The 144,179-nt window shown below is 43.6% G+C and overlaps 6 protein-coding genes and 2 pseudogenes across 12 annotated transcripts in view; 6 read left to right on the forward strand and 2 right to left on the reverse strand.

Moving 5' to 3' along the window:
* Window positions 1-8,929: 8,929 nt before the first annotated feature.
* On the forward strand, window positions 8,930-20,551 carry LOC120061154 (IQ motif and SEC7 domain-containing protein 2-like). 3 transcript variants are annotated; one of them, XM_039010729.1, is made up of 14 exons: window positions 8,930-9,806; window positions 9,926-10,232; window positions 10,426-10,746; window positions 10,929-11,947; window positions 12,150-12,311; window positions 12,438-12,560; window positions 12,728-12,894; window positions 13,253-13,392; window positions 13,590-13,715; window positions 13,886-13,985; window positions 14,269-14,430; window positions 14,638-14,829; window positions 16,191-16,240; window positions 16,712-20,551. In XM_039010729.1, the coding sequence occupies exons 1-14, from the start codon at window positions 9,757-9,759 to the stop codon at window positions 18,098-18,100; spliced, it is 4,308 nt and encodes a 1,435-aa protein (XP_038866657.1). In that variant the 5' UTR covers window positions 8,930-9,756; the 3' UTR covers window positions 18,101-20,551. The 3 variants fall into 3 exon arrangements, with proteins under 3 accessions (XP_038866657.1, XP_038866658.1, XP_038866659.1); XM_039010730.1 differs by having other exon boundaries at window positions 13,253-13,377; XM_039010731.1 differs by lacking the exon at window positions 16,191-16,240 and having other exon boundaries at window positions 8,931-9,806; window positions 16,712-16,825.
* Window positions 20,552-30,951: 10,400 nt separating this feature from the next.
* On the forward strand, window positions 30,952-55,823 carry LOC120061155 (lysine-specific demethylase 5C-like). 4 transcript variants are annotated; one of them, XM_039010734.1, is made up of 28 exons: window positions 30,952-31,707; window positions 33,069-33,216; window positions 33,467-33,544; window positions 34,018-34,140; window positions 34,318-34,488; window positions 34,705-34,839; window positions 39,580-39,639; window positions 40,609-40,732; window positions 40,873-41,153; window positions 41,506-41,664; window positions 45,018-45,137; window positions 45,296-45,454; window positions 47,265-47,446; window positions 47,683-47,845; window positions 49,249-49,368; window positions 49,516-49,710; window positions 49,977-50,158; window positions 50,262-50,386; window positions 50,550-50,697; window positions 50,783-50,867; window positions 51,000-51,373; window positions 51,538-51,676; window positions 51,891-52,070; window positions 52,379-52,498; window positions 52,700-53,531; window positions 53,627-53,826; window positions 54,006-54,191; window positions 54,580-55,823. In XM_039010734.1, coding segments are annotated over exons 1-28 (4,800 nt in total). In that variant the 5' UTR covers window positions 30,952-31,705; the 3' UTR covers window positions 54,589-55,823. The 4 variants fall into 4 exon arrangements, with proteins under 4 accessions (XP_038866662.1, XP_038866661.1, XP_038866664.1 ...); XM_039010733.1 differs by lacking the exon at window positions 30,952-31,707 and adding an exon at window positions 31,746-32,039; XM_039010736.1 differs by lacking the exons at window positions 30,952-31,707; window positions 39,580-39,639 and adding an exon at window positions 31,747-32,039 and having other exon boundaries at window positions 34,708-34,839.
* A 1,439-nt stretch (window positions 55,824-57,262) lies between these two features.
* On the reverse strand, window positions 57,263-75,712 carry LOC120061555 (PDZ domain-containing protein 4-like). The gene is given in 9 exon segments (XM_039011470.1): window positions 57,263-57,833; window positions 57,894-58,183; window positions 58,259-59,269; window positions 62,858-62,959; window positions 63,058-63,120; window positions 63,208-63,306; window positions 63,446-63,526; window positions 63,670-63,969; window positions 75,653-75,712. Coding segments are annotated over 9 exon segments (2,577 nt in total).
* Window positions 75,713-102,218: 26,506 nt separating this feature from the next.
* Window positions 102,219-105,476, forward strand: LOC120060689 (zinc finger protein 429-like). The gene is made up of 2 exons (XM_039010090.1): window positions 102,219-102,306; window positions 103,720-105,476. Exon 2 carries the CDS (start codon window positions 103,739-103,741, stop codon window positions 104,609-104,611), a length of 873 nt encoding a protein of 290 aa, XP_038866018.1. The 5' UTR covers window positions 102,219-102,306; window positions 103,720-103,738; the 3' UTR covers window positions 104,612-105,476.
* Window positions 105,477-107,983: 2,507 nt separating this feature from the next.
* LOC120060691 (protein-serine O-palmitoleoyltransferase porcupine-like) lies at window positions 107,984-122,897 on the forward strand. 2 transcript variants are annotated; one of them, XM_039010091.1, is made up of 13 exons: window positions 107,984-108,119; window positions 108,345-108,537; window positions 108,675-108,718; window positions 111,388-111,569; window positions 111,740-111,870; window positions 118,482-118,502; window positions 119,688-119,813; window positions 119,960-120,060; window positions 120,997-121,073; window positions 121,155-121,218; window positions 121,489-121,574; window positions 121,777-121,890; window positions 122,048-122,897. In XM_039010091.1, exons 1-13 carry the CDS (start codon window positions 107,984-107,986, stop codon window positions 122,147-122,149), a joined length of 1,377 nt encoding a protein of 458 aa, XP_038866019.1. In that variant the 3' UTR covers window positions 122,150-122,897. The 2 variants fall into 2 exon arrangements, with proteins under 2 accessions (XP_038866019.1, XP_038866020.1); XM_039010092.1 differs by lacking the exon at window positions 118,482-118,502.
* An 8,367-nt stretch (window positions 122,898-131,264) lies between these two features.
* Window positions 131,265-134,304, forward strand: LOC120060692 (annotated as a pseudogene).
* Window positions 134,305-135,424: 1,120 nt separating this feature from the next.
* Window positions 135,425-141,710, forward strand: LOC120061556 (annotated as a pseudogene).
* The window catches only part of LOC120061157 (probable G-protein coupled receptor 173), a 5,783-nt gene continuing 2,510 nt past the window's right edge, over window positions 140,907-144,179 (reverse strand). The window contains exon 2 of the mRNA XM_039010738.1: window positions 140,907-144,179. This exon is cut by the window's right edge and continues 135 nt beyond it. Within this exon, the coding sequence (XP_038866666.1) occupies window positions 142,911-144,113 (1,203 nt within the window). The 5' untranslated portion in view covers window positions 144,114-144,179 and the 3' untranslated portion in view covers window positions 140,907-142,910.

Genomic DNA, 144,179 nt, shown 5'->3' on the forward strand with positions numbered 1-144,179 from the left:
TAATATATATTTTTTTCTGATGTACTGTAGACCTCTGGACAGCAGGGGGCATAGTTATCATAAGCTCAACGGTAGAGTAGTCCTACTTCTCAACTTTGTCTCTGAGACACATACAGTAGTTGACCGGTAACTGTGGGCACAGGCATCTTCAATAAATGTTGGTGGCCAATAGAACATTATATCTGTGTGTATTTATGATCTATGTGTGTTTTCTTTACTCTAATCATACACTAGGTGCTATCTAGAACCTAAAAGGGTTCTTCAGCTGTCCACGTAGGATAACATTTTAAAGAACCAGGTAGAACCCTTTTGGTTCCAAGTAGAACTGTTTTGGGTTCCATGTATAACCCCTTCCACAGAGGGTTCTACATGGAACCAAAAATGGTTCTACCTGGAACCAAAGGGGGACTACCTGGACCCAGAAAGGGTTATCCTATGAGGACAGCCAAAGAACCCTTTTGGAACCCTTTTTCCTTAGAGTGTACAGTACACATGAACACACTCACACACTCAACAAGGTAAACTACAGAGTATAGCAGAAATGCAGTATGACATCATAATACACCAGGTATGGAGATATATAGAGCTGTATATATACTACCATTCAAAAGTTTGGGATCACTTAGAAATGTCCTTGTTTTTGAAAGAAAAGCACATTTTTTGTCCATTAAAATAACATCAAATTGATCAGAAATACAGTGTAGACATTGTTAATGTTGCAAATTACTATTGTAGCTGGAAACGGATTTTTAATGGAATATCTACATAGGCATACATAGGCCCATTATCAGCAACCATCACTCCTGTGTTCCAATGGCACGCTGTGATAGCTAATCCAAGTTTATCATTTTAAAAGGCTTATTTATCATTAGAAAACCCTTTTGCAATTATGTTAGCGCAGCTGAAAACTGTTGTTCTGATTAAAGAAGCAATATAACTGGCCTTCTTTAGACTAGTTGAGTATCTGGAGCATCAGCATTTGTGGGTTCGATTACAGGCTCAAAATGGCCAGAAACAAATAGTTTTCTTCTGAAACTCGTCAGTCTATTCTTGTTCTGAGAAATGAAGGCTATTCCATGCGAGAAATTGACAAGAAACTGAAGATCTGGTACAACGCTGTGTACTACTCCCTTCACAGAACAGCGCAAACTGGCTCTAACCAGAATAGATAGAGGAGTGGTACACCCCGGTTTTATTGCTTCTTTAATCAGTACAACAGTTTTCAGCTGTGCTTACATAATTGCAAAAGGATTTTCTAATGATCAATTAGCCTTTTAAAATTATAAATGTGTATTAGTTAACACAACGTGTCATTGGAACACAGGAGTGATGGTTGCTGATAATGGGCCTCTGTACGCCTATGTAGATATTCCATAAAAAATCTGCCGTTTCCAGCTACAATAGTAATTTACAACATTAACAATGTCTACACTGTATTTCTGATCAATTTGATGTTATTTTAATGGACAATTTTTTAAATTTACTTTCAAAAACAAGGACATTTCTAAGTGACCCCAAACTTTTGAACGGTAGTGTAGGCCTGACTCCATCCCCTCATTGTTGGAATTTGAATGAGAAGTACATTACCACCCCCTCCTCTCTGTCCCTTTTCTCTCCCAGCTTTTCTGTTGTGACTGGTGTGTGTGTTTGTTCTATTTGTCGTTATGTAATAGTGTGCCTGCCTGTCAGTCAGCTGGGTAAAGTGAGATAGCAAGGTGCAGGAGGAGGGAGGTTGAGAGAGTTTGGGCGGGGTGAGTAAGTTCCGAGGTGTCAAAAGACTGAAGAATGTAGCCTTGCAGCTCTGCAGGGTGAGCGAGAGAATGTGAGTGTGTGTGTGTTCGTGAAGTGTGTGTGTGTGTGTTTGTTAGGGTGTGTTTGTTATCACACTCCACCAGTCCGTGTGGGACCTCTCTTTAACTGTAGGAGCACGGTAAGGACCTTTGAATTCACTCCTAAACTTTCTGTACAGAACAACAGAGATGACATGCTGTAACTAGTGGTAAGTCTTGAGTGATTGTCAGTTGGAATGTATGTAATACTTGTGTATGCACGGTTTGTGCTTATTATAGAGCTGACTGAGTCAGTATCTCAGTATGGTGAGCCTACTGTGCAGCATACATGAGTGTTGCGAAGGCTGTTGAATTCAGCTTTATGTATTTAAACATCTTTTATAGATACTATCGATGTGGATGTGCAGTTTATTGTAGACAATGGTGTTGAAAGTGTCTAGTGAGGATACGTCAGGGTTTTTGATAGCGTTCACTACAGTTCATTACAGTTCATTACAGTAAGTTCATGTTTATGACAGTGAGAGGTTACATTCAGTATCAATGTAACCTCTCACTGTAGGACAACAACATGTAGGACCGAGGGAGGAAGTAGATTGAGTGAAATTCACGAGAAGTCGTCTGAGTGTGATAATGAATGGGTGTTACCTGTGACAGAGTGCATGTCATTACATTGAAAGAGAACAGAGCAGTTGGGTTATGTCAGAGGCTGTCTCCCTGTTGCCATCGCAAACACACTCACTCACTCACCCACTCACTCACTCACTCAGTGAGCGTTACAGTAGTGTGTGTATACAGCATGTACAGTGTCAGTGTGTGTGTCTGTGAGGAGAGAGAGTAAAAACAACGGTTATGTTGGAGATTATAAGAGAGTCAGTTAGATGGAGGAGTGGAATCAGTGGATGGAGTGTAGGAGGCAGAAGAATGCTTGGATGTGACAGATGAATGATTAGATTGTTCTCACAGTATTCACTTCTTCTGAGTTCTACAATAGAAGTTCTTCAACTCGTGTGTAAATGTGTTTTTCCTCTTTCACACATGACGTGAGAGCCATTATCGACATTTCCATCATCACAACACTAGAGTGGTTTGAAGATGTGACGTCATCAAATAGCAGTGAGGGTTCAAAGCTTAGATAAAGGAAAGTCTGTTGTTGTTCTCTCTGGATGGATGATCAGTGTTGTTTCCCTTTGATGGGTCTTGAAAAGGATTGTATTATTATATCACTAAGCATAAAGCTTGGGTTGCTCTCACCTCTGGTGTCTGTCTGTAAAGCAAATCAAATGAAATCAAATGTATTGGTCACATACATGTGTTATGGCAGATGTTATTGCGGGTGTAGTGAAACGCTTGTGCTTCTAGCTCCGACAGAGCAGTAATATCTAACAAGTAATATCTAACAGTTTCACAACATACACCCGAAAATACGCGTAAAACTAAGTAAGGAATGGATTAATACATATATGTCAGAGCGGCATTGGACTAAGATACAGTGGCATAGTATAGAATACACTATATACATATGAGATGGGTTATGCAATATTTACACACGATTAAAGTGACTAACATACCGTAGAATAGTATAGAATACAGTTTACACATATGAGATGAGTGATGCAAGACACGGGGACATTATTAAAGTGGCTAGTGTTTAATTTCCTTAAAGTGGCCAGTGATTCCTAATCAATGTCTATAGGCAGCAGCCTCTGATGTGCTGGAGATGGCTGTTTAACTGTGGTGTAGTATAGAATACAACACAGTATATACATATTTAATGAGTGATGCAATATGTAAACACAATATAAAAGTGACCTTCTATGATGTGCTAGTGATGGCTGTTTAGCGGTCTGTTGTGGAGACAGAACAAGAGACAGGTGAAGGACAGACAGAGAGGGGGGGTCAAGAGGACAGGACAAGGAGAATTGTGTGAGAGGAGCCTGTTAAAGTAAGTCTTTGGTCAGTCACAGTGCAGATCAATAGAGTATTATGACTTCTCATCAATGGCAGGGAGCACATGTGTTTTTAAATCCTAGCCACTCTCACCTGTTGTGGACCCATGGAGACATGCTGCTGCCCTGCCTCTTCAACACACGCTGACAGGCAGTCCATCAATAATGAATATGGAGGAACAGGAGGAACAGGAGGCAGAGGGCAGCTAGCGAGGAGGTGACACTGTTTCACACTACAGATAATACATCTCTTCCCCACTCACTTCTCTCCTCCTCTCCTCTCTGCTTCTGCTTTCTTCTTCTCGTCACATATTGTCAAAAGTTCCCCATCGGTTTCTAATCTGAATTTCATCCGAGGTGAAGAGAGTTATGTTGGTGCCTTCTGAGTGTACCTGCAGCCCCACAGAGAGCCTCAGTCAGTAGCAGCACTGTGACAGGCCTACAGGAGGCTGATCCATAAAACATGAGGCTCTGATGTGATCTGTGATATGGCCACCCTCATGATTTATACAACAAACTTTTTACTCCAATATCAACTTTGTGTAAGCGTATTATGTGAACACATGAACACAGTCACAAACGCAGGAAAAACATTATCATGTTTAATTCAGTCTAAAGAGTCAAAATATTACAGCGCCCTGTTGTTGGCACAATGGAAGGTGGAGAATATTTGGGGCCTTTCACAAAAAAAATATATGTTTTATTGTCACGTACAGTACCAGTCAAAAGTTTGAACACACCTACTCATTCAAGGGTTTTTCTTTATTTAGACTATTTTCTACATTTATAGATTTTAGATTTTAGATTCTTCAAAGTAGCAACCCTTTGCCTTGATGACAGCTTTGCACACTCTTGGCATTCTCTCAACCAGCTTCACCTGGAATGCTTTTCCAAGAGTCTTGAAGGAGTTCCCACATATGCTGAGCACTTGTTGGCTGCTTTTCCTTCACTCTGCAGTCCAACTCATCCCAAACCATCTCAATTGGGTTGAGGTTGGGTGATTGTGGAGGCCAGGTCATCTGATGCAGCACTCCATCACTTTCCTTCTTGGTCAAATAACCCTTACACAGACTGGAGGTGTGTTGGATCATTGTCCTGTTGAAAAACAAATGATAGTCCCACTTAGCGCAAACCAGATGGGATGGCGTATCGCTGCAGAATGCTGTGGTTGTCATGTGTGCTCCCTCTCCGGCCTCTAGGTCACCAGGCTGCTCGTTATGGTGCACACCTGTCAACATCGTTACAAGCACCTGCGCATCATCAGACTCACCTGGACTCCATCACCTCCTTGATTACCTGCCCTATATATATATCACTCCCTTTGGTTCCTTCCCCAGGCGTCATTGTTTCTATTTCCTGTCTGTTCGTGTTTCTTGTTTTGTTCATTTGTTTATTAAATGATGCACTCCCTGAACTTGCTTCCCGACTCCCAGCGCACTCGTTACAGTGGTAGCCATGCTGGTTAAGTGTGCCTTGAATTCTAAATAAATCACTGACAGTGTCACCAGCAAAGCACCCCCACACCATCACACCTCCTCCTCCATGCTTCACGGTGGGTACCACACATGCCAAGATCATCTGTTCACCTACTCTGCGTCTCACAAAGACACTGCAGTTGGAACCAAAAATCTCCAATTTGGAAATCATCAGACCAAAAGACAGATTTCCACCTGTCTAATGTACATTGCTCGTGTTTCTTGGCCCAAGCAAGTCTCTTCTTCTTTATGGTGTCCTTTAGTAGGGGTTTCTTTGCAGCAATTTGACCATGAAGGCCTGATTCATGCAGTCTCCTCTGAACAGTTGATGTTGAGATGTGTCTGTTACTTGAACTCTGTGAAGCATTTATTTGGGCTGCAATTTCTGAGGCTGGTAACTATAATGAACATATCCTCTGCAGCAGAGGTAACTCTGGGTCTTCATTTCCTTTGGCGGTCTTCATGAGAGCCAGTTTCATTATAGCGCTTGATGGTTTTTGCGACTTCACTTGAAGAGTTCTTGAAATTTTCCAGATTGACTGACTTTCATGTCTTAAATTAATGATAGACTGTCATTTCTCTTTGCTTATTTGAGCTGTTCCTGCCATAATATGGACTTGGTCTTTTACCAAATAGGGCAGTCTTCTGTATACCATCCCTACCTTGTCACAACATAACTGACTGGCTCAAACGCATTAAGAAGGAAAGAAATTCCACAAATTCAACAAGGCATACCTATTAATTGAAATGCATTCCAGGTGACTACCTCATGAAGCTGGTTGAGAGAATGCGAAGAGTGTGCAAAGCTGTCATCAAGGCAAAGGGTGGCTACTTTGAAGAATCTCAAATCTCAAATATATTTTGATTTGTTTAACACTTTTTTGATTACTACATGATTCCGTATGTGTTATTTCATACTTTTGATGTCTTCACTATTATTCTACAATGTAGAAAATAGTAAAATAAAGAAAAACCCTTGAATGAGTACATCGGATAGGTGCAGTGAAATGTGTTGTTTTACAGTGTCAGCCATCGTAGTACGGCACCCCTGGAGCAAATTAGGGTAAAGTGCCTTGCTCAAGGGCACAGACAGATTTTTCACCTTGTCGGCTCAGGTATTAGAATCAGCGACCTTTCAGTTATTGGCCCAAAGCTCTAACTGCAAGGCTACCTGCCGCCCTAACACTCTAACACTCACAGGAGTAGTGGCAACAGCAGGGGTATCACATTGAGATGAGGAGAGCAGAGAAGGCCTTTGGGAGGGGAGGAGTTAAATGAGAGCAAGGATGTTCAGAGAGTTATCATCAGTAGCCTGGAAAGCATAGTTAAGTATGTTGTGGTTTCATGTGTGATATGATGCGACCTAGGTTTGGATAAGGCTGGGAGCTCGACGTAAAAAGGCCATCTGAGTCCTCCTGTGTGATGTGGCAGCCAGCGTGGTGTCCCTATCTTTTGGTGAATAACTGTGTGGCTTTGTCACCAACTGTCCATGTTTTCCACTCCATAAAAGGAGCACTCTCGTGGTGCACAGTGGTAAATTGTATACTATTTATGCGTCAAATGGAAGACAGACCTGCAATAGAGACTGGGTGTGTGAGTTTACTATCTGTTTGTGTGACTAACTACAGTAGACTGCTCAGTGCTATATATTTATGTGCTGTGTGTATACACACTAAGTAGATTCGTTGTAACACACACTTGTAGCATTATGCTCATGATGACTGTCCGTCACTCGCGGCCCACAATGCATCTACACCGACCTAAACGGTGTTAATAATCCATCGTCATGGCAACAGTGCTTCTCATCCCTCAACTGCCTCTCCGCCCACATAGGTCTCACAGCAACCGTCACTAAGCAACCCCCTCTTCCTTCTCAGTTTCTCCATTTGTGAGGCTGCGGGGGAAGAGAAAGAAATGGAGTAAGAGATTATGTTACATCAAGAAAATCTGATATCATATATGATGTGACAAAAATATGATATAATTTATGATGTGACAAAAATATGATATCATATATGATGTGACAAAAAGTATGATATTATATATGATATGACAAAAATATGATATTATATATGATATGACCAAAAATATGATATTATATATGATATTACCAATGACCAAACACACCTCCAGGCTGTGTAAGGGCCATTTTACCAAGAAGGAGAGTGAAGGAGTGCTGCATCAGATGACATGGCCTCCACAATCCCCCGACCTCAATCAAATTGAGATGGTTTGGGATGAGTCGGACCGCAGAGTGAAGGAAAAGCAGCCAAAAAGTGCTCAGCATATGTGGGAACTCCTTCAAGACTGTTGGAAAAGCATTCCAGGTGAAGCTGGTTGAGAGAATGCCAAGCGTGTGCAATGCTGTCATTGAGGCAAGGGCTGGCTATTTGAAGAATCTAAAATGTAAAATATATTTTGATTTGTTTAACACTTTTTTGGTTACTACATGATTCCATATGTGTTATTTCATAGTTTTGATATCTTCACTTGATGTGTTCACTATTATTCTAAAATAGTAAAAATAAAGAAAAACCCTTGAATGAGTAGATGTTCTAAAACTTTTGACCGGTTAAATATGATTAGAAAGAGTGGAAATATTGAAAGTGGTTTTCACTGAAGCTAGAGATCTACAGAGCTTATCAAGAGGATATTGCGGTACATTTTCAGAGAAGTCTGATTAAACATAAATAGAGTAGAAGGTAGTTATCTTTATATTACTTGGCCATATGCAATGTGAAGTATAGTACAAATCACAGAAGGTTTGGTGCACCTTAATTGGGGAAGACGGCTCGTGGTAATGGCTATAATTAGTGGAATGGTATCAAACACATGGTTCCCATGTGTTTGATGCCATTCCATTTACTCCGTTCCAGCCATTATTATGAGTCGGCCTCCCCTCAGCAGCCTCCACTGATACAAATGTAACAGTTATATTGGCCACTAACATTTTTAGAGGTGCTGGTGGAGTGGTCAGAGTTGTGTCTCTGTACAGCTGGCTCCAGTCATTGTGACTACTGTTGTTATTACATGACATGTTATGGTTCCCTGTGTTCAAACAGCCTTTCACAGTATTGTGGCCTTGTTTCACCCTTTTTATCAGAGAAAACAGTGTATTTCTCGGTACAGGAAATGCTGTTGAAAACCACTATGACATGTGTGCACATGATGGTTGTAACATCAACACTCTATTACACAAATAACATATTATTCTCAACCTTAACTAATGTGTCTACTGTGGTTGTGTAAGGATCATTGGTGTTGTTTGCCTGTTTTAATTCTATAGTCCGCCAGTGTTCCTTCCTCCCCGTCATATATTTTCTGTCAGCTTCACACCAACCACAGGAAACCACTGCTTCTCAGGGGACGAGAAGGAGAGAAACAGGAAGAAGGGAGGACCAAATAGAGAGAGAAAGAACATAACTTTCCAAATTGTTGTACCCTATTCCTACAGAGCATATTGTAAACATGTGGGCATTTTACAATGACTTTGGCCTGCTTTATAGTCTGAATAAAGCTTTGCCCACATACATTTGCATGCTGCCCCAGTTTCTGTTTCCTTGGGCCTCTGCTCTGTCATTATGTTTTCTTCAGGAAGTGAGAAAGAACTAGAGGGCAGCGCCTGGGCAGAGTGGGTGTGGCAAGGGAAGGGAGGAAGTCAAGGCAGGGGCATGTGACTTGTGACTGTGGTGAGGTGGTTATTCACTGACGGACTGGCCGACTAGCTCTCTGGGTGACTGTTGCTACATGGGATCGAGAGCAGGACAGTGGAGTAGCTGTTGTATTACCTGGAAGATTAGGGCCTGAGGGGACTGTTGGGCTGGATAGGAAGCTGCCTTCTTAGCCTGTCTGTACATGTCTGTGTGGAGAGATGCAGCTCTGTAGGCTACATACAGTAGGTCAGACAAGTGTGTGTTGCAGTACTGTACAGGCCTAGTGGGAAAAGTTAGCGTTCGTGTGTATGTGTCTGTTTCATAATCTATTTGTCAAAAGTGCACTCCTGTGCGTGCATGTGATTGGCTGTTATTGTAAACACCTGGTCTTTCCAGACAGGTGTGGAATGAGTGGTATGTGGCACTGGCAGTGAAATGTGGCTAATGACTGCCCTAATGTTTTTAAAAAACGGTTATTTTATTGTATGACAGAGACAGAATGTGAGACAGAGAGAGAGAGAAGTCTGAACAATGGTACTAAACTCAGTAGTACATTAACTGCACAGGGAGTTTTCCTGGACAAACAAAGAAGGATAGAGAGGGTACAGAAAGAGAGAGAAGGGTCAGAGAGGGAGTGAGAGGGAAGAGACTTTGGTTCACAAGGCAGGAAACAACACGTGATTCTGTCAGCTCCAGTGCAAGGAACATTTTGGAGGAATGAGAAATTCTGCTCCGATCATGTTTTTCTATTACCATTGGTGTGACTGGAAGGGTTGCTGCACATGATAAAAAACATATATACAGTAGCTGTGTAAATTCTGATCTTTGTTGTGGTGAGAAGCTAAGTACAAAGTGCAAGTGTGAATGTGTGTAAGTCTGGTCCTCTTCCCTCATGAGATCCAGCAGGAGAAGTTTCCTGCCACGCTGGTCTAATTTCTACATGTGAGTGACTTACCTATGAGGAACAATACATCTGTGTTTGGGGCTGGAGATTACTAAGTTAAGTATGTCCCCTTTTCATCAAGCCCTTTCCCCTCTCATTCATCCTTCTGTCCCCACAGTGTGGAAACAGAGACCCAGTGTGCGGAGCCTCCCGGGGCCCACTCAGACGGCCCCTACAGCCAGACCACAGCGTACCTGCGTGGCACAGAGCGCTACAGTGACAGCAGCAGTGGTCCTGGTCCTCCAGGCCCTCGGGGGCCTCCGTGCGTGGCCCCTCCCAGCTCGGCAAGCCTTGCCTGGGCACTGCGAACACGCCATCAGCCTGCCAGCCTGGCCCTCCGCAAGCAGGAGGAGGAGGAGAACAAGAGGTGCAAGGCCAGTCTCTCTGACAGCTATGAGCTCTCCACAGACCTGCAGGACAAGAAGGTACACCGGGGTGTGGGGATGTGTATACAGAATGTGTCTGTACTGTATGGTTTGAACTCAATGTCGTTTGTGTTGTGTGTAGAGAGAGAGAGAGTAACAACAAGTGTGATAACATGCATTACTTTACTGGCAGTGAGTGTTGTGGTAGCCCTGTCTATAACTCCTCTGTCCCCTGTCCTGTCTCCTCTGCCAGGTGGAGATGTTGGAGAGGAAGTATGGTGGCTCCTTTGTGAGCCGCAGAGCAGCCCGGACCATCCAGACAGCCTTCCGCCAGTACCGTATGAACAAGAACTTTGAGCGCCTCCGCAGCTCGGCGTCCGAGAGCCGCATGACGCGACGCATCATCCTGTCCAACATGCGGCTGCAGTACTCGTTTGACGACCGCCAGCCGCAGCAGCAGGGGACCGGAACACAGACGAACTTCACACACAGTGTGGGCATCGGCCCTCCTCATTCACCTGACGCAGAAAGGACAGGAGACTACACACACCTGGAGGACTCCTTCACCAAACAGGTTGGTCAGTCATCTGGTGCATTCGCTACAGCAGTGATATGTTGAATCAAGTGACTAGTTAAATGAGTTCTCAGTTAGAGATTCTATTCCTGTTTGAGTCTCTGTTTTGTCATACTGCAGGTTGAATATCTGTCCCTTACTGTACCAAGATGTTCTATCCTCTCCCTCCATGTGCCGTTCAGGTGAAGACCCTGGCTGACTCCATGGACACCGCCCTGACCTGCCGAGGCGGGCGGGATGACTCCCAGGAGGACTTTGGGGAGTGTGTGTGGAGCAGCAGCAGTAACCCCTCCTCTCAGAGAGGCCTGTGTGAGAGACCCCGGGGAGGGGGAGGGGGCCTCAGCATGCACGGAGACAGCACAGCCACCTCCTACAGTGATGTCACTCTATACATGGACGACTGCATGCCCTCCTCGCCTCTCTCACTGGACCGGGCTCCCAGCAGCACAGACACTGAGTACTGGGGCCCTGGGGGAGGCGTGGGGGCCCGTGAGGACAGCAGGGACACTGAGGGAGGGGGTAGCAGTAACAGCCGTCGCAGCACTCCCTGCACGGAGTGTCGAGACTACCGTCTGAGGGGCGCCCACCTGCCCCTGCTCACCATCGAGCCCCCCAGCGACAGCTCCGTGGACATGAGCGACCGCTCTGACCGTGGCTCCCTCAGCAGACAGATCTACGAGCAGGAGCCAGCGGGAGGAGCGGGCTCTCCTCAGGGAACACTCAAACACTCCCCTAACACTCCCCGCTCTGTCCCCACAGCCGCAGCGCAGGGCCAGACCCGCGCCCCCGGCCGGGGCCCCCCCCTGCCCACTCAAATCCCCCACCACGTGGCACACCACCATCACCACCACCCTCACCACCACCACCAGTACCCAGACACCCCCTCATCCTCCTCCTCCCCCCAGCAGCCCCCCACCACCCCCCTGTCCTCCTCCTCCTCTGCTGTGCTGCCCCCTGGTGGCCTAGAGCAGCCCTGTCTGTCTGACGGGGACAACGACTCTCTCAACTCCACCACCAACTCCAACGAGACGGTGAACTGCAGCTCTGGCTCCTCGTCTCAGGACAGCCTGAGGGAGCCCCTACCCCCTCTGGGAAAGCAGACCTACCAGAGAGAGAGTAGACACAGCTGGGACTCACCGCCATTTAACAACGACGTGGTGCAAAGACGCCAGTACCGCATCGGACTCAACCTATTCAATAAGTAAGACTTTTGCAATCCATTTATATTTGACATTTAAACTACGTAAAACAACCACGTCACAATCAACCACATATCACAATCATTGAATGTAAAACCTTCAAAACAGAAAAAGTAGTGAGTCAGGATATAGTGTCACCGAGAGGGAAGTGGGAGTCGTTCTCTTGTGATTTGTCATTGTCTGATTGGTCTCTGTGATTCTCAGGAAGCCAGAAAAAGGGATCCAATACCTGATCGAGAGAGGTTTTGTGTCCGACACTCCGGTCGGGATCGCTCGCTTCATCCTGGAGAGGAAGGGCCTTAGCAGACAGATGATCGGAGAATTCCTCGGCAACCGGCAGAAACAGTTCAACAAGGACGTACTGGAGTAAGGGATTGAGGGACGGAGAGGTGGAGGATTCCGAATGGGAGTATACAGTAAATAGGAGATTACTAGAAGTAATTGGAGAGGCTACTGTTACAGTAGTGACTGTGTCTCCTGTGTGTGTTATAGCTGTGTGGTGGACGAGATGGACTTCTCAGGTATGGACCTGGACGATGCTCTGAGGAAGTTCCAGGCCCAGATTAGAGTTCAAGGAGAAGCCCAGAAAGTAGAGAGGCTCATAGAAGCTTTCAGGTGTGTTCAATAGTCAAACTCATGTGTCTATTGTGTTGTTAGACACTCTGTGGAAATAGATTGAATGTACAGTGAGAATGTGTGTTGTTGTTTTGGAAATCCCTCTTAAATCTACACTACTACTCTCTCTTGAAAGTACTTGAAACGTGTTCTCCTTTCTCCCCCAGTCAGCGGTACTGTGTGTGTAACCCGACGCTGGTCCGCCAGTTCCAGAACCCAGACACCATCTTCATCCTGGCCTTCGCCATCATCCTCCTCAACACGGATATGTACAGCCCCAACGTCAAGGCAGAGAGGAAGATGAAGTTAGAGGACTTCATCAAGAACCTCAGAGGTGCAGTTGGAACGAGCAGATCCATACACACGCGCACAAACAAAATACTCCAAGTAACATTGAACTTAAGGTCCTCATGTGAGAAACAAGATTCTCAGGCTGGCCCCCAGACTATAACATGGCAGTATACCGTGATCAGTGATGACTATTTCCACTGCATTTGTCTCGTCCTTTTTGGGTTGTATGAGTTTTGAACTTAAAAGTGAGCCTGCTACCTCCCAGACACTCATAACGCAAGACACTTTCCATCAAAGAGTTTTTTTCAATCAAATGAGCAAAATATTTCAACACAGGAGGAAGTAGACTGATATAAGCGTATTTAACGCATTAACAGCCTCTTTCCCTGTGTGTCTACCAGGAGTGGACAACGGCCAGGACATTCCCAGGGATCTGTTGGTTGGGATCTACCAGCGCATCCAGAAGTGGGAGCTAAGGACCAACGATGACCACGTGTCCCAAGTGCAGGCGGTAGAGAGAGTCATAGTAGGCAAAAAGCCTGTGAGTTGTCTGGGCTTGAAATGTAACTGTAGCCCCGTGTCATTTCCCTGTTTAGCCTGTCAACATCTGTGGTACTATGTGTTGTTGCTATGTGTTACTGCATTGACAAGCTGTAACACTAGTTTGTTCTTTGTGTTACTGCTCAGCCTTAAGGAGATTTAATACTAAACTATTTTCTTTCTTTGTGTTTTGTGTAGGTGATGTCTCTGCCACACCGCAGGCTGGTATGCTGCTGTCAGCTATATGAGGTGCCTGACCCCAACCGACCCCAGAGGACAGGAGTTCACCAACGGGAGGTCTTCCTGTTCAACGACCTGCTGGTGGTGAGGCTTCCTAACACATCCTCCTAACAATGGGAACTCCTATGAGAGCCTCCTGCTAATGCATATGGAGAGTTGGAGACCATCAGGCTATCCTAAACAATGTAGAAATATATATAATGTTCTCTTTTCCCCTCCGTTTACAACCACATGTTTTCCATGTGCCTTCTCAGGTGACTAAGATTTTCCAGAAGAAGAAGACTTCTGTGACGTACAGTTTCAGACAGTCCTTCCCTCTGGTGGAGATGCAAGTCCACATGTTCCAGAACTCCTGTGAGAGCCTGTTTCCTCCTCTGCTTCTTCCTCATTCAACACTAAACCCCTCCAGACATCTGCACATTTACTTATCAGTAGTTTTCTTCTCTGTACGCTCTGTACTCTTTTTCTCCCTCTATTAAGCTGATGAATATGCTCCTCTCGTATCTTTGATTGAGTTCACTCTCGTTTCACTCTGTATGTGTCTCTGTCTGTCAACATAGGTCATAAAGTTAACAGCCAGATGGTAAATGTTATGTTTTTACATTATTTTCTTTCTCTGTCTGTCTCGGTCACCCAGACTACCCCCACGGTATCCGTCTGACCTCAGCAGTGTTGGGTGGAGAGAGGAAGGTCCTTATCGTGTTTATGGCTCCCAGCCAGCAGGACCGCACCCGCTTTGTCAGTGACCTTAAAGAGAGTATCGCTGAGGTGCAGGAGATGGAGAAGTACAGAGTGGAGTGTGAGTACACCTCCCCCTGTTGGTCATTATGGGGAACTACGGCTGTGTGTGGCTCGACAGTGTAATAGAGTAACTACTGCTTTCCTGCATCTTACCCTATCCACCTGTAAGTGGAAAAGAGGAAGAAAGGTAGTGATGTGTATTAACTATTTATTTTGTCAATCTTCTTCTCTCGGTCTTCCTCTCAATCTCTCTTTCTCTCCGTAGCCGAGTTGGAGAAGCAGAAAGGCGTGATGCGGACTGGCCTGCTGACCGGCTTGGTCGGAGGTGGAGTGGGTGTGAAGGGTGAGGTGGCGAACGGCACCCTGGGAAGGCCCAGTCTAGATGACAACTACTCTGCGGGAGAGGGACTCAAACGCTCGGCGCTCAGCTCATCTCTCCGAGACCTATCAGATGGAGGTAAAACATACACAAACAAACACACACACAAGAAAACACACGCACACATACACTACCGTTCAACATTTTGGGGGTCACTTAGAAACGTCCTTGTTTTTGAAAGAAAAGCACATTTATTGTCCATTAAAATAACATAAAATTTATCAGAAATATTGTGTAGACATTGTTAATGTTGTTTTTTAATGGAATATCTACATAGGCGTACAGATGCCCATTATCAGCAACCATCACTCCTGTGTTCCAATGGCATGTTGTGTTAGCTAATCCAAGTTTATCATTTTAAAAGGCTAATTGATCAATAGAAAACCCTTTTGCAATTATGTTAGCACAGCTGAAAACTGTTGTGCTGATTAAGGAAGCAATATAACTGCCCTTCTTTAGACTAGTTGAGTATCTGGAGCATCAGCATTTGTGGGTTCGATTACAGGCTCAAAATGGCCAGAAACAAATAATTTTCTTCTGAAACTCGTCAGTCTATTCTTGTTCTGAGAAATGAAGGCTATTCCATGCGAGAAATTGCCAAGAAACTCGTACAATCTTGTACAACGCTGTGTACAACTCCCTTCACAGAACAGCGCAAACTGTCTCTAACCAGAATAGATAGAGGAGTGGGAGGCCCTGGTGCACAACTGAGCAAGAGGACAAGTACATTAGAGTGTCTAGTTTGAGAAGCAGACGCCTCACAAGTCCTCAACTGGCAGCTTCATTAAATAGTACCCGCAAAACACCAGCCTCAACGTCAACAATTGAGGCGACTCCGGGATGCTGGCCTTCTAGGCAGAGTTCCTCTGTCCAGTGTCTGTGTTCTTTTGCCCATCTTAATCTTTTCTTTTTATTGGCCAGTCTGAGATATGGCCTTTTCTTTGCAACTCTGTAAAGAAAAAGAATGGAAGGTCTTTTGAGCCTGTAATCGAACCCACAAGTGCTGATACTCCAAACAAGGACATTTCTAAGTGACCCCAAACTTTTGAACAGTAGTGTATATATATATATAAAGTACATACAAACCACTTCCTGGAAATTGTGTCTTATGCTAATAAAATACTCTCAGTAATCCTGCTGTTTAATAGAGATATTCTATATGCTCTTTTTACTGACTGACTGTGTTCTTTATAAGGATTCATAGAAATTCTTCAGACACTAATGTCTGGACACTGAGAGTAGAGGGTACCTGGTCCATGGGGCTGCTTGAGATTCTTCCTTTGCTTCTTCTGGTCTAATCTTGTTCTATTATCTCTGGCACATGAAAGAACACTAGCTTCTGCAAGTCATATCTCTCACCTCTCTGCAACCTCACTCTGCAACATTCTGTTACTCTATTTCCTCTCTTTCGTAACCTGCCTCTTCCTGGCTGGGTGCAGGGAAACGTGGTCGCAGAAACAGTGTTGGCTCCCTCGACAGTACCATGGAAGTAAGTCTGAATGGACAAACGGAATGGTGTACCTGCTCCTTAATACGTATACCTCAAACATAGCCATCCCAGTATATCCCTTTAATAGAGCCATAAACTCGTAGTCTTTCCCCTTGTCCTCGTCCTTGACCCTGACCCCTTCCTCAGCATGCTCTGTGTGTTTGATGTGTGTGACTGACATGTGTGACTGACATGTGCATGCGTGTGTTCTGGAATGAGCTTTTCATACCTCTGTGTTCTCACAAAAGCCTGTGCATGTTCTTGTTCTCAACTCTTGTTCTTCTCCATTCTTGCATTGTCAAAAAAAAAAAATCATTGGTTTGTTGTTGGTTTGCAGGTGTTGTGGTGTTTGTCATTGCAGTGTTTCAGTGATTTGTCCAAGGCATTCTGATAGGATGTCATATGCATGAATTACTTCCTTTCCAGAACTCCTTCTCAACTCTACTTCCTCTTCCTCTTTGTCTTCCTCAGGGTTCCATCATTAGCAGCCCCCAGCCGCACCAGCGTTACCCGGTTCCGGGCGTGGTCCCAGGCTGCTACCCTACAGAAGACTACCGGCCGCATCGCCCCATCCTGAGCCCCGGAACGGGGGTGGGGGGTGGGCCGGGGCAACAACACACCGCTGCTGGGACGGGAGTTGGGGGGGTTCCCAGCAGTGTAGAGAGAGCGGGGGTGGGGAGCGGCCCTGGGGGGGGCAATACGGGCTCCTTCCTGGGCTCTCTATTCGGCAGCAAACGCGCCAAGCCACCAAGTCCCCTTATACCACCGGGGCCACCCTACCCCGCCCCTGTCCCCCCACCCACTACGGGAGGGCCCCCTCCTCACTCCCCATCATCTCTGTGCCAGTCGGAGGGGGGCCCTTCCAAGATCCAGGCCCTGCATGCTCAGTACTGCCACACGGCCGCCGTGCAGCCCCCACCTCCCTACTACCATCACCATCGCTACCACGTCCTTGCTGGCCCTCCTCCCTTGCTAGGTGGGGGCGTGCCCCCTCATATCCTTCAGAGAGGGCCGTTCCCCTGTCGCCCTCCTATTGGCCCCCCTCACGCCCAGCTCCAGCAGCTGGCCCATCTCTCCCAGCTTTCCCAGCATGGCATGCAGGGTCGCTACAGCAACATGGCGGTGGGCTGTCCTCCCCCCCTTTCTCCTCACTCCCAACATTCTCAGAACCCCCAGTTCACCCTGTACCACACACAGCCCACACACTCTATCAGGGCGGGCGCCATGCCAGGCAAACCTCCTCTGACTTTGTCTCACTCCCACCCGCACCCCCACGCACACTCCCACACCCACCCCGGGCACCCCCTCAGTGCCGCGCCGCACCCCGCCCCCCACCCACATCAATCTCGCTTCATCTTTGGCACGCTGCCCCACCAACATCAGCATCAGCAGCCGTCCGCTTCCGTCAACACCCATCACGCTCCGCCCGCCGCCCAGTATCAGCCCCTGTACCCTCCTCTCTCTTCTATCCCCCCTCCCCCCCCCCCACTCCCCTTTACCCCCCCCTTCTACCCCCCTTATCCCTCTTATGCCTCTCTGCCCTCACCCCCCCCAGCACCCCGGGCAGCCTCAGCAGGGGCCCCAGGTGACGGGAGCTGGGGCGACTGGCACAGGGGGCAGCTCCAAATCCAAACCTATCAACCGGATCAGCACGGTGGTGTGAGCAGCAGAACGTGGGGCCACAGAAGGCAGAGGTCAGAGGGTAGGATGGAGGAAGGGGGCAGAGCTAGGGACAGGGATAGAGCCAGGGCTAGTAGAGGTGAGCAGGACAGCAGCAGCAGTAACAACAGCGCCAGTGACAAGAAGAAACGCAACTTATTTCGTCTCTGCTACTTTCACCTCCGCTTCCCACACATGTAGACCGAGAGAGCAAAGGAAAGAGAGTTGGAGCTAAATTGCATGCACATACCTGAACACATACAAGACACACAGGCAGAATAAACACACATAAAGCAATGCCCACATAAATGTAGGCACACAAATAGGTTTGGATATAGGCAAATAATTTTCTCAGGTGAACTCTATCAGCTCTCAGCACACAAACTCATAAGGGAGAGTCACAGGTAGGAGCAATGATGTTGAAGTTGGCAGCAGGCAGGAAAAACCATTAAAGAGACACACACACACACAAAATCAACAATTTCTCTAGCCATAGAACTGATGCTGGTTGTAAATGTATAGTAGAGGGCCTGTACCCAGTGTTTCACTGTCTGACGTATTATTGGAAACTCTGGACTTTGCCAAGACATGAGCTTGAGAGTGTTTTAAACATAAGTACCAACATGTAATCGTGCAACGTTATGAATGGGGCAAATCTGACGATGAAAACACGCAAGATTTGGTTCTGGTGTTGTTGAGATAAGGACAATGCTGACCAACAGAAAGACCATCTCCACCCATCTGGATATGAAAAAGACTTCACCACTAAATACATTCCAGCAGGGTTGTACATTGTAAACAGCCATTGAGGATAGTTGCAAAAAGAATCCCCTCGATTTTGCAATAATTTATTCAGCTTCATAATAGGTTTGTCAATTACCACGGCAGGTCTTCATCACTGAAAGGTATCCTTTTTTAAAGTAGACCTCAGAGACATTTGCTTTGTCTTCAACTTTTATGACTCACGGTTCAATGGCAGTCTTAGGCTCTATGGTCTTTTACATGTAAAGAGAAGTCAGCTGGTTTCATAGGGTTTACATGCATTCCCTATAGGGTGTGTGGATTAATGACGCTACCAATAATATTTTTGAATGTTTTTAAGCTTTTTTGCTGTTGTATAAATGTTACATATGTAATTGCTGAGTATTATGAATATTGTCTAATAACATAACTGTTTTGATCCAGTGATTAATTAGATATTACAGATGTTTGATTGATAAAAAAATGATTATACAGAGGATATATACATTTATTCATTCCCTCATACTTGTATGTAATGAGGGTGTTATAAAGTGATTTATTTTTGTTCTCTATGATGGTTGCCATTGATAACTTTTATTATCAGTTATTATTATTGAATGTTAAAAATATTAGTTCATATTTAGGACAATTTTTGTTCTTAGAGAGTTGTGTACCCTATATCTCCCTCAATTTTGTCTGTTTATTTTTAGGAGACTGGTGATTGTGTGAACTAGTAGTTGCACAATGTAAAAAAAAAATGGTTAATTGGAGTCAAAATGCATATGAATGAATATGCTTTCCCACCTCAGACCCCTCTGAAAGATCCCCTTAAGGGCTTTGACCTTTTACCTGCTCATGGACAATGATCCTCATTTCATTGGTGACCCTGTCGTTTATGTCCTCCCTGTTATCCTCCCTGTTGTCCTCCTTGTTATCATGGGACTCAGTCAGAAGCATCTGGTCTTGTTGAGAGAGTTTCTCACATGGCGTGTGTTTGGATGGTCTATGTCTTTGAACAAGCACGCTTTGTAATATAGTTTTGTGGTTTTGCACACGTGGTGTCTTTAAGTCAAAAATTTAATTATTTTAAACACCCTCCTCACATACCCCCTTGCCAGTCCTCAGAGAACTCTAATAGCCTACACCCCAGCACCCCTACTGAATGGGCTTGTCATTAGATCAAACAGGTTTGTTAATCTTCTCCTCTCTCATCTCTGTTGACCACCTTTCTTACTTCCTCTCTCTGTCCTTCTATTGCACTGTGTTTGAACAATGGTAGATTGAACAAGGGATTAGCGTTTCAGGATAAAGGGAATCATTTAATTTTAGGATGGTGAATTGTAGTTAGACATGCTAGACAATACTTGAGGACAAAGAAGAGACAGATTAATGTTAAAAGCCAGAACAAGAATATGGGTAGTCAAGGAAAAATTTAAGGTTTTAGGGGTGGTTGAGGTTGAAGTTTTTTTGTTGGCTTTTACCTGCATAATTCCCTCTGTACTGTCCCTTTGTGACCCCTCTTGCATGAATATATCTGCACTTATTGAATGGATTGTACTGTATAAATCTGAATGTACATATTATATTGAGGTGTGCGTGCGTGCGTGCGTGCGTGCCTGCGTGCGTGCGTGCGTGCGTGTGAGTGTGCGTGTGTGAGAGAGAAAGACGAGTAGGGGACTTTGGTTTGAATATTGAATTATTTTTATTTTAGACTGAGGGTGAGAGAATAAATTCCAGTAATTAAGTGTTTGTATGTCAGAGAACTAATTGATATTATTTTAAACATACAGGAAGTATGATCTTAAGAATTTAATTTGTGTATGTAGTAAGTATTAACTGGATGAGTAGAGAATTGAGATGTGAATATTTATTGCTTCTGATATATTAAAAAGTGTCCTTGCAGTGAAACAATCTTCCGTCTTTTATTAATGTCTTCATGACAGAATAAATGTCTGCAAATGTGATGGACAGCAACACATTTTCTTTATTTATAGCTTACTGTGTAGCACTTTCCCAGCACTTTAGAACAAAATGTATGAGTGTATGATATATTGGTGTACTTCCTGGTATTCAAACCTGAAATCAGAACAGAATTATCTTCTACCAATCAAGAGGTACAGCTGTTTTAGGAACCGCATCAACTACTTTCATTAAGCTTACTTCACACTTTTGAATTAACTGCCATAGAACTTTCAGAAATAGAAAATTTGGCACTGGGGGGGTGAATGACACCAGGACTTTGGGGGGTTGACTCTGACTCCTGCTATCAGAGTCGTTAGAGTCGACTCTCAAAATTAGCTACAGCTGCAATGTCAGTGTGTGCACACTAATGAATTAGGTGATTGATTAGCAATGCATATGGGGCAAGGTTATTATAGTTTTGTGATTTTCTATTAGTTTTTATTTCTGTTCATTTTTAGATTTGATTTGAAGTTCAGTTCAGTTTCAGTTAGTTTTCAGACTTGATTTGTTCGTTTTTATTCAGTTTAATTTTGATAAAAACATTAATATTTTGTTTTTACATGATTTAGTTTCAATTTTAGTGTTAGAGACAGAAAGTAGCCTTATGCATGGGAGGCTAGGAGCCATTTATGTGTTGTAGGCCTAAAGCAGGGGTATACTCAAGTACTATTTGAGACGGTCCGGGCACACAAATTTCCTAGGTGGCAAAGTTCCAGAACAATATTGTCATTTATCAGCGTAATAACAAAACCCCACCTCGCAACCCATGTGACCTCCAACTGTTGAAAATGTTCACAAATTTGCAGGTTTAAAGCTAATTTCCTACAATTTTACAAATGTTTCACATCTTATGTGTGTTCATAGGATACCAGGAGTTGAATCCTGGCCAAATTACAAAAACAAAATAATAGCTCTCTCACCTTGTCTTTATCCTGAAATTCTTTGTGGGTGCTGTTCAGATGGACTTTGAGGTTGGCAGGGTTTTCCCCTTTTATCTCTGTTCCACACGCTGCCATCTTCTGACACTACAATACATTTGTTTTTGTCCGTTCTAGCAATGTACTAAAAATAATCCCATATGAGGCTTTGTCTTTTGTGACCGACCACTGCTGGTGTTGGGTTTGCTGCCAACCTTGTTCATTGGGTAGAAAACACTCTGAAGTTTCTAAAACTGTTAAAATAATGTCTGTGAGTATAACAGAACTGATATGGCAGGCGAAAACCCGAGGAGAATCCATCCAGAATTGTTTTATTTTGAGGTCACAGTCTATTCAAATGCTTGTCTATGGGATATTCAAAGGAATTCCTCCCAGATTGCAGTTCCTATGGCTTCCACTAGATGTCAACAGTCTTTAGAAAGGGTTTCAGGCTTGTTTTTTGATGAAGGAAAAAGGAAACCGCTCACTGCTCTTGATAGTATCACCGATATTTAATAAACTTACGTATCGGCCACATGGCCTTCCTCAGAGCTTTTGTGATTTTTAAAAATGTGCACCCTTATGTAGACCTGGCCTCAGCCACATCCGTTCTACACATCGAAGGGGGTTGGAGGCAAAGGAAAAACAAATAAGTGCTACCAAATATAACAATATGCATTTCATAAATATTACAAAAGTGTATAAATAAGGCGTATTGAACACGTCTGTAAAATCTCAATGAGGACATAGCAAGTTTTCACTAGTCATTGGGTACATCGTACGAAAAACGTCAGAATAATCTACAAGAGACACATATTTCATGTTCAAATTCAAATTCACAACATAACACACATAAGCATTTCATCATTAAGTCCTTTAGGAAATAATGTCTGGAGGGTGAAAATCCAAAAACATTCTCTTTTACTCAAGAGTATTATTAATTTCTTCTCCCCTGTCTGATATCTTAACTTTCTCTATGCCACAGACTCTAAAGGTGGAAATGTCATGCTTCAGGTCATTGAAATGTACAGCGACTGGATAATCCCTGTCGTTTCTCCTGATTGAATTTTTATCTTCACTAATTCTCTGTTTGACAGAGCGGGTGGTTTTACCGACATAACAGAGCCCACATGGACATTTAATAATGTAAATAACATGGGTGGTGGAACACGTAATAATGTCATTTATTTGGAACCGTGTTCCTGTATTTGGGTGGCAGAAATATTCACACTTCATCATATTGTTGCACTGTGGGCATCTACGGCATTTATAGCTACCATTTGGTAGAGGGCGTAAAAGAGCTTGGCTAATTTTCTTTTGTGGCTGGCAGTTGGCATGAACCAATTTATCGCGTAAATTGCGACCTCTCCTATACACAATACGTGGTGGATATTTAAATTCAGCCGGCAAAACTGGGTCCGATGATAAAATATGGCAGTGTTTCTTGACCACACCTCCCACTTTTCGCGAATTCAAAGTATATGTAGTTGTGAACATTACGGAGTGTTCTTTGGCTTTAGCGGGTCTTTTTTGTAGCAGTTCATCTCGTGTTTTTTCCAATGCCAAATTATGAGCTTCATCCACACATTGTGACGAATAGCCTCTTCTTAGAAACTTCATGCGCATCTCTGCTGCTGTTTCTAGATAATCCTCTGTGGAGTGGCATATACGGCGCAGTCTAAAAAATTGGCTTCTTGGAAGTCCTCTTTTTAATGGCACAGGGTGGAAGCTGTCACCCTGTAATCGAGTATTTCTGTCTGTTTCTTTTCTATACAGAGTTGTAAACAGGGTTCCATTTGATTTCTCAATCCACATATCGAGATAATGAACACGTTGAGTGTCACGTTCAATAGTGAATTTGAGATTAGGGTCAATGTCATTGAGTAGTGCCATAAAATCTGACAGTTCAGGCTTGTTTTTTGAAAAATGTGTTAGGGCGCGCACTTCGTTATTTATCTCCGGTATTGAACATACTACATTCTGTCTTAAATTGTATCTTTATTTACATATTAGGGTACCTGTGGATTGAGTAGAAATGTTGTTTGACTTGTTTGGATGAAATGTATTGGTAACTTTTGGGATTCCTTTATCTGCATGTTGAACAAGTGATACTGGTGGATTACTGAATCAAACGATCCAACTAAACTGACTTTTTTGGGTTATAAAGGACTTTATCAAACAAAACGACCATTTGTTGTGTAGCTGGGACCCTTGGGATTGCAAACAGAGGAAGATCTTCAAAGGAAAGTGATTTATTTTATCGCTATTTCTGATTTTTGTGACGCCTCTGCTGGTTTGGGAAATGTTTTTAATGCTGGTGCATGCGGGGTGCTGTCCTCAGATAATCACATGGTATGCTTTCGCCTTAAACCCTTTTTGAAATCTGATGAAGCTGTTGGATTAACAAGAAGTTAAGCTTTTAAAGGATGGAATACACTTGTATTTTCATGAATGTTTAATATTACGATTTTTGTATTTTGAATTTCGCGCTCTGCAATTTCACCGGATGTTGTCGAGGTGGGGCGCTAGCAGCACGTCTAGCCCAAATTAACCAACAATGCAGTTCAATAAATATAGTTAAGAAAATATTTACAAATAAACGTAAGTATAAAATAAAAAGTAACACAATAAAATAACAATAATGAGGCTATATACAGGGAGTACCGGTACCGAGTCAATGTGTGGGGGTACATCTTAGTCGAGGTAATTTGTACATGTAGGTAGGGGTAAAGTGACTATGCATAGATAATAAACAGCGAGTAGCAGCAGTGTAAAAACAATGGGGGGGGTCAATGTAAATAGTCAGGGTGGCCATTTGATTAATTGTTCAGCAGTCTTATGGCTTGGGGGTAGAAGCTGTTAAGGATACTTTTAGACCTAGACTTGGCGCTCCGGTACCGCTTGCGTGCGGTAGCAGAGAGAACAATCTATGACTTGGGTGACTGGATTCTTTGACAATTTTTGGGGCCTTTCTCTGACACCGCCTAGTCGGATCCGCCCCTTTTTTTCAATTTTCGCCTAAAATGACATACCTGCATATTCTTGATACCATTTGAAAGGAAACACTTTGAAGTTTGTGGAAATGTGAAATGAATGTATTAGAATAACACATTTGATCTGGTAAAAGATAATACAAAGAAAAAATTGTGTGTTTTCGTGTATTTTTTTTGTACCATAATCTTTGAAACACAAGAGAAAGGCCATAATGTATTATTCCAGCCCAGGAGCAATTGAGATTCTAGCCACTAGATGGCAGCAGTGTATGTGCAAAGTTTAAGACGGATCCAATGAACCATTGCATTTCTTGTCAAAATTATGTATCAAGACTGCCCAAATGTGCTTAATTGGTTTATTAATAACTTTTCAAGTTTATTACTGTGCATTCTCCTCAAGCAATAGTATGGTATTATTTCACTTTAATAGCTACTGTAAATTGGACGGTGCAGTTAGATTAACAAGAATTTAAGATTTCTGCCAATATCAGACATGTCTATGTCCTGGGAAATGTTCTTGTTACTTACAACCTCATGCTAATCGCATTAGCCTACGTTAGCTCAACTGTCCTGCGGGGGACCCACCAATCCTGTAGAGGATATAGGTCCTGGATGGCAGGAACCTTGGCCCCGAACCTTGGACCATTAGGCTCTAGAGAGGGTGCACAACTGAGCAAGAGGACAAGTACATTACTGTGTCTAGTTTGAGAAACAAACGCCTCACAAGTCCTGAACTGGCAGCTTCATTAAACAGTACCCGCAAAACACCAGTCTTAACGTCAACAGTGAAGAGGCGACTCCAGGATGCTGGCCTTCTAGGCAGAGTTGCAAAGAAAAAAACATATCTCAGACTGGCCAATAAAAAGAAAAGATTAAGATGGGCAAAAGAACACAGACACTGGACAGAGGAACTCTGCCTAGAAGGCCAGCATCCTGGAGTCGCCTCTTCACTGTTGATGTTGAGACTGGTGTTTTGCGGGTACTATTTAATGAAGCTGCCAGTTGAGGACTTGTGAGGCGTCTGTTTCTCAAACTAGACACAGTAATGTACTTGTCCTCTTGCTCAGTTTTGCACCGGGGCCTCCCACTCCTCTATCTATTCTGGTTAGGGCCAGTTTGCGCTGTTCTGTGAAGGGAGTATTACACAGTGTTGTACAAGATCTTCCGTTTCTTGGCAATTTCTCGCATGGAATAGCCTTCATTTCTCAGAACAAGAATAGACTGACGAGTGTCAGAAGAAAGTTCTTTGTTTCTGGCCATTTTGAGCCTGTAATCGAACCCACAAATGCTGATGCTCCAGATACTTAACTAGTCTAAAGAAGGCCAGTTATATTGCTTCTTTAATCAGAACAACAGTTTTCAGCTGTGCTAACATAATTGCAAAAGGGTTTTCTAATGATAAATTAGCCTTTTAAAATGATAAACTTGGATTAGCTAACACAAAATGCCATTGGAACACCATCAGTGATGGTTGCTGATAATGGGCCTATGTACGCCTATGTAGATATTCTATAAAACATCAGCCATTTCCAGCTACAATAGTAATTTACAACATTAACAATGTCAACACTGTATTTCTGATCAATTCGATGTTATTTTAATGGACATTTCCAAACTTTTGAACGGTAGTGTACATAAAAACACAGAATGTGTGAAATATGGGTCTACTTCTCTGCTATTTAAATCTGAAATCAAAATGTTAACATCTTCTACCAATTCAACAATATAGCTGTTTTGGTAACGGCATCAACTACTTTCTCTCAACTTTTACAAACAAATACAATTTAGTCCACTTTCCCAACAACTTACATAAAAACTATGAGCTTATGAAATCTTGGTCTGCTTCTCTGTTTTTCAAATCTGAAATATAAACAGAAATATCTTCTACCAATCAAATGATATCACTGGGAGAGCCCATTTAACTTTTATTTAAGACTGATTGTGCCACACAGCTCACCCCAACCCATAAAAATAGCCCACTATAACAACCCTCACACTCACTAATCAAACTACAATAGTGACCCCACTTCCTATAGCTAACCCGGCCATGGCCTACCTGTCTTTTAAACATGAACTATTACTACTGTAATGTACCGCTACTAGAAGTTCCGGGGCTACTTAGGCTACTCCGCTTGGTAAACGCCCTCCATGCACCTTTTCTTATGAAAATAACACAATTTATTTGCAGTATAACTATTGGAATTAGGCCAGGCATGCAAAAGACAAATTGTTAGTTTATCAATAGATTGTTGTGTTTCTATGTCCTGCATTGGTATAGGTTCTGAGATTAAATAGGTGTCACACCCTGACCTGTTTCACCTGCCTTGTGCTTGTCTCCACCCCCCTCCAGGTGTAACCAATTATCCCCTGTGCATTTATATATATATTTTTTTTTTACCCCTTTTTCGTGATATCCAATTGGTAGTTACAGTCTTGTCCCATTGCTGCAACTCCCATACAGACTCGGGAGAGGTGAAGGTTGAGAGCCGTGTGTCCTCCGAAACACAACCCAGCCAAGCCGCACTGCTTCTTGACACACTGCTCGCTTAACCCGGAAGCCAGCCGCACCAATGTGTCGGAGGAAACACCGTACAACCATGTCAGCATGCCCGGCCTGCCACAGGAGTCGCTGGTGCGCAAGAACATCCCTGCCAGCCAAACTCTCCCCTAACCCAGACGACACTGGGCCAATTGTCCACCACCCCATGGGTCTTCCGGTTGCAGTCAGCTGTGACAGAGCCTGGAGTCGAACCAGGATCTCTAGTGGCACAGCTACCACTGCAATGCAGTGCCTTAGACCACTGCGCCACTCGGGAGGCCCCCCTGTGCATTTATACCTATGTTTTCTGTTTGTCTGTTGCCAGTTCGTCTTGTCTCGACAAGCCTACCAGCGTTTTTCTTGTACTCCTGTTTTTCTCTCTAGTCCCTGTTTTCTAGTTTTCCCGGTTTTGACCATTCTGCCTGCAATGACCCTGAGCCTGCCTGCCGTTCTGTACCTTGTGACACTGCCCTGGATTACTGACCTCTGCCTGCCTGCCCTGACCCTGAGCCTGCCTGCCGTTCTGTACCTTTCGGACTCTGCTCTGGATTACAGACCTCTGCCTGCCCTTGACCTGTTGTTTGCTTGCCACTGTTGTTGTAATAAACTTGTGTTACTTCGAACTGTCTGCATTTGGGTCTTATCCTAAGGTCTGATAATAGGAAACGATGTCCCGCTCCTATTGCACAGCAGTACTGTAGCTTACCCATACTGTCAAATATTTTACATAAACTAGCGGTCTATTCACTCTGTTGGCAGGATGTTTTAATCTTTAGCAGTAATGTATGCTGTATCTGGAAAATGACTGTCACTTTCTGGAAGAGAAAACAATACCAGTGGTTGCGGACCTGTCCTCAGTTGTTGTGGACCTGTCCGCAGAACGTTTCAATTCAACAATGTTTTGCATGGACTTTTTCCCCAACCTAAATATTCTGAAACATGGTCTAAAAGGCAGGCTACAAAAAAAATATGCAATTACGGTACTTACAGTGTCTTACTAAGGCCTACTTCAATGTAAAAGATCAACTGTTCACTTGTTAAATTTGACTGTATAAGCCTACTACTACTACTACCTAGTCTCCCACTGAAGGCTATTATCAGCTATTTATAAAACAGTCACTCCTTTACAAATTTGTAACAGATTGTATGAATTGGAATTCGTAATATATCATATGAATTGCACAAAAAAAGATATATGGCAGGAGGTAACATATCATACAAAATGAATGACGTTGTACACAATTTTGGCTTGTGAGTTCTACTTAGAGAACTACTGGATAAAAACTACTGGATAAAAAGTATTTAAAAGCTCTGGAACGCATCTTTGAAAAATGTTTTACTTCTTCAACTACCACACAAATGATTTTAAATAGCTATATTAAGTCACACAATTTATCTCCAGGAAAATTACCATCCAGTTGATGTTGATATTGAACTGCACTGTTGAGGGTGCTTGCAAGTAAGAGTTTCGCTGCACTTTTTATACCGGTCCTGCTATATGGGATCCTTGTGACTTCCCTACCCCGTTGAAGTTTAATGTAAAATGGTCGGTGGCGATTTTAGCATGTACATCTTGGTGGGGCAAACTCACTACACAACACTAAACAATACATTAATTGCACTATAACGGTGAAAACCAGTGCCCATAAACTGTTAGGGCCTACACAAAGCTGTCCCAACAGCAGAGCTTTCTTTTCAGCACTGTGGAGTGAATCCTTACGACAGCTACACCTGGGTATCAGAGGATCCTTGTCTGGCAGCGAAACTGTTCATTCAGCCTCATTTACTGCCTTTTAAAAAACATTGTTGATATGGCTGACTTGCTTAAACAAATGTGGTTTCTACTGACAGCTGAGATATACAAACTATGGCATAAGGGAACGGTGAGCAGATAAGATGCAATCCGTAATTTCGATTAAGACATCAATGAGTGAGTTAGGACGGACGTAGTCAATATAACTATTTGTTCAGAACTTTTGAAATGTACAGCGACAGAATTCAGAACATGGGCCATTCTTACAGTATTCTCCATGAACACCAAGTTATAACTGTATGATAAATAAAGGGGGCATATAAAGAGACAATGAAGAAAGCTCTTACAATATTCAATGATGACATTTCTCTAAAACAGGTTATAGGCTACATTGGCAACCACCAAGTCAGAACAGTAGCATAAGTTATCAGGGGGAAAGGGACCAAATTATTAGGGTGAGGCACATGGGCTACTAACAGCTTACTACACAACATACACTTAGTATTACTTTCTTAGCTACAGTATACATATCTCCCTGGCATATTACATAATTTATGCAGCAGCATATAAGACATGTTTGTCATGAAACGTTGTCATTAAAGTCTGGCATTCTTTGGATTTATGGTGCTTTCAAGACAACTGGGAACTCTGGAAAAAACAAGATAAAATCATGACGTCAGTAATCTTCTGGCCTTCTTTAAATGCCCGAGTTCCCGACTTGGAATTCCTAGTTGGATGACCGCTCAAAACGTATTTTCCCAGTCTGGGCTAATTTTTTAAGAGTTCCCAGAGTTAGATTTCCCAGTTCCCAGTTCCCAGTTGTTTTGAACGTGGCAGGAGTCATGCAGGATTCATGCAGGACAGCATGGCCAATGTATTCAAGTTTTTCTGGCCCATGGTGTTGCGTGTGAATGTTTATCCTTTGAAGCTTGGAAAAGAGACCCTTAAACCCAGACTTGGAACACGCACCCTCTCCACCGAAAAGCAGGCAAGAGAAGGAAAAAGTGATTGCTTTGCGATGCTTGCAGTTAGACACTGATTCCTTCCAAACCACTCAATGTTGAATTTGCGATTTCCAACTCGTGTAATGTTTATGTCCAATGGCCGATGAGCACTGATACGTTTTATCTATAATTTCTCTTCATATGACAAGGATTGAAAAGGATTTGCCAATAGATTGTCGATGTGATTCATGATGATGACTGCTTGTCTAGCTTGCTAGCTAAGATTTTGAAAGTATGACGTTGACATGATCATTCCAATCAAAGCTACGGTAGATATAACGTGATTTTATGTTATTTTATCTGTGGCTATGACCTTGAACCTTCTTGGATGGGCACTTCTAATGTAAATCTATGGCAGCACCCAAGGGTGTCTTAACTTTCTCGATCTCCCTGTAGATTTTGCGGCGACATAGTGTTCCCATGAGTGACAGAACACGGAGCCAATGATTGCGCAACTAGAGAAGATTACCAACCCATAAATTTTGTATTTTCCCTGGCTGCCCCTCCACCACAGAAAGCACTGAGCTAGGCTGAAACACATGCATTTTGGAGCTGCCTTACTCAAGAAAGCAAAAAAGAGACCATGTTTTCATCAACTTTATTAATTCAATAGATTTTTTTTTACATTGTTTGCAAACTGATATGTTATTTTGTATTATTATTAAACATATTTTTTGCTATACACGTGGGGCTCTGCCCCCACCTGCCCTGAATGAGGAGTCTCCACTGAAAATGGTTAGGGTTATGTTATGATATGGTTCGGTTAGGGATTAAGTTTAGGGTAGAGACAGCCCAAGGATTCTGGACAGCACTGATCATTTATAGCTACTGTAAACTGTGTACGTGACTAATACAATGCCAGTAGGTATTACTCCGTCCGTGCCACCTGCGTGCATGCATGCACTTCTGCCATCCTCCACATCAGCATTTTTAAATAATGGCACACGTTTTAAACTATGTACTACTTTTATTTTGCCAAGCGTATATTAGTAAATAATTCCGTGAATGGGTACCATAATTCGTGAAATAAATCAAGATCAGAGAAAATGCGTCTCCGAACTACTTTCTCTAAATCGAACGAACGTGGAGGGACTAATTCCTGTCCTCTCTTCCACTCAAATAACTCAGCTGTCGTAGTACTAGTAGTTGAGAGACTTGAGGTTGCGCTTAGGCAATGATGAAACTAAGATGGCGTTTAAACCCAGACAGGATGAACGGGGGATAGCGAAATTGGTCACAAATTGATTTGATGGGGACATCATTCTCACAGAGATACTCGTTTACAAGCAAATTAGTCTTCAAAGTGGACCATCTTTACACTTATAATCAAACAGAAGTGGGTATATGGGGGAAGCGACGCTGAAAACGGGCAACTTTACGTGAGCTATCTGGACCTTGCTTGCTAGCTAACGTTAGCTCGTAACATTACTAGCTACAGTAGCTAGCTAACCAGCGACAGCTAGCTAACGTAGGTAACGTTAGCCAGCCGAGCTAAACAACAACAACACTGTCAACAGGGAGGAGGGTAGTCTCAGGAGAAATAATTGTCTACGGGATTGTCCGGAGTATTTTGATTCAAAATAAAACAATTCATATCTGTCTTGGGACAGGTACGAAACAGAGAAGGAACCAATATTTCCAGTGAAACTTCCACGCCAATTCGCAGTGCTACCCGAGACCGGAGGTGCTGCCTGGGATGGGCTGAAAAGTGGAGGCCGTAACGTTAGCTTCAGCCACAGTAATCGTGACCCAGTGCTGAACAATAGACCCCGTGAGCTTTCAAGACACCTACACGGCCCATCATATTATTGGTGACACCTGAGTCCATAATTTCCTCTGATCACGTTGAACGTGTCAGGCAGAGTTGCTGTCCAAGTGCCAGCTAACGTTATCTAACATGTAAGTCTAATAACGCTAGCTATACTCTAGCTAGCCATATTTCTTATCCGGTAAGTTAGCTAAGATGCTAGCTAGAGAAATCCTAGTTAGCAACTAACTAACTACAGTGAAACTTAAAATAAACCAAACAGCTTGGGATTGTCTTAGCTTGTCAGTCACCAAGGACCTCCCGTTATGTAGCTAGCTATGTGACAAATTACCCATATTTTGTGATGTTTGACAATGGCTATATTCATTTGTTTCCTAACTTGAATCCCCATATTTGGTCTTGCAAATGGGAGCGTGGATGGATCCAATCAGGCCTTTAAATCCTGTGACGTTTTTATGTTGAGGTTAGTGGCTTTAGCTATATTTAGAGAATATGTCCAGAATTTGTGTAGGAAGCTTCCTCAAATGTCTTTATCATTATTTTCTATTGAAAGGAAATGTAGGAGGCCTTCAGATGGGTCCTGTGAAATCAATTGTAGGAAACAAACCATATCCCAGACAGTATGAGTATTTTTATATCACCAAGTATCAACATACTTTGTTAGTTAGTGAATTATTTTCTGTTGATGACCAAACACCAATTTGACCTTATGAGACAAGAATGGCACCATGTAAGAAGTGCATTATTTGCTGTGTCTGTAAGGTAGGGGGAGGGGAGAACAGTTACAAAGAACTCCTCCCCCATATTGAGTTAACAGGTTTGGGTTTTTGGTGTTTTACTAGATTGAAGGTTCCATGATGTTCCAAAGACTTATTCCAACTATTAGAACATGATTCAATTCAAAGACATTATTCACAAGTAGAATAATCATGTAACGTTTGTGAAACAATGGCCATTCAAAATTGTAGGTTGTGTCCCTTAAGGCCCTTTGTTTGATCTGATGAAAAACATGCTCTAAAGCATTGTTAATGTATCCAATTCAATTTATGGTACTGTACAAATGAATTTTTGAAGAACTGGTAGTCCCATAAGGAAATATCCCTTGTGATTATTTTCTCCTTAGCCTAACTTTGAACTCGGAGTGGACATTTTCAAGAAATGCATTTGAAATATACATTTTTTTATAGTAGATGTGTTATGTAGAATGCGTTGTTTACAAAGACTCCAATAACTACATAAACAATCTTAGGTTTGGGGTTATGATAGGGTAAGATGGTTTTTCCAGCCTTATAAGACATGCATAAATGTATTCGTCAAGAATCAATGGGTAGCCTATATCATTAATTGAAATGACCATTGATTAGCAAGAAATCTTACATTGTGCCCGGACTTCTCATGGTGACAGTTATTTTGACTGCCAATCTGCTTAGCTAAGTAAGTAGCTGCACTGTGTAGTGACTTGACATGCAGATTTGACCTTACCTGTTGCCAGGGCGATGGAGGGGGAAGACTTTGTGCCTCCTCCGGAGTGCCCAGTTTTCGAGCCGTCATGGGAGGAGTTTCAGGATCCCCTGGGCTACATTGCCAAGATCCGTCCAATTGCAGAGAAGTCTGGAATCTGCAAGATTCGTCCTCCTGCTGTAAGTGTTTACTGGTGACATGCATCTATCATTTAACCCCATGAAACCTGTGTGGAGTTGAATATGGTTGTTTTCCTCTGACCTTAATCAATCTGGTGTAGTCTCACTTTTATTTGTGTTTCTTTGTGTGTCTAGCAAACACAAGTACATTTCCTCTTTCTTTCAAGCTGAGCACAGGATTTAGTGATTGCAGGATGACAAGTGTTTACATCAAACATAGACATTGATCAAAGCTTTCCTTTCCCCACAGGACTGGCAGCCACCCTTTGCTGTGGAGGTGGATAGCTTCCGCTTCACACCCCGTATACAGAGACTTAATGAGCTGGAGGTTCGTCTCTCTCCTCATATATTGTATCATTGTATAGTTGAGTCTCAGAAATGGAATGAATAGAACGGTCATCCCCATTCAAGTCAACGATGGCATAATGGGTAGACTAGCATCCATTTTGAGTGTACCCATGCCAGGAAGTAAAAGCAGGAAGTGTACCTGTGCTGTGATTTGAGTCAACTCAACTGACATTACACAAAATACATTCCATTGCATGAGCTACATCAGTTAGCATGATTTGGAGAGAAACTACATTACCATGGCAATCCATCATCAGGTAGACATTACTCATGTTAACATGAGTTTAGCAGTCAAATTGCCAGGGTTAGAGCTTCCAAGCCTGTTCTGTTTCTATGGGTTAATATTGAAGAACTGTTTTAGAAGTCACGTGTTCTGGTTGACCCAAAGATTATATTTTAGTTTTCAGTCCATTCTAATAATATTCAATCCTGACCCCCCCCACCCCACCCCAGGCGGAGACACGAGTCAAGCTAAACTACTTGGACCGGATCGCCAAGTTCTGGGAGATCCAGGGATCCTCTCTCAAGATCCCAAACATCGAGAGGCGCATCCTGGACCTCTTCAGCCTGTCCAAGGTGCCGGAGCTGACTGACCCATGTTTTTAATTTCTCAGTAAACCCCCTGTTGCATGTCTTATTTCTGTAAAAATAAAAAAAATAAGACCTATTGAGACTTACCATTGCTAACACTATCCAATAGTACTTTAGCCAGTAAAACTGAGCTGTCTGCACTTGTATTATTTTGTGTTGTAGGTTGTGATAGAGGAGGGAGGGTTTGATATAGTCAGTAAGGAGAGGCGCTGGGCTCGCGTGGCCCAGAAGCTTGGCTACCCTCCAGGCAAGAACATTGGCTCCCTCCTGCGCTCACACTACGAGAGGATTGTCTACCCCTTTGAGGTGTTCCACACTGGTGCCAGCCTGCCGGTAACGCTACTCACCCACTTTGCTCCTGCTCTTTTGTGCTTATACAAGCGATCTATCAACTCTGATCTATCAAATAGAATTCGACATGCATTGACTTACATTCTTTATTTGTTTAGTCAGTAGAAATGTAGAAATTTCTAAACACCATTTAGAAATGGTGTCCATCCATAGTCATGAATGTAGAAGAGGGTTTCACCCCATGATTTCTGTGTGTAGCAGACTAAGCCAAAGCTATATGATGGAGAGGAGGTGCATAGAGAATACAAGCCCCACTCCATCCCCCTACGCCAGTCTGTCCAGCCCTCCAAGACGAGCAGCTACGGACGCAGAGCCAATCGTCTCCAGCCAGACGTGAGTGACAGCACACAAGCTCCAATGACCGACGTACATCATTTCCCTCTTAACAGTATCAGTCGTGTGTATAGTTCACAGATACTAATAGAAGTTGGTTAATTTTACTCATTACCATGATCATGTTGATCGTTCCAAGGATGTAAGCATTCACTCTCCACAACCATAATCTGTTAGTAGCCATATTTAACCAGTCTCGTTCAGGAATGGTGTCCAAATCTATTCATTGGGTGGTGATGTACCGTCTTCTGAGAACTGCTAGTGAAACTACTGATCTGCACCGGTTCACAGATCTCAGCTAGGGTAACACCTGCCGTTAACACATTTTACTCGTAGGTTTTTCACACTGATTGTTTTATCTTCTAGGTAGACTATCAGTGATGGATTTTGGTTAGGCGGGAAGTTAAAGTTGTCATACGCCCATACAATCATGTAATAATACTCATCTCTTTTGGCATTGAAAAGTGGAATTACTTTTCATTCATATCGTTGTATTCCTAACTTAATCCGATTTGAAATGACGTAATACCAAATTAGTCATTAATCCAAATGAATTGAATCTGAGTTCCAGCTCTTTCTCTCCAAATTGGAAAGGAACATCTAGATCAGGGGTGTCAAACTCATTTCGCATCGTGGGCCACATACGGCCTAGGGAGATGTCAAGTGGGCCGGACCATTAAAATTATACCATACTCTGCTATAAATAACCAAAATATCATGTCTTTCCTTTGTTTTGGTGTAAAGAAGCACAAGAACATTAGGAAAATATTGAAATTTTATGGAGTTGTATGAACAGTAGAATTCCATCACACAACTTTTGTTTTGAAGCTGCTGACTAACATTAAAGTGCACATTTTTTAAATCACCACAGTAAGGATTCATCTTCACAGAGCTGTATTCTTTCAATGCAAACAGTATCTAAGGCAGCATTTTAAAGGTGTTAGTCTAGTCTGGACTTGTATTTGTTCCTGAAACTTGGCATCTTTTGGCCTGTACAAGTGCATCAACACCAGGTGTCATGTCCTGACTAGCTGTCACTTTCAGAATGTCATTTAAGTGCTTGTTTGTGAGCCTTGAACGCATTTTTGTTTTATTGATATTCATCACTGAGAAAATTTGTTCACAAAGGTAGGTTGTCCCAAACATGCACAAAATTTTAGCAGCCAGGGCTGTTAATTTGGGGTACCCTGGTAGTAGATACTGATAAAATCTGTCCAGACCTACAGAGGCAAATTTGCCCTTCAAATCTGCATCACACTGCAAATCAATTATCTCTAGCTGAATTTCGACCGGCAGATCAGAAGCTTTAACTGTGAAAGGTGAGCGAAAAACTGAAAATTCTGTCTCAAGTTCACCAAATACCTGAAAACGTTTCTCAAACTCCCGCAGTAGTCCTGCAATTTTGTCTTTGTACCGTTTCATGTCCGCATCAGGTCTGGTCACACACACATCTCTCAGACAGGGGAAATGAGCAGGGTTGCCATTTGCCAGTTGCATCTCCCACAAAGTCAGCTTCAACTTAAATGCATGTATGTTGTCAGAAAACTGTGTGACAACTTTTTTGCGGCCTTGCAACATTTTGTTCAGATTGTTCAAGTGTTCAGTAATATCAACCAAGAATGCAAGGTCCCGTAGCCATTCCTGAGATTGTAATTCCAACACCGGTTTTCCTTTTTTCTCCATGAACTGTCCGATTTCCTCTCGTAGATCAAAGAAATGCCTCAGCACAGCGCCTCGGCTTAACCATCTCACTTCAGTGTGGTATGGCAGGCTGTGGGTAATGTTGCTGTCGCTGAGAAGTTTGTCAAACTGACGATGGTTCAGACCTCTGGACCGGATGAAATTTACAGTGCGAACAACCACCTCCATGACGTGGTCCATTTTCAGCGACTTGCAACACAATGCCTCCTGGTGCAAAATACAGTGAAATGTCCAGAAACGATCTCCTCCATTAAGGGCTTGTACTTTGTCTTTGAACTTTGTCGCGACACCTGCTTTCTTTCCGACCATGGATGGCGCGCCGTCTGTAGCCAGGCTGACAGCGCGGGACCAGTCCACTCCAACTCTGTCCAATGCAGCAACGACAGAGCCGAAAATGTCCTCGGCTGTTGTGGTGTCCATCATTGGCACCAACTCAAGAAACTCTTCAGTAACAGTCAATGTCTCATCAACTCCTCGAATAAATATGGCCAGTTGGGCCACGTCTGTGATGTCAGTGCTCTCGTCAATTGCCACGGAAAATGCAATAAATGACTTGACTCTCTGTTTCAATTGACTGTCTAAATCTGCCGATAGTTCCGAAATCCTCTCTGCTATAGTATTCCTCGTCAGGCTAATATTGGCAAAAGCTTGTCGCTTCTCGGGACATACAAGTTCAGCCGCCTTCATCATGCATCGTTTAACAAAGTCACCGTCGGAATACGGCTTCGATGCTAATGCTATTTCGCTAGCAATTAGGTAGCTGGCTTTTACCGCTGCTTCACTGACTTCTCGGCTCTGGATGAAAGTTGACTGCTGTTTCCTCAGACCCGCCAGCAATTCGTTAATCTTATCTCTTCTCAGTTGTCCTTGCAAGCCGTCATATTTTTCGCTGTGATGAGTCTCGTAGTGGCGTCGAATATTATATTCCTTCAATACCGAAACTTGTTGCAAACACACCAAGCACGAAGGTTTTCCGTGCATCTCTGTAAATAAATAGGACGTGGTCCATTTTTCTTTGAAAATTCTACACTCCTTATCTACTTTTCTCCGTTTGGATAACGACATTTTGGCTAATGAGGGTGTAGCGGAGAGGTAGAGACCAAGGTATTAACAACGTCGTAACAAGCAGCAGATGGCGCATTGATACCGTCTGCTGTTTTCAGTCTGTCTCAGTGATGCGGCTTGTCTTCTACTCTGATGGAAAGAGTGCGCCCCTTAGCGGATAATCCATGAATTGCAGCGAATTAAAAATATTAATTCCATGTCTTTTATGCATTTTTTCCACTTTCAAATTATCCTGCGGGCCTGATCGAACCTCCTTGGGGGCCGGTTCCGGCCCGCGGGCCGTATGTTTGACACCCCTGATCTAGATGGACCCGACGATGCGCTCAGAACGCAACCAGCATGCTTGCTCTGTGTACCGCTACGCTGCTGCTATGGTGTCTGCTGCTACTGCCATTTGCCCCATGTGTCACCATATATCTCCCTCTTCCTTTCTCTCTTTCCCTCTTTCAACACCACCGATTTGTTCATTTTGTCACCCCTGCCATTGAACATTGCTAACCCATTGTAGTTACCTGTAGGGTACCCATGTCTTTCACCCATAGAATACATTTTGTTTGTACCATTTAGCATTTTAAAGTGGTGGTGTGGTGAGATCTTTTGATTTGCTTCCTCATATGCCTTACTCCAGATTTGATTTGAACGATGGCAAGAAATGCTTAAAGGGATCGTGTGAGATTTTGGACATCTACTTACCCAGAGTTAGATGAAGTCATGTATACCATTTTTGTGTCTGCCTCCAGTATGAAGGACGTTTAAGGTTGTTTCGTGTGTGAAAGAGAGCTTTCATAACAGCTTCAAGACAAATTAGTAATGAACAGTAGCTTATTTTCCAAATATTCCAACCTAAGAAGGTATTGTCCTAAAGTTGCCGCTTTCAAGAATGAAAGTCGATAGCCTAGTCTATTATTTGCAATTTATTTTATGAGGCAACTATTGTCCAGCCTTGTATAGACTAACCTAACTCACTAAGACAGCCCGGTCCTAATCAAACTCCCATTGTTTGTGTGTCACACAGACACACACAAGAACCTGTTCCATGCTGAAGCTCCTCCACCAGAAATGAATACTAGAACAGATTTGCCTCCCTTTAGCCTCAGCCCAGGCTTTCTTACGTCGTGATTCGTACTAGTTGTAGCATTCCATTTAGCACGGTTATTTTAGCCAAGTTTAAAAAAAAATGTTTTGTTTCAAATAAATGCGAATAGTTGGGTTGGTCAATATTAACAGTGTTTTATGGGTACATAATCATGATGGGACAAAGGTTGCCCAACCGTAACTGGAAGTCTACCAGAACAGCTAGCACTGGATGCAGAGCCATAAAAATGGTATCCGTGATTTAATCTGACCCTGGGTAAGTAGAGAAAGGGCTTAAAATCTTGCACTGTCCCATTAAACTTTACACTGAGATGTCATCGGATTGGTCATAGCCCACCATAAGAATCTGATGATATGGTTTTGTTTTAAACCCACGTAAGCATCCTTGTGTGTGTTTAATTTTCAGCTGAAATGTTTTATTACCTAGGCCAGGGGTCTCCAACCCTGTTCCTGGAGAGCTACCCTCCTGTGGACTTTCGCCCCAACCCAAGTTGTCACTAACCTAGTTCAGCTTATCAACCAGCTAATTGATTAGAATCGGGTGTGCTAGATGAGGGTTGGGGTGAACCTGCATGACGGTAGTTCTCCAGGTACAGGGTTGGAGAGACCTAGGCTATGCGTTCTCTGAGGGCTCAGTTCTAAACGGATCAAAAAGACCTTGTGATGTGATCAGTACAAGCACAGCTATATTTGGCAAACACATGGTCTACCCACGCCTATTACAGTCAAACACAAGTCATTCTATTTCATCACACCAGATTTTTATCTCTTCATATACATTTTCACTCTTCCAATGGTTGTTTTTTTTCTTCTCCTCGGCCATTTCTTTTTCTTCCTCCTCCTGTCTCAGTTCTTTGTTGCTGTTGTCTTCCTATGCAGGGTCCAGAGGATTCTGCCCCCCACCCTCTCTCCACTGGCTCTCAACACATCTCTACATCGGTACTGCCTGTCTCTCTTGAGCACAATGCGAGTCCTCGCTCTCTCCCGGCTCTACCCTCGCCCCATGTCTCTGTCTGCCTCGGTTTCTCTAGCAGCAAACCCCTCGCTCTCTCGCCTTTTTTTTTGCGGCAGGGCCCTTGCCGTCCTTTTCTAACTCTTAACAAACATCACCATTCAACAGCCTAGCATCAAGCTTTAGCTGTCTTTAGCCCTTATCCCACTCACCCACCCACTCACTGTTTGTCCCTGGCAACAACTTATGCAAATGCATTAGCAATTATCTGTCTCGCCTGTACTTGTTTATGAAATCAGTGTGAATCTCTCTCTCCCCTCTTATCTCTTTACTGTTAGTCAGTCTCTGTGCGTCCTTTCTTAACGCTTCCATTCCCTCACTTCTGCAGCGCTATTGTGGGACTGCTTGTGCTCTGCTGAGTGCAGTTGATCACCAGTGGGTTGTGTTTGACAAGAAACCCGTTAGACACTCCACTTGGCCTTTTGAGAAAGTAAAATATTTGGAAAATGCAAACACAGCTTTGTACATTTTATGCTCTGAAGCATTGCCCCTTCAAAAGTTTTACAGATTTAGGATCTGAGGCAGATGACGCCTCACAACCTCGTTTGAGTGCATTTTTAATTGTATTAATCACTCAGTTCAGCTGAGTTGAGACTTGTATGTAGGTTCCCTAAATTAGTTTCCTTTGTTGGTACGTGTGTTTGGATGCTTTTTCTTATAACACGGTGGTGGGTCGTTACCTTTGTTTAATAACTGTCAATAGTCAAAGATGTACTGTATGTAGAGGTTGTACTCTACTTGCTGACCCTCTAGTACTACTATTCTCCCTTATCCTCACACCATCTCCTGACCCCTTGACCCTTCTGCTTCTCCATTCCCTCTCAGTATACCTGAAAGTGTATTGGTGTTGCTCCCATCACATCTCCATACTGACTTTTTGCCATCTGTCACCCTAGCCTGATCCCACAGAGGAGGACATAGAGAAGAACCCAGAGCTGAAGAAACTACAGATTTATGGTGCAGGGCCTAAGATGATGGGGCTAGGACTGGTGCCCAGGAATAAGAGCATTCCCAAGAAAGGTAACACAACTCTGCTACAATCCTTCACCCCCCCCTACCTGGGTCTGAAATGTGGGCTCTGGTCATAAAGTAGTATCATATAGAATACGTTGCAATTTTGGATGCATGTTGACCACTTCTCCGATTTCCCCTCCTTCCAGAAGAGCTGCCTCAGACTGTGACTGTCCGGGCTGCAGCCCCTGCTGTCCAGGTCAAGGATCAGCCAGGGGAGGTCAAAGAGAAAGGAGGAGATGGCAGCACAACCACAACGGCTCCTCCTCCCTCTGATGCCACGATAAAGAGTGAGGTGAAGAAAGAGGAAGAGAAACATGAAGGTGGAGAAGCTCATGACAACGGGGACCAAGACGGTGGTGAAAACGGTGACGGGCCCTGCACCAAGATGACCATGAGGCTGAGACGTAACCTCGGCAACCCTCAGTTTGTAAGGGCCTTAGCCTCCATTCACGCTTATGGGCAAGTTATACAGGCACAGATTAAGGCTTGTCCTGGACTAAGAAGCCTGGTCACTGGAGATTCTCTGTCTGGGAATCCAGCCCTGTAGGTTATGTCTGATTCAAAACCAGATGTTATAGCTATTCGAATCATAAGGTGGCAATTTAAATGGGAAAATAAATAAAGCTAGTTGAACACCATCTATGCTGCCAGTCATTTAATGGGTAAACAATTTACATTTACCATTTCGTTAGTCAGCTCCTTTCCAACATATTTGAGTGTGGCAATTTACATGCATAACTTTAATTCTGTTTCACTTATCTGTTCTGTGTTCTGCTAAGGTGGATTCGTTTGTGTGCCGGATGTGTGGCCGTGGCGACGAGGATGAGAAGCTCCTGCTGTGTGACGGTTGTGATGACAACTACCACACCTTCTGTCTGCTGCCCCCTCTCACTGAGGCCCCCAAGGGCAACTGGCGCTGCCCAAAATGTGTGGCCGAGGTGAGAGCGTCATGAACCACGTTTCCATCCACAGAGTAGTCATACCGTCTATAAATAAATGATTACGACAGCTGTGATGGAAACAGGAAGTTTCAGTACAATTTCATGAATGCCGCCAGATAATTTGTTCAATCGACATAGTGGGATCTTTTTGTGTCGGTAAAAGTAATTACCTCTATGGGAGAAATGGCAGTGGAAACACTTTTTTTTATGCGTAAATATTGATATATTAACCTTTACCGAACCTCAACCCCGGATCCGGGATCACCCCCCACCCCCCCCACACTGATTAGCATCGCTAGCATAGCGTCACAATTAAATAGTAGCATCTAAATATCATTAAATCACAAGTCCAAGACACCAAATGAAAGATACAGATCTTGTGAATAAAGCCACCATTTCAGATTTTTAAAATGTTTTACAGGGAAGACAAAATATGTAAATCTATTAGCTAACCACGTTAGCAAAAGACACCACTTTCCTAACTCCATCAGTTTCTTACTCCATCAGGTGCTATCACCAATTCGGCCAAATAAAGATATTGATAGCCACTAACCAAGAAAAAACCTCATCAGATGACAGTCTGATAACATATTTATTGTATAGGATAGGTTTTGTTAGAAAAATGTGCATATTTCAGGTATAAATCATAGTTTACAATTGCACCCACCATCACAACTCGACTAGAATAAATACACAGAGCAACGTGTATTACCTAATTACTAATCATAAAACATTTCTTAAAAATACACAACTCACAGCAATGGAAAGATACAGATCTTGTGAATTCAGACAATATTTCAGATGTTCTAAGTGTTTTACAGCGAAAACACAATAAATCGTTATATTAGCATACCACATATGCAAACGTTACCCGACCATTGATTCAAGCCAAAGAGAGCGATATCGTTATCATCGCCAAAATATATTAATTTTTTCACTAACCTTCTCAGAATTCTTCCGATGACACTCCTGTAACATCATATTACAACATACATATAGAGTTTGTTCGAAAATGTGCATATTTAGCCACAAACAACCGTGGTTATACAATGACAATACTAGCAAAACTAGCCTGAAAATGTCGGACGCCATCTTTCACAGTGATCTTGTCTCATGGATAACTATTCATAAACTTGACTAAAAAAATATAAGTTGGACAGCTATCGAAAGACAAATTAGTTCTTAATGCAATAGCTGAATTACATTTCTAAAATTATCCTTACTGTGCAATACAGGGTTCGCCAAGCGAAGCTATACCAAACAAAATGGCGGAATATGCGTTTAAAATTTTTCGACAGAACAACGATTTATCATCTTAAATATTTCTTACTATGAGGTGATCTTCCATCAGAATCTTGGGCAATGTATCCTTTCTTGGGTCTAATCTTCTTTTGGTCGAAAGATGTCCTCTGTCCGTCGAAATGCCCACTAACGTTCGACCGGGACCCCGAAACGTGCCCAAAGCTTCAAAGAGCATCACATAGAAATGCCTCAAAATCGCACTAAACGGATATAAATTGCTATAAAACGGTTTAAATTAACTACCTTATGATGTTTTTAACACCTATAACGAGTAAAAACATGACCGGCGCTATATTACTGGCTAAACCAAGGCTTGGAAAAAGCCCAGTCCGACATCCTTCTTGCGTTGAGCGCAGGGTCCAAAAGAACGCTACTTCCGGTATTTGGTGATTTATAGAGGCACTGATTGCGCAATCGACTCCATTCAAATTGTCACCACTTACTGACATCTAGAGGAAGGCGTGGGCAGTGTTTGTATCCTCATAGGATTTACAGGGACTTTAAAACTGATCTGGAACCAGAGGCCAAGATTTCTGAAATTTCACACACTGGGAGGAAAAGTGCTGTAGAATGAGTTCTGTTTCACTCAGAGACATAATTCAAACGGCTATAGAAACTAGAGAGTGTTTTCTATCCAATAATAACAATAATATGCATATTGTACGAGCAAGAATTGAGTACTAGGCAGTTTAATCTGTAGAGCAAATTATGCTAATGCGAAACAGCACCCCCTATAGTGGCAAGAAGTTTAACCATCATATCGAAGTAAACTTGGAGTCACGCGATGACATGTTGTGTGGTCCTCCCACTACGACTCAGGAAACCATGCAGTGTATTAGGCGACAGATTAAATAAGTTATGGGGATCTTCACTGGGTGGTGAAAGTGCACAGTGATGAGCTTGATGCACCTTTCAATAAATATGGAGTGGCTTATTCTGGTGACATGATGATTGATGCTTGACTGCTGTTTGACAATTGTAAATATTCTCTCTCTTATCCATAATAATCTCATACTATCCTACCCCCACTGAATCTGCCAGCCGTTGGCTAGAGTGCACGTACGTAGACCAGAGTAGACACATTTTCTATTTTACCCAACAGTTTCTGTGTCAAAACTATCAGTAGAGTAGAAAATGTGATGGACATTTTTTTATTCGGTACATGAAAGTCCATTTTGTGTGCACTATGTCATCACGCACTGATTTGTTGGAAACACGCATATTTTCTTTATGCAGATATTTGAATAGTCACATTCATCTGTCACAAATTGGATGGAAAACTAGCTATTAAGACCCACAACATCCTGTTTTCAAACAAACATCTTGCTATGTGGCTGCAGCCATCCACCGTCTAATTAATCTGGAGCCTCTGTGTGTATATTTTAACCTGAGGAGTCTGGAGCATCTGTGTGTATATTTCAACCTGAGGAGTCAGGAGCCTCTGTGTGTATATTTTAACCTGAGGAGTCTGGAGCCTCTGTGTGTATATTTTAACCTGAGGAGTCTGGAGCCTCTGTGTGTATATTTTAACCTGAGGAGTCTGGAGCCTCTGTGTGTATATTTTCACCTGAGGAGTCTGGAGCCTCTGTGTGTATATTTTAACCTGAGGAGTCTGGAGCCTCTGTGTGTATATTTTAACCTGAGGAGTCTGGAGCCTCTGTGTGTATATTTTAACCTGAGGAGTCTGGAGCCTCTGTGTGTATATTTTAACCTGAGGAGTCTGGAGCCTCTGTGTGTATATTTTAACCTGAGGAGTCTGGAGCCTCTGTGTGTATATTTTAACCTGAGGAGTCTGGAGTCATTGAAGCAGTTTTCTGGTAGATGTGGCTTGTAGGGGAAACGTGTGTTTGATGGAACCCGGGGCTGGACGCCTGGTCAGGAGAATTCTGTCTATTGAACACAGGCTATTGACATGTACACCTGTCAGGAAAAACACTGGGCATAAACTTTTGCATTATAGTCATCTGTATGTCTGGTAACTATTTGATTTGCCTCCATCCAATCCATTTCTTCAATGGCCTCTTGTCTGCCTCTCTTCTTCCCTCCAGGAGTGTAAGAGGCCAGCGGAGGCCTTTGGTTTTGAGCAGGCTACTAGAGAATACACCCTGCAGAGTTTTGGGGAGATGGCTGACACCTTCAAAGCAGACTACTTCAACATGCCTGTCCATGTAAGTGCCTCTACAAACTATAAATTAATGCTTTGCTCTGATGTGGCGATAAACTAGTCCTTACTAATGAAGACATGCTAGTTGATTATATTGATACATTATTCTTCTCCCATATGAGTTTATTTGTTGGTGAGTTTGTTACAAATGTCTGTGTGTAGATGGTTCCGACAGAGCTGGTGGAGAGAGAGTTCTGGCGCTTGGTCAGTAGTATAGAGGAGGACGTGACAGTGGAGTATGGAGCAGACATCCACTCGAAAGATTTTGGCAGTGGATTCCCCATGAACAACGGCATGAAGAACCTCTCACAAGAGGAAGCGGTAACTAGCTATCAGCCTTTTCATATCTCACTCCTGTTGTCTTCTCATTTTCCTTATATTAGTTCTTTAAATATATACACTGCTCAAAAAAATAAAGGGAACACTTAAACAACACAATGTAACTCCAAGTCAATCCCACTTCTGTGAAATCAAACTGTCCACTTAGGAAGCAACACTGATTGACAATAAATTTCATATGCTGTTGTGCAAATGGAATAGACATAAGGTGGAAATTATAGGCAATTAGCAAGACACCCCCAAAAAAGGAGTGATTCTGCAGGTGGTGACCACAGACCACTTCTCAGTTCCTATGCTTCCTGGCTGATGTTTTGGTCACTTTTGAATGCTGGCGGTGCTCTCACTCTAGTGGTAGCATGAGACGGAGTCTACAACCCACACAAGTGGCTCAGGTAGTGCAGTTCATCCAGGATGGCACATCAATGCGAGCTGTGGCAAAAAGGTTTGCTGTGTCTGTCAGCGTAGTGTCCAGAGCATGGAGGCGCTACCAGGAGACAGGCCAGTACATCAGGAGACGTGGAGGAGGCCGTAGGAGGGCAACAACCCAGCAGCAGGACCGCTACCTCCGCCTTTGTGCAAGGAGGTGCACTGCCAGCGCCCTGCAAAATGACCTCCAGCAGGCCACAAATGTGCATGTGTCTGCTCAAACGGTCAGAAACAGACTCCATGAGGGTGGTATGAGGGCCCGACGTCCACAGGTGGGGGTTGTGCTTACAGCCCAACACCGTGCAGGACGTTTGGCATTTGCCAGAGAACACCAAGATTGGCAAATTCGCCACTGGCGCCCTGTGCTCTTCACAGATGAAAGCAGGTTCACACTGAGCACATGAGCACATGTGACAGACGTGACAGAGTCTGGAGACGCCGTGGAGAACGTTCTGCTGCCTGCAACATCCTCCAGCATGACCGGTTTGGCGATGGGTCAGTCATGGTGGTGGGTGGCATTTCTTTGTGGGGCCGCACAGCCCTCCATGTGCTCGCCAGAGGTAGCCTGACTGCCATTAGGTACTGAGATGAGATCCTCAGACCCCTTGTGAGACCATATGCTGACACATGCACATTTGTGGCCTGCTGGAGGTCATTTTGCAGGGCTCTGGCAGTGCACCTCCTTGCACAAAGGCGGAGGTAGCGGTCCTGCTGCTGGGTTGTTGCCCTCCTACGGCCTCCTCCACGTCTCCTGATGTACTGGCCTGTCTCCTGGTAGCGCCTCCATGCTCTGGACACTACGCTGACAGACACAGCAAACCTTTTTGCCACAGCTCGCATTGATGTGCCATCCTGGATGAACTGCACTACCTGAGCCACTTGTGTGGGTTGTAGACTCCGTCTCATGCTACCACTAGAGTGAGAGCACCGCCAGCATTCAAAAGTGACCAAAACATCAGCCAGGAAGCATAGGAACTGAGAAGTGGTCTGTGGTCACCACCTGCAGAATCACTCCTTTTTTGGGGGTGTCTTGCTAATTGCCTATAATTTCCACCTTTTGTCTATTCCATTTGCACAACAGCATGTGAAATTTATTGTCAATCAGTGTTGCTTCCTAAGTGGACAGTTTGATTTCACAGAAGTGGGATTGACTTGGAGTTACATTGTGTTGTTTAAGTGTTCCCTTTATTTTTTTGAGCAGTGTATATTCATTTATTTAAATATACCGTGTTTGTCTATTCCGCTCTCATTGATATGCCATTAATATGGTCCTTGTACAACATGTATAAAACAATATATATTTCCTCCAGAACTAAACCTGCACAGTTTAGTCTGACCCTCTTGCTGCCCTCTTCTGTGTCTGCAGGACTATGCCCGGAGTGGCTGGAACCTGAACGTGATGCCAGTTCTGGAGCAGTCCCTGCTGTGCCACATCAACGCAGACATCTCTGGCATGAAGGTGCCCTGGCTCTACGTGGGCATGGTCTTCTCCGCTTTCTGCTGGCACATTGAAGACCACTGGAGCTACTCCATCAACTACCTGCACTGGTAAAGAGGACACTACCTGTACAGTACACAAAACATTACAACCCCTACAGGAGACATGGGGTATTAATAGGTAGTTCATCTGTAGATGGTGGAGATTGTCCTTTTATGGCCCATAGCTTTATACAGGACTAGTGAGAAACCCTGTTCGCATCTCCCCCTCTCTCTCTGTTCCTCTCTCTTCCCTCGCTGTTCCCTTTACCTCTCCCTCCTCTCTCTGTCCCCCTCTCCGCCTCCAGGGGTGAGCCTAAGACGTGGTACGGGGTTCCCTCTGTAGCAGCAGAGCGGTTAGAGGAGGTGATGAAGAAGCTGACCCCAGAGCTGTTTGAATTCCAGCCTGACCTCCTCCACCAGCTGGTCACTATTATGAACCCCAACATCCTCATGGCTCACGGGGTCCCGGTAAGTCACACACACACCAGAGTATGTGAGTGGAGCGTGCCCAATTTGACTGGAGCGTGGAGCGAGTTTCCCAAAGGCTGGAGCGTCGGTCTTCTCGCCCGCTCCAATTTCACTTCACAAGCTCAGGGCATGCCCGGCCCAGAATGCATTTGTAGTCTACTTGTGTGCTGCTCTAGCCCCTTGCTTTAGCTACTGTCATGGAGTTCGCTATATATTTTCATAAAGACACTGATAAAACACACAGCTGCTAAATCCAAGGTGACTTACAAAGATTAGGACTAAGAGAGGGAGTGCAGTGATGTAATGTCCACAACTAAAGAATCATCGTGGAATCTGAAAAGACAGGTATCCCGAGAGAACGAGGGTGTCCTTGGTACGTGCACAGGCTAACAGAAAGGAATGACATGGGTAGTTAGCTAAGTGTGTCATTGTAGCAAAGTATTTCTAAACCAAAAATCTGATCTCTTAAAATGTTTGTTCTGTTATCTAGACAACAGGCATTCATTGATTTTGGCCCAATAGGCCTGGCATATTACCTCTTTCAAGGAGCTTTCTGTTTTTATAGGGTTATTTTACTTAAAATCCTTTAGGCCTACAGAAAGAAAGAAAAACTACTACACCCAGCCTGGCAAGAGTGGCCCAAAAGGGTGTTTATCATCCCAAGGCTGCTGGCCTGCTCTCCAGGCACCATCACATGAGCCTGAAGACACAGACTTGCCAAACGTGTGTTTCTAATATTGAATTCCAAAGTGCATTTTTTGTTTAAATTGTAATTAATTCTAAGTAACAGCCTATATGTGCAATTTATAGACACTAATGATTTAATAAAACAAGTTTGATCAAATGCTGAGCGCTTAATGTCCCTGCCAGCCTAGTGTGTCGTACTTGCAAATGCTTCACATTTTTTTTTATTTGTAGGCCTTGAAATAATATAGCCTAAATAAATAAATCAAAATTTATCTTAGCCTTCCTGTCTGGTTCCTGGCCTATTTAGTGTTTTAAATACTGTTTAATACGACATGAACGCTTCTTAGTCACCTTTTCATGTTCTTTATTAAAATACTTTTATTTAAAATCATATGGTTTGGTTTCAATACTTCAAAACCAGATGGTAGGTCTAGGTAGTAACAAAAATAGATGGGTGTTTAAAAAGTTATTTTAATGAATGGAGCGACGTGGAGCACCGCTCCATGAGCGATGAGCGGCTTTTCCGAACGCTCAACTCCACTCACATACTGACACACACACACACACACACTTAGGATTGCAAGTAACACGCACAACCTCTCATACCCATACTACACCTCATAATATTATGGAGTTGAGATTATGACGAATAACTGCGAGAAATATTTGTAGACAATGGCCATTCTGATGAGTCCCTTCTGGCATTTGATCGACAGGTTGTGCGCACCAACCAATGTGCTGGCGAGTTTGTCATCACTTTCCCCAGAGCTTACCACAGCGGCTTCAATCAGGGATACAACTTTGCTGAAGCTGTCAACTTTTGCACTGCAGACTGGGTAAGGCTCTCATCTGTGTCCTGAGAACTAAACTGACTCTAATCTTCCCAACTAGGTATCTATACCTACCCTAATGGGAGTGTCGTACGTTGTTTTCAAATTGTCTCTTGCATTCACCCCCCCCCCCCCCCCCCCCCCCTCCGTCAGCTGCCCGCAGGGCGCTCCTGTATCGAGCACTACCGTCGTCTGCGACGGTACTGTGTGTTCTCCCATGAGGAGCTGACCTGTAAGATGGCCGCCTGCCCAGAGAAGCTAGACCTCAACCTGGCCGCTGCCACGCACAGAGAGATGTTCAGCATCGTCCAGGAGGAGAGGGAGCTACGCAAGGGCTTGCTGGAGAGGGTGAGACTAATACATTTGAAGGAAATGGATGTTAACTCTGCCTCTCCTATAGGCCTGTCTGTGGTTTGGTCACTGACTTGAGCACTCAGTGGACTTACTTTGTGGTGTGTGTGAGTTGTTTGATTGTTGTGGCTTCTTGCGCTATATTGACTGTTTGGTTTATGTGAGTTAGTGGTGTATGTTGTGTATTACTGACTGTGTGTGTGTAAAGCAGTTTTGCTTGGCTGTGTGTAGTTTCTTAAATCCATGTGTGTGTGTTCTCTCAGGGCATCACAGAGGCTGAGAGGGAGGCGTTTGAGCTGCTACCTGATGATGAGAGGCAGTGTGATAATTGCAAGACCACCTGCTTCCTGTCGGCCCTGGCCTGCTCAAACTGCACTGAACGCCTCGTCTGTCTCTACCACACTCAGGACCTCTGTAACTGCCCCACAGACAAACTCTACCTCAGGTACGACTAACTGAGTCTCTCTCTCTCTCTCTTTCTCTCTACGTATCCTTTCTTTACCGCTAGCGCCTCACACCTGACTCCTCTGTTTTTCTTCTCCCTACAGGTACAGGTACACACTGGATGAGCTGCTGGCCATGCTACACCGGCTCAAAGTGCGAGCCGAGTCGTTTGATTCCTGGGCCAACAGAGTGAAAGAGGCTCTGGAGCAGGAAGAGGGCAACAAGACAGGTCAGAACTACACACCCATAGACACAAACTATACACTTGACAAGTATACCGCTCTATACTCTTGTGTGGCTGAACTACACTTCTGTAACTGAATCATGTCCCCAAAGAAATGTCTTAAGAGTGAGTGAAAATGCATATTGACTTTGAGTTCATGTTTCTCCAGGCGTCACGGATCTGGAGGTGCTGAAGGCAGAGGCAGCAGAGAAGAAGTTCCCTGACAACGAGCTGCTCCAGAGACTCAACACTGCCCTGACTGACACACAGCACTGTCAGCAGACCAGCACTGAGCTCCTCAACAAGACACTGACCAGGTAGCACACACTGCCATACCCAATGCATTTAGCTCCACGGTGACTCACATACACCATAACAAACATTGCTGTGTATGTGTTGCAGGAGGATGACCCTGGCTGAACTCAAGGCTCTAGTGGAGAAGATGGAGAACCTGCCCTGTGTGATAAGCCAGCTGGAGGACGTACAGGTGAGTAGCCTCCAGCTGGACCTGAGCCACCAGAGAGAACCAGTAACTGCTGTAGCTGTAACGTTGTAATGTCCGGCCCTCTCTTCCTTCCCTACTTCCTCTCATTCCTTTTTAATTCCCCCTTTCTCTCAGGCGGTCCTGCGTACGATAGAGGGATTCCAGACTCAGGCCCAGGCTCTAGTGAGCGACAGGGACTGGCGGCGAGACGCCCCTCCCCCAGAGCAGCTCCAGGCACTGTTGGAGCAGGGGGCTGGCTTACCTGTCGATGCCCCTGAGTGTGAGCTCCTGAAGGGGATGCAGGAGCAGAGCCGCTGGCTAGGCGAGGTGCGCCGGACCATGGGGCCCGAGGGGAGTGAGGTGACCCTGGTGGTCCTCAGGAACCTGATGGAGGCGGGCTGCATCGTGCCCCAGAGCGTCTCTGTGGAAACCGCCATGGCAGAGCTGCAGGAGCTGCTGACGATAGCAGAACGCTGGGAGGAGAAGGCCCAGATCTGTTTGGAGCAACGGTGATGGACACCTCATACTGACTCACTCTTTCATTCTCTCTTTCACCATCATTCTCTCCTCACTGTCTCACCCACACACTCATCTCTTTTTCTTTTAGACTCACTCTGTTCTCAGGTTGTTTTGCTCTTCCTAATGTCCCCTCTCTCTCCTGGTGTGATTGCAGGCAGAAGCACCCTCTGTCCACCTTGGAGGCCATAGTGAACGAGGCCCAGCTCATCCCAGTCAAGCTGCCCAACATCCTGTCTCTCCGGGGCTGTCTGAGCCGGGCCAGGGCCTGGGTCACTGACCTGGAGGAGATCCAGGCAAGTAGCACCAACTCTTACTGTCTGTCATAACCTGGGCCACGTTCAATTGGCAAACGTTGTGCAATGTTGAAAATACGAAATGCATGAATACAGGTCAGAGAAGTATGCTTGTTCTACAATGTACATGTCTATGACATTGTTCCACAAAGTTGTGCCTTACTTAACATAACCCAGGCTTGTCCTCTCTTCCTCTCACGTGTGTGTGCTGTAGAATGGGGAGCACTACCCGTGTCTGGATGACCTGGAGGGCCTGGTGGCGATAGGTAGAGACCTGCCAGTCAGGATGGAGGAGCTGAGGCAGCTGGAGCTGCAGGTAGCCAGCGCCCACTCCTGGAGAGACAAGGCCTCCAAGACCTTCCTGAAGAAGAGCAGCCAGCACAGCCTGCTACAGGTCAGACAGGCCAGGGGTGGAGCTTGTGTGGGCCTGCTTAGTTCTTCATTTACAGTTGTTTTGCCCCGCACTGGTTAAAAAGGATTTGCTGCACATATCAATCACGCTTAGTGGATAGGGAGGGAAGCCTTGGGACATAGTCACAGTATCTATCTATCTGCAAACTTTGTTGAAATAAGTCTTGGGTGTATGTGAACATTGTCAGCCCTGACATGTCTTTCTATGTGAGTGTATTAGCCAGTAGTGTGTGTGTGTTAACATGTGACTCTTACTAACACCTTGAGCCTCACAACTTTGTCTCGCTGTAGGTGTTGTGTCCGTGCGTGGAGAAGCGTAAAGCGAGGGGAGCGGAGACGAGTTGTTTAGATGACACCGATACCAACACTCTGGGCCTTTCTGCTCAGGACCTGAGAGACCCTGGAGCCATTGTGAGTCTGCATGGAGTCTGGCCTAGCCATGTTCTAGTCTGTTCAGTGTGTTGGTGTTACCTACCAGTTTCAGAATGTCATATCCAAACAACTTGATTAGTCTCAAGGCAGTTTCTATTAGGGCTACAGCGACGCTTCAGTCACATACATACAGCATGCAGAGACCATTAAAAAGTGCATAATCTGTCTGTCCCCCTCTAGGTGACGGCGTTTAAAGAAGGAGAGCACCAGGAGAAAGGGGCTCTGCTGAGGCTCCAGCAGGTCAACCTGTCTAAACCAGGTGTGGAGAAGAAAGCAGAGAAAGAGGTAAAGACTGAGCAGGAGGACAAGGAGAACGGAGGTGGGAGGTGGGGGGAGGACACCATGGAGCTGGACACAGCTCTCCACTCTGAGAACTGTGGAAAGGGGAACGGGGACAGTAACCACACAACGACAGGCAGTGCCTCTCCTCAGTCAGTGTGTGTGTGTGGCCGGGCGCCTCGCCCCCCTCTGCTGCGCTGCCACCTGTGTAAAGACTGGTTCCACGGTGGGTGTGTCCCGTTCCCCTCCCTCCTGCTCCCCTCCTCAGCGCCCCCCACCAACCCCCTCTGCTGGTGGGACTGGGACTCACGCTTCCTGTGCCCCCGGTGCCAGCGCTCGCGGCGCCCGCGTCTGGAGACCATCCTGGCCCTGCTGGTGGCGCTCCAGAGGCTGCCCGTCCGTCTGCCAGAGGGAGAGGCTCTGCAGTGTCTCACAGAGAGGGCCATCACCTGGCAGGGGCGCGCCAAGGAGGCACTGGACACCCCAGAGATACAGGGGGCACTAGAGAGGCTGCAGGAGCTTAAACAGAACCAGCCTCACAGGGAGGGAGAGGAGGACAGGAAGAAAGGGAACTCTGAGTCGGTGATAGTGCTGTCGGATTCGGAGGGAGGGGAGGGAGAGGGAGTGATAGACCTCACAGAGGAGAACTCTCCCAAGAAGACCCTAAAGAAAGAGATGAACGGTGGCACGCAGGCTGAATGTGAAAACGGCGTAAGCCGTTACAATGTAACAGGTTAGTAGCCAATATTGTAACGCCTCCAGGCCATGATGTAACCCAGTAGACTTTTTCTCCTGTATCTGACTGTACCCCTCTGTACCTCCACCCAGGTGTGGGCTCTCTGTTGCCGCTGGTCCCTTCACTAAAAGGCCCAGTGATAGAGCTGTCCCTGACCACCAGGACCCAGCTAGAGGAGTTACAGCTGGAGGGAGACCTGCTGGAGGTGTCTCTGGACCAGACCAGCATCATCCACAGGGTCCTCCAGGCTGCTTCAGAGCCACAGAGACACACACTCCAAACACTCATACTGGTGAGTGACCAGGAAACCTTTACCCTTTAGCTGTGTATGTTGTAATAGCTTAACTCCAATGGTGTTGGTCCTTTGACATTTCCCATTTAGTTACAGTCAGTAGCTCTATTAGTTTTAAACTGTCTGAATAGCGTGGGTTGATGTATCATGTTTTGTCCTGCCTCCACTTCTCTTTTCAGATTGAGCTCCAGGAGCAGAAAGGAGCGGGCCGTGGGGGGCGGGCCAAGGACAAGAGGAAGAGGAAGAGCCAGAGGGGCGACACAGGGGCGGAGGGAGGACCCCAGTCCCAGGACACCTCAGAGTCCAAGAAGACCCGGCCCCTCAACCACACTCCCTCCCACATTCCCATCCAGACACACCCTGAGGTAACGCTCACCCAGACACACCCAGGGGTAACGCTCACCCAGACACACCCAGGGGTAACGCTCACCCAGACACACCCTGGGGTAACGCTCACCCAGACACACCCTGGGGTAACGCTCACCCAGACACAGCCTGGGGTAACGCTCACCCAGACACACCCTGGGGTAACGCTCACCCAGACACACCCTGGGGTAACGCTCACCCAGACCCCACGCTTTTGTTTTGCTCTTTTGTTTATTTTCTATTTTTAGTCCCTCCTCGTGTATTATTTAAAATATTTGTTCAAGAGATAATTAGTTGCTTTACTTATTTGAAAGAAGTTGAACCAGTTAAACTCATGCTTCTCTCTCTCTCCAACGGTCTTTGTTTCCGTCTCTTCCTCTCCCTCAGATCTTATGATATGGTTATGGATGCAACACTGGAGAAAGGAATGGTCAGACGTTTGGACATAATAGAATGGACAGATCACTCTGGGCCGAAAGACAGCGTCAAACTGTAGAAGGAAAGATGCAGGCCATCCCCAACCGTCTACAGCTCCCCCTCCCCGTCTACAGCTCCCCCTCCCCGTCTACAGCTCCCCCCACCCGTCTACAGCTCCCCCCCACCCGTCTACAGCTCCCCCCCACCCGTCTACAGCTCCCCCTCCCCGTCTACAGCTCCCCCGTCTATCCCATCTTCTTAAACACTAACACAGTGATTCTCTCTTTCTGAGCTCCTACATCTAGATTCTATACTCCTGTCTAATTCTCCTGCCCTCCCACTCTATTCTGATCTTTCTCTTCTGCCCTGTACTTTACACCCCCCCCCTCTGTCTGTCTTTCGCTATCTACCTCCCTCCATCCTCCCAGTGAACGTGAACGGAGTGTGTGAGCTGGCTTCGTCATTGGAGAGTCTCTTGGTCTTAATTAGGGATCCAGGTCAGTCAGTCGGTATGCTATGTGTTTTCAGCTCTATTAAATGCTAGTTTGGAACAAGCCTCAGACAGACAGACAGACACAGTGGTCCGGTTAAGTTGACCCACACATACCCACTTACTGAAGTAGAAATGAATGATATTGATTTATTTTTCTGGGGTTTTTGGGCATGAAGCTTACTTACAGCTGAAGTTCAGTACAGTGGAAGGTTGTGAATCACAGCAGATCATAGGTGTCGATGGTCACCGTGGTAACACTTGTATTTTTTTGTATTTTATCTTGTTTGTTGATGCTGGGTTGTCAGAGGGGATTTTGCATTTTGAATAAAAACCCATTTGGATATTTTGGGAATGTTTTTTGGTGCTACTTTCCCAAAATAGGTATCTCTTTCATTCTCTCACTTTTACTTGCTCTTGCTCTCTTTCACTACTCTCTCTTTCATTAGTTTGGATCCCCTCAGATTTATCCTTTTATTCTGTCCTGTTTTTCAGTCTCATATTTCTTCCCGCTCCCTCCCTTTCTCTCTCCCTTCCAAACTAAAGTAACACTTCACTTTATCACAATTTACTTTTTCTCCTCTTGGTTAAAATAATAATTATTGGTATTGATATTGCAGACACACAGTTGTCGTGCGTTTGTGTATAAACTTTTCATTTCAATGTTGCCTTTTGTTTCTTTTCACTCTTGTTAGAAAATAAAAGTTTAGAATTGTTTTAGGAATCTTTTGACTCCTGTCCTTCTTTCCATCAGAATTTATTTTCAAGTGGTTTGACAGAATAGTGAAATTTGTGGTGCTGAATCGATCAGTACACTCCTTGTGATGTGAACCTAAACCACAGGTGTAGTTGTTCTTGAGCTTCAGCAACTCCCTTGGGACAGTTTTGAGCATGGTGGTGTATGACAGAAAATATGCGAACAATTCAAAGGACGAAATCACTTCAACTATTTTGATTTAACAAATGATATAGAAAAAGATTTTATTGTAAAACGTTCATGGACCAGACATCACGGTATACTGAACAAACAGAGCCACATAGTTTTCTAGTCTAAGAATTAAACAAATTAATAACATGTCACATCCACAATTTCACAACAGCTTTGTCACATTTTTTGAAGTATGTTACTTTTTAACATTTATTTTTAACATGCAAGTAATCAAATGTCAAAGAACCACTTTCAACTCCTCAGATTGTGCTGTCATACTATATAAGTAACTCCACCGCAGAATACGGTCGTACCAGCCATCAGAAGACACGTTCAAGACGATTTCCTCAACTCTCAACCACCAGAGATATAGTTGTCATGTTTCCTGTGCTGTGGGATTTGGTGTGCTTTTTTTCCCTCACTGCTTCTCAATTTATTCATATTAAAACGTGCTTATCAGATCTTACCACAATGTCGACGTTTCATTCGTCAGTCACTTTGTTCTTGTTGGCCAATGTGCTTTGTATACTCTATGTAAATGTCATACACAAGCTTATTAGTGGGCATTCGAGGCGCTGTCCTTATAAGAATGGTATAGCAAAGAAACGCTGGTCAATAGCTACAGATTGGTTTATTTCACCAGCGCTTTTCACTCTTGTCTTGCCTACCTGCTTACGTTTATAATTCTCTCAGGCAGAAATTACAGCTTGCAATATGGGTTACCGGTAATTATGTTCTCTTCTACACTGCACCATTCTCTCCCTTCCCCTCTTTTCCTTCGTCACAGCTGTTGGTAACTAAGGAGAAGGTTGTACAGTCTATCACCCAATCTCTCCAATATGCAGTGACAGATCACAGTCGACAGTGGGTTTCTTTCCCTCTCCAAAGCAACCCACTTCCTCTGGAACATTTATTTCAATCACTCCTACACTTCCTCTCTACCTCACTTTGTTGGTCACCCTCCTCTCTTCTTTCTCATTCTTCCACCCTCTCCTCTCTTCTTTCTCGTTCTTCCACCCTCTCCTCTCTTCTTTCTCGTTCTTCCACCCTCTCCTCTCTTCTTTCTCGGTCTTCCACCCTCTCCTCTCTTCTCCTCTTCTTTCTCGGTCTTCCACCCTCCTCTCTTTCTCGGTCTTCCACCCTCTCCTCTCTTCTTTCTCGGTCTTCCACCCTCTCCTCTCTTCTTTCTCGGTCTTCCACCCTCTCCTCTCTTTCTCGGTCTTCCACCCTCTCCATTAGACAGTGGTGACTGACAGCAGAGGGTTGTAGACCTTCTTGCCGTCAGGTGACCTGGTTCCGTGGGCCAGTAGTTCCTGGATGGTGATCCAGTTGTCCAGGATCCTACGGCTCCGTTTCTTCTGGCTCCTCCTGTGGCTCAGCTCCAAGATGGTAGTGGGCTCCTGTCCCTGCGGAGCCCCCTGTTGTCCACCGCCACTGTACTCCCTATCCCTCTCCCTCAGGCAGTCCAGCCTGCTCTGCATCATAAACTCCCTGCGTCTGCGCTGTTCCCTGGCCCTGAGAAGCTGCTGCTTCCTTTCCTCCTTGGACCAATAGCGGCCCATCTTCATCTCGCTGATGGCATCGTCGTCCGTGGTCATGCCGCTGCGCTCCTCCCGGATCTTAATGGCCCGGGCCTTCAGGAGGCGGTCCCTAACGGGCCGCTTGGCAACATAGCGGGATCCGTCGCTGCGTACTTTGACCTTCCACTCCATACGCGGTGAGGCCGGCGGAGGCAGGGGAGGGGGGATGGGTAAGGATGGCATGGACACAGGGCCCTGGGGGATGTCCTTGCATGTGCTCCCCAGGCTCATGGGACTCTCGCTTCCATCCCTGGGTCTCTCCAGGCCCTCGGATGTGGAGGGGGACCTCAGCTGCATGCAGCTCTGGTAGCGCTGGGGGATTCTGGAGCCAGAGTGGCGGCGGGACAGATAAGGGCTGTTCTCAGCGCTACGCCCTTCCCTCCCCTCCACTGTTCCATTGGTTTTGGGGCATCTCACCCCTCCGTCTGACCCCCTCCTTGCCCCCCCGTCACGGGACAGGGATCTGAACTTGGCCCCTCTCGGGCTAGAGGTCTTGACTTCCGATCCCCTCCTGTGTGAGCTAGGGGAGTAGGGCTGGTTCAGGTTAGCCTGCCCCCTCTCACTCCTGCCTCCCCTCTCCCTGTGCCGGCTGGGGGTTCGAGACGGCAAAGAGGCAGAGTCTCCCCCCTCCAAGCTGCTGTGGCCATGTGCAGAGGGGGAGGGATACTGTTCGCTGACCAGAGGGGTGCTCCTGCAGCTCTCCCCTCCTGTGTTGTAGGCGCTGGTGCTGTCCTTGTCGGAGCGCTCCCTCTCAGGCAACTCATTAATGTCTGACAGCTCATGGTGACAGGACTCCTCGCTAACCAAAGGAGCCACCCGCCCAGCCCCGGCCCCACCTCCAGCCCCACTTTCCTCCTCCAGGGGCCATGCCTTGAGACAGCGCTCCCGGAGCTGCTGCATCTTCTGGGCCCTCAGGATGTTACGACACTTAAACTCCAGGTGGCGTAGCTCCTCTTCCACGAGGGCCATCTCATGCTGCATCAGGCTCTCATTCCTATTCACATCCAGAGGAACCCCCCCATCGCCCCCCTGTTCCCCATGACCCTCATGCTCCCCCAGCAGCAGAAGAGCATTGCTGTTCTTCTCATAATAACACTTGATCTCCAGGAGCTCCCTGTACCTCTCACACTCTTCTTCTGTCAGACCCGGCATCATCATCATCACTGGGTCAGCTGCGTAGACCCTCTCCCCTGCCAGGTCACCACCTCCTCCCCCACTCAGACAGTCCAGACCCAGTAGAGAGTCAGTGCTGAAGTGGAACTCTGTGGAGTGGCCATGTAGAAGGGGTGGGGTGTCCCTGTCCCCCTGGCCAGAGTGGAACCTGCGCATGCTGCCGGGGGTGTTGGTGGCGTTGGTGGTGGGGGCGCTGGTCTGGTCGTCTCCTAGTAGGTCGTGTTCTGAGGACTCCTCATTGCGGGTACTCTCGTCTGTACGGCCCACCCCACTGTCCAACTCCTGGCTGTTACTCAGCAACGTGTGGAGCAGGCCTGGAGAGTCACGGTGACCTCGCCCGCGGATTACCACCACACCACCCCCACCCACGACCCCTGGTCCTTCACCCAGCATGGAGGCCCTGTTCCACAGCTGATGGGGGCTGGGCAGGTGGACAGCGTTATCCAGAACCTCCAGTTCCAGTTCATCTGGGTCCAGCTGGTTGTCATTCTAAGTTGGAGAATGTGTTTCACGGATTGGGTTTATTTTGTTTGATTGCCGTTGTGGTTTCGATATTGAGTTGAGGGTGTCATTGAGGCGGGCAAAGGAGAAAGGAAAAGAAAGATTGAAATTATATATTAGATTGAACAGGTTCAATTTCTTGTACTCTTGGGAACCTCATACAACATGTTACAGAGGTATGTCTGTTAGCGTTTATCTCAGTCACTAGATGGCGGTAGGATGGCGGTAGGAGCTAAGGTAATGTGTGATTTCATTACCATTTTAAAGGCATTTTTTCTGAGGGGTATTTTCCACTGAGCTGTCTGGATGAAAAGAAGGAAATTTGGTCCCAAAGTTAAATGTATGCACATGCATGCACACCCACCCACCCAACTATATGCATGCATGCACGCACACACATGCACTTACAAGCGCGCACACAAACACACACCACCACCACTCTGTGCGGTGTTTTTACTACCAGTGAATAGTACAGGAGGATTACAAATTGCTTGTTTTAATTAACTCCCTTTATCCAGATCCCCCTGCGATATTGATTAAATGTGTATGCTTTAATTCAGCAAACAAATCACCGCTCAGAGTGGAGTTGATTACATTTAACCCTTAGAAACCTGGACCCAGTTTTTCTTGGATAAACAAAATTGAAAGAAGTGAAAGGAGACTCCAAATAACGTATTTCTGGAAAATAAATATAAAAACTGTTGGTATGCAAAGAATCTATGCAAATGTGTGGTTTGCATCACTTAATGCCCTATGTTTCATATATATAACAAACTTTCAAGTGACTGAATATTTTTGCTCATAGTGTCATTACAAAGATTGGCCACCAGATGGTGACAAAACTTTATTGCGATCACTTCAAGTTATTCCTTTTTATGTATTGATCGTGTGCAGACACTTTACCAGGTGTTTAAAGACAATGTTGCATATATGTAACATTGGGCTTTAAAGGGTTAATTGATTTGGTTTACACTTGAATTGTTTAACTGGATTCAAGTTGAGAGATATTATTATTCAAAAAACCCTTAATTTCATTATTTCTCTGTCGCTCTCTCTTGCTCTTTCCAGACTGTTGAATAATTCCTTAATATCTGCTCATATATACCGTCCTTGGATGATCCCCATCTATTTTCCTCTCTTCACTCTGCATTTTCAATGTGAGACTATACTTTATCGATGAATCTTATTATTATAGTTGTATTTTTTGTAAGATTACATTTGTTGTCCTTTTTTTTAACAATACTAAACATAGACAAACCATCAACAACATACAGACGCACACAAACATTCATAACATCACCCCTGCACAGACCCACCTGCTCACACCCCCATCTCCCCCTGCCACATGGCCTCAGACTGCACTATTTGGTTTCTCTCCGTCTCCCACACAGTTTCAACATTTAGATAATAAAGCATTAGGCCTTTCCATTGTGTTAACGATAGAGGATTGGTTGATTTCCATTTTTTAAGTATATGTTTTTTCAAGATGATTGACTAGAAAAGTATCTTCCAACCATCTCACTGAAGCCTCATATGCCATGTCTTGGAATAGGCAGACAGAGTAAAAGTACATTTACATTGACAGCCAACTTTCCAACTCCACCCACAACTCATGGGCTTAATTTGTGAACTTTGTCCCTTGTGTAATAAATGATAAACATTAGTTTATACTGGATTAAGCGTACATTTTCGTTAACTGTAATGTCATTAGTTAAGTTCCAACACTCCATCTTGTGCTAATATCAGTTATTTTTCATTCTTGGTTCCAATTGTTTATATTTTTTCTAGGAGATTGTCAGGTAGATAGGCCTTCTGCAAGGTTTTGTTTAACTTACCTATCATATGAATAGCATTTTCTGACTCAAATAGGATTGCTCTGACATCCAAAAGATTTCAAATAGAAATATCTTGATATGAAACATTTAAGTTACGTGTATTTGAAAATATCTACATTTGTCAGTCCAAAATAGCTTTTTAATGATTTAATGGAAATGCATTGATTTCCTTTTACTAAGCCATTTACGGTTCTATGCCTTTAGTTTTCCATGTGGACCAATTTATCTGTGAATTGTGAAAAGCTGTCCAAGGATTGTTCCATAGGGTTGTGTTTTCAGGGAGTGATACTGGTTCTTGTAGAATCCATTTCATTTTCTTCCATAATGTTATGGTGTTCCTAACCATGAAATTGTATTGTTATTCTGGCTGCAGTTTTAGTCTGCCCTGCATCTCACGTCTCTCTGCAGATTCGAGGGTGCCAGATGAATAAAGGGAATTTGAGGGTACTTGCAGTGGTGACTTTGTCTGGGTAGCAGCCTACATTTAATGGCCCTCTCTTAAATCTGCCCTCTAGCTCATTCTGGGCTGAATGTGGACTGCATTCTGATTTCAACACTCTGAGTGTGTCTCAGAGCACACACACATTTGTTTTTGCATGGCTGTGTGTGAGAAGGTATATTGGTGTGTGTCTATGCCTCATGCATCACTCTCAGTATAAAAATGGTCAACTATGCCGTTCCATCTGGAGGTGTGTGTGTTCAGTGACTACCCATTGTGTATATATATACATTATGGGATGTCCTGGCACTGTGTCCTTATGTCTGTTGAGCTGTGACCTTGAGGGAAACAAAGCAATGCCACATTGGCACGTACTGAAAACAACCAGGCTCTCCCTCTCCTCGCTAGCTATCGCTCCCGTCCAGCTCCATTTCTCCCTATCTGTCTCCCTCTTACTCCTCTCGCCTTTCCTGTCTCCTTACATGGGTTAACAGGGTAGGGGGAGATTCATAGCTCCAGTCTTATTTATTTTACACAAAGGGTGTGCCTCTAGTGTAGAGGTTCCGATATGACCTTTCTTTATGTCATTTCTCATGTCATTTTTGTTAAGAAACTAGTTGACTTGAATTTGAATTAATTTTGGTGTGAAGAATGAAACATCTTTGGTGGTTATATGGTATTTACTGTACTGTAGTTATCATGGTCTTGGTTGGTTTGTTTATATGGTATTTACTGTACTGTAGTTATCATGGTCTTGGTTGGTTTGTTTATATGGTATTTACTGTACTGTAGTTATCATGGTCTTGGTTGGTTTGTTTATATGGTATTTACTGTACTGTAGTTATCATGGTCTTGGTTGGTTTGGTTATATGGTATTTACTGTACTGTAGTTATCATGGTCTTGGTTGGTTTGTTTATATGGTATTTACTGTATTGTAGTTATCATGGTCTTGGTTGGTTTGTTTATATGGTATTTACTGTACTGTAGTTATAATGGTCTTGGTTGGTTTGGTTATATGGTATTTACTGTACTGTAGTTATCATGGTCTTGGTTGGTTTGTTTATATGGTATTTACTGTACTGTAGTTATCATGGTCTTGGTTGGTTTGTTTATATGGTATTTACTGTACTGTAGTTATCATGGTCTTGGTTGGTTTGTTTATATGTTATTTACTGTACTGTAGTTATAATGGTCTTGGTTGGTTTGGTTATATGGTATTTACTGTACTGTAGTTATCATGGTCTTGGTTGGTTTGTTTATATGGTATATCAGATAGTAAACCAGTTCAGAGGGTCTCTCACCTCTATTTCAGGCCGGGCCAGGAGCAGGGAGATGTTGGTGCTGTCCTCCTGGGTCAGAATGGCCACCGCCTCCTCTCTGTTCTGGATGTCCACCCCGTTTATCTGAGACACAGTCACATCAGAAATGTTCTTGTCTGACCCTGCTTTCTGCTATAAATTATAATAGAACGTTATCTAAAATGTTCTCTCAACAATCCTACCTGTAAGATTCTATCCCCCTCTCGGATACGGCCATCCATAGCAGCTATACTATTGGGGTTGACCTGGAGAGAGTGACAGAGGATTAGGTTAGATGGCAAACAGGCGATCAGAGCAAGTATAACCCTCATCCTCACTCCCATCCTCCTCACCTCGCCCACATAGATCCCCAGGTCCTCCTCATCGTCTGTCCGGTAGCACACCGTTAACCCCAGCTTGTCCTGCTGACGAGACTTATACAGCTCCACCTCCTATTGAAATGTGTGGCAGACAAAACACACATGTTAAACACATGAACACTGGTAATGGAGATGGAGAGGGCATGAAGAATGGGATTGCTGTTGAATTACACGGTCGGCAATTTAATTTGACAGGAAAATGTAGCCTCACCTCATACTCCAACTCATCCTGCCTGAGATCCGCCTCATGCTGAGTGATGTCAAAGTAGTCATTGGGGTCATAATATTCAGGCTCTAAAAGGCTGAGAAGAAAACATAGAGAATATGTCAGTGTATCAAAATTTAAGCAGAGCTACAAACTGCAGAGCTTTCAAACATCTTATGGAAATTGAAAAGTAAATTGAATTCTCTCTCTCACACACACGCACACTCCACTCACAGCTCGTTGAGCAGGTTGGGTTCCAGGATGGGTGGCAGTGGAGGGGAGGGGGGCGGGTGAGGGGGCGGGGCTCCACCTGGGTGGTGGGCGGTCCTTCCCAGAGTCAACATGTGTTGGAAGCTGATGTCAGTCTGAGTGCCGCTGTCCACACAGTCAGTCAGCCCCCCTGGAACTGCTGCTGTCCCTGCCAGTCCCGCCCGCCGCCGGGCCCCCCTCTTCAACACGTGAGACAGCAGAGGGTCTCGCACATCCAGGGTGGGGTCCCGTGAAAGACAGGACAGCTCCTTACCATTCACCTAGAGGAGGGGAGCGAGAACAGAGGTCAGATAGGAGAAGGTCGTGGAAAAGGAGAAGAAAGGAAGAGTAGAGGAGTGCTGTCTAGAACCCAAAACGGTTCCTCGGATATCCCTATAGGAGAACCCTTTGAAGAACCCTTTTGGGTTCCATGTAAAACCCTTTACAAAGAGGGTTCTAGATGGAACCCAAAAGAGTGCTACCTGGAACCAAAACGGGTTCTACCTGAAACCAAAAAGGGTTCTCCTACGGGGACAGCCAAAGAACCCTTTTGGAACCCTTTTTTCTAAGTGTGGTGAAGAATGATTAAACACAAAGGAGTACCAGGGCACATACAGAGGGAGACGTGGAGAAATTGAGAGAGACTAACACAAAGATGGAAAATAAGCAGTTTATAGAGAGAAAGGGCAATGAGTGGAGAGAGTGTGTGATTACAAAACAGGTGCACCAAACAGGAGTATAGATAGCAGACTTTGAGCCACATTAGAGGATCTCTCGCTAGACATTCAGACAGAACAAGGTTAGGTCACTGTGTGTTAAACTGAGCCACAACACAAGGACTGAGGAGGAGAATACATGACACATACAGACAGGCCTAAGACACAGAACTAGAGTTAGACAGCCAACAGATAGCCATTGAAGATAACAGAGAATAACACAGTACACCTCAACACAGAGAAATGTGTAGGTTTAGTGTATGTTAATAATACACACATCACATGTAGGGTTACAAAGGCACATCACAGTATGTGGTACATTTCTCTCAACTTAAAAGGTTTTGATATCACACAGCGGGGGAGAAGAAAAACTTTATACTGAGACCTTCAATCGACCTTCTCCATCAAAAGGACACAACGTGTTACTTATTTGACCCTTCTGTTGAGAGAGGGAGAGCAATGGAATCATTAGAGAAGAGAAGACTTACGTTAATAGGGTAGGCTCTGAGGAAAAGGTGAAAGTGCAATGTTGTTGTAAGGAAATGGGTTATTACTGGTTGAGAGAAATGCTGCCTGTTGGTAGACTAATCTCTGTATTAGTCCTAAATCCCTCTGCATGTGTCTAACCATGCTGTACATGATCCTCTCTCTAGCCTCATTTATACCTAGCGCTAACATGTGTCCTTTGTCCAGATCTTATCCACATTTTGATTGTTTTTCATTCTCAGAAATATGTCTACACATGGTATTAAAATGTGTTTCTTATCAATCCACTGTGTCCACATTGTGACCACATTTCCTGTTCCCTCCCTGTATGCCAATTATTTGACAGCTATTTTTCAAAATAATATTTATTTTCCCTATTTTAATACACACTTTGATGTCATAAGTCAATGATGCCACCTGCCAATGATTTTAGAAGGTGAGATAATGATGATTTAAATGGTTTCACTGTTCAGATCCCTCTACACTTGCTAACATGTGCCTGACTACCTCCGTAGGTAGTCACAATGCGTCTTTTAATCATCTACACCTGTCTGGAAATGTGGGCATAATGAGAATGTGGACAAGATCAGGACAAAGGATGCATGTCAGAACCAGGTATAAACTGGGCTTCTGTGAACCAACACAACTCAGTCACATAGAATACATCTTGGCACACAGTGTAAATCAATGTGTGCCAACCCAGCCTAATAGATAAACCCACATGTCTGTGAAGCCTCTCTCTCTCTCTCTCTCTATATATATATATATATATATATATATAAATATATATATATATATATATATATATGAGAGAAGCAGTGATCCTGGTAAACTGATGCAAGACCCCAAACGTAACGTTTGTTAAGAGGTGAAACATCAAACCACCATTTATACCCTTCTGACCAAATGGTAATGTGCTTTTTGGTGTGTATAGAATCTGCTGGTTGAAGTCATGAGCATATTGCACACAGCTGGGTGAATGTGCGTGAAGGTGTGCGTGTGTGTGTCACAAGTGTGCCTCCATATGTTTTAATGGAGACCTGTAGACAGTATCGAGGTGCTCTGAGTGGCAGAAGACAGACACCTAGGCATACAGACATTGTGTTAGTGCATTCATGGTCACACACCGACCGTGGCTGTCTGGGGATTTCCACATCTTTATACCCTGCTTCCATGCCTCCATCGTTCCCCTCTCTTTTCCTGTCCCCTTCAAATAATCGCAATTCAAATCGATGTTCCCCTGTGCAGTCAACCACAAAAACGTTCTTTCTTTCTCTCTATTCTTTTCCATTTGGTTCTGGCTCTCCATGCCTTTCTGTACCTCCTCTCTCCCTCTCCATGTCTTTCTGTACCTCCTCTCTCCCTCTCCATGCCTTTCTGCACCTCCTCTCTCCCTCTCCATGCCTTTTTGTACCTCATCTCTCCCTCTCCATGCCTTTCTGTACCTTGTCTCTCCCTCTCCATGCCTTTCTGTACCTCCTCTCTCCCTCTCCATGCCTTTCTGTACCTCCTCTCTCCCTCTAAATGCCTTTCTGTACCTCCTCTCTCCCTCTCCATGCCTTTCTGTACCTCCTCTCTCCCTCTCCATGCCTTTCTGTACCTCCTCTCTCCCTCTCCATGCCTTTTTGTACCTCGTCTCTCCCTCTCCATGCCTTTCTGTACCTCCTCACTCCCTCTCTATGATTTCTTTGCTCACACCTCTTTCCAAACCCCACTCCCCTGCCATTGTGTCTCCCTCTTCCTCTCTCCCTTCTGTTGCTCTTTGCCTCTCACTCTCTCTCTTTGCCCCACCCTCTCTCTATATCACTCACTCACTCCCTATTTCGCTCTCTCTCCTCATGCTGCCTCAGCACTCTTCTTTCTCCAGCCCCTCCCTAGAGGATACAAAACATGCGCTTATATCTGTGCCGTTTCCTTCCCTTGCCCATTTCTCCTTCCTATACTAATGACCCTCCATACATCTCTGTCTCTCTCATCCTCTTAATGAGTTATTTCACTTGAAGACAAAATAAGAAACCTAATTTTTTGCATGGCATCTTCCGCCACGCCAAATGGAGTTAACAGTGTGAAGCCTAACTGTATTTTTTATTTGCCAAGTCTAATGAAATTGTCCCTTTACAAAAGCTTGTCCTGCAACTTATATTTTTTCCCTCTCTCTTCTTTTGTCTACACATGATAGGAACCAGGTGAGATGGAGCATTTGAGACAGTGAGTTGTTTTTCTCCTGTAACACCATCATTAGGACCAATGAGGGATAGGGTATATAGAAGACCAGCCCTTTGGCCATTGCTGACAGTCTGAGAACACTTAGAGAGAGGATGGAGGGGGACGCCACTGCATTCATTATCAATGAGAGGCAGTGAGATTGCTTTGAGGATGGCTTCGTACAGGTTCATGGTTGTTGTGCATTAGATTGGAAGGATAACTCATCTTGACGTGTTGCGCAATGCATTATACATCCACTGGTCCATTATGTCAGCTGATTTCATGACCTATAACCTCTGACCTTTGCAGTGTCTCATATTATCCAATGACAGTCAAGACGAATTGCCAATGAGAGAGAGCGAGTAGGGTGTGTATTGCTCATTATTCCACTAAAGTTTTATTAAATAACAGGCGTGAATTGAGACTGAGTTCCATGCCGTTATATATTCCTGTTATTCTCTACGTTATTCGGAGTAGCACAGTAGGGGGGTGTTTGGGAGAGGCTGTGGATGAGGGGTGGGGGTGAAAGAGAGAGGGAGATGAAAGAGAAGCAGGTAGTTCAAAGGGATGAGAGAAAAAGCGAGGGAGAGGCGCTGATGGAGAGCAGCACCGGGGGAAGGGGAGGTAAAATGATGAAGGGTGGTGAAGAAAGAGGAGTGAAATACAAGGACAAAGAAAGAGGGAAGGAGCTTTCGAGGACTCGTAGATTGTAAGTTTATAATACAATTTTACTAATTTTGGGTGTGAATGTCTCATAGCTCCATGCTTGTTGGTAAAGTAAATAGTGGAAACACACAGAGGAACCTCCAGGGAGATGTAGAGGCTTAATGAGGCTTTATCTCCAACCTTTTAGCTCCAGTTTGATGGAATATCTACAGTACACCAGACTCTGGGAGAGGGAAAGACTGAGAATGGGTGGTGTACTGTACACCCACCCAAACATATGAGCAGTAAAGGAGGATTTGACAAATGTATCGACTCATAAACTCTATACTGACTCGTATTCTTCCCTGTGAATAATTTAGCTTATCACTAAAACAATTTGCATAAAAATGAATAATAAACAATCCAAATGGTTTCCCTCCTTCTTTTGTAACGGCTGCATGCTGACCGTGCCCTGCTGCCCTTCACATATTCAATTCTACTTGTTGGGTAATTGATTTTTCTCATCTCTCATGCTTTGAAGGGTCTAGTCCCCTCTTCACAAAATCAATTATATCTGGAGACATGCTCAGTGCCGTCTGGTTCTAACCCCAGCTGTTTGATATCACAGGGGGACATTTACACAGGCCAGTGGGCAGTGGTTGAGCTCAGACATAGACAAAGATGAGCTGCTATTGACTTGGGGACTACTCAAACATTCAGGGAAATTAGGAAACTAATAAACTAACAAGCATATTTTGGGTTAATAGATTGATTCTCAGAAACACCATTATCAATAGAGCTATCAATAACTACAGTCTAAGAAAAAAAGGTTCCAAAAGAGGGCTTCGGCTGTCTCGATAGGAGAACCCTTTTTGGTTCCAGGTAGAACCCTCTGTAGAAAGAGCTCTACAGAGAATCGAAAGGGTTCTACCTGGAACCAGAAAGTGTTCTTCAAAAGGGCAGAAGAACCGTAGATAGATAGCGTAGGCTAGAGTGTAGGCAGATTTGTTTTTCTTGTATTTTTTAAAGCTTATTTTGGAGCTGTATGTATTTGTTTTTGTCTAAGAAAGTGGTAATGTATTTCCACACACACACACACACACACACACACACACACACACACACACACACACACACACACACACACACACACACACACATACACATACACACACACACACACACACACACACACATCCTGACATGACCAGACATACAACCCATAAACCCCCTCTCCTCCATTTGTGACCTCCAACCTAATCACACACACACACACTTAATCATACAAATACAAATTTACCAGAGAGAGGTGTTCCCAAGGGAAAAGATACAGGCATCGTGATAAAGAGGCAGATGAGTTGAATAATAAAAGCCTGCTTTGAGGTGAGTACCAAGCCAATTAGTGAGAGTCAACAGATATTTCCATTTACAGATCATTCTCTTTGGAAGGCCCATAGACCGTGAACCCTCACTGAAAAAGTAATCAGGTTGCTCAGGTTTATCTTTGTCTATGGGAGAATCATATAATGTATATATGAGGAGAATTCCCTCTGAATGTGACTGTCTTTTCGCTTAGTTTTTCAGAGCAAGAGAGTGACGGAAGACAGAAGGAGACAGAAGGTGGAAGCGGAATCTCTGTGGGTGTGACTGTGGGGAGCCGTTTAGATATTTGTAGCCAGAGAAGAAGTCAATCAATGCACAGATGCTGAGGAAGAGAAGAAGAGGGGAAGAGGGGCAGATAGGATTCAATCTAAGACAGGGGAAGGAGACAATGAGAGAGACAGATATTGGTTTGGATACAGAAACATTATGTCTGAGGGAAAAGTCAATCTCAATGTCAGGTTGTCATATCACGACACTCATCGTTGGGATATGTCTATATAATAAAATTGGTGTTTTTATGTGCATTGATATGAGTGAGTGAGTGTATGTGCGTGCATGTAATCTGTGTATGTTTGTCTGTGTACTCTATACACGCTAGTAGGTTATCTTTGAGTGGCCATGTGTTTGCACAGTGTGTATGTCAGAACTTTTCAGTATGAAAAAGGCACATCAGGCTTGTTTAATGACTTCAGTTGCCGTGGCAACGGCCTCGCATTGCAACCCATTCTACAGAGAGGGAGAGAGAGACCGGAGGAGGTAGAGAGGGGCGGAGGGGGAGACTGGAGAGGGGTGTGTGGTGCAGCACAAAATGGATACTGTGCTCTCTGTGTGGTGTAGATACATGAATGTTCTGGTTAGTTTGCAATGCATTACCCATAAACTTAACTAATGCTTATTGTAAATACATAGACTCATGTAGGCTGTAGACACTGATATATGAGGTGACCTTCACCACTTTCACCTGGGGAGTGACAGGAGGCAGAATATACAATATGGGTGTTTACCATGCACAAGACACATGCACCTGTCAGCAGCACATTAATACGTTCCTCCGGCAAGAGAAGATTGTATTCAGACAGACAGAACTAGCCTTTCAGTTGAACGTTATGTTTGCGTTATATGAAGAGTCTAAATTTGAATGTGTAATTACACGTTTGTGAACAGCCCAGAACTAAGCACCAAAACCTCAAACATGCAGTGTTTTAGAAAGCAATGTAATTATGCAAATGTTATTATGCAATGTGATGGGGTTTTTTCTTCCATGATGACACATTTTAATTGTTGGTATTTTATTTGGCATCATGGAGTTTTAAAACAATCAACCTTCTGCCCTGTTAGAAATTCTGTATTTACAACATTGCCTAGAGTTCTTTCAATTCAATAAATGTAATTAAATGGAAATACAAAGTGCCTTTGGATGGACAGCATATTTTATGTAACATTCAGAAGCTTGATCTTCTGCAATCAAACCGTCAGTGTATTCTGTTTGGAATGCTGATGGTCTATCTACATGCCTACCTGCTCCTCTTGACACACCGTTTGCCATCTGGCCTTCCCAAGTTGGGAACACCGATCACCCTATATGTCTGCCAATAGAAGGTGTGTCGGTGTCTCAGTTCTGTGTCTCCTATGTCCATCTCTAACCTCTGTGGTCTTTGTAAGCATTGGCTACACGCTTAGAAAAAAAGGTGCTATCTAGAACCTAAAAGGGTTCTTCGGCTGTCCCCATTGGAGAACCCTTTTTGCTTCCCTTTAGAACCTTTTTTTGTTCCAGGTAGGGTTCTAGATAGAGTTCTACCAGGAACCAAAAAGGATTCTACCTGGAACCAAAATGGTCTATGGGGACATCCAAAGAACCCTTTTAGAACAATCTTTTATTAGAGTGTACAGACTGATTGGACCACAGAGCAAACAGACACACTCCTTGCTACATCACCCAGATGGGACAGAGAACAGCTCTCTGCTGCTATGGCAGAGGAATCAGTGATAAACCACCAGTGTTTGACTCCCTACCACTCCCTGTCTGGATCTCACACAGGGGACTCAGTCTGCCAGTCTGTGGATTTTGTTGTCTGTAAAAGCTGAGCACATTTTTGTATTACTTGAGCTCGCTTCCTTGGGCATACCTTTATGCACAGCTTATTACACAATTGTGTGAATGCTTGATCAGTGAAGTGATATAATCTTCCACTTTATCAAAACACTGACCCCGCATGTGGTCTCTGTCATCATGGCTGACCTCTGTATTGGGGTCACTGAATTTACTGCCATTCTCCCTTATATGCTCCAGACTACACACACACACACACACACACACACACGCGCGCGCACGTACGCAGACATAGATACACACACGAGGGATCAGCAAAGTCACACAAGCCTACCTATTCATCCCAGCTCTGTGAAGCGTTCAAATCAATTACTCCTGTCACCTGAGGGCAATCAACAGAAACAAAGTCCTCTCCTCCCTCCCCCTTTCTTTTTTCCATCTTCTCCTGTCCTTTCTTTGACTCATTACTCTACCACTGGTAGTGCTCATGTCATCCCCTGTTGTTCGCTGCTTTGGCTTTGCCTTGGGCACCAAGTGCAGTTCTGATGACGGGTACAGACTCACATGTCCGGACTCTTTGTCATAAAACCATAAAAATAGAATAACAACACATACAGTATATATCAATATGCATTTGACAGATCATGTTGTGATTCTGCTGATACAAGGGAATATGGATATTGAAGCTGATTCCTGGGTATTATATTTTTATGTTTCATTTTTATTCAGTCTCACTGGCATTACCGCAAAGCAAAACCAGCCCTTAAAGTTGATTGACACGCCTGCACGTCACACGGTGACGTCCTTTTGAATATTGAACAGCTTGCTAGAGACCATTTCTTGCAGTGGCTGCAGCTCATGCCGCGTTCAAAACAACTGGGAACTTGGAAGTCTCCGACTTCCAACTTCAGTGTGTTCAAGACAACTGGGAACCTGGGGAAAAACAAGTTCCCGACTGGGATTTTTTTTTTTAATGGTTGTCCAACTCGGAGTTCCAAGTCGGAAACTCGGGCATCTTTCTAGAGCACCAACTTTCCGACCTGAAGATCAGGAGTTCTCAGTTGTCTTGAAAGCGGCAGGTAGCCTGGTGGTTAGAGCGTTGGGCCAGTAACCGAAAGGTTGCTGAATCGAGTCCCTGAGCTGACAAGGTAAAAATCTGTCGTTCTTCCCCTGAGCAAGGCAGTTAACCCACTGTTCCCCGGGCCCTGAGCAAGGCAGTTAACCCACTGTTCCCCGAGCCCTGAGCAAGGCAGTTAACCCACTGTTCCCCAGGCCCTGAGCAAGGCAGTTAACCCACTGTTCCCCAGGCCCTGAGCAAGGCAGTTAACCCACTGTTCCCCAGGCCCTGAGCAAGGCAGTTAACCCACTGTTCCCTGGGCACTGAAGACGTGGATGTTGATTATGGCAGCCCCCCGCACCTCTCTGATTCAGAGGGGTTGGGTTAAAGCAAAAGATGCATTTAGTTGTACAGCTGACTAGCCTTTCCCAATCCCCTTTTTCTGCCGATATGAAGTTTGTATCTGTTCCATAACATGGGGTTTGTGAAAACTGTGTTTTTCTACACGTGAGACGATCGGGACAACAAAAATGATCAGGAAATTGTCTGTAAAACCTGAACTGTTTGAGTTACAAACTAATAAGTCACCACCATTGAAAGACGAGACTCTAACGAACACGGCCACAGAGTTTCTAAATCCAGAGGCACAACACCGTGAGAATTCAGGGAACACGAAACAGACCAGGCTGGGGATTGGGGTTTGAGAAGACAATGAGATGAGTGAAAAATGATTCCTTAGTTCTTAATTTTCTAGAAATCTCAAGGCACATCCTGGATTCCAGACAATGTCTTAAGTTGAACAAAACAACGTTACATCATAGGAGTGCCTTTGCTTTGACGGCCTGCACATGCGCAGTTCGATGCGAGACGACCGTTAGACCCGATGACAACCCAAACAACACTGTCGTGTCAGAGACAGTACAAGATAAAGATAGGCACAAACTGCTTCTCCCATAGAAATCCCCGATCCCACTTATAGGCGATGTCATGGCGATGTTTGCTAGCTAATGCTGCCTTCAAAACAACTGGGAACTCAGAAATCTTCGACTTCCAACTTCAGTGCTTTCAAGACAACTGGGAACTCGGAAAAAACAAGGTCAAATCATGACGGCTCTAGAAAGATGCCAGAGTTTCGGACTTGGAATTCTGAGTTGAATGACCGTTCAAAACGATTTTTCACAGTCTAAGCTTTATCCCCCCCAGAGTTCTCAGTTGTCTTTAACGCCCCAGTTCCCAGTTGTTTTGAAGCTAGCCAACATCGTCACGACATTGCCTACAAGTGGGATCAGGGATTTTTATTTGAGAAGCAGTTTGTGCCCATCTTCATACTGTACTGTCTTTGACATGAATGTGTCATTTGTTTTTCTTTTTACGACATCCACATTGTGGATTCAATAAGCTTTTCGGCAGTTGTCTGAAGATAAATGTCACAACGAGCATAGGGGGTAAAAAATGGCATGAATAAAGTGACCAAACATGGGTAAAAAAAATATATATTAATCCTGAGTTTTCTAATATCTCTCAGATATAGGACAGACAATTCAAAACCTTATTCCTTATGATACATTTTTTGACTGTCTGTTTTGCCATATACAAATGTGTTAATCAATGCGTTTATATGGGCTATTCGAAGGCCAAATCAAACACATTTTTTATTTTTTAAATTATACCTACAGGGGTCCTAAAATTCCAAATCAAATGGCTAAACTATACATTTTATTACCATCTTAAAACAATCCAATATGCTAGCTTAGTAAATATTGCGATCGAAGGGCTTAGACCTACCAGGGTTAAACCTACGTAGGCTTTGGAACGTACTCCATTTAATATGATATGTTAATATGATATGTTACAAATGGAATAATGGTGTGGTTACCTAACACAAAAACGAAAGTAGGGAGGATGGGTGGGGGATACCGCGACAGTCTAGCAATCCAAAGGTTGCGTGTTTGAGTCGGTGACAACTGTAGCAATTTAGCTAACCCTTCCCATAACCCTTTTCCTAACCTTAACCTAATTCTCCTAACCTTCAACATTAAGGATCCTAACCTTTATCGTTGGTTCTCCTAACCTGCAATGTAAATTATCCTAACTTTTGTCATTATGACACAACAAGCAGCATGGTCTCAGAGCAAGACGTATAATACTATACGTCCTCCAAGATGTATGAAACCTCCAATTCGTATAATATTGTACAACCGCTATTCCATTTGTAACGTACATAACATATCATACTAAATGGAGGGATACCAATTTACATCCCAAATCCAAAAAATTTGAATGCCCAAGAGACCAGCTTGGCAAAACCTACATAAGACTTGCACACCTAGATGTGCTTGCACATGTACCGTCTCTCAGTTGCTAAATGCTGCTGTTGCTTAGGCTGTAACCGTGGCAACCCTTCAGCGCAACCCCTTGACAATAACTATTTTGGCGTTGAGCTAAAACCAAAGCATCTTACACTATTCCCTGCAGTATCCCAGTGAAAATCTGGCCCCTCAGTGTCTCCCTCTCAGATGTAATTGGGCTCTACAGGGCTTTTCACAATAACTACAATAATTATAACAGAGTATGAATATAGTTATGATTATTATAATGACATGATTGCTGCAACTGCGAGAGAGTGGTTGTGGTTGCACAAGTACAAGTACAAATGGATTACTGATCTTATTTTATGCGTAGCCTATGCCTTATCTAATCATTGAAATGCCTGTGTTCAATGAAACCTTGGTAAATAATATAATATGAATATGAATATGCCTGCATTATGAATTTTGTCCCAATAATAATCATATTCTGTAGATTGATGATGTTGTTATTTTTCTCATATGTTTTGTTCCTCCAAAAAATCTGTCATCATTATGGCTGTTGTAATTACATTGTTCATAATCATTTTACTGTGAGCCCCTCTGTAAAAGCTTGCACTGCTTGTTCATGTGGATGGAGTGTTAAAGTCATCGTTGTGAAAATAATCTGTCAGTTGGTTGTGATGGATGATGGACATTAGACCTATGTGGCGTCGCCATATTGACGCCTGTCTCTGTTTCTACAGTTCGGGGCTACCAGAACATTTTGACTGACAACGCAAACTGTAACCAGACCTCAGGCAGACAGCCACTATACCAGAGAGGTGTCAATATGGAGAGGCTGTGTCAGTATCAAGACAGCAAGAGAGGAGGAGAGAGGAGGAGAGAGGAGTGTTAATAGAGTTGGTACTACTGTAAGCTAGATGGAAGAGAAAGAGAGAGAGTGAGAGAGACAGTGAGAGAGAGAGAGAGAGAGAGAGAGAGAGAGAGAGAGAGAGAGAGAGAGAGAGAGAGAGAGAGAGAGAGAGAGAGAGAGAAAGCAACAAGGGAACAAGAGAAACAAGAGAAAAACAGAGAGACAAAGAGAGAGAGAGAGCGAGAGAGAGAATCACTCACCTGGAACATGACCCTGTACTGTTCCTCAGGCTTCTGAACCACACACATGTTGCACCCCATGGTGACCTGGACTCAGGCCGGGTGGGGCCAAACCAGTCCAGGAGGTCAGTACCTAAAAATACCCCTCTTTCCCTTTGGGTGTGGCAGTCAGAGAGAGCTTCCCACCGACCTACAGGTCCTGAGTGTCGACCCCTCTTATGTTAGGGCACTATGGATTATGAATCCCAGAGGTTCTCTGTCCCCAAAAACAGTCTGTGTCCCTGTGTCCTGTTCCTCTCTTCTTTTTAGTCAGATTTCAAGTTTTACCATCCTGTAGTGATCCATACATTTACAAAAAGGTTTTGAATGTCTTCCCGTCTGTTTCTGTCCCCATCACAGAGTACAACAATCTTCGTTTGTCTTCATAAGCATGGAGTGGTTCGGTTCAGGTTAGGTTTTGCATGACTCCATCGTGGTCTTTGGATTGGTCAGAAGGAGTAGAAAGGGGAGTGAGGAATGACTAAGGTGACAAGGGAGCTGCTGATGGGTTGGAAAGAAAGACTGACAGATGATCTCAGATGTGTTGATGATCTATTGTGTTGTAATGTATCTAAGACAGTCTATCATAACTATATAATGATGATTCAATAACCTAATAACCACTTCTCACTTCTGTGGAACAGTCTCACCATGTGAGCTGTCTCTCTGAACTAGCTGAGGTTTTTCCCAATGGAACTCGAAGTTAACTCACCCATGTTTTTCCCCTGGTCCCAGCACTCTATCAAAGAAACACTTTCAAAGTTTCAGATGCAAACAGGCACCGATATCAAATAACTTTTCACCTTCCTTTTCCCTTCCCACCTTCTTCGCATTCCAGGTTTAGAAGGATTGCTTCAGTCTTTTCCCAGGTTCCGCTCCTCTTTTGCTCTGGTACTTTCACCTCTTCGGGATAAATGGACTCGTCAGAACCTTTTCATTGGTGCTTATGATCATTGACATTTCCTGGTTTACCTCCATTGAAACTGATGAAGAGGAGAGAGAAAGAATCTACCCACTGAACCATCTAGCCAACGGCCTGAAACTCAAGCCCTGGTCGTCGAGCTAAGATAAGCGGTGTGTATTGGGTACACGAAACCCAATAACACACACACTTGCACAAGCATCACAGTGAGGTAACAACACACCAGGAAGTCGCTGTTGTCCCAACTACACCTCTTTGCCTGATGGTCTGTATCTGTCAGAATAACAACCGCTAAGGACCATTTTCAGGAGGAAGCTGTTTCAGTGAACACGTCTACATACAAAATGTATGTCATTTAAATGTGGAGTATTGGAGGAAAATAGGTTACAGTTGTCGGCTGAAGGGTGTTTGAGACAGACTGGTTGGTTCAGCTAGGTGTTTTGTCAGGTTTCCAGCCAGCACTTTTGACGTTATGGTTCATTTATTAACTAATCGAAAGTGTTTCCAATCCACTGGAATACTGGAGGCTACTGCTCCAGGGTGTCACTGAAGAGAAGATTAGAATTCAATTACAGGCCTGTTAGGCAGAGAACAGGAACCATCCTATTTGGTCATGTTTTAAAATCAATATCACATGCACTAAGGGATTCAATTGGATGTTGTGTTTGCTGGACTATTATTGGGAGATTCAGGACTCGTTACCATCAAGACCACCAATGATAAGCCATGTGTAAAATACTGTGCTTTTTATTTGAAAGATTGAGGTTTAGTGATCTTTCTTTTCCTTATTGAAATGTGTTAATTGATAGTCTTTCACTTTGTCTCTTCTCCTCTCATTTGTATCTCTCATTCAACCTGTGCTTCCACTGTTAAAGTGGGATAAATCAGTGTATTGACTTCAATCCCTGAACTCATTCTTTAATTACCCTCTGTCTTTCTCTCTCCATCTCTAACATAATCCATGCTCAAGTAGAAAGGTACCACATTATACTGTACCCTTGTAACCATTTCTCCATGAGTGTGTATCTCTCCCGTCCTCTCCCCTCTCTGTCTGTCTCATCACCTGGGTTAAACCTTTAAGTCTTATCAGTACCTCCTCCAGGAGACCCTGCAGTCTGAACACCATTCAACATTGTACGCTTTGAAAAGTAAACCTCTGTCCAGCCACCCTCCTGGCAGCAACAAGGTGTTAGCTTCTGTAATCCTTCCTCAAAGCCTCGCTGACTGCACCTGTAATCTCTCCAGACACTCAGTGTAATCCTTAACACTGACAATATATAACCAACTCCAATATAAAAGACCCACACACACAGAGAGAGACATGCACACACGCTTGAAAAACCCCTCCCAGTCTGCTAGGCTAGGCAGTAAGCACTAGAGAGATGCCATTAGCCAGTCTAGTTGTAGAACTGTGGCAGACAGTCACAGCAGGTGCTGAAAGCCAAACAGGCGTGTCAAATGTCCCGACGGTTCCTACGCTCTCTCCATCTCCAGCTCCACATAGAGCCTACCATCGCATGAATCGTATGTGAATTCTAATCTTACCTGGCTACTACTGTAAAAGCTCCAGTTTGAAACCCAGAGCCTGCCATGTGAATGATCTGAGTCAACAGGTATGGACTCACACAGGATGCAACAGACTCAGGGAGGATAGAAAGAGAGGATACGCAAATTGTAAGGATGAGGAAGGATATGAGAGTATTCCCTCTTCCAGAATACTGCAATAATCACTTCTGTCCATCTATGTCCTCACAGACCAAAACAAAGCTCAAACTAGAGCCACAGAAAAAGAAAGTTCATCCATCTTGTGCTGCAAGGAGGAAAGAGCATAAATTCAAGAATGTGAGGCAGCAGCTCTGTAGTAATCCACCTTTTGTCTGTTGGTCATTCTTTTAAAAACCCACAATTAGAAACAAAAGCGTTGAGAGGATTCCATCCAGGTGGTGAGTAGAGTCAGAGTGTGAAGTGCCTCTCTCAGGTTCAACATAAATCACCATCAGCGGACTCTACAAGATGATAGAAATCACTGACGGCTGATTGGAGGATACTCTTGGCTCCTTCCCTCAGGCGAGACGATAAATGCGCTCCCCCACTGCAGCGGGGAACACAAAGGCGGTTCTGCCGCACCATCAAGCCTGCTGCTGCTGCTGAATAAGATTCTACTAGATGCAACACTGTTCTCCCTCCTCTCTCTCTCTCTGGCCCCCTCCCCTAGTCCCCCATATTTTGCCCACACCTCATTTGCTACCCCTCCTCCCCCTCTTCCTCTTTCTATGTCTCTCTCTGTGGGAAACACAGGGCAGGCTCCAGACAGCCTAATGATCTGTTTGCACAATGCAGGTAGCCTATAACAGGAAGGAATGAGAGAGAGTAAGCTACTACATTAAATAATGCACAATCAAGGTGCACTATCAATTCATATTTGACAATATTCATATATCTGTGACACACTGTATGTATCTTGCGTTTCCTTCGGTCCTTGGGAGTATTGCAAGTATCAATTGCTTATATGATAAGGTACCAATGATTATATGGGATATAAACTGTACTAGACAAGCATAAAGGACATTTAAAAAAGCCTCTGGCCGCCTGTGAATTTAAATGAGTTGATGCCCTGACTCACAGAAAAGAGAGGAACACAGAGCAATTGGATAACAGGTGTGTGATGGGATGAATTTAAATAGGGAACACAGCCTAGGAATGTGATGTAAATGACTGTGTGGAGGAGAGAGGGGGGTGCAGAGAGGGGGTGGGGGTGCAGAGAGGGGGTGGGGAAAGGGGGTGGGGAGAGGGGGTGGGGTGGGGAGAGGGGGTGGGGGGGGGGGGGAGATGGGGTGAGGAGAGGGGGTGGGGAGAGGGGGTGGGGTGGGGTGGGGTGGGGAGAGGGGGTGGGGGTGGGGAGAGGGGGTGGGGGTGGGGAGAGGGGGTGTGGTGGGGAGAGGGGGTGTGGTGGGGAGAGGGGGTGGGGGTGGGGAGAGGGCTTTAGGCAGTATAGCTTCAAAATGCTAACAATACAAAAAATGCAAAAGCAGTTTGTGGATAACACAAAGGTAAAAATGCTGACAGATATAGATATACACCTGTTTGGTTTGCACAATACTTGTTTATTACCTCAATTGGTATATCTACCTTGACCTCCCTTCAACCTCTCTCCCTCTCTGAATATCAAGCTACATTTTAGTACTGTTCATTGTCTAATTTCAATTTTAAAAACAGCTCTGTTGACACATTTGCAACAGTCACACTGCCAATTAATTTAGAGCCAAGCAGAGCTATGAGACTAACCAGGGCACAGAGAAGATTAAAGTAGTGAATAACAGCAAACTGTGCACTGTAGGAAATAACACGTTTTTAAATGAGAATGATAGCCTACAAACACACACGCGGTCACACACACACACACAAGCAAGCAAACACCGCAGTACTATTATCTTATAAAAATGCATAAAAGTACAGATTTGTCCATAACACCGCAAGACTGCCACAAGGCATTGTCCCATACAGACCACACATGCAGTAAATACACCCATTGACTGGCTATGTGTTTGGTACATGGAGCAATAGGCCCTCTGTCTGTCTGAGCCAGTTTGAAACAGGATTTCACGCTGTCTGACTGACCCAACAGGCTTACAGACGGTTCAGTTCAGCTCCCGACATTTTACACACACACACACACACACACACACACACACACGCACGCACGCACGCACGCACGCACGCACGCACGCACGCACGCACGCACGCACGCACGCGCACGCACGCACACACGCACTCACGCACAAACACACACACACACACTCATGCGCACATACACACTTACACACAGACCTCAGACACGGTTATCCTCATGCTTCACCCTCTCCAAAATGTTAGGCTGCTGAAGATCTTTATCTCGTCAGAAAAGGTCAAAATTGGCTAAAATATCAACTGCCTATTCTGCAAGACGGAACAAAATCAGAGGGCATCTATTTTAGCATAGTGTATCCTTGGACTTTGATGGTCCCTCGTCTAGCCTAAATGTCATTTCACCATCCATCCGTCCACCTCCTTCCCCTCTGTTCTGCAGCTTTGTCTGTGGTTAATCTCTGACTCTATTCTGACTGTATGTATTCACAAATACAGTTCTTGCTCTTCTGATCTGGCGATGGTCTACACTCTATTGGTGTAGTTTCCACATCCATTTTGTCAACATTACCTCTGTGTTCTGTATGTCTGTCAGTATTCTGTCAACCAGTATGTTATGTTACATGTTCCACTTTACCAGTCCTCTCTGTGTCTATCTGCATTCTATAGATCTGCAATTCCACTGTGGTGTATTGACATTGCTGTGTATTGTGCCATACACTCTGAAAATGTGCACCGAAATGGAACCAACTACAATGGAACCATTTATGAATTTGCAGTACTGGTGTATATATTAAAGAGTTTGGTTCCAAAACGCCATATCCACCAATTTTTCACATCTGTGTTTTTTCATCAGAAATGTGTTTTCATATTTGTATTAACATTGGTTTTGTTGCAACACACTATATATCCATTGTTCCAAGGAAGCGAAGGTAACCTGCCTAAATGATTACCGCCTCGTAGCATTCACGTCGATAGCCATGAAGTGCTTTGAAGGGCTGGTCATGGCTCACATCAACAGCATCATCCCGGATACCCTAGACCCACTCCAATTCGCATACCGCCCCAACAGATCCACAGATGACGCAATCTCAATCACACTCCACACTGCCCTTTCCCACCTGGACAAAAGGAACACCTATGTGAGAATGCTGTTCATTGACTACAGCTCAGCGTTCAACACCATAGTGCCCACGAAGCTCATCCCTAAGCTAAGGACTCTGGGACTAAACACTTCCCTCTGCAACTGGATCTTGGACTTCCTGACGGGCCACCCACAGGTGGTAAGAGTAGGCAACAACACATCTGCCACGTTGATCCTTAACACTGGGGCCCCTCAGTGGTGGGTACTTAGTCCCCTCCTGTACTCCCTGTTCACCCACGACTGCGTGGCCAAACACGACTCCAACACCATCATTAAGTTTGCTGACGACACAACAGCGGTAGGCCTGATCACCGACAACGATGAGATGGCCTATAGGGAGGAGGTCAGAGAACTGGCAGTGTGGTGCCAGGACAACAACCTCTCCCTCAATGTGAGCAAGACAAAGTAGCTGATTGTGGACTTCAGGAAAAGGTGAGCCGAACAGGCCCCCATTAACGTCAACGGGGCTGTAGTGGAGCGGGTCGAGAGTTTCAAGTTCCTTGGTGTCCACATCACCAACGAACTATCATGGTCCAAACATACCAAGACAGTCTTGAAGAGGGCATGACAAAAGCTTTTCCCCCTCATGAGACTGAAAAGATTTGGCATGGGCCCCCAGATCCTCAAAAGGTTCTACAGCTGCACCATCGAGAACATCCTGACCGGATGCAAGACCGCCTGGTATGGCAACTGCTCGGCATCTGACCGTAAGGCGCTACAGAGGTTAGTGCGTACAGCCCAGTACATCACTGGGGCCAAGCTTCCTGCCATCCGGGACCTATATACCAGGCGGTGTCAGAGGAAAGCCAATAGAATTGTCAGAGACTCCAGTCACCCAAGTCATAGACTGTTTTCTCTGCTACCGCACGGCAAGCGGTACCGGAGCGACAAGTCTAGGACCAAAAGGCTCCTCAACAGTTTCTACCCCCAAGACATAAGACTAATGAACAATTCATAAAAATCACCACCAGACAATATACACAATTTACACAATTTATCAGACAATTGTACACTGCCGCGACTCGCTGTTTGTTTGTTACCTATACATAGTCACTTCGCCCCCACCTACATCTACAGATTACCTCAACTAGGCTGTACCCCTGCACACTGACTCGGTACCGGTGCCCCCTGTATATAGCCTTGTTATTGTTATTCTTATTGTGCTACTTTTTATTATTACTTTTTATTTTAGCCGACCTGGTAAATATTTTCTTCTTCTTGAACTGCACTGTTGGTTAAGGGCTTATAAGTAAGCATTTCACGGTAAGGTCTACAATTTACCGGCGCATGTGGCAAATAAAGTTTGATTTGATTTGTTTAGCTGGAATGGAATGTTCTTATGCTGTGTATTTTTGACTGTGACGTGGTTATCTCACCTAGCTCTCTTAAGATGAATGCACTAACTGTAAGTTGCTCTGGATAAGATAATCTGCTAAATGACACATGTAAATAGTTTACATACAAATGTCATATTACTGTATTGATCCATTTTTTTTTTTTTACTGATGTCACAAATGTCTCATTGGTACAGTTCTTTATTAAAAATGTAGTTATTTGTTACATTTGACTGTGTGACAAAATGTGATTGTTTGTCTCTCAAAAATTAAACCATCAAGTGATAGATTTTAAACAAATACATGTCTGTCATTTACCAACGTTTCTGAAAATGGATATATAGTGTTTTGGAATGAAACTCTTCATATACAGACCAAGTATAGTGTGTACATATAGACCAAAAGTCTCAATGTTGAATAGGTAAGATATAACGCATGCTAATATTGGGAAATGCAAATAGCTGAAGGTTCTTCCAACACTTTTCAAATTTACACTGACAATATGAGGTGTGTACTGACTAAAAACCAGAATGACAATTGTTATCATGCCCATTACTGTAATGCATTAGTGGAAGAAGCAAGGACTCATAAGCGCTTGACTTGGAAAATGCTAATTGAAATCATTATGTATGCATGAGTGGTAAATGAAAAGCTGAGAGAGAACAGTATTTGACAGAGATTCAAACAGAGAGGGTTTCTGTGTTATGTAGGTGAGGGATAAAAGGTCTGAGGAGCATGACTGAAGGGATGTAGTATGGGCGGAGAGAGGAATATGTTAAGGAGAGATTCCAACCTTTCTAGTAAAGCTTGCTTTTGCATTTGTGAGAGGAGCAAAGGAGAGGGTTGGGAGGTAGAGCGATGGAATACCAGCAGAATTTGAACAATGTTCTCATTACTTATTTACTGCTTGGAAGGAAGTGCTGCCAGTAAATAATACACTTTACTGGGAACCATGAGGGGGGTGTGTGTGTGTGTGTGTGTGTGTGTGTGTGTGTGTGTGTGTGTGTGTGTGTGTGTGTGTGTGTGTGTGTGTGTGTGTGTGTGTGTGTGTGTGTGTGTGTGTGTGTGTGTGTGTGTGTGTGTGTGTGTGTGTGTGTGTAATAATAAAAACAGATTATAGGGACTAAAGGGAATACAAAAAGATAAGTAGAGGTCAGATGTTATTCGGTCTCCAAGGAAGTGATTGTGTCTATGTGCAATTAGTGTCTATGTGTGCCTGTGTGTGTTTGTGTGTGAAGTGACCAGTCACCTGAGATCCAAGTCATAGGGCCTGGTTGAGGGGTGTAAGAGTAGTGGGGGTGCCTGAGCTTCTGCTCCCTTGAAGATGACTTAGTTACATTCTGAGGGAGTTGCTCAAAGAGAGAGACTTCACAGAGGAAAGAAGGAGATGAGGGGCAGAGAGCTCTGTGACAGCCAGGGACAGATAGAGAGATAGATGGAGAGAGCGAGTCAGAGAGACACAGATAGACACAGACACACAGACACAGAGAGACAGCGAGACAGAGAGACAGAGAGACAGAGAGACAGAGAGAGAGACAGACATATAGACATACATATATATCCATATATATATACATACAGACAGACATATATCCCCCAGATTACACAGAACCCCAAAGAATTTGAAAACAAATCCAATTTTGATGAACTCCCATATCTATTGGGTGAAATACCACAGTGTGCAATCACAGCAGCAAGATTTGTGACCTGTTGCCACAAGAAGGACAAACACCATTGTAAATACAGCCTATACTTATGTTTATTTATTTTCCCTTTTGTAGTTTAACTATTTGCACATCATAACACCACTGTATATAGACAGAATATCACATTTGAAATGTCTTTATTCTTTTGGAACTTTTGTGAGTGTAATATTTACTGTTCATTTTTTATTGTTTATTTCAGTTTTGTTTATTATCTATTTCACTTGCTTTGGCAATGTAAACATATGTTTCCCATGCCAATAAAGCCCTTGAATTGAATTGGGAGAGAAAGAAAGAAAGAAAGTAAGAGAGAGAGAGAGAGAGAGAGAGGAAGAGGAGAATGAAAGTGAGAGACTCATGAGGAATGATGAAGTGCAAAGGAGAGGAAAGCTACCTACATTTTACATGTTACTCATTTAGCAGACACTTACATTAGTGCATTCATTTTAAGATAGCTAGGTGAGATAACAACATATCACAATCGTATCAAGTACATTTTCAGCAAAGTCAGCGCTAGTAGCTCTACAACAAGGTACAATCTGTCCTCTTTTCCCCTCCCATCTCTCCCTCTATAACCACACTATGACTGAAAGAAGATCACTATCTCTCTCTGGTGAGGAATCAGGGGAGTAACTGTTCTTAGACCTCTCCTAGGCCCTCTTAAAAATGTATGACATCATCAAAACTGTAATATTGAACTGAATCCGATTGAATTATCGTAATATTTTTGCACTGCTCTCATCCTGAAACTTTTCGGAGAATGTGTCCCTTGCCTGGCATGAATATAACACGTTGTCCTCCTTTTCCCCTCTTCCCATATTTACTGACTGACTGGGGCTTAGGCCTCATCTTCTCTCTTGAACGGTTAGGCTAAAAATGACCTCTTAGATGGGGGCCCAGAGTGGGTGGGTTTAGTTCACCTTGAATAGAGGAAGCTTTGCTCAGAAGATGGGAGGATTCACAGTAATTAATTGGCTAGAAAACGAGGGGACTAACTCTACTGGAATCAGGATCTATTATTGATTCAAAGTTAAAGAGAGAAGATGTTAAAGGAATTTCATTCCTATATGTTCATCAACCAATTCTATTAAAACACTCTGCCCATTCATAAGAATTTGTAAGATACTTATTTGCATAAAATGGACAGAAACCAGTCTCAAAATCAATCAATCGCATTTATTCTCGAGAGTACTGATCATAGTACAATTTACATCAGTGTTACGGATACAAGTATTCTGTGTGTATTTCTTTTCTCTCCTTCTCCCCTACTCACAGGTGACAATCATCATTCCCCAATCAGTCATCAATCAGTCGCTAATCAGAAGACACCTGCTCCTTTTCTCTTACCCAATCACAGTCCCTTTCCCTTGGTTTAAAAACCCTATCAGTTGTTTTCTCTAGAGCTCGATCTCTTTGTGTAGCAATCTCTCTGTAAATGCCATATGTCTGTAGAGCTCTTGTGTGGTTTAGCATCTACATGTCACTTTGTCCCCACCTGTGAGTATTGTTTTTGGTTATGGTGTTTGAGTGTTTGTTTGATGGTGGGAAAAGGGGGTAACCAGACAGGTCGCCCATGGGCATACATTACCCGTAGGAATACTTTGTATATAAACACTAGTTAGAACTGGGTGGACCACCCCCTGTATTTTTGGTTAGTTAGTTAGCTGTTGGTGAAGTAGGCTAGTCTAGCTTAGGGGTGTTTGTGAATACTTATTATTTCTTTCCTTGGGTCCAGCTCAGCCCCTTTTCATGCTCCCCCCATTACTGTGTGTTTGTAAATAAACCCTGAGTGTTTGACGGTAGATATTAGTTGTCGTGGTTATTTCGTACTCACTCTTACTTTGTCACTACTATAATTTGCATGAGTTATGTTACGGGTCCCATTACCATCCCCCCTAGACTGTCGGGCCAAAGGGATTCGTAACATAAGGTTATATAATAAAAATGACGTCATAGGTTTTAAAATGTCCTTCCTCTCGGATACAATGGCAATACAGTTCACAAGCCTTCCCACATTGTCTGCCACCTGTTAAACAATCTACTACCAGCCCAAGGCCTCTCCCCTCCCTGGGTGGAGACAGAATGTCCTGTAAGGAACACAGCATTCCAGCCTGTCTGACGATAACTCCATTCGTTTCTAACAAGGAACAGACAGTCCTTGTTCTAATTCTTGATTATAATTACACACATTATATTCAGCACTATGATTAGAATAATGTTCATACATCCATACAGTAACATAGTAGTATTCTGTTTAGTTATAGTTTTAAGCTAAATGTATACATAATTTAGTCATTATTCATCAAAATCCCGTAACAGAAGATGAGGCCAAAGCCCCAGTCAGTCAGTAAATATTGTAAGAGGGGAAAAGGAGGACAACGTGTTACACTACATGTCCAAAAGTATGTGTACACCTGCTCGACGAACATCTCATTCCAAGTCATGGATATTAATATGGAGTTGGTCCCCCTGTTCTGCTATAACAGTCTCCACTCTTCTGGGAAGACTATCCACTAAATGTTGGAACATTGCTGCGGGGACATGCTTCCATTCAGCCACAAGAGCATTAGTGAGGTCGGGCACTGATGTTGGACGATTAGGCCTGGCTCGCAGTCGGCATTCCAATTCAACCCAAAGGTGTTCGATGGAGTTGAGGTCAGGGCTCTGTGCAGGCCAGTTGAGTTCTTCCACACCGATCTTGACAAACATTTTGTGTATGGACCTCGCTTTGTGCATGGGGGCATAGTCATGCTGAAACAGGAAAGGACCTTCCCCAAACTTTTGCCACAAAGTTGGAAGCACAGAATTGTCTAGAATGTCATTGTATGCTGTATCATTAAGATTTCCCTTCAATGGAACTAAGGGGCCTAACCCAAACAATAAAAACAGCCCCAGACCATTATTCCTCCTCCACCAAACTTTACAGTTGGCACTTTGCATTGCGGCAGGTAGTGTTCTCCTGGCATTAACCCAGATTAATCCGTTGGACTGCCAGATGGTGAAGTGTGATCACTCCAGAGAATGTGTTTCCACTGCTCCAGAGGCGAGCTTTACACCACTCCACCCTCCTCTTGGCATTGCACATGGTGATCTTAGGCTTGGAAACCCATTTCATGAAGCTCCCAAAGAACAGTTATTGTGCTGACGTTGCTTCCAGAGGCAGTTTGGAACTCGTAGTGAGTGTTGCAACAGAGGACAGATGATTTTTACGCGCTATGCACTTCAGCACTTGCCAGTTCCGTTCTGTGAGCTTGTGTGGCCTACCACTTCGCGGCTGAGCCGTTGTTGCTCCAAGACATTACCATTTCACAATAACAGCACTTACAGCTCTAGCATTGCAGAAATTTGACAAACTGACTTGTTGGAAAGGTGACATCCTATGACGGTGCCACGTTGAAAGTCACTGAGTTCTTCAGTAATGCCATTCTACTGCCAATGTTTGTCTATGGAGATTGCATGGCTGTGTGCTCGATTTTATACACTTGTTAGCAACAGGTGTGGCTGAAATAGCTGAAACTACTAATTTGAAGGGTGTCCACATACTTCTGTATATATAGTGTATATTCATGCCAGGCAAGGTTCACATTTTCAAAGAAGTTTCAGTATGAGAGCAGTGCAAAAGTTATACCCAGCCATCAGCTTTGTCCTGAGACATCTTGAGACACTTTTGTTCTCACTTTTGTTCTTCACTCAATGCCACCTTGAGCCATTTTATGTGTGTCTTCAAGACATATCGCAAGACACTAATGTAAAATGGCGGCTGAGGTGATGGCTGCCATTTTCCGGACTCCTAGACCAACTGTGCTATTTTGTTTGTTTTTTTGCATTGTTTTTTTTTTTTGCATTGTTTGTAACTTATTTTGTACATAATGTTGCTGCTACCGCCTCTCATGACCGAAAACAACTTCTGGACATCAGAACAGCGATTACTCACCTCGAACTGGACAAAAAAAATTATTTGATGAGTCCGATGCGAAGGATATACTGCTTTCCTGAGATCAGGCCCAAATCCCAGTCATTCGCATAAAGAAAAGACTGAGATACCGGGGTCGGAGGTCGGGGTGCCTTGTGAGAATTCGTTGGCGAGTGGGTAAACCGCCACTACCCTCCGTCCTATTAGCCAACGTGCAATCACTGGAAAATAAACTGGATGATCTATGATCAAGACGATCCTACCAATGGGACATTAAAAACTGCAATATTGTATGTTTCACCAAGTCGTGGCTGAATGACAACACGGATAATATAGAGGTGGCTGGGTTTTCCGTGCATTGGCAGGACAGAGCAGCTACGTCTGGTAAGATGAGGGGCGTATGTGTGTGTCTATTTGTCAATAACAGCTGGTGCGCAATGTCTAATATTAAAGAAGTGTTGAGGTATTGCTCGTCTGAGGTAGAGTGCCTCATGATAAACTGTAGACCACACTATCTACCGAGAGAGTTCTCATCTATAGTATTCGTAGCCGTCTATTTACCACCACAAACCGATGCTGGCACCTGGACTGCACTCCACGAGCTGTATAAGGCCATAAGCAAACAAGAAAATGATCACCCAGAAGCGTTTTACCAACTTTCTACCAGCATGTCACATGTACAACCAGAGGAAAAAAACTCCAGACCATCTTTACTCCATGCACACAAAGCTCTCCCTCACCCTCCATTTGGCAAATCTGACCATAATTCTATCCTCCTGATTCCTGCTTACAAGCAAAAACTAAAGTAGGAAGTACCAGTGTCTCTCTCAATAAGGAAGTGATCAGATGACATGGATGCTACGCTACAGGACTGTTTTGCTAGCACAGACTGGAAGATGTTCCGGGATTCATCCAATGGCATTGAGGAGTATACCACCTCAGTCACCAGCTTCATCAACAAGTGCATTGACAACGTCATCCCCACAGTGACCGTACGTACGTATCCCAACCAGAAGCCATGGATCACAGGCAACATCCGCACCGAGCTAAAGGTGCCGCTTTTAAGGAGCGGAACACTAATCCGGACACTTATAAGAAATCCTGCTATGTTCTCCGACGAACCATCAAACAGGCAAAGTATCAATACAGGACAAAGATTAAATCCTACTACACCGGCTCTGACGCTTGTTGGATGTGGCAGGGCTTGCAAACTATTACAGACTCCAAAGGGAAATCCAGCCAGAATAACAGCTAAGTAGCTGCATTTGCATTTGTTTAAGCTGTTTTCTAGTGACATTTATTTGGATACATCCATAACAATAAGCTTATGAGGTGTGATTTCGCCTGACATAGAAAATGTGCTCACTCATCAGGACACTGTGGTTCAGAGGAGATAGCCAACCACACAGCTAACACAATCACTTCAAACGGAAGCTGGAAAATATCCATTGTTGAAAACTAAATGTTAGTCTAAAAGAAATGTGAGATAATGTCTGGATGCTTTTTATAGTGGAGATCCAGTTTATAAATTGCTTGGCTGGGCTGATGAGACAATGGATTGCGCAGTCAGATGGAACAGAGTAAATAGGCATTTTAACATCATAGATTTACCCGGTGGTAACTTGTGGAATAGACACCTGCTGAAATGTGGTTTTAACCAATCAGCATTAGACCCACATGTCAGGATAGTAGGATGGAAGACGTCAGCAACTCAACTCAATCAAGGTAGGCTGTCACCCACCAAATACAAGTGAGAACACTGCAATGCAAAAATTAACATGACACATGCAATATTAATTTCTTCCCATGAGAACAGACAGAGTGATTCATTCTATTTTCAGATTAGACACAATAAAAGCCCTCAAGGATGGTTGGGATTTCTGCTTCAGGTGAGCTGTTCATGATTAACAACATTTTACTACAGTGGGCTAAATAGAGTGTTTCTTGGTAGTCTTAAACAAATCTACTTTGAAATAGGGATGTTAAAACCTCTACCGCTTCTCTCTCCCGGATCCGGGATCCCCCCATCAAAAAAGCTGACCAGCATAGCCTAGCCTAACGCGACAGGGATATCATATAGCATAATTTTCATGAAATCACAAGTCCAATACAGCAAATGAAAGATAAACATCTTGTGAATCCAGCCATCATTTCCGATTTTTAAAATGTTTTACAGCGAAAACACTATGTATTTCTATTAGCTAACCACAATAGCAAAAGACTCAACTGCATATTTTCACCATTTTTTTACCACATAGGTAGCTATCACAAAACCGACCAAATAGAGATATAATTAGTCACTAACCAAGAAACAACTTCATCAGATGACAGTCTTATAACATGTTATACAATAAATCTATGTTTTGTTCGAAAATGTGCATATTTGAGGTATAAATCATAGTTTTACATTGCAGCTACCATCAAAAATATCACCAAAGCAGCCAGAATAATTACAGAGAGCAACGTGAAATACCTAAATACTCATCATAAAACATTTATGAAAAATACATGGTGTACAGCAAATGAAAGATAAACATCTTGTGAATCCAGCCAATATTTTTCCGATTTTTTAAGTGTTTTACAGCGAAAACACAATATAGCATTATATTAGCTTACCACAATAGCCAAACACACAACCACATTTATCAGCAGCAAAAGGTAGCGATCGCAAAAAAACAGCAAAAGATATAAAATTAATCACTAACCTTGACCTACTTCATCAGATGACAGTCTTATAACATCATGTTACACAATACATATATGTTTTGTTCGAAAATGTGCATATTTAGAGGTACAAATCTTGGTTTTTCATTGTGAATACGTAGCCAAAATGCACAACATTGTCCGGAGATATTTTGGACAGTCACCTAATCTAATCAAAGAACTCATCATAAACTTTACTAAAAAATACATGTTGTACAGCAAATGAAAGATACACTGGTTCTTAATGCAACCGCTGTGTTAGATTTAACAAAATAACTTTAGTACGACATACAGCTTGTGTTATTGCGAGACAGCGCCCGCTATAAGGGCGGAGAATAGGACTAAACATTTCACACAAAAATACGAAATAACATCATAAATTATTCTTACTTTTTGCTGATCTTCCATCAGAATCTTGTACAAGGAGTACTTGGTCCAGAATAAATCGTTGTTTGGTTTTAGAATGTCCTTCTCTCCTGTCGAATTAGCAACCTTAGCTAGCCAAGTGGCGCGAAGATGTCCATCTTCACCTAATGCAGAGAACGGAAAACACCAAAACTCCCGATAAACGTTGAATAATCTGATAAAACTATATTGAAAAAACATACTTTACGATGATATTATCACATGTATCAAATAAAATCAAAGCCGGAGATATTAGCCGTCTATACCGAACGCTTTTCAGAAGCCAATGCTGATGTCCTTCCCGCGCCTTGGTAGACAAAGGAAATTGTGGTCACGTCATTCCAAGAGCTCTTGTTCGACCTCAGATCAAGCTAGACACCCCATTCCACCTCCCACTGCCTGTTGACATCTAGTGGAAGGCGTATGAAGTGCATGTATATCCATAGATTTCAAGCAATTGAATAGGAAGGCCCTGGAACAAAGCCTCGATTTCAGATTTTTCACTTCCTGTCAGGAAGTTTGCTGCAAAATGAGTTCTGTTTTACTCACAGATATAATTCAAACGGTTTTAGAAACTTGAGAGTGTTTTCTATCCAATAGTAATAATAATATGCATATTGTACTATCTAGAATAGAGTACGAGGCAGTTTAATTTGGGCACGATTTTTTACAAAGTGGAAACAGCGCCCCCATATTGACAAGAAGTTTTAACGGTTAACCTTTAATCAGTTAGCCGCAGAAAATACATTTGACCGGTCATGCTTATCGGTCTATAGGTTAATTTGTATAATTTTGTGGAATTAAATTGGCGCGTGTCTATTTTCATTAGTCGTTTTCAGTGGCGATTTTAGCATGTAAATCATGGTGGGGCAACAAAAAAAGTGGGATACATGCCAGCAAAGCCACTACACAACACAACACTAAACAACGCATTAATTGGACTATAACGATGACAAGTGGTGCCCACAAACTGTTAGGGTCTACAAAAAGCTGTCCCAACAGCAGTCCCAAAACCTTACCACTGCTACACCTGGCTATCAGCGGAGCCTTGTCTGGCAGCGAAACAGTTCATTCAGCCTCATTTACTGCCTTTAAAAAAAACATAGCTGACAAGGCTGACTTGCTTAAACAAATATGGTTTCTACTGACAATTGAGATGTACAAACTATGGAATAAGGGGATGACAAGCGGATAAGAGGCAATCCGTAATTTCGATTAAGACATTAATGAGACAGCTAGGATGGACATAGTCAATATAACTATTTGTTCAGCACTTTTGAAATGTACAGCGACAGAATTCAGAACATGGGCGGTTTTTACAGTGTTCTCCCTGTACACCAAATCAGAACCGTAGGATAAATAAAGGAAGCATATAAGCAGACAATGAAAGCTCTTACAATAACTATAGGCTACATGTGCACCATCAAGTCAGAACAGTAGGTGAAATTAAGAGGTGAAAATAGACCAAACTATTAGGTTGAGGCACATGGGCTATTAACAGCTTAATACACAACATACACTTAGTATTACTTTCTTAGCTACAGTATACATATCTCCCTGCCATATTACATCATTTATGCGGCCTGCTGGAGGTCATTTTGCAGGGCTCTGGCAGTGCTCCTCCTTGCACAAAGGCGGAGGTAGCGGTCCTGCTGCTGGGTTGTTGCCCTCCTACGGCCTCCTCCACGTCTCCTGATGTACTGGCCTGTCTCCTGGTAGCGCCTCCATGCTCTGGACACTACGCTGACAGACACAGCAAACCTTCTTGCCACAGCTCGCATTGATGTGCCATCCTGGATGAGCTGCACTACCTGAGCCACTTGTGTGGGTTGTAGACTCCGTCTCATGCTACCACTAGAGTGAAAGCACCGCCAGCATTCAAAAGGGACCAAAACATCAGCCAGGAAGCATAGGAACTGAGAAGTGGTCTGTGGTCACCACCTGCAGAACCACTCCTTTATTGGGGGTGTCTTGCTAATTGCCTATAATTTCCACCTTTTGTCTATTCCATTTGCACAACAGCATGTGAAATTTATTGTCAATCAGTGTTGCTTCCTAAGTGGACAGTTTGATTTCACAGAAGTGTGATTGACTTGGAGTTACATTGTGTTGTTTAAGTGTTCCCTTTATTTTTTTGAGCAGTGTATGTATATATATATATATATATATATTATTTATTTTTACAATTGCAAAATGTCTAACAACCTGTTTTCACTTTGTCATTATGGGGTATTTTGTGTAGATTGCTGAGAACTTTTAAAAATATTTAATACATTTTAGAATAAGGCTGTAACGTAACAAAATATGGAAAAAGTCAAGGGGTCTGAATACTTTCCGAAGGCACTGTACATCACAGAATACTGAAATATAGCAAAACTGTTTGACATAAAAACACCAGATTTTCTGCATTTGTTTGGTGAAATCATGTTTATTAATTATGAAATCATGAAACATTTTAATAATATTCCACCCATGAGGCCACTAGGTCATTTGGCTGCAGGAAAGGGGTACGTGTCACACCCTGGCCTTTGTTATATTGATTTTCTTTATTAGTTTAGTTAGGTCAGGGTGTGACATGGGGGATGTTTGTGTGTTTTGTCTAGTTTAGGGTGTGTGTATTGTTTAGGGGGGTTTTGTAGAATGTATGGGGTTGTGTTCAGTGTAGGTGTTTAGGAAAGTCTATGGTTGCCTGGTTTGGTTCTCAATCAGAGACAGCTGTTTATTGTTGTCTCTGATTGGGAGCCATATTTAAGGCAGCCATAGGCTTTAGGTGTTTGTGGGTAATTGTCTATGTTCTATGTTGCATGTGTGCACTTAGTTCGTTTTAGCTTCACGATCGTTTGTTTTTGTTCATTTAATAAGTGTTTGTTTTTCTTCATTAAAAGATGTCTTTTTTCCACGCTGCGCCTTGGTCCACTCCTTCGTCTCATAACGATCGTGACAGTACGGTACAGGAAAATAGCATGGAGAGCGGGTATTGTTATTGATGTTGCTGTTTTTATGATATGATACCTAATGACATGTTATATTCCTGCAGCTTAAGGAAGAGCCGCTCTGAGATCTGAGATCCCCAAACAACAGATGACTATCTGGCTGTAAAGGCTTGAAGATAGGCATTGTTTGGAGGTCTATACCACCTTTACCAAAAGTTATTTTACTGCATCTGAAATTGTAATTTTGGTTAATAAATCTTGATTACTTGGATTTGGTATGAGGTACAGTTTGTAATATGAATGTGCATGAGAGTTCTAGAGTGAGTGATTAGGATTTATAACTAATAAAACATGAAAACAACAATCAATTATCAAATGTTGCGAGACGTCTTGAGGCAGATGTCTCAAGACATTTGTATTTCCAAGACAGTCTATAGACTGTCTTAAAGACATCTTCATTTTCAAAAAATCTTAAGACAGGTCTCTACACATCTCAAGATGTATTCATTTATATGTCTTAAGACGTCTCAAGACATGTCTCAAGTTGTCTCAATACATGGTGATGGTTGGGTATGATGCTAAGCAATTCAATCACATTCAGTTCAATGGTTATAGATTTTACGACGTCATTAATTTCTAAGAGGACCTAGGAGAGGTCTAAGAACACTTCCCTGATTCCTCTCTAGAGAGAAACAGAGCTCTTCTTTCAGAGTCACATAGTGGTTATAGAGGGAAAGATGAGAGGAGAAAAGAGGACAGATGATACCATATTGTAGAGACTGTGTGTGTGAGAGAAAGCAGAGTAAAGTGGCATTAGACAGAGAGAAATGTATTAATTGTTTGGGTCATGCAATTGCTTTTGCACCACTTAATAGCCAAAATAGTCTATTCCCTACTGTCTACCCATCACTATTCTCCATTCCTCGTTCATCACTACTCTACCCTATCCCCTATTTCCCTATTCCCATCTCATTTTAATATTTTGTCACAACAGACGTAACATGGTTACAGGATAGGATGGAGGAGGGGGGAGGAGGGCAGAGGAGAGAGGAGGGAGGGGGAGACAGGTTAAATGAGGGATGAGGAATGGAAGAGTATTTTCAGAGAGAGAGAGAGAGAGAGAGAGAGAGAGATATCGTCTTCAGAGTTTTTATATTATTAATATCCGATATGCCTCTGTACTACATTTGACTACATTTCCTTAAATTAGAACCCAGCTGTGAACACTGCTAGTGGCATCTTAGCACCGGGGGTGAATGAGTGGAAAGGAAAGAGAGGAAGAAGAAGTGGGAGAAGACATGAGCAAGGGAAATGGAGAGGGTGGAGAGGGATACCATGAGAGAAGGGAAGAGAGGTGGGTAAATGAGAGCTGGGAGAGATTGAAGTAGCGCGGTCAGAGAATGTGGAGGGCAAAGACTGCACAGCATGAAAAACAAAGAGATGGGAGAGGAAAGTAGAAAGTAGGGGGTGGCAGCTTTAGAGTTGTCCCTCCAGTGGGGATAGAGATTACTAGTAGCAGGCAGGAGGATGAAGGCTTAGAGCAGATTGACTAATTCATTCAAACGCTAAGAGAGGGACCACAACATGAAGATTCTTACAATAATAATTTGGTCGATGCTTATATTTGTTGTGTCTCACACATTTACAAGCGTGTATTATACACGTGTGAAATAGTAACTTTTTGTTGTTGTTGTCATATCCCAACTCGCCAGGGTCACAGCCAGGGTCAGCCATCACCAACAGCAACCATGGAGCTCAAGGGCACATCGACAGATATTTCACCTTGTCGGCTCGGGAATTAGAACTAGTGACGCTCTAATCACTTGGCTACCTGTCTTCTTTTTCTTTTTCTTTTACTAGGCAAGTCAGTTAACAAATTCTTATTTACAATGACAGCCTAGGAACAGTGGGTTAACTGCCTTTGCTCAGGGGCAGAACAACAGATTTTTATCTTGTCAGCTCGGTGATTCGATCCAGCAACCTTTCGCTTACTGGCCCAACTCTCTAACCTGCCGCCACGCATATGTCAAGCATAACTCCTATGCTTGGATTAATCATCCACTATGACCCCTGTCCAGTGTCCAGATCAATAGACATCCACATGTTCTATACACCAGCTCTGGAGGCCTGGACTAAATGGGAGGATAGGGGGGAATCATTACATGAAATGAAATACAGCCATTACCTATGAGGGGACACATCCACTTCATTTTACAACAGAAACACAATACACCTCTATTTAAATGAATACCTCATTATGTATCCATGGTGGAATATTGAAATCCTGTACCTGAACAGGCCTTGAACTCCAGGAACTCCCCAGACATTTTCTCTTAATGAAACTCTCTCTATATCGCCTGTTTAGATGTATCTATTTTTCCAATCTGTTTGTTTCATTTGTATTACAGCAAAGTGTTGCAGAATCAATACTCTGATGGCAACACCTCTGCTGGTGAATACATTGAATCTCACTCACTCTCTCTCACACACACACACACACACACACACACACACACACACACACACACACACACACATGCATACACACACACACACACACACACACACACACACACACACACACACACACACACACACACACACACACACACACACACACACACACACACAAAAATACAAGCACACACGTACACACACCTCGACACCATTAATCCCTCCATCCCTCCTCAGTGATCTCACCATAATGTTCTCCCCAGTGACTCCTGATCTCCAGCTCTTGCAGGGAGTCGATCTGATATTACTGATACTGAACAGAGACCTGGACCCTGAACTCATTTCAATTCACTGCAACATATACCAAACACATGCACACAAGCACACACACACATGTTCAGTACACCTATGTTGTGTCGTTTTCAATAGACACACACCTCAGGTAATATTTCACTGGAATTTTAAAAGCTCTACTATCAGCTTGAGCCAAATGCATGATAGGGGTGGAGACTGAGGAGCACTTGCTTAGACTACAAATGGGCCTTGTCACCCACTCACTGTCAATCTGAGGATCTATAATATTAGTACGGATTGCTAGTGTAACATAAGAGCTACTGGAGCTCTTGACAGCGTGATAACAGAATGCCAGTGTAATTCAGCTCTCAGTCAAACAGCAGGGTGTTAACAACCCAATGGGAGTTTTAATGTTTGACAAGATATGTACAGATAAAATGTTTAGCTCTATTTTCTTCATATTTCTTCTATCTAGCTCACACAGAATAAAACAATGTACCATTCTGTTTAATCTTGTTCAATTTAATCCAACCACGATCAGACTCTCTCTCTCTCTCTCTCTCTCTCTCTCTCTCTCTCTCTCTCGCTCTCTCTCTCGCTCTCTCTCTCGCTCTCTCTCTCTCTCTCTAGTACCAGTCACACAGTCAGAGTTATGTGCCCTCAGGCTGTGTCAGATCAATATAACATTAGAGCCAGTCTCTGCATCACCCTCCATTCCTCATTCAGGGGTCCCCAGCTAGCTCAGCAATATACAACCAACCCCCTTCCTCCCTCTTTCCTCGTTCTTCCAGTCTCTCCTCTCCTCCCTTTGTGGTTCATGTTAATTCAGGTTCCTTTCTTTTCATTGGTCCCCCTTTCCCATGTCATCTCCTACATTCCTCTCTGCATGCTCTACCTGTCCTCTTTTGGCCTTTGTTCTGCATTTCTCTGAACCTACAGCTAACGGGGGATTGGGTAAGAAGACAGGGAAAATTAGAGAGGAGGGAGCAGAGGGTAAAAGGGGGGAATTTGAGCCAGATCAAGGAGAGATGGAAGGGGATGAAGGGGCAGAAAGAGAGCGAGAGAATATGGAGAGTATTTTTGTGTGCAGTGGAGGAAGACAGAAGGAGCCAGAGAAGGAAGGAAGGGAGGGATGGATACGAGGGGGAGGGGAGACTGCCTTGCTTGGCCTGGACTGGGTGAAATGAATGTGTAATTGCGTTGTAGTGGCTCAACCCTTCAGCACACGGCTGACGGATGGCGTGGCAGACAGCTCAGTCTCTCTCGGCAGGGCGGACATGGCTGAGGCTGAGCCTGTGGGCTGTGTGGGGATGCCTGTGTAAACACAACAGCCTGTCAACAATACCTTAACATAACAACCAACAGCACCAGGTAATAACAACACATCCAGACTGGATGTCAGACATGTAACGGGAGAATAAGCACAAAGGTCATTGATGGCTAATAAGCAGAGGTGTAATGTAAATTGGGGTCCTTTCGGACGTTGACTGGAAAGAGAAAGGTTGTTGTAGTCAAGTGTAAAGCACAGAAAGAAGGAAAATACTGACTTAATCAACAAGGCGAGTGAGGAGTGAACAATACCATGGAGTAGATGATCCTCCTCTTTACCTTACACATTACCACACACACAGACGTCACACACAAACAGACGTCACACACACACACACACACACACACACACACACACACACACACACACACACACACACACACGCACACACACACACACACACACACACACACACACACACACACACACACACACACACACACACACACACACACACACACACACACACACCAATTCCCTCTTTTTCCCATGTCTACCCATCCCTCCATTCCTCCACCCCTAAGCCATCCTCTCTATCCCCCTATGGGATGAGGCAAGGAGGGGAGAGGATGAGGGTAATTAAATTGGGGATGCTGTGTGGTGAGAGATGAAGGACGCAATGGCGGGATACACCACATATGAAGGATCTCACTTGGCTGTGAATGATGCCACAGTAAAAAGACAGACTCAGAGTGCCATCTGGCCAGACGGGGATGGAGATAAAACATATATGTTTATGTGAACTGTCTCTACCTCTATCTCACTCCAGTATACACACACACACATACACAGGCTACTGTGATAACTTGCCCCAACAATAAAGACAAATAAATGTCAACCTCAAAACACAGGATGCTTGAACGAAACAGGTGAGATATTGAGGGACAGAGTATGAAGGGGGGGGTTTAAATGAAGAGATAGAGATTGGCAAGAAGAGGAAGGGGCAGATGGAAGAGTGTCACCTTGAGAGAGAGGAGGAGGGAAGGAGGAATAGAAGGATGGAGGGAAGGGGCCAATGCTGCCAAGTTGTTTCTCTTCAGACAAAGCTGATTCAACCGTCTGGTTTGGATTGTTATGGAAACACAATGAAATACATACAATACATGACCAAAGGTATGTGGACACCGGCTCGTCGAACATCTCATTCCAAAATCATCGGCATTAATATGGAGTTGGTGCCCCCTTTTCTGCTATAACAGCCTCCACTCTTCAGGGAAGGCTTTCCACTAGATGTTGGAACATTGCTGCAGGAACTTGCTTCCATTCAGCCACAAGAGCATTAGTGAGGTTGGGCACTGATGCTGGGCGATTAGGCTTGGCTCGCAGTCGGCGTTCCAATTCATCCCAAAGGTGTTCGATGGGTTTGAGGTCAGGGCTCTGTGCAGACCAGTCAAGTTTTTCCACACCGATCTCGACAAATCATTTCTGTATGGACCTCGCTTTGTGCATAGGGGCATTGTCATGCTGAAACAGGAAAGGGCCTTCCCCAAACTGTTGCCACAAAGTTGGAAGCACAGAATCGTTTAGAATGCCATTGTATGCTGTAGCGTTAAGATTTCCCTTCCCTGGAACTAAGGGGCCTAACCCGAACCATGAAAAACAGCCCTAGACCATTATTCCTCCTCTCACCAAACTTTACAGTTGGCACTATGTATTGGGGAAGGTAGCATTCTCCTCGCATCCGCCAAACCCCGATTCGTCTGTCGGACTGCCAGACGGTGACAATTTTTACGCACTACGCTCTTCAGTACTTGGCGGTCCCGTTATGTGAGCCTGTGTGGCCTAACACTTTGCATGCTGAGCCATTGTCGCTCCTAGACGTTTCCACTTCACAATAACATCACTTACAGCTGACCAGGGCAGCTCTAGCAGTGCAGAAATTTGACAAACTGACTTGTCGGAAAGGTGGCATCCTATGACGATGCCACGTTTAAAGTCACTGAGCTCTTCAGTAAGGCCATTCTACTGACAATGTTTGTCTATGGAGATTGCATGGCTGTGTGCTCGATTTTATACACCTGTCAGCAACGGTTGTAGCTGAAATAGCAAAATCCACTAATTTGAAGGTGTGTACTTTTGTATATAGTGTATTTAAATAGCCAATTCAGAAACACACACACACACACACACCATACTCTACAAGACTCAGATTCTCTATGCGTCTCATCAAGTCTCTCCACAGCGAACACACCCAGTAGATAATATCTCACACAGAATGGTACAGTAGAGTAAAATACAGGTTTGTACTAGACTAGTGTCAACAGGGGTCTGCTGTTTCTCTCAGCACTGCAATGAGAAAAAAATGAAACAGATATTGATTTAACTCTCAGAAGCAGCATGATAGATCAATTTCCACACTTGTGTCTGGAGTGCAGTCTATCACCCGGGGCATAGGTGGAGAGGGGTGGTGTTAACCTACCCCTATCATTCATCATTGACCTCTTTCCTTCTCGCATAAAATAGCAATGGCCACCAAAAACTGGATCTCTATATAATGACACTGTGTCTCTCTCTCATTCAAACACACATGCACGCAAGCATACGCACATACACCATCTGAAATACCCATTATATACACTGAGTGTACAAAACATCAGGAACACCTGCTCTTTTCATGACATAGACTGACCAGGTGAATGCAGGTGAAAGCAGTGATCCCTTATAGATGTCACATGTTAAATCCACGTAGAGGAAGGGGAGGAGACAGGTTAAATAAGCATTTTTGAGCCTTGAGACAATTGAGACCGAGTCCAATTTGTAAGTCGCTCTGGATAAGAGCCAATTTGTAAGTCGCTCTGGATAAGAGCGTCTGCTAAATGACTTAAATGTAAATGTAAATGAGACATGGATTGTGCATGTGTGCCATTCACATGGTGAATGGGCAAGACAAAATATTTTAGTGCCTTTGAACGGGGTATGGTAGTAAGTGCCAGGCGCACCGGTTTGAGTGAGTCAAGAACTGTAATGCTGCTGGGTTTTTCACGCTCAACAGTTTTACGTGTGTATCAAGAATGGTCCACCACCTATAGGACATCCAGCCAACTTGACACAACTTTGGGAAGCATTGGAGTCAACATGGGCTAGCATCCCTGTGGAATGCTTTCGACACCTTGTAGAGTAGATGCTCCGAGGAATTGAGGCTGTTCTGAAGGCAAAATGAGGTGCAACTCACTATTAGGGTTTTGTAGTGTATGTCTATGTTTATACACAAAAGTATTAGTGCCCACCACTGCTTCCTCTATTTACATCACTGTTTCATCTGGGTCATAAGTAAATTATGTGTAATCCTAAATTATTTGGAGTAAATGAATGATCTATTCTTTTCCAAATCGTTTGTAGGCTATTCTGCAGACAACAGTGACACCTGGCAGAATTTCTGAAGAACTTCATCAAGCACCACTTTTGAGTGAGAGACTTTTTAAGAAGATTGAACATTTTGATTAAATTATATTTTCTACCAAAATCCTTGTCTATGGGTTTTCACAGATTTAATTTCAGAACATCATGGCGATAGTTAGGCTACTCAAATCCATCATACTTACTTCAGCAACTGAGCAGAATTGATGATCTCAAACACATATAGTAATGACAAAGTACACTTTCACGGCAAGGTTGCAGGTGTTCACATATATATAATTATTTATTTTTTTAAACCTTATTGATCCACATCATGATAGATATTTTTTGGTAGGATTCATAATTATTACAGAGTTACAGTAATGTAGGAACTAAATTGGGTGCTTATGTTTCTAGCGGGATGTGTTGGTGTTGCACCTTACATGCAAAAAGCGCTCAAGAAGACTGCCATGAAATTTGACTAGTTTGCCTATTTGTGAAATTTCATCCGAGAACTTTATACATTTAAACGTTATTTTCTGTAAGTAGTTTTCTATTTACTGCCACCCGTTGTATACTATTTGCGTAACGTTATATGAATGGCAAATGTTCAAGTATTGATGGTCCAGAAATTATCTTTTGAAAAAGTCACATGAGCTAACGTTAGCTATTATTAGCAGAACGAGCCATCATGAATGTTAACTTTCCTAACTAGCTACTTTCCACATTATTTTACTAGATAGCCGGATACAACCAATTTGCAGTGTTTGTATGTAGTTAGCAAGTATGTGAGTTTACTGAAGGTTAGCCCAGGCCGGCAGATGGCGATATTGAGTCGTTTCATCTTACCGTCCAAAGGGACTGCATGCAGTCGGCTATACACTCATATCCCCTGTGGACCAGTTTGTTTTATCTACATTCTTCATTCAGGGTGAAAATGCTTCGACTTACTCCTTAAAAAGATTTTTATGGCGAAGGCGGAAAGAAATAGCTGGCTAGCTAGTTTTATATTTCGGTAATTTATTCCAAATAAATTTCAGAATTCCCCAAAAATGTTTATGAAGCTAGCTAGCTACGCTTTATAGGCTCCCCACTGAGTCGGACACTTTGAACATCATATTGCCATTGGCCACCGCTAAAATCTTTCATTTATAATATTATATAATTTTTTTGCTTGCAAGCTAGCATTGTAATTTTTTCTCGAATGCCGAAAAATGCAGCGTTGATTACATTTGACACTTCACGGCCACCGACGTTTGACACGTCACTACTGTTTGCATTGAATTGTGGGTCATATCAACCCCAATCACTTAAGATGGCAACCAAATTGCATCCAGTTTCAACTGGGTTTCCCCCGAGGAAAAGTAGCTAGTGCGAGGGTTGAGGGGGTAAAAATAACACGATTGTACCGCAGCCCAAGAGTAAACCGACTGCTACAACCTGATTGGCAGAACGTGATATGCAACATCCAGGACTGGCATTTAAACTCTAGCATGGTGGTGTAAAATGGTGTTTCATAAAGAAATGATGAACATATTTCCCACCTTCTTGCCATTAAATCCAGTTAAGGAGGGAAATTATGCCTTTGCAGCCTGAATGGAGAATGTTTTGTGTACGAACCAGTCCATGGGGATACAAGTTTATAGCCGGCTGCATGCAGTCCCTTTGGACGGTAAGATCAAACGATTCAATATTGCCATCTACTGGCCTCTGGGCTATCTGGAGGTAAGAAGATGCACTGGGTAGCTAGCCGGGTAAAAAATGGCTCAATGTTAGCTAGCTACATTGAACTATTACAAATTGTAAAGAAAATTATATTTGCTATAGTATGGGAACTTGTGTTTCTCTGCTAACATCAAGCCAATCAACTCTTTTTTACTGTACTTCAGAGGTTTCTGTCCCTAATGATTTTTATTGACCTCTGATCTATATTTCTGACTCATTGCTTTGCCAGGGTCCTGAGTGGAGTAGACATGGCTGACCAGGAAACTGGGACCAATGGGCTGGGTAAGAGGGCTGCAGCAGGTGCTGCGGTTTTCAAAGTGCGTGAGGCTGCAATGGCGATTCTTCAAAACGAATCTACTGGTAACCTGAAAGTACAAAAACGGATTGCCCCATCGACTCCTTTAATTGTACCAGAACCTTCCCTGAAGCCGTACAAGCGGCCACCCACTCTGCTATTGCCACCTTCGTACAGCGCCAATCCAGTTGGAGGATTTACCTGTGAGGTGTGCGGCCAGAACTACTTCTCTTTTCCTCAGATGGTGAGACACAAACAGTTCCATGACGAAGAAAGGCCCTTTCCCTGTGGTGTGTGTGGGAAACGTTTCCTGAGCCGCAGCCACTACACTGAGCACCAGCGTGTTCACACTGGGGAGCGCCCCTTTCCCTGCGACCAGTGTGAGCGCTCGTTCACCACACACCACAACCTGAAGCGTCACCAAACCATCCATGCCAAAGAAGAGGCGTACCGCTGCCGGAAATGTGGGGTGCTCTTCTGCCAGCGTCACGAGTACCCCAGGGGCATACCCAGACCCGACCTCGAGCCTCGACCTGGGTTTGAGTCCACGTCCACGATGCAACCAACACCTCCCATTCAGGTCACACTCACACCCAAGCAGCTTAAGAAGCTTAACAAGAAGCTCAACAAGAAGCTTAATAAGAAGAGCCATGATCTCTCAACTAAACATGATCATTCTAAAAAGAAGAAAAAGAGGAGTAGAGTCAAACATCCAGGCCCAGCAGAGAAAGTTAATTATGTGCGTCAAGAGGAACTTTGGCCTGTGTTGTTAACTAAAGGAGAAAAATTGCAAAAAGTTGCTTATGACATTGAGGTTATTATATGATCCCAAATGATGATAAAACAAATGGGATAATTAGTCCGATCATGATTTTAAAAAATATGTTTATTTTGTTTCATCTCCACCGATGTGGACGCTGTTTCAGAAAGGAGTTATACCATGAAACACTTGTTTTGTTTCATCTCCACCGATGTGGACGCTGTTTCAGAAAGGAGTTATACCATGAAACACTTGTTTTGTTTCATCTCCACCGATGTGGACGCTGTTTCAGAAAGGAGTTATACCTTGAAACACTTGTTTTGCCTCGCATCATGATTTTGGTATTTATTCCTTCATGAGTTTGAGAAAATAACTTTCCACAATTGATCATGATTTTGAAACATTCTGTCAAGCATTTCAAGTGATTAACTGTCCTCTGAAATGTTATGGTTTTGCTTTTGAGATCTTGACTATTTTTTTGTATTAGAATAGAATATATACATTTTTGAGTTATGATTCATTCAGTTCTTTTGATCCATTGCCATGTAAGGGCTAGTGTCCATGCATTATTAAATGACATGCTATTAAACTAGTTAACTCCTCTGATGTGGCACATCAAAATGTATTTCCATATCAAATAATGTTCATCTGCTTTTTAGATTATGTTCAAAAAGGCCTGTAGGGTTTCTCTCTGGGCCTTAACCATTGAGTTGGCCAGAAATTGAACTTCACCAATTTATGTACGCATAAATAATCAGATGCATTGCTGTTGATTAATTACAAAATGTACCTGTCATAAGAACAAGTGAATCCCTATATCTGTAGTCTGTGTAATGTGGACAGTGTTGTTAAATTTGGGTAACAAAGTCTATGTATGTCGAAATGATACGTCTCCAGTTGAATTCTGCATAACTACCTCAGGCTGATTGTAAATGTATTTTTTAATTGATAATAGGATTACTTACACATTTATTGCATTTGTCTTTATTATTGACACTTTCCAGGTATTTGTTTTTCATGTCACAAGAAACTCATTTTAAAGTGAATGTAAGCATGCCTAGAAATATATTGATTCACTTGGCTTTAAGTATTGCAGCTAACATCCAAATACCTAACCTTAACTGTAAAGTCCTTTTGTATCAGGCTCTGTATTACAGCAGCCGTGTATCACTTATCTTGATGACACTTATCTTCACTATTAGAATATGTTAATTAAAGGTAGAATCTGAAATGAAGTAGGTGCAGAACGTAAACCTCAAAGTGGGTCAATTTCCGCAACAACTAAGAGCTTTGAAGCGCACAGCTCAACTTCTCCCCTGTTTGGTCCCATGGCTAACACACAGTAACAACGTGACGCGAACCCCTGCCCATGCTGTGTGTGACTGAGAAGAAGTCTTGCATCTCGCACAATATCTGCGTTGCAACGTCATTTCGCTGAGTCTATTTTTAAAGAGGCACGCGTCTGCTCCATATGTTATCCTTGTTTTACAACAAGAGGTAAACACTAAAATCTGCTTGTGTAAACATGACAATCTAGGGCCCCATGTTGACTCATATCTCTGATGTAAATATTGGTTAGACTGAATTTAGATTGTCGTTATAGTTACCTTCAGAAACCGCAGATATTGTCATTCTAATCTGATATTCCCTGGTCTACCACCGCCACAGTAGAGTTACTACTTTACTCACTACTTAGATTTTTTGCTAATCAATTTTGATCTGTATAAACTTTGTTCTGTAAGGATTGTCTGGGACAAAGCCCTGTCCCTTGAAAGCGTTTGCAAATACATGATATTGAGGGAGTTATATTAATATGAGTCTTAGTGCACCGGTCTATGGCCCTCGACGGGAACGGGCAAAAGCGGTGAGTGAAGGGCAACCTTTCAAATCTAACAGTAATTGCGTCTCATGGTCATGACGTCAACTAGGCAGAACGTTACATAGGTCAGAAACACTTCTATTTTCCATAAAGTATGTTAGAATTTTCAAACTAGTTTTCATTGGGATGGCAGATAAAGTGTTTTTATCAAAAGTAACCACTTTTGCATGTGAACACGGAATCCTACTCATTACTCCACGTGCTTAATCTTGCCTAGGTTTCGCTGTGGGTTTTGAACGGGCACCTCACCTGGCTCACGCCCGGGTGGTAGCCCGGTTCCAAAACGAATGCTATCACTTTTCACCAGTGCAATTTCCACCGGGGTAACCGGGGCCAGATAATCGAATCCCGTCATTGGCAGGCACCGCACATTTTTTGGCGTATACATCCCATTGGTCGCATAATACCGGTAACATTATGTACCCTTTGTGATTGGGTATAGACAAGAGTCAGCCACCTCTGAACAATTGCAGTTGATTTGTTAGCTATCTGTATCGGAGCAACCGACTACAATCATTGGCTGATTCCTCCAAAACGACGCAGTTGATTGGTTAATCCATTCGTAGAGTATCACTGGCTGCATGCATGGCTGAAGCGACTGCTGCTGATGCTGTGACCTGGAGTTTGGTGTCAGCATCAGGAACGAGAGTGCGTGAAGTACATTATAGTGTCAAGTGGCTACAGAGAGAATAAACGGACGCGTAGACCCATTTTACACAACAGCTAGTTGAAGGGTTGGTTTGAAGGTAAGACCCATTATTTAACTCAAAACAATTTAAGCAAGTGAAGTGTGGAATAATGAGTCTCGTTGAACGTGGGGCTCGGCTGGCTATCCAGCCACTAGCTATTTTATTATCTGATCATGTCTGATGATTGATGGGGAAAGCATGGTCAGTGAATTAATTTAATAGCAAATAGATCATGTTTTCAACTAAGCACAATAGTGGAGGTCTATAGTTACGACCTTTGCAAATACCAAGCGTAGTGTGAAAACTGCACTGCGGATCAGGACGAAGCAGGATTTGGAATGCACTGCTAGCCTTGCTAGCTAGCTACATGTGAGTTGGTCCTTGTAAACTAGCATTCAAATAGTTTTTTTTAAATTGCGAAATTACGTAAACATGTCAGTTTGTAGTAGATTATCTGGGCGAATTTATGATTTAGCCGACATTGATTTAGCAGATTGCCTGGTACTCACTCCATGATGTACACAGCTGCACCAGTGCCACTCACTGTCCTATCACTCAATACACCACCTTTTACCTTTTACACGTTTAATTGGAACCAGTCTACTTGCTCCTATAATGGAATAAAACTGCTTATCATGCATTTTCCTTATCAAGGTCTGGTAATGCCCCTGCAGCAGGGTGCACAGATGTGTCAATCGTGATGCATTGTGTATCACTGCCATTGTCGGCATGCACAAAGAAAGAAGAGTGGTGGTCACGTCTGTTATTTCCATTGGAACTTATACATTTTAATGTGTAATGTTGCCTATTAGAACATACTTCCTCGTTATTATTTCCCCACTGTCTTTCTAAGGTCCTGTGCATGGCGTGATGGGGTCCTTCAGCCGACAGGAGTTCTTCCATGAGCTTGCGGAGGGCTGTCTTCTGCCCACCGCTCAGCAGGGCCTGGAGCAGGTCTGGCAGCTTCTGGTCATCTGCCTTCTATGCCGACTTCTCTGGATTCTGGGTGAGATTTTGCATTTCTTTGTGTGAAATGTGACTTTTGGAATATAACAGAGCTCCTGGTAACGACAGAACATGATGAGTCATAGGAGAGTGATTTTGATTATGACATTTGAGAAATTATATAGAACTGAATAATTACATGTATGTTCTACTAATGTCTACTACTACATGTTCTCATTCTCTTCTGTGTGTGCTGTTGTTTTTGTTGTCTTGTTCCCCTGGTCAGGCCTCCCCTCTTATGTGAAACACCTGAGCACCGTGGCAGGAGGGTTCTACACCCTGTACCTGTTCTTTGAGCTCCACATGGTGTGGGTGGTGCTGCTCAGTCTACTATGCTACCTCATCCTCTTCCTCTGTCGGCACTCCAGTAACCGGGCCACCTTCCTCTCCATCACCGTCCTCATCTACCTGCTCATGGGGTAGGTAGATCTGTTACCAGGTAACATCAGATGCCTGTTTGAGTAAAGAGAATGGATGATAACAGCCAGTGATCAAATCCCTCAAAGTGCATTGAAAATGGTTGTCTAATCAGTCTACTCTCCCCTGTTCCTTCCAGAGAGATGCATATGATGGACACCACCACCTGGCACAAAATGAGAGGTTGATACTTACACTCAGTGTGAATATACACTACAAACCAGGAGTTTGAACCGGTTTATATTTTTTCAAGGAACAGAATCAAAACCAGGAACGAAAGTGATCTATACTGTTCCGGCACAGAACCTTTATTTTAAAAGCATTGGAACCAGTTAATAGCGCTCTTTTACATTCCGGGAATTTTTTCCCAGTCCCACAAAAAAACGCAACAAGACACCTATGCAAAGCCCCCCTCTGCCAATCAGAAAATTCTTCCAATGTGCCTGCCAGCTGAAACTCTTTGCCAGTGTGTGTAGGCTAACTGCACCTCCCCCTCCAAAGCATAGCTGTAGCCTACAGATGTTACAAGTGAGATTCAGGAGGAGAGAGATTTTTAATTAGAGAAGAATTTATTAACTTTTTTTAGTGATAGTTAGGAATACTATAGTTATCACATTGGCTTTATTAACTACAAAAAAGTAAGATGTGTTTTTAATTCTGGTGCCTCTTTGCACATACAAGCTTGTTAGCTAGCTAACTTCTCTTGTCCAACATTAGGCCAACTCTGAAGTTCAAAGACTTTCAAAGTTCCTCCATAGAAGTCACTCCTCCGTAGGTATAATTCTGTGGGTCTAATTCAGATAATGCATGTCATTACAAGATGCCCAGCGCTTCAAGCCAAACTTCCTCCTCCACCCTCTCTCGCTCTTTCCCCACCTGCAAAATGTAAGTTGCATTTTGCACCCTACACTTGTCTTTCCATCACGCATATAAAACAACTCACTGAGCTATAGCTTGCTCGCATGATTGGTGAAGTAATTTAATGTCGACCTAAATTTTTTAAATAAAGAGATTTAATAGGTTTAAAAAGTAACAGAAAGGAACGATATAAACCGTTACTTTTTTTGGTTCGAACCGGTTCAGATCTTTATTTTGCTGGTCGGAACGAGAGAGAAAAAATTATCCTGTTCAAAACGAAACGATACAAAAATATTTTGGTTCCAACCCCTGCTACAAACAATGTTTTCACGGTATTAATGAAAACATTTACAGTTGAAGTCAGAAGTTTACATGCACCTTAGCCAAATACATTTAAACTCAGTTTTTCACAATTCCTGACATTTAATTCTAGTAAAAAATTCCCTGTCTTAGGTCAGTTAGGATCACCACTTTATTTTAAGAATGTGAAATGTCAGAATAATAGTAGAGAGAATGATTTATTTCAGCTTTTATTTCTTTCATCACATTCCCAGTGGGTCAGAAGTTTACATACACTCAAATAGTATTTGGTAGCATTGCCTTTAAATTGTTTAACTTGGGTCAAACGTTTTGGGTAGCCTTCCACAAGCTTCCCACAATAAGTTGGGTGAATTTTGGCCCATTCCTCCTGACAAAGCTGGTGTAGCCTCCTTGCTCGCACACGCTTTTTCAGTTCTGCCCACAAATTTTCTATGGGATTGAGGTCAGGGCTTTGTGATGGCCACTCCAATACCTTGATTTTGTTGTCTTTAAGCCATTTTGCCACAACTTTGGAAGTATGCTTGGGGTCATTGTCCATTTGGAAGACCCATTTGCGACCAAGCTTTAACTTCCTGACTGATGTCTTGAGATGTTGCTTCAATATATCCACATAATTTTCCCTCCTCATGATCTATTTTGTGAAGTGCACCAGTCCCTCCTGCAGCAAAGCACCCCCACAACATGATGCTGCCACCCCCGTGCTTCACGGTTGGGATGGTGTTCTTCGGCTTGCAAGCCTCCCCCTTTTTCCTCCAAACATAACGATGGTCATTATGGCCAAACAGTTCAATTTTTGTTTCATCAGACCAGAGGACATTTCTCCAAAAAGTACGATCTTTGTCTCCATGTGCAGTTGCAAACCGTAGTCTGGCTTTTTTATGGCGGTTTTGAAGCAGTGGCTTCTTCCTTACTGAGCGGCCTTTCAGGTTATGTCGATATAGGACTCGTTTTACTGTGGCTATAGATACTTTTGTACCCGTTTCCTCCAGCATCTTCACAAATTCCTTTGCTGTTGTTCTGGGATTGAGTTGCACTTTTCGCACCAAGGTACGTTCATCTCTAGGAGACAGAACGCGTCTCCTTCCTGAGCAGTATGACGGCTGCGTGGTCCCATGGTGTTTATACTTGCGTACTATTGTTTGTACAGATGAACGTGGTACCTTCAGGCGTTTGGAAATTGCTCCCAAGGATGAACCAGACGTGTGGAGGTCTACAATTTTTTCTGAGGTCTTGGCTTATTTCTTTTGATTTTCCCATGATGTCAAGCAAAGAGGCACTGAGTTTGAAGGTAGGCCTTGAAATACATCCACAGGTACACCTCCAATTGACTCAAATGATGTCAATTAGCCTATCAGAAGCTTCTAAAGCCATGACATAATTTTCTGGAATTTTCCAAGCTGTTTAAAGGCACAGTCAACTTAGTGTATGTAAACTTCTGACCCACTGGAATTGTGATACAGTGAATTATAAGTGAAATAACCTGTCTGTAAACAATTGTTGGAAAAATTACTTGTGTCACGCACAAAGTAGACTTGCCAAAACTATAGTTTGTTAACAAGAAATTTGTGGAGTGGTTGAAAAACGAGTTTTAAGGACTCCAACCTAAGTGTATGTAAACTTCCGACTTCAACTGTAATTAATATTTGAAGACTCACTGCAGTATGTATCTGCAGGTTCCCAGATGGTGGTAGCTATGAAGGCCATTTCTCTGGCCTTTGACCTGGACCGAGGTGTGGTGACCAACGTGCCCTCTCCTGTGGAGTTCATGGGCTACATCTACTTCGTGGGAACTGTCATTTTCGGACCCTGGATCAGCTTCAACAGCTACAGAGAGGCTATAGAGGGCCGCAAGCTGGTGAGTTCAGCACTAAGTCTTGTCTTGGTATAGAGATAAGGGTATCCTGGTTAAACCAGACTAAATGCTGTACTCACTAGTCTGGTTTAACTATGCTAGGATAAGGGGGGGACATGGGTGGAGGAAATAGAGAGAGAAAGATGGTATATAGATGTTTTCTTCTTCCTCAGAGCTTCTCCTGGATATGGAAAGTGTGTGTCAGCTGGGTGAAGAGCCAACTGTGTCTGGTCATCTCGAATTGTGTTGCTCCCTACCTTTTCCCTTACTTCATCCCTATCTATGGGGACAAGCTGCTACACAAGTACGTGGATTAGCTAACCTCTTAGTGCTGTTGTAATAATTTACTGTAGGTCAGAAAAAACATCCACAGACATTGATGTTTGTGATCGTCCAAAAAAAGTGCAATATAGGGGAGAGTGGGCTAAGTTGAGCCATTTTAGTAATAAAGCAGACGCTCCTATCCAGAGAGACTTAGAGCATTTATCTTAATTAAGATAACTAGGTGGGACAACCACATATCACATGCATGGAAAGTACATTTTTCCTCAATAATGTAGCTATCAGTAGAGTCCGAGCTAGCAGGGGGGGGGGGGGGGGGGGGGGGGGGGGTCAAGGTGAGGAGGAGCATTATTTTATTAAAATACTGTTTGAAGAGGTAGGGTTTCAGAAGATGGGCAGGGACTCTGCTGTCCTAGCTTCAGGGGGAATCTGGTTCCACCATTGAGGTGCCAGGACAGAGAAGAGCTTGGACTGGGCTGTGCGGGAGCTGCCCCCCCATAGGGTTGGGAGAGCCAAGGGACCTGAGGTGGCAGAACGGAGTCCTCGGGTTTGGGCGTAGGGTTTGAGCATAGCCTGAAGGTAGGGAGGGGCAGGTCCTCTTGCTGCTCCGTAGGCAAAAACCATGGTCTTGTAGTGGATGTGAGCTTCACCTGGAAGCCAGTGGAGTGTGCGGAGGAGCAGGGTAACATGAGAGAACTTGGAAAGGTTGAACACCAGGCGGGCTGCTGCGTTCTGGATAAGTTGCAGGGGTTTGATGGCACAAGCGGGGAGCCCAGTCAACAGCGAGTTGCAGTAGTCCAGACGGGAAAGGACAAGTGCCTGGATTAGGACCTGCGCCACTTCCTGTGTGAGATAGGGTCGTACTCTACGGATGTTGTAGAGCATGAACCTGCAGGAGCTTGTCACTGCTTTGATGTTTGAAGAGAACTACAGGGTGTTGTGCAGGTCACGCCAAGGTTCTTTGCACTCTAGGAAGGTGACACTGGAGTTGTCAACCATGATGGAGAGGTCTTTGAGCAGGCAGGCCTTCCCCAGGAGGAAGAGCAGTTCCGTCTTGTCGAAGTTGAGCTTGAGGTACGACATCCAAGTTGAGATATCTGTCAGGCACACAGAGATGCATGTCGCCACCTGGGTGTCAGAAGGGGGGAAGGAGAAAAGGAGTTGAGTGTGTCTGCATAGGAATGATAGAAGAGACCATGTGAGGATATGATGGAGATGAGTAACTTGGTGTATAGCGAGAAGAGTAGAGGGCCTTGAACCAAGCACTGGGGGACACCAGTAGTGAGAGTATGTGGTGCAGACACAGATCCTCTCCACGTCACCTGGTAGAGTGGCCTGCCAGGTAGAATGCAATCAAAGAGTCCGGGACACAGAAAAGAGCAGTCTCGGTTGAGTGACCCGTCTTGAAGCCTGACTGGTTAGGGTCAAGAAGATCGTTCTGAGAGAGAAACGAGAGAGTTGATCAGAGACAGCATGCTCAAGTATTTTGGAAAGAAAAGAAAGAAGGGATACAGGTCTATAGTTTTTGATGTCAGATATGTTGAGTGTTGGTTTCTTGAGGTGTGGAGCAACTCAGGCCATTTTGAAGTCAGAGGGGACATAGCCAGTGGTCAGGGATGAGTTCATGAGGGAAGTGAGGAATGGGAGAAGATCTCCAGAGATGGTCTTGGGAAGGGAGAAGCGGATGGGGTAGAGCAGGCAGGTTGTCGGGCAGCCAGAGCTCACTAGTCGCAGAATGTGATCTGGAGAGAGAGGGGAGAAAGAGGTCAAGGCATAGGGTAGTTCTGTGCGAGTGAGACCAGTGGACTCAATAGGCTGAGTGAATGAGTAGCGGATGTCGTCAACCATTTTTTTCTTTTATGATTGACAAAGTCGTCCGCGGGGAGGGGTGGAGGATTCAGAAGGGAGGAGAAGGTGGAAAAGAGTTTCCTAGGGTTCGAGGCAGAAGCTTGAAATTTAGAGTGATAGAAAGTGGCTTTAGCAGCAGATACAGAGGAAGAGAAGGTGGAGAGGGAGTGAAAGGATGATAGGTCCTCCGGAAGTTTAGTTCTCTCCATTTTCGCTCAGCTGCCTTCAGCCCTTTCTGTAAGCTCGCAAGGAGTCACTCAGTAACGGAGCAGGAGGGGAAGGCTGAGCCAGGCCGGGAGGAAAGGGGACAGAGTGAGTCATAGGACGCGTAAAGGGTGGAGAGTAGGGTCGAAGAGGCAGAATCAGGAGACAGGAGGTAGAAGGATTTAGCAGAAGGGAGAGATGATAGGATCGTGGGAGAGAGAAGATTGCAACGGCGCATTGTCATCTGGGTAGGGGCTGAGTGGTTAGGGTTGGAGGAAAGGGAGATAGAAAAGGAAACAAAGTAGTGATCAGAGACCTGGAGGGGGTTTGCAGTGAGATTAGTAGGTGAGCAGCCTCTAGTAAAGATGAGGTCAAGCGTATTGCCTGCCTTGTGAGTTGGAAGGGGATTGGGAAAGGGTGAGGGGAAAGAGAGAGTTGGAAAGAAATGAATCGAAGGCACACGTCGGGAGGTTGAAGTTGCCAAGCACGAAGAGTAGTGAGCCATCGTCGGGAAATCAGCTTATCAAGGTGTCAAGCTCACTGAGAAACTCTCCAAGGGCACCAGGTGGGTGATAGATGACAATAATGTTAAGCTTGAGTGGACAATTGACAGTGACAGCATGGAATTCCAATGAAGAGATGGACAGGTGAGAGATGGAGAAAAGAGAAAATCTCCACTAAGGAGAAATTAGTAGCCCTGTGCCACCACCACGACGATCAGATGCTCTCAGACTATGAAAGAAAACAGTCAGATGAAGAAAGAGCAGCTGGAGTAGCAGTGTTCTCTGGTGTTATTCATGTCTCTGTCAGTGCCAACAAGTCAAGGGACTGAAGGGCAGCATGGGCTGAGATGAACTCAGTGTACTTCACAGCAGATTGGCAGTTCCAAACGCTGCCAGAGACCCGGAATTCCACATGGGTTGTGGGCGCAGGGTACACTAAATTAGAAATGTTGCAGCTAAGGGGTGGGGAGCGTCTGTAACGCCTACAGTGAGAGGTGCGAACAGGTATAGAAAACATGCACAGTTGACAAAGCTAAGATACTCCGGTGAGAGAGTGGTGTGGAGCCTTCCTCTCTTTCCTTTCTCGAATAACTCCACAGAACAACTCGGCAAAACAGTCTTTGTTTCAGCGACGGTCTTAGTTTTGTGACAAAACTGCCACTTACAGCTGCCGCTGGGAAACCAGGGTATTTTATTAGGATCCCCTTAGCTGTTGCAAAAGCAGCAGCTACTCTTCCTGGGGTCCACACAAAACATTAAATAATACAGAACCTTAATAGACAGCTCAAGGACAGAACTACATACATTTTAAAAAGGGAGACTGAATAACTAACAATAATTGCTAATTGCAGAGGTGGAGAGCACGCCTCCTTGTACTGATTGCTGATTGCCTAGGAGAGGTGAAACCACTCCCTCTCCAATACAGCCACTGATTACCAAAACAAGTCACAAATTGCCCTGCCTCTTAATCCTGGTTGTGTCAACAACTATCTGCAAATGATGAGCAGTCAGCAGTTCACACACCAAGTAGGCTACTGGGAAAACAGGCAGCAGTTCACACACCAAGTAGCCTACTGGGAAAACAGGCAGCAGTTCACACTCCAAGTAGGCTACTGGGAAAACAGGCAGCAGTTCACACTCCAAGTAGCCTACTGGGAAAACAGGCAGCAGTTCACACTCCAAGTAGGCTACTGGGAAAACAGGCAGCAGTTCACACACCAAGTAGGCCACGTGAAAACAGGCAGCACTTAAAGTAGATGGCCCTAGCTAGCAAAAAGACAGTACTAGACCAAAACAGACAAAGACAAAAAATATACACTGCTCAAAAAAAGAAAGGGAACACTAAAATAACACATCCTAGATCTGAATGAATGAAATATTCTTATTAAATACTTTTTTCTTTACATAGTTGAATGTGCTGACAACAAAATCACACCAAAATTATCAATGGAAATCAAATTTAGCAACCCATGGAGGTCTGGATTTGGAGTCACACTCAAAATTAAAGTGGAAAACCACACTACAGGCTGATCCAACTTTGATGTAATGTCCTTAAAACAAGTCAAAATGAGGCTCAGTAGTGTGTGTGGCCTCTATGTGCCTGTATGACCTCCCTACAACGCCTGGGCATGCTCCTGATGAGGTGGCGGATGGTCTCCTGAGGGATCTCCTCCCAGACCTGGACTAAAGCATCCGCCAACTCCTGGACAGTCTGTGGTGCAACGTGGCGTTGGTGGATGGAGCGAGACATGAAATCCCAGATGTGCTCAATTGGATTCAGGTCTGGAGAACGGGCGGGCCAGTCCATAGCATCAATGCCTTCCTCTTGCAGGAACTGCTGACACACTCCAGCCACATGAGGTCTAGCATTGTCTTGCATTAGGAGGAACCCAGGGCCAACCGCACCAGCATATGGTCTCACAAGGGGTCTGAGGATCTCATCTCGGTACCTAATGGCAGTCAGGCTACCTCTGGCGAGCACATGGAGGGCTGTGCGGCCCCCCAAAGAAATGCCACCCCACACCATGACTGACCCACCGCCAAACCGGTCATGCTGGAGGATGTTGCAGGCAGCAGAACGTTCTCCACGGCGTCACCAGACTCTGTCACGTCTGTCACATGTGCTCAGTGTGAACCTGCTTTCATCTGTGAAGAGCACAGGGCGCCAGTGGCAAATTTGCCAATCTTGGTGTTCTCTGGCAAATGCCAAATGTCCTGCACGGTGTTGGGCTGTAAGCACAACCCCCACCTGTGGACGTCGGGCCCTCATACCACCCTCATGGAGTCTGTTTCTGACCGTTTGATCAGACACATGCACATTTGTGGCCTGCTGGAGGTCATTTTGCAGGGCTCTGGCAGTGCTCCATCTGCTCCTCCTTGCACAAAGGCGGTGGGTTGTTGCCCTCCTACGGCCTCCTCCACGTCTCCTGATGTACTGGCCTGTCTCCTGGTAGCGCCTCCGTGCTCTGGACACTACGCTGACAGACACAGCAAACCTTCTTGCCACAGCTCGCATTGATGTGCCATCCTGGATGAGCTGCACTACCTGAGCCACTTGTGTGGGTTGTAGACTCCGTCTCATGCTACCACTAGAGTGAAAGCACCGCCAGCATTCAAAAGTGACCAAAACATCAGCCAGGAAGCATAGGAACTGAGAAGTGGTCTGTGGTCACCACCTGCAGAACCACTCCTTTATTGGGGGTGTCTTGCTAATTGCCTATAATTTCCACCTGTTGTCTATTCCATTTGCACAACCGCATGTGAAATTTATTGTCAATCAGTGTTGCTTCCTAAGTGGACAGTTTGATTTCACAGAAGTGTGATTGACTTGGAGTTACATTGTGTTGTTTAAGTGTTCCCTTTATTTTTTTGAGCAGTGTATATACTTATCACTCCTGGAGATATCAGGAGTCTTCTAGCTATAGAATGAAGTGTATACCTGGAAATAATCAGAATACATTTAAACATTACAGTTTTGAAGCATAGCTTGTCCAAAAAAAGTGTTCTCTTGGCACAACTTAGCCGGGCTATGGGGTAAGTTAAAGTTGCCTACACATTTCTGTACTGAATGAAATATGGCCACTACCTTTTTACAACCATGTATATCTTTATTTCCCAAACACAATTCAACACAATCACAATCACTTTTTTTATTTTCAACATTTTAAGCATCTTTTAATAATAATAATAATACTTGGGGTATGTAGCGCTTTTCAAGGACCCAAAGTCGCTTTACAGTTATAAAAATGAAAATAAACCAAAAAAATAGAGGAGTCAAAACAAAACTTCAATAAAAAAACATGATTTAAGAGAGGGGTGCACTCAAAGAAGGGAAAGAGTGTGATGTATCAGTGTATGGGGAGGGTTGGGATTTGGATACTCCGTTTAGGGTAAGGGTTTGGGTTAGGTGCTGCTCAGTATGTGTTTGTTAGGCGTAACACCTAACAAATACTTTGTATTTAAAAAAATATATATACTTTTATCATAGGTCAGGCCCTGTTGTTATCTCATGTGCCAGTGATAATGTCTTGCATTATGCCTGGGAAGAAAACACTTCAATTTGCTCAACCTACCCCAAGGCAAACATTTATATATATACTGTATATATTATCCCACACAGCTACAAGGATGCACTTTCATGCTAGGTTTAGGACCTGATATTGAAGCTTATAGAGACCCCAACTGATTTATAGAATAATCTTTAAATTATCTACTTTGGTTTAGATACAAACATCATAAAACCTCTTAACACAATAAATTAATTTGGCTTGGTGAAAATCAGTTTTTTGGACCCAACTTGCTTACCACTTTTTCCATGTGGTTTCTTCCTTCACAGACTCCATGAAATGATGACATCTTCCTAAATATTTGGTCAAATTATTCATTTTGTGTATGGTTTCCTAGAAACAAGGGTGGCTCAATTTACCCCTTTGGCTCAACTAACCTTACTCCCCCCTAAATGTTTTTGTAGGAAAGCTATTTGAGTAATGTATTTCAGTAGTGTAATGGGCTGATTCTTATTTGTTTCTTCCTCTCCCTTTCAATAAATTGTCTTGTCTTGCCTGGGCTTTATCCCCAGCAAAACAAAACAGAAGATCAGGTAATTATTTATCTGATATTATGACGATAGAATATCCCCCACCTGTCTTTGTAATTAATGTTGCATGTCCATTTCTAACTCAGCAGCTGTGTCACCTCCCTGTCACCTGCATGTCTGTACACCAATCATTCCCCCAACCATGTCTGTACACCAATCATTCCCCCAACCTTGTCTGTACACCAATCATTCCCCCAACCATGTCTGTACACCAATCATTCCCCCAACCTTGTCTGTACACCAATCATTCCCCCAACCATGTCTGTACACCAATCATTCCCCCAACCTTGTCTGTACACCAATCATTCCCCCAACCTTGTCTGTACACCAATCATTCCCCCAACCATGTCTGTACACCAATCATTCCCCCAACCTTGTCTGTACACCAATCATTCCCCCAACCTTGTCTGTACACCAATCATTCCCCCAACCTTGTCTGTACACCAATCATTCCCCCAACCATGTCTGTACACCAATCATTCCCCCAACCTTGTCTGTACACCAATCATTCCCCCAACCTTGTCTGTACACCAATCATTCCCCCAACCTTGTCTGTACACCAATCATTCCCCCAACCTTGTCTGTACACCAATCATTCCCCCAACCATGTCTGTACACCAATCATTCCCCCAACCATGTCTGTACACCAATCATTCCCCCAACCTTGTCTGTACACCAATCATTCCCCCAACCTTGTCTGTACACCAATCATTCCCCCAACCTTGTCTGTACACCAATCATTCCCCCAACCTTGTCTGTACACCAATCATTCCCCCAACCATGTCTGTACACCAATCATTCCCCCAACCATGTCTGTACACCAATCATTCCCCCAACCTTGTCTGTACACCAATCATTCCCCCAACCTTGTCTGTACACCAATCATTCCCCCAACCTTGTCTGTACACCAATCATTCCCCCAACCTTGTCTGTCTCTGCCCTGCCCACTCATGCCATGAGACTTAAAAATGTGAGTCTGTATCAGTTAAATGTATGAAATAAAATGAAATGGTGATAAATTATTACAATTGTCCTTCAATTGTTTGCTGCACAGAGGTTCTGTGGCAAGGTACTGTATGTTTTTGCAATTTATATTAAAATAGAAAAGTTGAATTGTTGATAAGTTTGATTTGAGGCTTTAATTGTGCCAAGTGTCTTCTAATCTAACCTTCTTTCATTGACCTTTAGCTGGCTCCTAGCCTACGAGAATGCACTCTCCTTCCACTTCAGCAACTACTTTGTGGGTTACCTGAGTGAGACCAGCACCACTCTGGCTGGAGCAGGTTTTACTGAAGAGAAAGACAACCTGAAATGGTCAGTGCATTGAAGCATCATGGTGACTAGGCTTGGCATAGACTTGCCATAAGTTAAATAGTTTGTTTCCCCCCCCCCCCCCCCCCCTCCTAGTTCTCTTTCCCCCCCAAACAGTCCAACTGAAATGCCTGTGTTTTCTTCTCCAGGGATATGACTGTTGCTTGGCCCCTTCATGTGGAGTTCCCCAGATCTATGGTGGAGGTGGTCACCTCATGGAATCTGCCCATGTCCCGATGGCTCAATACCTGTAAGCTTTCTGTGAAATAGAACATATTTACAGCATTGTGAGCTTACATACAACAAATAACACAGCGTTTCTTTCCTCCTGTTTTCACAGTTGTCCTTCTACAATGACATTTAAAGCAGTAAACATCCCAACTCAGTTGTCCTTCTACAATGACATTTAAAGCAGTAAACATCCCAACTCAGTTGTCCTTCTACAATGACATTTAAAGCAGTAAACATCCCCACTCAGTTGTCCTTCTACAATGACATTTAAAGCAGTAAACATCCCAACTCAGTTGTCCTTCTACAATGACATTTAAAGCAGTAAACATCCCAACTCAGTTGTCCTTCTACAATGACATTTAAAGCAGTAAACATCCCAACTCAGTTGTCCTTCTACAATGACATTTAAAGCAGTAAACATCCCAACTCAGTTGTCCTTCTACAATGACATTTAAAGCAGTAAACATCCCAACTCAGTTGTCCTTCTACAATGACATTTAAAGCAGTAAACATCCCAACTCAGTTGTCCTTCTACAATGACATTTAAAGCAGTAAACATCCCAACTCAGTTGTCCTTCTACAATGACATTTAAAGCAGTAAACATCCCAACTCAGTTGTCCTTCTATAATGACATTTAAAGCAGTAAACATCCCAACTCAGTTGTCCTTCTACAATGACATTTAAAGCAGTAAACATCCCAACTCAGTTGTCCTTCTACAATGACATTTAAAGCAGTAAACATCCCCACTCAGTTGTCCTTCTACAATGACATTTAAAGCAGTAAACATCCCCACTCAGTTGTCCTTCTACAATGACATTTAAAGCAGTAAACATCCCAACTCAATTGTCCTTCTACAATGACATTTAAAGCAGTAAACATCCCCACTCAGTTGCTCTTTTTGAACTGGAATACAAACTTGATCCCCTGAAAACTGTTTCTGTCTGATCACCCAGATGTTTTTACCAGTGCTCGCAACCTTGGAACCTTTCCAGCCATCCTAGTGACATACACAGCCAGTGCACTTCTACATGTGAGTATGCACAAGCAGGTGTGGGTGTGAGTATGAGTGTGTAAGAGATCGTTTCTTACCATTGTCTCCTTTGGCCTTTAGGGTCTGAGCTTCCACCTAGGTGCAGTACTACTGTCTCTCGCGTTCATTACATATATTGAGCATGGTAAGTCTGTAAAAGAAGTGGCTTGCTATAAAAAAAAAAAAAATGAAACGTTCAAATTTTATTTCAGTTACCCACTTTACCAGGGATAACATTATTTACATCTGGAGAATAACTTTAGGTGACATACAGAGTTTGTTTATTACTAATCAAACAATAAACTTGGCTGTGGCACAATGCACAGCAAATGCTGAGTAGGCGTGATAGGATAAATCATTGTGACCTCTATTTGATCTGCCAGAGACTAATTTTGTTGCATACCCTCTGTTCCAGTTTTGCGGAAGAGACTGGCAGACATTTTAAACGCGTGTATTCTGTCAAAGAAATGTCAGCCAAACTGCACCCACAAGAACAAAAAGGTATGGTTTAATAAGAAATAAAAAGTGTTATTTATGCATAGTGATATTTTCTTGTGTAAAGTCTAAAGATTTTTCAGTGTTGTTCACATGCAAATGGACCATACAACATTTCGCAATAACTCTTATATTGATGCCAAAAAATCCTCAATAAGAATGTTTGCATTACAGCATGATCTTTCTTCTCCTTCTCCCATCCACACAGGCCCTGTGGGTGTACATTATTAATATAGCCTTCAGTGCCCTGGCAGTCTTCCACCTGGCATACCTGGGCTCTCTGTTCAACTCCAGTGTGGACTACATGGATGATGATGAGGAGGTAACTATTTACTGAATGGTTTTCAGCTATAAGATGGCCAAACTCTCATACATTACTCTGATTATGCAATGTCACGTAGCATCGTCAGATCTTTTAGAACAAAGCATTATGGTTGATTTGGGTATTTCAAACCCATGTCTGTTTTCTCCCTCTACAGAGTGGCGTGGCCAACCACACCATTCAGAAGTGGTCGGAGCTGAGCTGGGCCAGCCACTGGGTGACGTTTGGCTGCTGGGTGCTCTACCGCATCATCCTCTAGATGTGTGAGGGAGAGGGAGCGAGAGAGAGCTGGGAACAGAGAGACATATAGAGAAGAGAAGCAATAACAAGAGGAAATTAATGTGAGCCTGTTGAGGAAAGACCGGCTCTCTACTCCTGCACTGTGAAGTTGTATTGGACTGAAGAGTACACACAACCACCCTATGGACAGTATATTAACTATTTTCTCAATACCAACATACAGTGCTCAGGACACCACCTAAGAGACGAGTTCATCTACTTACTGTAACCTGCTGGTGACAAACTATTTTTGATACTCTTGAAATAATGCTCCACTCTTCCTTAATCACATCGTTTTGTTTGAGTTGCTGCATTTGTCTACCCCTTGTGGCGAGATAGACCAACAGCAGATATGGATCAGACATCTCCATGCGATTCTCAATCAATACCCATCCTGTTAGCATGACAGTGGTCAATCATTCACTCTCTTTGATGAACAACTAAGAACCCGTTCTCTAGTTTTCAGAAGTGATTCCGTAATACGCCATTAAAGTAATATTTTCCTTTTCCTCCATATTCGAAAGCTACATTTTGTTATTACACCCTACATAGTTATTACATTTGTAGAGCATGTAAAAACCCTTTTTTTATGACCACACAAACCAGCATTATGAGAGCATATTTCCTTTGTGGATTTTAATAGAAAATTATGTTTGTATTTTTAATTTTATTTTTAATTTATAGAAATAAGTGTACATTGCTGTTTGTGCATTTATACTATGTTTTTCATCCTAGTGTAATTTGAGACATTTTTTCAATTTTCCTGTTAATAACTATGTAACTGATATATCTACCACATTATTGTAGTTCAGTCAAAAATACAAAAGTATTTAATTGCTCAGTAAGGGTTTTTCATGTTGCTTTAAAGCTGATTATGAAAATGCATAACTTAAAATGAAGTTGCATCTGTAACCAAAGCCTTTGGTCATTTTCAACATGCTGCTCTTTTTAACATGCTTTTAAGGAAATGAATAATTCATGATGGAATACTTACTGCTCCTGAACACGCTGGACATTGAAACCTACTGCTCATTTGGTTCATGTAATGAGGGCCAGTCCAGAAACAACAAGGACTTTTGTTTCCAGTTGGTTTCTGTTACACAACTGTGACTGGAAACTTACACAAACATATACTGTAATTTACTAGGCTTTCCCTTAGAATACAAGGTTCATGCAATGTACATGTGCACAGTATTAGCAAACCACCTTTCACCACTGTCCTTTTGTCAAACTTTTACCTATATGTGTGATGCTACTGAGAGAGGTCTGTGATATTTTTTAATACATTTTCTATCAAACGGTAATCACTGTCTATCGTCAAATCCAATCAAATGTTATTAGTCACATGCGCCGAATACAACAGGTACAGTACAGTGAAATGCTTACTTACGAGCCCCTAACCAACAATGCAGTTTTAAAAAATGTATAAAAGAAATAAATAAAAGTAACAAGTAATTAAGGAGCAGCAGTAGAATAACAATAGCGAGACTATACACAGTGAAACTTTGGTTCATGTTCTTATGAAGAACATGAACTGTTAAAGGAAGCTAACTGAAACAATAACAAAGTGGTCACCCCGCCTCTGTTTCGGTAGAAAGCTGAGTGTTGGACCTGGAGAAATGTAACCACTCTCAAATTAATAGAAAGAGCTATGGATGCAAGAACTGACTATCCATGATATCAAAATTACATTTTTTAACCATGTTTTGAAGCTATAAAGGGTTTGTTGTTTACAAACATTGGAGTTAAACAAGCTTATATGTTGGGTTCTCATAGAGTGTGACAGTTGAACTAAGCTCATGAGGCATTTATAAGTTATATTCAAGAATCAATGGGTATATATCATAAATTTATAAGTGCAAAAATGGATTTAGCAACTAAGGATTCTAGCTTAAAGTAAACCATTTCTGCCAAGCAGACCTGTTCTTACATGGCATTCAAAAACATATATTGTGTGAACATGTAACAACAAGAAACTGCTGAACTGTTTTAGGAAAAAAGTATTTATTTGTTTATTTACAAGAATGGTTTGGACATTTGATCAAAATAAGGAACTTTGGTTGGGAAGAGGGAAAGATTGGGAGTGGTCAAGCTTTCAGTTTCTGGGGAAGCTCAGAACATTGGCTGGGTTTGACCCTGTGTCCGTCCATTTCTAAGTTCTACAATCCAGATCAGACAATGAGCGAGGGGAAACAGGGTGGGAAGAAAGGTCACACACAGTGGATCACTGATGGATGGAAATCTGGGTCACTTTCTGCCCTTGTGAGAGCAAATGGGCACAGTTGTGTATCAAGACGGGGCCTGTATGCAGTTCCAAGGGAGATGGGGAGAGGATGGGAGGCTGCTTTTCAGCCTTGCCTACCCCAAGGACCCCCATGTTTGCGACGGCAGGATCCCAGCAGAGTCTCCAGAGCCATCTTCACAAATGCCTGGAAATTATTGCTTCTCTCCCTTCGGCTGTCCTGCGAGGGGACGGAACACAGAAATAGACAGAGGCCATGCTTCTCACATAACAATGGGTAGTGATAGCCAACTGTAATTAATTTGGTCCAGCTCTCTCCAATCATTTTGAGAGCAAGGACTGGATTGAGTTCACTTAAACTTAGAAAACGAAACCTTGTACATGAGGCTGTTTTAAAGACCATGATGCTCCTACCCTCGGTCCTAGATTAGTCTAATGCTTACCTCCTTGCTTTTTGTTATCATCTCCTTTCTGATCAGCTTTCTTCGGTTGCTCCTTAGGACTCTGAGGTTGCTGTGGAGATTAAATGGGGGGAAATTAAATTTTGAGAAACTCAAACTTGAATGTCTAACTATGTCTAACTATGTACTGGTTTCTTGTTCTTACCTTGGTAGCTGATTTCTTGTCAGATTTGTTACCTGCAAATGATGAAAGAATGTTGATTTATTAGTCTTTAGAATAACTGTGCCCTTCATGATGATCCAGGTAAGAAGAGGGTGCATTTTCTTTTCAATTTTGCAATAACGTTCACATAGTCAAGTCAATTTATGACTGTAGGGGAGACTTAGGGAATTTAACACGTTTTATCTTTTACTTTATTACTGAGTCCAATTGATCTAGATGGATAGTCCCAAATTCATCATTTAGCTTTTGACAGTTCATGAATAGAATAAAACACAAATATAGCATTGGCCTAAATTCAATACATTATACACTGCCTTGAGAAAAGCCTTTATATATAATTATTTATTTTCTATAAAATAATAATAATAATATGCTATAGCCTAATACAAATATGTAGGCTACATGAAAGCATAAAAACTACTTTAGAAATACCTTTTGTTCCGGGCATTTTGGCTGTGCTCCAAAGTCTGTGTGTAATTTAGAAAACTCAGTGCTTATGTGGCGTCCAAATCGCTCATTTATGGCTCCAGCACCTGAATGCTCCCTTCACCGGGGCCCCTTCGTGAAAGAGCGCAGGGAAAAAGCAAAGAGCCCCGTCAGCCGCGCGAGGCACACTGTCCTGCGGGCCTTTGCTGAGCTCAGGCGAAACGTCCAAACTCATAATCCCACCATTGTATGGACGATGAGCTGTGTCATTGTCCTCAAATTGTCCTCATTGTCCTCAAACAACAATACATTGTTTTGTCATAGGCTATTATTTTAGCCATACTGGCCTACATAGAGATAATATTATGTATATGTATTATTTATGTTTTTGCTTTTGAAGCACTTTTAGATTGTTATGAAAAGCGCTGAAGTCTAATAAAAAGGATGAGCAGGAGCACAACCAGATAAATGACTTTGTGTAGAGGTGCTGACTAACGGTGAATAAACTGTAAGCTATAAAAAATAAATAAAGAGAGTCCACATTCTATATATAAACTCCTAGTAATTTATTGGGTAAACCACGAATGTTTCGGCATCACTGCCTTCTTCAGTGTAATGTCACGAATGTCTATATAACCTGGTTCAAGCAAACAGTGCAATTAGTGCCACCAATGTCAATAGTGAGGGCTGTGCCATAATTATTAAGTTGATGAGAATTAATTGAGGGAAACTGTTAAAAGACAATATTTTACAGCATGTTGAGTACACTAGGCTATTATTATCATATGGCAACATAATGAGATATTTTACATCATATTAGCATCAACATACATACATTTAATTGTTTCCAATTTCATTAAAATTTTTGGTTACATGTAATCTTTTGGTTCAACCAGAATGCATAATAAGCATCATCAAAAGGGGAACATTGGGTGTAAACTGATAAACTGTAGAAAGAATATATTCATTTATCAGACTTATTGATTGAAAAAGGAGAATTGTTCTTAAGGGCCTGAGATCAAAGTCAATATTCAGACCACTAGGGTTCAATGTTTTTTTTAATCCAGTAGGCCTCCCTCTGTAGTAGTAGGATCTCGATGTTACCTCCTCTCCTTGGTAGAGTAACATGCTCAATACCTGTGTTTTGAGGGAGGAGATGGTTAGTTTCAACAAAGTGAGCTGCTTCTGAATAGTCAGTGTTCTTACACCTGATTGAGCTGCGGTGTTCGGCTATGCCTTGTTTTAATTGTCTTGTCATTTATCCTATGTAGGCTTTCCCACATGAACAGGTGATGAGAGAGATTACTCACTTTGTCTTGCATGAGATGATACACCTAACAGGGAGTTTTTTTTTTTACCTGTATGTGGGTGTCTGAAGAAGGATGTTTTTATAGTGCTATTGCACTGTGCGCATGAGCCACATTTGTAATTCCCATTTGGAATGGGTGTCAAGCACAGGAGGTTGGTGGCACCTTAATTTGGGAGGATGGGGTCGTGGTAACGGGTGGAGCAGAATTGGTGGAATGTTATCAAATACATTAAACACATGGTTTCCATGTGTTTGATGCCATTCAATTTGCTCCATTCCAGCCATTATTATGAGCCGTCCTCCCCTCAGCAGCCTCCACTGGTGTAAAGAGTGTCTGAGTGGTCAGGTCAGATCTCACTAAACTATCCCCAATATTGTTTTTCTTCAGAATATTCACAAAGGAAATGGACAAGTTCATATAGGGCATGGGGAAGACAATTAGGGATAAAACTCTTCAGATGGTGGTGCTAATGAGAGAGAGAGTGGTAGACCATACAGGTTGGTACTCAGGGTGTGGTGTGTTGCGGTCAAGGTCTCCACCTAGTGATGAAATACAGAAGTGGAACCAGTAAAAAACTATTGGAAAACTGGGCAAGCTTTTGTAATGACCTGACTAGATCATAAATGAACAATTGTCCAGACAGAGGGTTGAGTTTGCGAATTGACGGTTAAACCAACTTTACACAGGCTACTGTTTGGCCGTAGCCCACGCCAAATAAATGACAGATAACCCACAAGCCAATCGTGACCTTCTCTTGTGAAGCCCAGACGTAAAGAGAGAGAACAAAGGCTAAACCTGGTCTTAACTTCCAATGCTCCAACCCCCCTCCACGCCACTCCGCCAACCGCCAGGATGCCCGCCATCAGAACATTTCAGGCATTCCCGTGATTGGCAGATAGCAGGTTGATTGACATGTCGGACCCCGCGAACACTGGGTACTGGTCAGTACAACACAACCACCTACTAGCCTAACACATAACACACAGCTGTCTGTGCGGGTCGCTAAACTTTTTTCAACTACAGTAGGTGTAATTGATATACAACCATTACTATATAATACATGTTGAATATGCTGGGTATTGGAAAATAAACAACAGAGCTAAGCAAAACTTGGAAAAAAAACACAAAACGCTTAGGCATTTCTTTGGGAAATGCCCTAATTGCCATGGTTTCCTGGTTTATTAAATACTGTACGAACTCTGCGTACATACATTTTGGCGTACAGACGTATTATTTGATTTGTAATTCATATTGATTGCGTTTAAACAATACTGCGCCAGCCATACGTTTTACAAGTCAGCGTAGCTGCGCACGTGGGCAGGATCAATGGTGTCACAATTTGACACTGACAGCGAAACGCTAAGGAAGGAAGGTGAGCTATCTGTGAGGTTTTCTTTATTTGTTGACCGTTATTTTTATGGAAAAGGACGTAGTTTAAATTGCTTTTGAAGAAATAAACAAAATCAGTACGCTAAGTAGCATTTGAGGACAGGGGCGTCCAGTTATTGATCAGACATGGCTAGCAAGCAACTGTAACTATCAAATCCAAATCAAATCAAATTGTATTTGTCACATACACATGGTTAGCAGATGTTAATGCGAGTGTAGCGAAATGCTTGTGCTTGTAGTTCCGACAATGCAGTAATAACCAACAAGTAATCTAACCTAACAATTCCACAACTACTACCTTATACACACAAGTGTAAAGGGATAAAGAATATGTACATAAAGATATATGAATGAGTGATGGTACAGAACGGCATAGGCAAGATGCAGTAGATGGTATAGAGTACAGTATATACATATGAGATGAGTAATGTAGGATATGTAAACATAAAGTGGCATAGTTTAAAGTGGCTAGTGATACATGTATTACATAAAGATGGCAAGATGCAGTAGATGATATAGAGTACAGTATATACATATACATATGAGATGAGTAATGTAGGGTATGTAAACATTATATTAAGTGGCATTGTTTAAAGTGGCTAGTGGTACATTTTTACATAATTTCCATCAATTCCCATTATTAAAGTGGCTGGAGTTGAGTCAGTATGTTGGCAGCGGCCACTAAATGTTAGTGGTGGCTGTTTAACAGTCTGATGGCCTTGAGATAGCCCAATATTTGACTAAAGGAGCCTAACATTAACTTAAGTTACTCCTTAGTACAGGGACCTTACATGTTATTTTTAAAGGGCAAATTGGCTTTGGAAGCAAAAACAACCAAATTCTTTATCTAAACGTGAATTGATTCTCAATTGCGGTACGGTTCTAGAAACATAACCCTCTACTTTTATATCACATCAAAATAATTTCACAAATTCCGCAAAGACACTTACTGTACAGTGTTTTAACGCAGTGACAGTATTTTTCAGTGACAACACATTTGGGGTGTCTGTCTTCCCTTTAGACACAGGTGTTCTAAGACGCAGATAACTAATTAGCACGGGTAGTCCACTCTGTCTTTCATCTTTACAAGCGCTCAAACATGGAAATATGGCCATGTGGGAACCCTAACCCTATAAAGGTGTGTATCAATTTAACCTTTTGTTTTTTGAAAATTATTTCTTGCTGATATGAAAGATAAGGTCCTTATGCTTCAAAAACTTAAGGCAAGCAATGCATGTAAATGTTCAGACCAGTCGTTGCAGCTCTAGTCTTAACAAAACTTCCCCCTGCAGAAGACCCCTTCTTCAATGACTTACACTACATGACCAAAAGTGTGGACAGCTGCTCCTCGATTATCTCATTCCAAAATCATGGGCATTAATATGGAGTTGGTCCCCCCTTTGCTGCTATAACAGCCTCCACTCTTCAGGGAAGGCTTTCCACTAGATGTTTGAACATTGCTGCGGGGACTTGCTTCCATTCAGTCACAAGAGCATTAGTGAGGCACTGATGTTTGGCGATATACCTGGCTCACAGTCAGCATTCAAATTCATCCCAATGGTGTTTGAGGTCAGGGCACTGTGCAGGCCAGTCAAGTTCTTCCACACCGATCTCTACAAACCATTTCATGTATGGACCTCACTTTGTGCATTGGGGCATTGTCATGCTGAAACAGGAAAGGGCCTTCCCTAAACTGTTGCCACAAAGTTGGAAGCACAGAATAGTCTAGATCTAGAATGTAATTGTATGCTGTAGCGTTAAGATTTCCCTTCTCTGCAACTAAGGGGCCTAGCCCAAATCCTGAAAAACAGCCCCAGACCATTACGCCTTCTACACCAAACTTTACAGTTGGCACTATGCATTGGGGAAGGTAGCGTTCTCCTGGCATCCATCAAGTCCAGACTTGTCTGTCGGACTGTCAGATGGTAAAGCGTGATTCATCACTCCAGCGAATGCGTTTCCAATGCTCCAGAGTCCAATGGCAGCGAGCTTTACACCACTCCAGCCAACGCTTGGCATTGCGCTTGGTGATCTTAGGCTTGTGTGCAGCTGCTCGGCCATGGAAACACATTTCATGAAGCTCCCGATGAACAGTTATTTTGCTGACGTTGCTTCCAGAGGCAGTTTGGAACTCAGTAGTGAGTGTTGCAACAGAGGGCAGACATTTGTACACGCTTCAGCACTCGGCGCTCCCGTTCTGTTCGTTTGTGTGGCCTACCACTTTGCGGCTGATCTGTTGTTGCTCCTAGACGTTTCCACTTCACAATAACAGCACTTACAATTGACCGGTGCAGCTATAGCAGGGAAGAAATTTGATGAACTGACTTGTTGGAAAAGTGGCATCCTATGACGGTGCCACGTTGAATGTTACTTAGCTCTTCAGTAAGGACATTCTACTTCCAATGTTTGTCTTTGGAGATTGCAAGGCTGTTTGCTCGATTTTTATACACCTGTCAGCAATGGGTGTGTCTGAAATAGCCGAATCCACTAATTTGAAGGGGTGTCCACATACTTTTGTATATGTAATGGAACTGAGTCATGGTCAAGGGCTAGCATAGCTGTTTTCACATAGTATAAGCACTTTGAAGCCGACGTTCGTGAGCAGTCTCATAGACTAACTGGGTCGGTTAGCAAGTTCGTTTTGTGGCATCTACATAAAACATTTCGGCCCCGTTTCTGTCTTTTGTCATTGATATTCTGTGACTAACAATGTAGCTGTCGTTATAATAGGGCAACCCTTTAATGTCAAGAAGTCAATCGCTGGATCGTGTCTGTTTCTACCTGTCCTGTTATGACAGAGTAGCTACCATCTGGAACACAAATTACATTACACTGTGCCCAATGCTGGCTTTCTTTGCCGCTGTAGCTAGATCCCGTGATCAATGCCGCTGTAGCTAGATCCCGTGATCAATGCCGCTGTAGCTAGATCCCGTGATCAATGCCGATCTAGCTGACAGTGTTCGTACCACACACTGGACTCTGGAGGCTAAATTGAATTAGCCTTCATGTAGCTTACTCCCCTACCATTATCTAATTAGCTGTGCTGTTTGTGTTGATAGGGATCTGATATCTGCCCTGGCCGTGGCGTCTTCTCTACCTTGAATGTTTGTGGAATGGCTGCAGTTTGGCAGCAGGTGTTGGCAGTGGACGCAAGGTAAGTCTCTAATTTAAAGAACTGGTGGCACAGCATGGCCTCAGAGTACTGATACAAACAAGTCTACTGATACAAATCTTGCATGGATTGCTGTCTAGGGATAGCCTGGTTAAACCAAACTGACCACTGCTGAAACAATGGTGAGCGCAGTCGTTAGTCTGGTTAAACCAGGCTAGCCAAGGGCCTTGATTGTAGTAAAACTGCTGTCAGCATGTTTGTATTAGTGAATAGTATACCTAATACTTATACATCAGTCCTCAGTTCAAGCAAAATGATCTAAAGAGAGGTACAAAGTGAGAAATGACCATTCAAAGATCCTACTGTAGCTAATAACTGTTGTCTGTCTCTCTCACTACCCCCTTCCCGTGATCCCTTCACAGATACAATGCTTACCGCACACCTACGTTCCCACAGTTCCGCATGCAATACATCCGCCGGCGCAGCCAGCTGCTCAGGGAGAATTCCAAGTGTGGCTTTGAGCCGGGGCTGCGCAGGCGTTACGTGAGGCTGCGCAGCCAGCTGCTGGGCCTGCGCTACGGACCCCTGTCTGAGCAGAGCAGCTTCAGGGCCAGCAGTGTGCGCAGCTCCCGTACCACACTGGACCGCATGGAGGGCAGAGGGAGAGCGAGACAGACAGAAAGAAATACTGTCACTAAGTAGTTTGAACAGTCAAGATTAGACTGAGACGAGATGCTGACAAGGTAAAATGAGATGGAGGGAGAAAGACAAACATAGGCAGACTCGGTTGATGTAGGCAGGTTGAGAAGATGATTGTTTTTATATGGCCTGTAAGTCTCTCACTGCATGCACTTGCACTCACTCCATTAAGTCTGCTTGCTCTTTCTCCCACCCTCTTTCTTGACAGGACTTTGAGGAGGACCCCCGTGCTCAGGGGGCTCGTGGTCACGTCGATCGGTGAGCAGAGGCTCCTACCAATTACAGGCCCAGATGAATAGGGCAGTCTACGATGAGAGGTAACCCCAGCCACTCCTTACTGACCTTCATTCATCCTTTAGTCTCTTTTTTCTTTTGAAACACTGCATTGTTTCATCTTTATAAGCACAGCATTTCAATGAGTGATGGTCAAATGTGTAATAAATGATTCTTCCTGATTGGAAATGTTGGTTTGTTTGTGCCTACAGGCCCTCAGGTGCCAACCTCTGTGGCAGAGGCTAGCCGTGCCATGGCCGGGGACACCACTCTGAGCGAGAACTATGCTTTTGCTGGCATGCACCACATATTTGACCAACACGTGGACGCTGCAGGTGAGTGGAAATGACAGTGTGATGGAAAGATATCAATGCAAGTACCGACATATTTCTGTGTCTTATTCTCATGTTTTGTTGGGTTCCCTCTTCTCCTCTAGTTCCACGGCTGCAGTTTGCTAACGATGACAAGCACCTCCTAGCCTGCTGCTCATTGGACAGCACCCTGTCCATCATGACCCTGTTCTCGTCCCCGCCCAGTGTGAAGGTGATCCTGAAGGGTCACGCAGGTCCCGTCACCGACTTCGCTTGGTCCCTTAGCAACGACGTCATCGTGTCGACGTCAAAGGACGGGGCGCTGCGTATTTGGAACACGGAGGATGGGAGGTGTATCCGTGAGGTCAGAGACCCTGAAGCCAGTGAACTGCTCTGCTGCACCTTCCAGCCCATGAACAACAACCTCACAGTGGTGAGTCATAGTAAAAGCTTTGTCTCTACAATGGCCAAACTCTCTTCATTACGGCTTCCGTGACCTTCACCAATGCTCCCCCTGACCCCCTGACCTCTGTTTTGTTCTCCAGGTGGGGAACAGTAAGCACCTACTGCAGGTGGTAAACATCTCCACATGGAAGAAGGTGAAGGGAGGTTCTAGTAAGCTGACAGGACGGGTGCTGTCTATGTCCTTTGATGCCCCTGGGAGGATCCTGTGGGCCGGGGATGACAGGGGCAGCATATTCTCCTTCCTGTTTGACATGGCCACAGGTAGACTGAGGAAAAACCTCCCTGCTTTTTATGAATAATTAGTATGAATTCATTTTATTTATAAAGCGCTTTATCAACCCAAAGTACTAGGCCACAAGCATAGGAAAGTGTTGTGTGTGTGTCTAACAACTCTGAATTTCAATCCACAGGGAAGCTGACCAAAGCCAAGCGGCTGGTGGTGAGTGAGGGCAGTTCCATCTGCAGCATCTCTGCCCGCTCCTGGATCAGCAGAGAAGCCCGAGACCCACCCCTGCTTATCAATGCCTGTGTCAACAAACTGCTACTCTACAGGTCACACACACAGAGAGAGGCTCCATTAGTTATAATACAAAGACTTAAAAATGAATTTAACTGTCGTAGTTTCATTAACTGCTGCATTTTGCATTGGAACGTGTATGTAATATCAGTGATACGTACTTGTATGCTATCGCATAAACGAGGAAAGTATGATCCACTCTGTGCACTGCATGTTGAGTTTGACTGGTTCTGTGACCCTCTCATCTTTACAGGGTGGTGGATAATGAAGGTACTCTGCAGCTGAAGACGAGCTTCCCCATCAAGCATGGCACCCAACCCCTACACAGCATCTTTTGCCCTCTCATGTCGTTCAGACAGGGTGCCTGTGTTGGTATGAGCCTCACTCACACTGCCTTACTCTCTGGTATAGATATTAGAAACAAAAGTGCACCACACTTAGGAACATCAATTGTGTACTGGTTGTCAGTACATCAACTCACTGAAGCCAAAGATAAAACATTCAACCCCGTTCACACCAGTATTCTCTCTCACTTGTCTCTCTTTCCTGTGTTTCTTTTTTTCCCTCCCCCTTTTCTCCTCTTTATTACAGTGACTGGCAGTGAGGATGCCTGTGTCTACTTCTTCGATGTGGAGCGCAACACTAAGGCCATAGTCAACAAGCTGCAGGGTCACGGTGGCCCAGTGCTGGACGTCAGCTTCAACTGTGATGAGAGTCTACTGGCCTCCACAGGCATGGTCATCATCTGGAGGCAGGAGCAGAAGTGATCAAACAAGATTAGGACACCTTGGTATAGAGCAGTAATGAAGCAGAAATGAAATATTCTAATTGACAGCCTTATTTATCCTTATTTATTCCAATAAGTTCTGCATTTGCCTTCAAGCATTTCCCATATGTTTGACTTTGATGTGTCAATAACCCATCATAGAAATCAGTATTGACAATTCAGAATAACTACTGCATCAATAAAGACTGATCAAAATTATGAGACCTCAAAACATTTTGTGAGTGTTTGTATTTGCATTAGCCTGTGTTTGTCATTGAAGTCTTGCTGGTTGCAAATTACTATAATGTATTTATGATATGCACATACTGAATAAAATAACCACTGTACATCACACAGAGAGTTGCTTGTTTTGTTGAATTGCTAGTGTTTATTACAATGTAACCATGTGTAAAATGTTTTTGTTTTCCACGGTTGAGCTACAGTAGAAGTCTATTGGTCATTTGGGCTTTCAATCTAAAATCGGATCCACCCAACCATTGGCTAGCGAGAGCTCCTTGGATTTTGGCAGTGAAGTACAGATGGCAGAATATTTAAAAGGTAATGTCCTAAATTCTAAATAAAGGTTGGATTTGGTTTACTTTCCATCTGCAACAACAGCTGTGCTGTGATAAGCACGCATTTTTAAATATAATATATCAAGTTGATTAGCAAAATGGTGATGCAACGCATTTTATGATATATTTGAAGTTAGCTTAGCTAGCTTGTAGCTAGTTAGCTGCACCTTGTTTGATTTTCTTTAAACAGTAATGAATATAACTACCATCGCATTTAAATAGTTAGCAACCTAGCTATGCACATACAGCTTGAAAACATAACTAAATGGAGTCATAATGATAGTTCCTGATCGGAGCGAGCCATGTGTTGCTCTTTGTGTAACTGGCTTGTAACTCACTGCTGAGTGCCAAGTTGCGAGCCAGTTGGAGACACTCTGTCTGTCGTCTAGAAGGGATTGTGTGATTGGATCTGGGGGTCAACAAGAGACAAACGCACGACTTCGAAGTGTAGTACCTGTGTGACTACAAGAGGAAACTTGTTCCTGGAAGGAAAAGAGCCAATCCAACGGGAGTACCGAAGGTTAGAACAAATTCTAACTATCAGTGATGGAAAAAGTACCCAATTGTCAGACTTGAGTAAAAGTAAAGATACCTTAATAGATAATGACTCAAGTAAAAGTGAAAGTCACCTAGTAAAATACTACTTGAGAAAGTAAAAAAGTATTTGGTTTGAAATATATTTAAGTATCAAAAGTAAATGTAATTGCTCAAATATACTTAAGTATTAAAAGTAAAATTATATATAATTTCAAATTTGTTACATTAAGCAGACCAGATGGCACGATTTTAATATATATATATATATATATATTACACACGGATAGCCAAGGAGCACACTCCCAACACTCAGACATAATTTACAAACAAACCATTTGTGTTTAGTGAGTCTGCCAGATCAGAGGCAGTAGGGATGACCAGGTATGTTCTCTTGATACGTGTGTGAATTTGACAATTTTCCTGACCTGCTAATCATTCAAAATGTAACAAGTACTTTTGGGTATCAGGGAAAATGTATGGAGTAAAAAGTATATTATTTTCTTTAGGAATGTAGTAGAGTAAAAGTTGTCAAAAATATACATAGTAAAGTACAGTTACCTCAAAAAACGACATAAGTAGTACTTTAAAGTATTTTTACTTATATACTTTACACCACTGCTAGCTATGCTATGGTTTGATTTTGGTAGTTGGAGATTATATTGATCCAGCTTTAATTGATGTAATTTACAGTGCTGGTAATGTCTGACTGCCACTGAAAGCATCCATCTGTAATTGAGAGAGAACTGCTTCCCTGTTCCAACCTCTCCGGCCTGTATATGTATATGTGTCTTCCAGAGGGGTTGGGATAAATAGAAGTCACATTTCCGTTGGACCTTGTGTACAATTGGCCAAATAAAGTGATTTTAGGAGATGTCTACTTTGTCATAGGGGCACCAGAGTTCAGTCTGACTCCTTGTCAGCGGCTGTTGTTTTCCTAGGAGAGGGAGCTCTACCTGGTTAAATGTAAGGGTTACCCAGATCACATGAACACCTTGGAGCCAAGAAAAAACCTCAGGTGTGTGGAGCTCCTACGTCAGTTCTAGGACGATGTCTTCCTGGAGCTGCAGAGACAGAAAAAGACTGTGGTTCCCAACCGGGTTTGAACCAGAGCTCTCATCTTACCTGGAGCAGAGAGCCAGGCATCGGCAGACCCTGCAGAGGTGGGAGGCCCAGATCAACAGTGTCGGGGGCCTCACCAAATGCATCCTGGTCCTCAACCGTGTGGACCTGGAGGGCCCTCCAAAGAACTTTACCTACATCAACGGATACAAGGTGTGCAAGGGCTCGTGTTTCACCAGTACTTTGTATCCAAGACATGTTTCAACTGTAGGGATGCTACCCTCTTTATCACTCAGTCTAGTATGTAGCAATCTCTCCTAGGTGGGTGAGGGCATTTCGGTGACAACGGTGGCAGTGGGGTGCGAGTGCACCAGCTGTTTGGAGAACCCTGTGGGCGGTTGCTGCCCAGGAGTATCGGGCCATGGCTTTTCCTACAACGAGTATGGGCAGGTGAAGATTAAGCCTGGGGAGCCCATCTATGAGTGCAACCAGAAGTGTCGCTGTGGACCAGGCTGTCCCAACAGAGTGGTACAGAAAGGGATCCAGCATACCCTCTGCATCTTCAAAACAGACAACGGGCGGGGGTGGGGCGTACGCACCGCTGAGCATATCAAAAGGCATTCCTTCGTCATGGAGTATGTCGGAGAGGTAAGAAAAGCAACTTGGATTATAGAGATTATTTGGTGCACAGTTAATATCACTGGCAGCTGTCACAGTTGACAATCAAACAACATACTACTAGTGGTTTTCATTATCTCATGCAGCACTGTGTGTATCCTGGCTGTATTACAGCCAGCCATTATTATGGTTGTTCTCTGTTGTGATTGGCTGTGTTGTGTTCCATCCAGGTCATCACTAGAGGAGGCAGAGAGGCGGGGTCAGGTCTCTCAGACAGGGAGCAACGTACCTGTTTGACCTGGACTATGTTGAGGATGAGTACACTGTTGACGCTGCTCGCTACGGAAACCTCTCTCACTTCGTCAGCCACAGTGTGAGTGGGGGAAGGGAAACGTACTGGTTTGGGGTCAACTCCATTTCAATTCAGTTAAGTACTTGCTGAATTGAAAGGGAATTGACCCCCAAACCCGTACCTGATACTTATCAAAGAATTTCACATTTGAGAACACTTAATCATTAGACCTATCCTTTCCTGACATCTGTCCCAAAGTGCAACACGAACCTGCAGGTGTACAATGTAATGTATTCATAGTCAACCTGGATGAGAAACTACCACGCCTGACTTTCTTCTCAAACCGTGGTCTCAGCGCTGGGGAGGAGCTCACCTTCGACTACAATATGCAGAGTAGGTTTCATCTGATATATCATACTGTATATCCACAGATCGCTGAAATAAAAGATGGAAATACAGTCGATTTACATTTTTGAGAGGATACAAAATGGAACATTAATGAATATGTCTGAATAGAGCTGGTGGTAAGGTTAATGTAAGATTCAGAATCCATTTAGGTTGTAGATATGTGATATCTTTAAACGGGTTGCTTTGGGCTTCCTGAGTGGCGCAGCAGTCTAAGGCACTGCATCGCAGTGTTAGAGGCGTTACTATAGACCCGGGTTTATTCCCGGGCTGTGCCACAACTGTCCATGGCCGGGAGTCCCATAGGGCGGTGCACAATTGGCCCAGCGTCGTCCAGGTTAGGGGAGGGTTTGGTCGGGGGGGATTACTTGGCTCATCACGCTCTAGCGACTCCTTGTGGCGGGCCGGGAGCCTGCAGGCTCACCCCGGTCGCTAGTTGAACGGTGTTTCCTCCGACACATTGGTGCGGCTGGCTTCCGGGTTAAGCTGGCGGGTGTTAAGGAGTGAGGTTAGGCATGTTTCGGAGGACGCATGACTCCACCTTCGCCTCTCCCGAGCCCATTGGGGAGTTGCAGCGATAAGACAAGATCGAAATTGGGGAGAAGGAGGGGGGGGGGGGGTTGATCCAATAGATGTGGAGAGAACTAAGATGGACTCCAATTTCAGTATGACTGGATCACCTAAAAAGGCCCACATGTCTGGATCACCTAAAAGAGCCCACATGTCTGGATCACCTAAAAGGGCCCACATGTCTGGATCACCTAAAAGGGCCCACATGTCTGGATCACCTAAAAGGGCCACATGTCTGGATCACCTAAAAAGGGCCCACATGTCTGGATCACCTAAAAAGGGCCACATGTCTGGATCACCTAAAAAGGCCCACATGTCTGGATCACCTAAAAAGGGCCACATGTCTGGATCACCTAAAAAGGCCCACATGTCTGGATCACCTAAAAAGTGTGTGCGCATGGAGTGCAAGTGTGAGAAGGACAATTGCACGACAAAGAATAATAATTAAGTTGATTTTGTTCCAGTAGTGCCATCATGACAATTAAACGTTATTTCTGGCATTTTAAATGGACAATGTAAATATTTGGTGTGTTTTAATATTCAACCCTATTTCATCAAACACTATTCATTCGGGTTGGGACATTATGTTTAATTTGTTTGTAACCTGTTTGCAGTTTTTCTTAGTTATTTGGTTTTAGTATACAACACTAGAATCAAATTGTGTGCCATATTTAAAAAAAAAACATAAACACTGTCTCCCATGAGTGTACAGCGCCTTGCAAAAGTATTCATCCCCCTTGGTGTTTTCCCTATTTTGTTGCATTACAACCTGTAATTTAAATGGATTTTTATTTCATGTAATGGACATACACAAAATAGTCTAAAATGGTGAAGTGAAATTCTAAAAAATAACAAACGGAAAAGTGGTGCATGCATACGTATTCACCTCCTTTGCGATGAAGCCCCTAAATAAGATCTGGTGCAACCAATTACCTTCAGAAGTCACATAATTAGTTAAATAAAGTCCACCTGTGTGCAATCTAAGAGTCACTTGATCTGTCACATAATCTCAGTATATATACACCTATTCTGAAAGGCCCCAGAGTCTACAACACCACTAAGCAAGGGGCACCACCAAGCAAGCGGCACCATGAAGACCAAAGAGCTCTCCAAACAGGTCAGGGACAAAGTTGTGGAGAAGTACAGATCAGGGTTGGGTTATAAAAGAATATCGGAAACTTTAAACATCCCACGAAGCACCATTAAATTGATTATTAAAAAATTGAAAGAATATGGCACCACAACAAACCTGCCAAGAAAGGGCTGCCCACCAAAACTCACAGACCAGGCAAGGAGAGCATTAATCAGAGAGACAACAAAGAGACCAAAGATAACCCTGAAGGAGCTGCAAAGCTCCACAGCGGAGATTGGAGTATCTGTCCATAGGACCACTTTAAGCCGTACACTTCACAGAGCTGGGCTTTACAGAAGAGTGGCCAGAAAAAAAAACATTGCTTAAAGAAAAAAAGAAGCAAACATGTTTGGTGTTCGCCAAAAGGCATGTGGGAGACTCCCCAAACATATGGAAGAAGGTACTCTGGTCAGATGAGACTAAAATTGAGCTTTTTGGCCATCAAGGAAAACGCTATGTCTGGCGCAAACCCAACACATCTCACCACCATGCTTCACTGTGGGGATGTTTTTCATTGGCAGGGACTGGGAAACTGGTCAGAATTGAAGGAATAATGGATGGTGCTAAATACAGGGAAATTCTTGAGGGAAACCCATTTCAGTCTTCCAGAGATTTGAGACTGGGAAAGAGGTTCACCTTCCAGCAGGACAATGACACTAAGCATACTGCTAAAGCAACACTTGAGTGGTTTAAAGGGGAAACATTTAAATGTCTTGGAATGGCCTAGTCAAAGCCCAGACCTCAATCCAATTGAGAATCTGTGGTATGACTTAAAGAATGCTGTACAGCAGCGGAACTCATCCAACTTGAAAGAGCTGGAGCAGTTTGCCTTGAAAAATGGGCAAAAATCCCAGTGGCTAGATGTGCCAAGCTCATAGAGACATACCCCAAGACACTTGCAGCTGTAATAGCTGCAAAAGGTGGTTCTACAAAGCATTGACTTTGGGGGGGTGAATAGTTATGCACGCTCAAGTTATCTGTTTTTTAGTTCTATTTGTTTGTTTCACAAAAAATTATTTGCATCTTCAAAGTGGTAGGCATGTTGTGTAAATCAAATGACACGAAAAAATATATATATATTTTATTTCCAGGTTGTAAGGCAACAAAATAGGAAAAATGTCAAGGGGGTGAATACTTTCACAAGCCACTGTAAACTTTTCATTTGATGTAATTGTCTGCTGTACAATTTGTACAAAACTGGCATGTGTTGAAAGTTGAAAGGTGTGTTTTTAATATGTATGAAAATGCAGACTCTTCCATGACTTTTTGGATTAGGAGCCGTTGATTAGTGATGGGGGTGTATCGATAGTTCCATATTGGGATATTATTTTTGCTGATATAAATCGTATCGTTTTGACAATATTGCAATATTCTTTGCTCTAGTTGGCTGTACCTGTACCAAAATGCCAGCAGTTTCCCATCATAGCTTGTTCTCCATCTTCTTTTTAGATAGGGAGCTAAAATGTTTTCAGCACTTTTATTTCCATAACTGATCAAAACTCATTTTGCAATAAAATCACATTATCAAATCGCAATACATATAGAATCGTGAGAATCTCAATACATATCGTATTGGCACCTAAGTATATCGTATCGTGAGGTCCCTGGCAATTCCCAGCCCTACCGTTGACAGAGACATTTTAAAGAGCTTTCTTGTGACTGCAATTCAATAGGCTGGTTAAAACCATGAATTACACAGACTGTCATTCATGTGTGAAGCCTCACATTCATTGTTGGATATACTCTGTCCCCTCAGAGGTTGTGCTGGGTTGTTTAAGTCAGACTGACAAAATTGTAGGACCTCTTCCCAGTGTGAGATCTTATGTCATTTGACCAGGGGCCGTAATCCATATGTATCACGCGTCTCAGAGTAGGAGTGCTGATTTAGGATCAGTTTTGCCTTTTAGATCACAATGAATAAGATTACATGGAGGGAGGGGGGGACCTGAACTTAGATCAGCACTTCTACTCTGAGATACGTTGTACATACTGCTCCAGACTTTCCCTACAGGATGTCATTCAGTGGCCAAAGCTACACTGTATATTGAGCATTACTAGGTGATCTTGGTCCATATCTTTCTGTAAATAAAACATGCCTTTTTCTTAAGAATGTACAACTGGCAAAATAAAATGAATATTTTATTATACCAACTGCATGTTGAGCTCAATTTGTGTTGTGTTTCTCAAATTGCTTAGAATATGGATCCCATAGCAACTGACGTCAGCGGCCAGATCAAAATGCATCAAAAGTAGACTTTATTGGTGAGTGGGGAAAAAACAATCCCTTTAAATACTGTACAACAGGATATCTTAGAAAACAATGCCAGACCCCTCTAATATTTTTAAACCCCATTTCACTTCTCAGTTGGTTTTTCAATGTCAAAACATTTGCAAACTTCAGTCTGGGAACCATAAAAAATGTTTGTAAAGCATGCTACTTTGTTGCTCTCTGCCTTTAGAAAGGGTTGTCTTTGAACAAGGGAATGTTCAGACATATTTAAGTCAAATCATTGGCACTGAATTCCAAACATTACTCTTGTTTAAATTAGTGAATGTCATAAGATTTGTATGATTATTTGGAATATAGAAGGCACAAACTTGTGCCCAGGTTATATTGGTGGTTCCCTGATGGTTAAAGATGTTTTTTTTTAATCATATGGGTCCTATTACAATTCACATGAGATTCTTTCCAATCTAGATTCATTATCCATTTGCAGCTGATGATAACCTATGCTTTGCTTTTTTTGTGACAGTTGCAATCCCCTCCATTGAACTAGAGAAAATCACTGTTAATAGTTTTGAAATTTTCAGCCATATAAATGAGAATCTATGGATAATGTTAATTACCAAGTATTACTACAAACCTGCTTCTCATACTGCATGTACACACGATATGTACATTACATATGAAACAAAGTCATAATTCATTTGCAAAAATAGTAGCATCTGATAAACATTATCTTTACCAAAAAAAAGTCAGATAGCCATTTCAGTATAATACAAACAAAACACACCGATCCCACCACCATCACTCGATTCAGTAGAGCAGGGGTGTCAAACTCATTTTGCCCCAGGGGCCGCATTCGGTCTTCAACGAGGTACAGAGGGCCGCACTGAAAATTGTTTATATTTCCTCTGCGTCAAAATAGTCTATCCATATATATATTTTTCCCCCCCGATGCTCCCTGACTGTCTAGCTTTCATTTCGGTGATGACTGGACCCAGTCAAGAAACCTTATGAATGTAGGTCCATTATCATTTCTACACAGTTTCGATATGGTTTTAGTCATTTTAAAGTATATTGAGTTTGTTTCCCCCCCAAAAAATTTTTTTCTAAAAATACATTGTACATTGGAATTGAATTGGAATTCCCCCCCCCCCCCCACGGGCCGTATGTTTGACACCCCTGCAGTAGTGCATCATGTGATGGTGAACACCAACAGCTCATGGCGGTGCAGCTGTTGGTGTTGTCTAGTCCTGCTGTAGGTGGGCAGGTGGGCCCTCAGCACTTTCCTCAAGTCCTCATTGAGAAGGAGGCAGATGATGGGGTTGACCCCTGCCTGGGCGAAGCTCATCCACACTGTGATGGAGAGGTACCTGTGTGGGATGGAGCAGGACTTGACAAACACCCTCCAGAAGCAGGCCATTATGTAGGGAGCCCAGAGCACCAGGAACAGCAGGGTGACGATGTAAAACATCCTGCCCAGCCTCCTTTCCGTCCTCACCTCCTCCATGCCCATCAGACGCCGATGCTGCTGGTTGTGCAAAGTCTGCCTGATGCCAAGCAGGGTGGGGGGCATTGGGCCCCGGCCGAAGCCTGCGATCCAGTTGGCCGCTGCCTGGCCCGTGGCTCCTGGTCCATGAAAGGTCCAGTTCTGGCTGATGGCCGGCACTAGCTGGACAGGCTTCATCTTGCGGTGCTTGTATTCAAACAGCAGGAGTTTGGCGTAGAAACCGTGAGTGGCCAGGACCACGACGGCCAGCATGAGCATGAAACCCAGAGTGTCATTGGTCTTAAGGTAGCGGTGCTCAAAAATGCACTGGTCCTCGTTTTGAATGAACTTGTACGTCCCCACGTCAAAGACGGGTGGCGATGCCATGGCGATGGCCAGAGTCCACACCATGCAGATGATGGCAGCGCAGGTCCAGACTGTCATGCGCTTGGTGTAAAAACGGTGATGGGCAATGGCCAGGTAGCGAGTCACAGCCACACAGAACAGCATGAAGGCAGCGTGAAAACAGAAGAGCACAGCCAGGAAGGCCACCAGCTTGCAGCTGAAGGTGCTGTAGGTCCACGCGGAGCTGTTGTGGACAGACACCAGGACGAAGGGGAAGCAGGCAGCAGAGCGGACAACATCAGCCAGGCACAGGTCCAGCAGGAAGAAGTAGGGGGCCTTGTGGAGGGCCCGGTCTCGGAGGACCAGCAGAGACACCAGCAGGTTGCCCACCAGGCTAACACAGAGGATCAGGCCCAGGAACACCAGCTTGATGTAGGCGGACACAGCTGCAGCCGAGATTCCTTCACTGCTGCTGGTGCTGATGCTGCTGGCCCTTTGTGAAGCCAACACTGCCAGCAGGCTGCCTGGTCCATCAATGCCAAAGATCTGGGTCTGGTTAGACATGCCTCCAGCTCTGTGATTCTAGGGGCGGGGTGCTAGGGTGATTCTCTACCCCTTCTCTCTCACCGA

Source organism: Salvelinus namaycush, chromosome 16 (genome assembly GCF_016432855.1).
Source record: "Salvelinus namaycush isolate Seneca chromosome 16, SaNama_1.0, whole genome shotgun sequence".
Taxonomy (NCBI): Eukaryota; Metazoa; Chordata; class Actinopteri; order Salmoniformes; family Salmonidae; genus Salvelinus; species Salvelinus namaycush.

Excerpts from the sequence above, each read along its gene's own strand:
- LOC120061154 (XM_039010729.1), top strand. The coding sequence starts at position 9,757 with ATGAGATCCAGCAGGAGAAGTTTCCTGCCACGCTGGTCTAATTTCTAC. Across the intron at positions 12,561-12,727 it reads AGGCTCATAGAAGCTTTCAG|TCAGCGGTACTGTGTGTGTA; the intron begins GTGTGTTCAATA and ends TTTCTCCCCCAG. Across the intron at positions 14,830-16,190 it reads CCGAGACCTATCAGATGGAG|GGAAACGTGGTCGCAGAAAC; the intron begins GTAAAACATACA and ends GGCTGGGTGCAG.
- LOC120061155 (XM_039010733.1), top strand. Across the intron at positions 34,489-34,704 it reads ACACTGGTGCCAGCCTGCCG|CAGACTAAGCCAAAGCTATA; the intron begins GTAACGCTACTC and ends TTCTGTGTGTAG. Across the intron at positions 51,374-51,537 it reads CAGATCTGTTTGGAGCAACG|GCAGAAGCACCCTCTGTCCA; the intron begins GTGATGGACACC and ends GTGTGATTGCAG.
- LOC120060689 (XM_039010090.1), top strand. The coding sequence starts at position 103,739 with ATGGCTGACCAGGAAACTGGGACCAATGGGCTGGGTAAGAGGGCTGCA.
- LOC120060691 (XM_039010091.1), top strand. The coding sequence starts at position 107,984 with ATGGGGTCCTTCAGCCGACAGGAGTTCTTCCATGAGCTTGCGGAGGGC. Across the intron at positions 108,538-108,674 it reads CTCATCTACCTGCTCATGGG|AGAGATGCATATGATGGACA; the intron begins GTAGGTAGATCT and ends TGTTCCTTCCAG. Across the intron at positions 121,074-121,154 it reads CAGCCAGTGCACTTCTACAT|GGTCTGAGCTTCCACCTAGG; the intron begins GTGAGTATGCAC and ends TTTGGCCTTTAG.